The sequence below is a fragment of the Aplidium turbinatum genome, chromosome 12, assembly GCF_918807975.1.
Source record: "Aplidium turbinatum chromosome 12, kaAplTurb1.1, whole genome shotgun sequence".
Classification (NCBI taxonomy): Eukaryota; Metazoa; Chordata; class Ascidiacea; order Aplousobranchia; family Polyclinidae; genus Aplidium; species Aplidium turbinatum.
The window spans coordinates 24,488,815-24,632,993 of NC_137483.1; the positions used below are offsets into that span (position 1 = coordinate 24,488,815).

At 39.0% G+C, this 144,179-nt stretch overlaps 3 protein-coding genes across 7 annotated transcripts; 1 reads left to right on the forward strand and 2 right to left on the reverse strand.

Annotated features, from left to right (window-relative positions):
* The first annotated feature begins 14,742 nt into the window (after positions 1-14,742).
* LOC145780709 (uncharacterized) lies at positions 14,743-95,542 on the forward strand. The gene is made up of 45 exons (XM_082592329.1): positions 14,743-14,878; positions 15,591-15,851; positions 23,692-23,796; positions 27,269-27,391; positions 28,681-28,840; positions 30,375-30,490; positions 32,009-32,269; positions 35,412-35,516; positions 39,441-39,563; positions 42,646-42,811; positions 43,321-43,436; positions 46,194-46,442; positions 46,917-47,015; positions 47,446-47,568; positions 48,115-48,283; positions 53,710-53,828; positions 56,497-56,687; positions 56,989-57,064; positions 60,269-60,423; positions 60,900-61,059; positions 61,135-61,266; positions 61,720-61,890; positions 63,803-63,935; positions 64,493-64,565; positions 75,511-75,693; positions 77,345-77,570; positions 78,476-78,575; positions 78,704-78,829; positions 79,058-79,314; positions 80,253-80,349; positions 82,713-82,807; positions 83,692-83,843; positions 85,270-85,369; positions 85,850-85,926; positions 86,361-86,495; positions 86,919-87,053; positions 87,540-87,682; positions 88,041-88,176; positions 90,319-90,422; positions 90,563-90,702; positions 90,962-91,038; positions 91,206-91,322; positions 91,748-91,885; positions 92,931-93,091; positions 95,197-95,542. The coding sequence occupies exons 1-45, from the start codon at positions 14,743-14,745 to the stop codon at positions 95,405-95,407; spliced, it is 6,432 nt and encodes a 2,143-aa protein (XP_082448455.1). The 3' UTR covers positions 95,408-95,542.
* Positions 95,543-100,506: 4,964 nt separating this feature from the next.
* Positions 100,507-108,141, reverse strand: LOC145780516 (uncharacterized). 2 transcript variants are annotated; one of them, XM_082592135.1, is made up of 3 exons: positions 101,124-108,141; positions 100,822-100,908; positions 100,507-100,638 (listed from the first exon to the last, which is right to left on the reverse strand). In XM_082592135.1, the coding sequence occupies exon 1, from the start codon at positions 107,902-107,904 to the stop codon at positions 102,028-102,030; it is 5,877 nt and encodes a 1,958-aa protein (XP_082448261.1). In that variant the 5' UTR covers positions 107,905-108,141; the 3' UTR covers positions 100,507-100,638; positions 100,822-100,908; positions 101,124-102,027. The 2 variants fall into 2 exon arrangements, with proteins under 2 accessions (XP_082448261.1, XP_082448262.1); XM_082592136.1 differs by lacking the exon at positions 100,822-100,908.
* A 142-nt stretch (positions 108,142-108,283) lies between these two features.
* LOC145780517 (uncharacterized) lies at positions 108,284-117,412 on the reverse strand. 4 transcript variants are annotated; one of them, XM_082592139.1, is made up of 3 exons: positions 116,669-117,412; positions 116,367-116,453; positions 108,284-116,183 (listed from the first exon to the last, which is right to left on the reverse strand). In XM_082592139.1, the coding sequence occupies exon 3, from the start codon at positions 115,670-115,672 to the stop codon at positions 109,805-109,807; it is 5,868 nt and encodes a 1,955-aa protein (XP_082448265.1). In that variant the 5' UTR covers positions 115,673-116,183; positions 116,367-116,453; positions 116,669-117,412; the 3' UTR covers positions 108,284-109,804. The 4 variants fall into 4 exon arrangements, with proteins under 4 accessions (XP_082448265.1, XP_082448266.1, XP_082448264.1 ...); XM_082592140.1 differs by lacking the exon at positions 116,367-116,453; XM_082592138.1 differs by having other exon boundaries at positions 108,284-116,453.
* Positions 117,413-144,179: the final 26,767 nt, after the last annotated feature.

Here is a 144,179-nt window from a genome sequence, read left to right on the forward strand (position 1 = left end):
TAAGTTTATGATAAGTTTCAACATATTAGCCTACAAGATAAAACGGCTGTTTAAAAAAAAAATTCCATGTAAATATTTCTATGAAAAATCCAACGTTGTTGTACGAAAAAATATTTAGGCCTACTGCCCCAAAATAGGCTATTTCTATCGTGGGAGAAAAGGCTGCATAGGCTAGGCCTAGTATGAACACGTTACAATCAGGGACTTGAATCTGGATTAGACTTTTACATGTAGCCCAGCCTATTCACACAAAAATATTATAAGCCTCCAGAAATATTCATGCAGTATCTGAAAGAGCAAAAAGCCTGTCAAAGTGTTAAAATGGATAGTGGATATGGCTGTATATATTTTATTTGTTAATTTAGTAAGCTCAATGTCCTACAAAAGTCGAAAATAAAACTTTGTGAATAAACTTTTCAATCTTCTGTTGAATTTACCGATGATCCAAATGGCTGGGTATTGCGATCAATACAATCAAAGAACTGGAGAATAGGCTATCGTGCTAAATTGACAAATTCAAGTATATTGTGAAGCTTTCGCCACACAAATGTGGCTTCGTTAGTGATTATATATATATCATATCAAACAAGGTTTAAAGTTCTACTTTTGTAAGAATGATAGGTAGAAGCAATACTTGTGTGGTAAAAGCTGTACAATACCCTTGGATCAATTTGATGTGGTAGACTATTTTCTATTTCTTCAATACAGAATATATGTATTTTCAGTAGGCTACGCTTTTGCGCATGCGCGTAGACATGCGCACAAATTAAAACAACCACTTTAGGCTACCTTGTTTTACGATAAACTAAAACCAGAAAAACTGTTTGCGGCAGTCTTGCAACATTATTAACGTGTTTCAGTTCAGTAACAAGTAATATCTGAACTTTAAATGTCATAAACAATAAGTCATGTCAATGCAATACAAGACAATTAAATGCGAAAAGCAATTTTCGGGGTAGGGGTGGGTTTGGATGGAAATTTCCAGAGATCTTAGAATGGTAATAAAAGGTTTCTGCAGACTCTTAACCTCAGTTCTGGCTTCTCGGTGTTTTGGCAATTGCTAATCATAAATAATTGTAGGATCCATGTAAAAGGATTCAACCAAACGTATAATAATCAATAAAAAAATCGACCAGGTTTGGTAACTACAAAATTTATTGGTAGAGCTTTCGCCGCCGTAAAGGCGGCTTCATCAGTACTCTTGTTCAAATAGAATCTGAAAATGTCCTCTTAAAATGTCCTTTTATTCAAATAGAATCTGAAAATAGAATCTTAGAATGTCCTGGTAATTAAAATTAACCCCCCTACCTGTACAAATCAAATTATAGTTATGTTAGTTTGAAGCATTTGAGTATAAATTTGTTGCGATGACGACATTTACCCAACAGGTCAGAACGCTTGTTCAGGAGGTGGTTACCATCGGTCTTAAGAAAGGCCAGCTTTTCAGCAAGACAAGAGCAACAATTATTGCAATCATCTCCATTGCAAGGCTGAGCATAGCTGTGGATTGACCATGATATTTTAGGATCAACACCCTTGTCGTTAAGGTCCCAAAGCGCCTTAGATAGTTTTGTGTTTTATCATTTCGTCCTATCCATGAAGGAACATTTGTGGTGGAGAAACGTTTTTAGAACGTCGTTTTGCAACAACCAATGTCATGTAGGACCTTTTGGGTCGCTATCAATAGTGGCTTTGTAAACAACGGCCTTCTGCAAGCATTGCCCATTCAAACGGCAATCGGATTTCACCCTACAATTGCAACCTGGCTGAGATGGTTTAATTTTAGCCTGCAATATTTATTTATTGGAGGTAGACATGATGCTTGCAGTATTCGGAGTACAACTATAGCTTAGCTGAGGAGTATTACGGTTGAATATCTTATGCAATCTATGATGGGGCGGAAAGTAGCCTACATGGAAATGAGTCTGAAAAACTTCTTACCAATGTTGCTATCAACCCCTAATCTGAAAGGAGGATTAAACCATAAAATTTTCCTACTCCTTTTTCTAGATGTCCGCAAGTTATTAATAGGATCGGAGCACGCTTTCTTTGTAAAACCACTTTCAAAGGAGCATCATAATAAACAGATGCGGTCTTATCAAATTCATTCTGGCCAAACGACGTGGCTGAAAATTCAAGTCAGAGGATAGATCAACAAGTTCTTCCTGAGATGTAGGCTAAGAGAGAGGTGCTCGGTAATTTGTTTTTGCATTGCACATAGCCTAGGTTTTAAATCCAAGCTAATTTGGTGTCCAATTCTGGATAAAAATAACCTACTTTTAAAACTGTTTCAGCAGAGGTAACAAATGGTCGATAACCAGAGAATTAATAATGTTAGATTTCACAGCATTATCAGCCAAAAACTCTTCAGCAAATGAGAAAATTTCAGATAAATCAGTTTCAAACTTTTTTCCAGATGTTTAATGTTTTGATGAATTCAATTTTAGATTTCAATTTAAAAACATTGATTGCTTATTTCTTGCAGGAACAAATTAAGTTTGTTTAGATTTTTAAGCAAATCTGACAATAGCATAATTTCTACAGCCAGATGTCATTGCAAAAATGATGGACCTAGTCTGACTTTTTTTTGGTAGAATTATCACGACTTCATTTTTCAACATAAATAGCCCTTTAAAGCTTTGATATTTGAAAGCCACCTTACTTCACAATGTGGTAAAAGGGTTTCCATTTGAACATCTCAATTGAGGCTTTGTGGTATCCGATGGAGGTAGCCCTTTATAATTATGATTTTTTTTTTCAGGAGGAATTAAAGTTATAATATTTAATAACTTTTCAGGTATTAGGCTACCGATTTATTGCTTTTGCACACTTTCAGGACCTTCTGATGATCTCCCTTTTAGGTGAAACATGCTGTAAAAGGTTTAGATATTAATAACTATATTTGATGTAATTCGCTATGCTCGGCTCTTTTGCTTAGCATTGAGCACTTTTTGTAGTATTAATAGTATTTATTGATTAATTAATTTAATATATGTGCTCATCAGTGAGATCTTAATTCGTAATCTCAGCATTAACGTCTCAGTGTTGAGCACATATATTAAATTAATGATACTATGACTTAAATCTAGTTGCTGATATATTAATAAATTTGATCGATTGTTTGTGTTGTGATAATTCAGGTTCCATATCCCATGCCAATTGTAGAAGCAAAATAATAAGCTTTTGATTTCTTCAGCAAGATGAGATGATTTTGTCAACTAATGGATGGTTTTGGGGATATCTTCAATACCTCATTGCTAATGTGCTCAACTAGACTGCTATCACATCGATTTTGTTTTGAACAAACAAATTTTGCCGGTTCATCGTCTATTTTGCTAAATTTGGAATGATAAAATGTAAATAACTCCCTGTCATGATAAAGCAAAGTTGAGTTCAAATTCGGAATCAGCGCCCAAAATTGCATCTGGATTAGACATACCTCAGTTCTTCTCGACACGCCATATTTTTGTGACTCAATGTTATCAACGTCGCATTATCCTGGACGTCAACTGCTCAAAATCATGTTGCCTTTCATCAAACTTAATTGAAATATAATTTTTTTCTATGGTAGAAAGTCAAAATAATGAAGAGGATTCAAGAGATGGTCAGAAATAAAAAACAACTGAACTGAGAAAGCTCCTATTCGTGTGTGATGAATGCTCATTGTCAATACACATGGAAACATATGATGCTTGGCTGTCATTTTGCTTTGTCACAAAGGAAGTGTTGCTTATAAGTCAGTGTTAGTGCTGTTCTTTCGCACCAAGGATTAGCCAAGTTCAATAATATGTCTTTGGTGATGACCAAGGTTAGGTACAGTACAGGGATGTTTGGCAAACGTAGATGTGAATGTTGGTCAGATGTTTTGTGCACCGGTTTGCGTCATCTGATCAACGTCAGTATTTACGTGTGGCCAACATTGATGAAAGGGCGGAATCAACACAGGTAGATGCCAACGTTGGTCAGAGCTTGGGTGCCAACGTTGTGCATATGTCCATCTTGATTCATCTGCGCAACGTTGGCCTCAACATATAGCCAATGCAGTGGCCACCCTCTTGCCAGTGTTGGCCCAACAATCAATGTTGAGCCTACTGCAAGTTCATTATTACGTCAGATCACAGCCAATGTGAGTCAATGCTCGCTCGATTATATTCGGGAAACTTAAAGAGTTTGAAGAACCTTTTCCCGGTCAACGATAATCACGTTTGTTATGGCAGCCATCTTCTAACGGCCAGAGTTGTTGACACCAACAGAATCGAACGCATCGCACTGAAAAGCAATCGAATGATTAAAACTACGGTTGATTACATGACAACAGAAGGTAATTTTTGGCTAATCAATTTTTAATCAATAACTGAAAATTTCCATTATGGCTAATCAGGTATTTTGTACCGTTAAAGAAGAAAGACTAAAACCAACATTGCTAGCTTAAAAATCAATCTTTCAAAGGAAATAGTTTCCATCCAGCAAACAATCTTGCTTCATTGATTCAATGTCTGCAGATGCTGCAGGATGAAAATCCGATTCAAGAAGTGTCCGAAGCAATAAGGGGGGTTTCAAACATTGTGGAATATGTCAAGTATTGTTGAAATAATGGTTGATGGCACACAGTGGACCTTATAACTGTAACAATCCGTTGAAGAGTCGTGCGCTAGATCCGCCCGCGAGTCGCACATTACCGACCCATGATCTAGGAATTGGTAGCATATGCACAATGCACATACACGTAGGCTGTCATTACTGCGACTCGTGCAATAAGCATGCAAGAGATGGATGTTTTATCAGAGATGACATTACAAAGCTAAACCCTCCTTAGTAGAGACCAGAATTCTAACATTAGCTAAAATGTAGTACTAAAAACGAGTTAACACTGCTCTTAAAAACTAAGAAATAGAAACGTTACTTTATAAACTTCACATTTTTTGGAAGAAATTGTAGACTAGCGTCTGATGATGTTAAGTTATTGTGGGTTGAAGGGAAGAAGCACTTCAAAGCATATTTTCAAACTGCACGTAGAAGATACAAAATCCCCAAATTATAGTTTCGTTAAATGTGTCACACTTTGGTATTCTACAAAAGTCGTTAATGTTTAGGGCTGCTATATTTATTGCATTTGATGACCCTACAATTTTGCACAAACATGTTTGAAAAAGACAAAGAACATTAACACGAACGAATTCTGCTGAAAAAAAAGTCTTTGTTCTATTTATAAAAGTAATTTTACAGTACCATACACAGATGGCTGACAATAACTTAATAGGATTGAATAACATTATTCAAAACAAATACAATACACTAATAAAATAACTACATACTAAACTCAAACGTTTTCGGCAAAAACTTAAGAAAATATCTACGTAGAAATGACATCTAAACAAAAAACAATCAAACAAATAACTGTAAATAACTGTTATGTGCGAAAGGATATGACGGACAATTCTTTGAAAAGGTTTAAAAACGTTTTAGTTCAAAATTTATATCAAATATTGACGTCATAGATTTTTATAATTCTGTGTCTATACCTTTTCTAGGTAAATTTTCACTTGTAAGCTGTATGCTAAAAACCCATCGACGTTATCGACGTTATCCTTCTATTTATACAAAACCTTTAAAATTTGTGGATATTTTTCACTGAAATCACCCCTTCCCCAGTCTCTTCGTTTCAACATTGTTTACAAATTCACTAGTTCATGTGACACGAACTTGATATAGGTATGTTCGCTAGACATTTGGCTACAAGAACAAAGAAACACTTTAATTTGGCAGATATCAACAAACACAGTAATTAAAGACCATATGACTGCAGTATTTGTTGTGACGTCATTTTACATCAGATTCGTTTGAAACAATTCGAAAGTGCCAATCAGAATTTGAAACCAAAATTCACGAGGGACTTTAAATGAAACAACGCAACCCTAAGCTCAACGAGCAGTTATTTGCTGGAAGGGCATCTTTCCTACTGAATTTATATTATATTACGTTGCTTCAAGTTGATTGTCTATAATTGCCGCTAGCAGTTATAGACAATCAACTTGTCTTATGATTACACTCATACGTATCAACAAAATGTTGGCACCTTTGGTATCTTATCTTCAGTTGTACGTTGTATACTCATTTCAGTGCAACTACTGTTATTTACAGTTAATTGTTTTTTGTTGAGATATATTAGATATTATCTGAAGAGGGCAAAAATTCTTGCCGAAAACGTTTGAGTTTATTATGTTGTTATTTTATTAGTGTATCGTATTGTTTTGAATAATGCCATTCAATCCCATTAAGTTACTGTCAGTCATCTTATTTTAGGTCCTCATTTCAAAGTTGTTGTTATTTCTGTTGCCATAAATATGCAGATGAGTGAAGAAAAGTTGTCTCGGAGACTTCCCGCATCAACAGTGGCCGTCGAGAAGATGACGTGGGCCGGTACCGATGAAATCCTTGGACTCCAAGTCAAGACATGTCTAAGAACAACGCACAATATCTAACAAGACGCGGTGGCTTCTTCAAGTTCTCGGGCCCCTGAAATCATCCCGGGCCCGCATCCAGTCCCTTGTCATCGTTACTGCGCACCGTTACTGCGCACCGTTACTGCGCACCGTTACTGCGCATCACACTTATGTAGCAGAAGCCAGGGTTGTCTTTTCTTTAATAGAAGCAGAGCTGGTGGAGTATGCAGTGCAAGGCGAAACAATAAATTCGGCACAGTTTTTATTTCCGGGTTTATAAAACGCAAAGCAACTTGTGCTGTCTTTATCTGCATGAAAAAGCGGGTTTCTTAGAAAAATCGTGAAATGACAGATGAACTGCGCAATATAGCTTCTGTTGTCAGCAAAAGCGCGATATGACAGTAGCACACTATCACTGGTGTGTTGAAGCGAGTTGTTACTGTGGAAATATACTTTTTTCTGGTGTAATTCGTAGAACGTGCTTCCTGTGAATTTCATAATGTTGTAAGTTAGTATTTAGTTATATTCTAATTTCTTGTGAACTTCTGCCTGGCTTTAATGAGATATCAATGAAATTTTGCACATTACTTATATACAGTAGTAGGCAAGAAGATATAAGCCCTGAGATTACAGGGAACAAAATGGCGATTGTAAGCTTACAAAAATGCAAAGGAAGAACAGTGAACATTTCTTTGCCGATTGGCCAGTTCAGATTCGTAGATAAGAAAATGTTATTCAACAAACTATCAGTCAGCACTTTCTGCGACCTCGCCTTACTTGGCAAGGGTTAAGCATTGACATGAAGCACATGCCTGCTTCATCATCATTAAGTGAATGATTTCCAACTTGCAAGTGTTTTGTAAGCAACAAACACTATGATGTCATAATTGTTTGAACGTTTGTGGTGTATGAAGTTAAAGCTTTTATTTGTTCGCAAACCATTGGGTCTGGTCCTTGCATAAGATATTGGAGCTCATGTTTTTTTAGTAACTCAAGAAACAACCACGATAGTTATTCTATGCAGTACTATGGTTACATGGTGCGTCATCCGAGTAACCTTTATACAATGTGATAGTTCATCTCTATTTCAAGGCAACATCGAAAATACTTGTTGTAAGAATAACATGGCGCTTTCTTGTTCGTTGTTCTGATTCAACCTAATCAATTGAAGGGATAGGGTTCAATGCATAGCCCAAAAGCAAGCATCTGTTGCCACAGCCTCAACACAATAGAAAAACTTACCGTGCTGATTTCATCTCAATCAACAACTTGAGCACAATTGAGAACAAGACGTCACTGCAGTATCCTGCACAAGCGACCGTCAGTTCTCATCAGCTTAACGTTGTTTCATAGTTGTACGTTTGCTAGCGCGGAGTTTTCAGAATCATGTTTTGAGTAAACTTAGCTTCCTGCTACTGCGGCACATTTTGTGCTGCAACCATTTGTAATCATGTGCATTAAAAGCTGTATAATTGACAACCATCTTGATGGGTATAAACTGATTGAAAGATACAGTCCCTTACAATGTTATAGTGCAATGGAAGGTTGTGTAAGGTACTCGGAAGCTGAGAATATATTTTCATATCCTTGTTGGCTGACAAGAAATGTACTCGCCTCCAAGTATGTAACGTCATTGTGTTGACGTAATGTCCGGTCAAGCAGAATATTTTGAGAACATAAGCCCGTTGTACGATCGTAAGTCACTCTGTAAAAGTTACTTATGAACAACTTCCAGTTTCGGTTTTCAAACCATCAACTTTCTGTGTGCTCAATTTCCCATGTGTTTGATAATATTTTTGCATCATGTTAGCAATTAACACTCACAGCTTGCATCAGTGTGCTACAAGTGGAATGTAGACGTAGTGTACGTAGTAACAACTAATTGTGTTTTGAGATGGTTGTCAGCGTTATCATGTGACTGTGGTTACCACCAACAAGTTTGCATGACAGCACATAAGTTGGTATAGCAATGTATTGGTGCTAAGATTACACAACGATCCTCATCCTCAGGACTATGTTTATTGTTCACTTGGTCGACGTTCTGTGACTGGCCTTATACGTAATATCTTACAAGCTGTGTATGGCCCAACTTGTCAGAGTGTCTTCCTTGATACAATAAATTGTGTCAATCGATTTTATTACAGCAGCACTCTCACATCTTTTCAACATGTGGCCAAATAAAGGGAAAATTCATGATCGATTTGCTTGCTAGCATTGCCCTATTCGGACTGACGGGTGGACGGGTTCCGCCATACCTTTAGTGAAAAAAACTTTTATCAAAAATTTACTTTTAGCAAAAAAAAGCAATAGCAAAAAACTGGCAGAGTATGTGTGTCCACTTAACTGTAATTTCAACCAGTTTGTCGATAATTTTGCACTAACTTTGCGAAAAAAGCAACTTCGTAATGTTTTTATATCAAAAGTTATTAGAAAATCAAAGCGTGTATGGAATAAGTCCACACGCAGTGGCGTAGCTAGGGGGGGGGGGGGCGGACCGCCCCGGGTGGCACGTCTGGGGGCGGCACTTTCAGACTACGATTTTTGATTTTGATTATAATCTGATAAAAAAAACGCATTTCATTTTCACATGCTTTTTCTTGAAGGGGCGGCAAAATCTGAATCCGCCCCGGGCGGCACATTCCCTAGCTACGCCACTGTCCACACGTCAGGCCATTAGCTGCCAAAAAATAGCTTGGTCCTAATGGGGTTCCTGGTGTACAATATCAGTCATGTCATGTAGGCCTACAACCAGTTTTTCAAAATCGTAATTGTTGATTTCACTGTATTAAGTAAGTCAAGGAGACGAAATATCCATGATCAAAACCTGACAAATAAATTGGATTAATACGTTTTTGGTTTTACTTTTTGATAGCAGTAGTTTCGTTTGGCGTTTTCACATTTGAAGCTCGTTGTCTTTTTAACCAGTTTTTAAATATATTTTCGCGTTGGTAAAGTGTTGAAACCACTGGGTAGTGCAGTCCATGGTCAGTCTAAACCCAAATGATCAACAGTTTGCCCGTTTTTTTGCAATTTGGACAAATTGGTGTGTTTTGAAAGCCTATTCGATAAAGAGGGGTAGCAGTTCGGGCATAACGGGATAAAATTCCATTGTAACTGATCCATTCCTTTTTGCTGCATGTCAAAAAACTTGATAGGGGTAGCGTTGGATCGTCGATAATGTCTTCACCATATTGTTCAATATTCTTTCCATTCATAATTTAGATCATAGTTCTCGTTGTAAAAGGGATGACGTGATTCGAGTCGGTGGGTATTTGGTTTTTGTTGGGTTATGATTTGTTACGGTGAGTTACTCCAAGTGTTACTTTCAAACTTCTTGAATTCTTTGGTTTAGTTTGGCTGTGATTTCCTCTCTTCTCATATGTGGTGGGGGAAGTAGCGTACGGGGGACATTCTTGGGTGTTCACTGTTTTTAGAAAGTTTCAAACACATGCTGGATTTGCGCAGTGACTCTTTATATCACATCAGTTTATTTTGATACGATATGAACAGTTCTTGAGCAAACTGCACACCTAGTGTGTGTTTGAAGCCTGCAAAATAAGTGAACACCAAAAATGATGGTCACCGTACGTCACTGGGTGGGGGAGTTTCTCTCATCGTAGGTAGCCATTGCATTGGGGTCAATTTGTGAATGTATGATTTGTGATTCTATGCATTGACTCTCACGATTGAACATCAACTTTTTCAGTGTGTGCACATCGTTCCCCCACAGGAGCACAGTATTCTTCCACTGAATTGCACAGTGCTAGAGTGAAGGGTGCAAGACGTTTTACTCCAACTTGTTCCAGATAGTTATTTGAATAACGAGTTGTTTGTTTTGAGTTTAGTTGCAAAGTTTTGGAGATGGTTTTTGAAAGTTAAGCTCCTGTCAAGTGTAACTCTGAGATATTTGGGATGTTTTTCATATGGCAGCGTTGTTCCTTTTATTTCAATGTTTATTTTCAGTTTTGAAAGGTGGCTGTTAAGGTGAAAAAGAGTTGTAACTGTTTTGGTGGTGTTCATACGCAGATACCATTGTTTAAAGTTGTTCAGTTCTGATAGATCTTCAGTTAGTGTTTCTTTTATTGTTCGTAAGGATTTGGACTGGACGTCAATAGCCCAGTCGCCAGCGTATCCAAATTTGAGTGAACTTGTCATTGGCATATCACTAAGGTATATGTTGAAGAAGGTTGGCACCAGTACTAATCCTTGGGGAACTCCATTTTTAATTTTATATTCTTTACTGGTTTTTCCTTCGAGATGAAGGTGCAAATAGTGAGGTCCTGTTATTTTGTAGAGGAGTCGAAGTATCTTTTCGTTTTTGATAAGTTTTGCGATCTTGAGCATTAAACCGTTGCGCCAAGCTGTGTCATTTGCCCGGATAGATTAATGGAAATTACACCAGTTTTGTTCTTGTTTCCAATCCAATTTCAACGTGTGATGTCAGGGCCAGCAGCTGTTCAGCAGTATTACGATTTCTTCTAAAACCAATTTGTTCGGGAAGGTGCGTGTGTGGTTCGACAAATGGGCATGTTCGGTTCAAGATTGATAATTTAAGTAATTTAAACATGCAGCTGAGCAGAGAGAATGAACGATAGCTGGCTTGGTCCAAAGTAGTTTATGTCCACTGAACTTCATTTATTTAACAAGTAAATTCAGAAAATGTGTGTTTTTTTATTATGCAGTGGTCTTAGTTCTATTTTTTCTGCTAGCGAACAGTTTTATTTTTTCTGCTGGCGAATAAATAAAAATACACAAATAATAATTCGCACAACACGGATGAAAGCGATAGACCAAATGGTCACCAAAGTCACCTGCCACTCAAACATAATATAAACAAAACACCAGAATTTAGGAACGTGATAATAGGCTACATAATACAGGTGGGATGGCGCAACGGATAAGGCGTTGGCTTTCCAATTATGCAAACCTGGTTCGACTCCCGCCTTCAGCTGGTTGTTGAAAACACCGCTCACCTCTACCCAGGGTGTAATAAATTGGGCGTAGTTGCTGAAGTAAAGGCGGCCGAGAGAAAGGAACTGGCCACCCTACTCTCCTTAGTGCCGAAGGCTTAGTACAATGAGAACTTTATCTTCTCATACCCGACACTTGAATCAAGTATGGGACCCCCCTTTACCTTTACCTAATACAGGTACTTAACGTAATACATAACAGTGGAATAACAAAAACAAGTCAACATAAACCATAAAGATTATGTGCATCAGCACAGAGATAAGCAAATAATATGTTCTAGGAGTGATCATTGTAAAAAAACATTTATATTCAAAAGTATTGTAGCCTAATATGTTTTCTTTATTTATTTTGGTATTTGATTCCATAGTAACACTCCATTGAAACATAACATCTTCTTACCAAAGTTTGATGCTGCAAATGGGAAATTTAGATCATTCTTTTTGTTTTGACGGATGCTATACTGGTGAATTTCATTTGCAAAAATAAAGCAGCCAGCAAAGGCCCGTGGCAGCATTTTGTGCACATACTTGTACATGAACTTTGCAGTCTCTAATTTAATAATATCTTTAGTTCTGATCACGTTAAATTTATGATAAAGAAAATTCCCTTTGTAGCCTATAAAATTTATGTCTAAATCTTGGCAAAAATAGACCAACAAACAAACTTGTTCTGTAACACTTGAATTGGAGCAAGTAGTGTAGAATTTGCCCTTCCCCAGTTTATAATTGAGTATTGAATCTTTGATTGAAATAAAGCATAGGCTAATATAAAGTTTGTATTATTGTTAATGGAGCAATGTATCTTAGCTTAATGCTATACCACAGACCTTTGCAAGCTGCTTTCTGAGATTAATAGTATGACTATTCCATTGCAATTGTTCATCCAAAGTTACACTTAGATAATTTATAACTTCCCTCCTTTCAATACTTTGGCAACTGATTAATAAGCTAAAAAATTTTGATTCACTTTGTTTATTGCAGAGAATCATAGAAGTTTTACTATAATTTAACGACAGCTTATTCGATTTCATCAGCACATCAATTTTTTTAATTTCTCTATTGACATTTCTTTGGAGAGGTGACAAGCATTTATCTGATATATAAAAGTTTGAACCATCAGAAAAAAGTGTAGTTGAGAAAGAGGACGCATTTAGAAGATCATTCACATATACAGTAGAAGAAAAAGCAAAGGTCCATGGATTGAACCCTGTGGGACACTAGATTTAACGACATTGAAATTAGAATTCTTACCATTAATTAAAAGTGTAAAAATGAACTAGCTTTTGATACAGGTATTATGACTCTTTTTGAGCACATCAGGAAAGATTGCTTGCGAAACACATTTGTTTAGCACTTACGGAAAAGAGGGGATATAATTACCTTAGCCATTTTGATAAATTTGGAAAGTATTTCAAATATGCCTGAAGCTTATTGCTTAGAGAGGCTCATTATAGCATCAGATACTTGTAGCTCTTTTATATGAGGAAAGCCAAAGAAGAACATTTGCTGTTTAACATGAATGATTCAAACTTTGCGTTTGAATTTGGAATTTTAGCTGCCATTGTGGTACCAATAATATGTGAAGTAATTATTTAATTCAACAAAATCTGTTTTACATCTTTTATCATTTTTGGTCATAGTTGAAGGAAGCGTTTTATTATTCGAGTTTCTTTTCCCCTCTATCATCTCATGGATAATCTTCCATGTTTTCTTGGAATCACTTTTTGTTTCTTCGAACTTTTTTTTATAATGTCGATTTTTCAATAAACGCTTCAAATCATTCAGCTCATTGCAATATGTTTTGTATTTCTTGTTTGCTTTTTTATTTTTATCCCAACATTTAAATAGTCTGTTTTTTATTTTAATAAATTTGTAAATGCTTTTTTGTTATCCATAGTTTGTTCGAGAGCTTAATTTCAGTTCTCGACATGTTTCTAAGTGGTGCATGTTTATCTGGTGTTTCTTGAAATCGCATAATAAAAGAGTGCATCAGATTTTCTGCATCACCAAAATCATTATTTATTTCATTGAAATTAGAGTCTAAATCGCACAAGCAAATTTCAAGACAAAAGTTTTTTAACCCTATCTTAATACGAGCTGTTTCTGTACGCGGAAAAATATTTTACAAGATAATAGCCATGTGTATTGTGCATACAGAAATTAAATTTTTACCCAGCAAATTTATTGAAATCAGTTTTTTGAGATGAAAAAATATCAGAAAGTCGGTTTTTATTCTAATTTCCCAAAAATACCTTCAAAATTGAAATTTTTGAATTATAATATAGAGCAATTCTAAATTAAACAAAAAATTACTTTTGCTCATAAATATAAGACACTTTTGGGCGTTTTTACGTTGCAAAGTAATTGCACTAACATTTATATTGCACTAATATTATATATAACTAGCATTGCACGAAAATGTCTAGCCACCTGAGACAAAATGCTAATTGCGAAGGGCAGAGAGGTAAAAGAATGACCAGTGCAGGCTTAGAAAATTCGCAAAGAATAAAAATCAAAAGTCAAGAAATTTCACATTTTCAGCATATTTCCTTCTGTGAGATATTTCACTATTATTTAAATATTCTGTGAAATACTTCACTGTGAAATATTTTTATGATGGACGCCTCACTAGAGTGGGGCGTCCTCATAAAACCCCGTGTCGCTACAGATAGCGTTAAACTTTGAATTTTTTATTGGGTGAATTACACACCAGGCTACATTTTTATTTTGAACATGTAAAAAAGCAGGTAAATACTCATAAATGTTATGTAAGCAAATGCTATTGGAGTTCAAATTACAAGTTTTGTTTGTGTAGATGTGATCCAGTAACTTTGGATTAGACTGTAGCCTACACAAAGTCTAGTTGCATTTGTTATCAATGATTGGCAGTCGGCAGCTGCAAGGGCTTCTTTATAATTTAATACTGCAGGAGGTTTTGCAGCCTTTACCAAGTCAATAAAGGCACAGACAAGACAATGCAAAAGTAACTGGTAACCATTGATAATTTTTTATAAAAAAAAGTCTTCTTCTTTTTGGTGATGAAAATATGGTATTAACCCTATGCCTAAGCAAATAAAGGCGCGTAGTTCATAGATATGCAACAAGGCAACACGTGCGGAGGCTTGTTTGTGTGTATTTAACATAGTATTATCGAACAATAATATATTTCAGAAGCTGAAATTAATTTGCTTTATAGCTATAAAGTTTATACAAAAAGATAAAACATCGAAGCTTGAAGCCACCAACTGAGCTACTGGTGTACAAACTGTACACCCATGTGGCTTTGAAGACTCACCAGCAAACGAAATAATTACCTTTGAAACGAAACGATGATTATGCTTGAAAGTGAACGATGGAGTGTTTTCGTCACGTGTTTAATTTTTTTTTTTAAATTTGCTGCAACGCAAGCTCCAGACAGCCCGGAACAACCAGCAGAACAACCAGTTGCCATATCAACGAATTCAGGTGAGCTATTTTGCTGAATAGCAAAGCTGGTAACTGTTTCTGGGAATTATATTATCAAAAAGATCGTAGTATAAGCTTTGGTCAACTGCATCATTTACATTACCTGCCTCATAAAGACCTATTCAAAAAAGGCAAGACCACTCACTTTTGTTACAGAGTGCAGAATCTTTTTCATTTAGTTGCTCGTGTCATCTTTATTTGTGACGTGTTGTAAATTTTTTAAATAATTTTGCAACTTGGTCAAACAGAGAATCTTGTATCATGTCATGTTATCTTTCCCCATTAACGTGCCGAGAAGGAAAAGAAAGTACTGCCCTAAATACTGTAGGCTATATGTTGTCACATGAAGCTCAAGGTCTGCCTTATGTTTTGTTTTTGCGTGTTGCGTTGTGGGTACGGATCTGTAGGTCTGACGAGAACAAATATTGAACAAACATTTTTTGTTTATGCGTCTGGAACGATTTGCTCATTGTTAGCATCCCCATCCCTATAAGCCATGTTAAACCTCAAGCAAATACTATAGTTGCAACATTTCTTTGAGTTGTAAGAGATTATGAGATAACAATTGCATTTCGAAACCTGGTTTGTTTATATGATATTGATTGATATTCTGTGCCCTGCTATTTAGCGTTTTAAACCTGAAGAACCTAGTGGTCTTTGAATTTAGTTATCTGGCATTCAATTTGTATTTGTATTGTTTATTTCTTTTCAGTGTTGACCAGACAAAGAAGTAGAGAGATGTGCATATATTTCTTAACAACTTCTCGTGCTCAATCTTACATCGAAGCTGTATCACAATGCACGAATCGTGGTGAGGGTAATGTTCTGGCAATTTTGGACACTGCTGCTTTGCGTCGATTTGCATCCAGACAGATTGGAATGTTGAACGATTCACAAAACCACAATTTCTACGTCGGAGCTCAAAGAATGAATGGACAGTGGAGATGGGCAGATGGATCACGTTTAGATGACGGTAACAACTTTATTTTTGTTAATAATTTAATATGTTGTTGAGTTTATAAAGTTGTGACTTGTGATGACGCAGAATGGAAACATTTCACAATTTTTAAACGTCTCTAGGCCAATAGAATTGTCTCTCAAAATCATGGTATTAAACTTGTTTTGTTTTTAAAAAAAAAACTAGCTTGGCCAATGGCCATGTTAAATAGGCATTTAACGCAGAGCAATGTCTTTTCAGTCGCCATGGCATCAAATTTGGAAATAAGTTAGATTTTAGTACAGGAAATTATTTGCTTAGATCGTAATTTTTAAATGTAAATCTACTTTATAATAATACATGGTTACCGCTAATAGTAGCGGATGTAGAAAAAAAATTAGGTGGTACCGAGTGGAGTTTTAAAAAAGTATACATTAAAGAGAAAATTGGCAGTGGTAAAATGAGTTCCGAAGAGGGGTCGTACTATTTCTCTCCAACATGCACAAATAGTGGATGGCACCATCCGAGATCTGTGAATGCGGTAAGAAGGAACATATCACACACCACGCCATATGGAACCAGTTGATCGATCATGCGCCGCACAAACCTCACAACGATTGAGTAAAGTTATAACACATCGGCCGAAACCAATCAAGACTTGAAAAGACAAAACATAGAGCTTCAATTAATCGGCGTGGATTATTATTTTAATTAGTTTTTTTAGACTTTGACCACTTTTCGATACTGCATAAAAACAAATTTTATTCAGATCAAAAAAATCATTGACTAACAAGATATTTCTTCTACTGACTCTAAGAACTAATTCAGGGCAATTTGAAGTTTGCGAATCCGAATACGAGCTCAGATTTTTTCTACTATTTCAAATTTTCAATAAGTGACAAACAAAAGTTGCTTTGTAGGGCTGTTTAACACAGAAATTTCATTTCCATGTTTTGAAAATGAAACCAGAATCTCTGATGGCACTTACAAAAATTCTTCGTCTTTACTTTCTTTCTTTCGATTTTATTTCAGGAAAGTTGTTCTCACTAAAGCTACATCTACACCTAGTCCTAGGGTGATACAAAAAGAAAAAAAAATCAAAAATGTATCAGGATAGGCCTAACGTTTCAAATAATTATTTTGACATTTTAATCAGCAGCTTAATTCAAGTTTAGTTGAGTGGTCAACCAATAACAAACCTGGGCAAGTTACCTTCGAAGAAAAAAGTGACTTTGATAAATTACCAAAATGCCAAACAAGAGAGAATACGATTAACGCAACAATCTGTGATGTGCGAGATATATGGCATAGAGCAGAGATACCCACCACTTAAAAATGAAATGTAGTAAAAAAACTAAAATCAATCTACCAATCGATCTCAATATGTTTAATGATTGGAATGAAAAGTAAAGTCAAAATCTGAAATGGTAAAAGAAAAAGAAAATAAATGGAAAAAATGTTTTGAGAAACTTTTTGATCTTGCACGTGCAAAAGCTAGTGGTAGCTATTCTATTCTAAGAAAGAAGATAAAGCGTTTGTCTACAAAGAGCATGGCAGATGGAAAAAAAGATTGGAATAGATTGAAACGAAATACAAAAGGAAATAAAAGCAACAGAAAAACAAGAAAAAATCCGAAGAAAAGATAAGATATTATAGAAGATATCATTCGAAGAAAGATAAGAAAATCGAATTAAATGAAACAGTTGTTCTTGAAACTAGAACAAGTTCCAGCAATTCTTCAAGTAAAACAGAAGATTTTCATCGACCAAAACCATCAGCATCAAAAGATCTTCAAAAGAAAAGGTAGGCTACATTAATACATTAAATGTAACCAGTGGCGCGGGAACTATTCTTTTCTAGGGGGGGCTGAAGCTGCTGTAGTGTTGTAAGTTTCTGGGGGGCTTCGCCCCCCAGACCCCCCTTGTGGGAGAACATTTAACTGGTAGTAGGTATTGTCGGTTCCCTCCTGTGTGTAATAAGACGCCAACAACACACACATTGTAAGTTGTAAGAAACGAAGAACACCAGCAACAAAAGCAGCTGTTCTGGAAATTAAAATGAAAAGGAACAAATTAGAAAGTGATGTGAAAGCGACAGTTTGTGGAAATGAGTTCTCACATGCTTCCGAAGATTGCTTTTCGCTCAGGTTTTTCTCTATGAGCTGTGTCATGAGTTTTTTGACATCGACAGTGTTCAAAATGTTTTGGTGGACATGCATCAACGCAAGACGAGTAAGACTTTTTTGTGTCATTGAGCTTCTCAACCACGTTTTCAGGAGCCATACAGCAGAAAAAGAACGTTCTGATGATGCAGCTGAAACCGGGAGGCAAAGGCAGAGCTCCACAACTTTTCCACGCTTCTTTGAAAAGATTTAGTCTTCAAGGGTTTAGTTGCGATAGTATCTCAGCAACCTTTTTAACGGAGTTTGCGGTTTTTCCACTTACAACATCGCTGAGCAAGGTAAGTTCCGTTTTTAGGCGATTTTTTCTGATGGCATCGGGTAAGCTGATAGTATCAGTATCAGATCCTTCCTCACCGTTTGCACAGCTCAGAAGGGCCTTCTCTCTGTTGGTTGCTGTAAGCAGATCCACTTGGTCGAATTTTCGATCAAGCTCAGCTTGAACAAAATCAAGGGTTTCGATGTATTGCCGTTTCCACGCTCCTTCTCCCGCAGACGACAAAGCATCCAATTCCTCTGTGTTTCGAACTCTTGCTAGAGTTTTGCTCGCGGGAATTCTTTGGCGTCTTTAGGTTATTGGCAGACGCAAAGACGTTCGCTGCTTCCACAAGCATGGAAATGGATTAATCTTTTCTGAGATTTTTGATCCGTTCGCGGAAAATGGTGATGATCCAAAGATGAAGAAGCAAAGATCTTCTTGTTTTGGAGCTGTCTTGCGACGGCTTCTACAAACTGAAAAAATTCACCGCTGCAGGTAATAGCAAAATAAAGCCACATCATGAGTGCTTATTTTACCAAGCTGAATATCTTTGCACGTGCGTCTCCTTTCATTGCACTATCTTCTGTCATGTGGGTCAGACATTGCAACAGCCAAACAGGGTATAAGGTAGCACGTAACAACATGAGCGAGGGCAGAAGCACAAACGCATCAACGAGTAGGAAACAAACCCAGCAAATTGCAGGCAACTTCATCCGTACCAAAAAGCGACATGAATAAAGATTTACGTTTAGACGATCGATTCACGAATTACAACTGCAACACCGTGAACAAAGTTTAAGGCATCTGCAATAAGCCTCACCTCCTTTGCAATGTCTTGTAAAATCAGATCGAGAGCATGATTACTGCAGTGAATGTATAACGATCCAGGGCATAATTCTAGTTTGGCCCGCACTCCGTTATAACAACCAGATGTCTTGCTGTTTCATGCTGCAAAGTGGATATTGCAGAAAGATGTCGAATAAACGATGCACCGCCATGTTAGCAAGGAGGGTGGCTGATATCGCTACTGCGAGGTATTATAGCTCCCTGTGAGTGACGACTCTTATTGCGAATGATAAGCGCGACCACATGTAACAGGAACTCGATTCATCGTAGCAATTATTGCTCGAATAATTTTCTGAAAATATGTTATGTACCTTAAATTTTCAGAATTTTCTAGGGGGGGCTGAAGCAATTTTAGAAAATTTTAGGGGGGGCTGAATTAGCTCTAGGAGGGGCTGAAGCCCCTTGAGCACCCCTACTTCCCGCGCCCTTGAATGTAACCATTTTTTTCTTCTCAGAATTTGCAAAGTTGTGACCCCTCAGACTTCCTTATTATTATACAACCGTTTCAATTGAAGGAAAAGACACAGATGATTTTAGTAACAGTCACTTAACTATTCGCCGAGCAAGACAAAAATCAAGAAAACCATTCAGTCAAAACTTGAAAAAAGATTTTCTAACTGAAAAATCCCTTGATTGAGATGAAAAACTATTCTCAGAAGTAAGCATAGTAAGAGACGTGGGTCAATTGCCAATCTTTATATCAGATAAATTGTTCAAGGTACTGGGAAACATATGGTTGAAGCAGTTCATCAAATGACACTTGTCTGAGAACTTTCTGATAAAATGAAAGGCATGAGTTTTGACACAGCGGCTTCAAATACGGAAAACAAGGAGCGTGCACCGTTATTGAACAAAGAATAGAGAAAAGCTTGTTATGCTTCTCCTGCAGGCATCAGATACTTGAAATTGTCTACGAGCCTGTCACAGTTCTTGGTCTACTCTACAAGCTTCATCAATTCTCGAACGTTTGGAGTTAACAATACAATTGATTGCTTTTGGAGTTAATTGATTTTGAGTTAACAATACAAAACTAATCTATTCAGCAAAAATTTTCATGTTTAATGGTTATTTCAAATTCTAGATAAACCAAAAATTCATAAGAAATGTGTAAATCTTATGTTTTCCTTTATGTAAAACATTGGTTTTCACACCAAAAGCAGCTAATGTTTTACAGAGTAATGTACTGATGCTAAAAGAACTCTATGAATATAAAATGAAAATTTAAAATGATATGAAATGCCAGGTTAAACCAGCTTAATAATTATTTGTGTTGTTCTTCGGAAGAACTGATTGCACTTGCACTTTTTTACAACAATGTCACCTTAGAGACAGAGAAAAACATGAAAGAAACCTTACAAAATCCTGCAGACTCAAAAGCATCTACGAAGACTGGTAAATTATGAAATCAGTAATTACCAAATTTTCGAAGACAAGCGTGCTACTGTGAACCATTGGGATTTGGTGACAGAAAATACTATCTTCTTCAAAATACTAGGATTGTCTCCGGCATTTTTAGAAAATTCAATTGTGGATTGGTCTCAAAAAACTGTGAAACGTCCAGTAAAAGCAGTGACGCGGTGCATGAGTGCTTTGAAAACCAACAACATTGCAAGGAATTACCGTCACCTTCAAAATTATTGTTTTGATTTGAAAATTTCAAGGATAGTTAACAATTTTACCTCCTGTTTTGCATCATCTCAACACACACGTTGTGCAAGTGCATAAGTTTCCCTCAAAGATTTTTGCCTTCAGTGTACAAACCATCATAGCGGTTTCATTTGCACAAAATCTTCACTTCATAGGATTTTTCCTCTGCCTTTCGTCTTCATTGCTGATGTGGAATAATGCTTGTCTTGGAACGCCATTCCGCTTCTGTTCTTGTGGCTCAGCCAACTCTTTAGCCAGTCTTTGGATAAAGTCTCTGTGAGAAACGTTTTCGTCATCATTGGCCTAATCTCTTTAAAAAGAACCTAGATATTGATAGCAGCAAAATCTAACGTGTTTTGGAATGTACTGTGCTGTATAGCAGGGGTCACCAACCTTTTTTACATGCGGGCCACTTTAGCACTAAGAAGAGCTGTGGCGGGCCGCACTAATAAAATTTTAGGTAGATTGACTCTTATGCTAGAAAAGAACGCATTTCCTACCCAGTATTCAGCGTTACATGTTGTTCATATTTATCGTAGAATATCGCAGCAACAAAACTAGTCGAACAACGCCACTGCCAGGCCAAGCTCCTTCAACAACACTTTTGACTTCTTTAACAGTGTCTAATAAACGCGGCCACTTGTTTTGCGCACTTATAGCGAGGCGAGCGGTTTCATGAGAATATTCATCGCCAAGCAAGAGTGGTGTTGTCACTTCGCTTCACAAAAGATATCTTGCAATTAACAGTTTCAGTAAACAAGGAAATGTTTGACACATCGCAATACAGGCAACAACAGTGACCTGCAAACATATCAATGAAAAATAGGCTCCAATACCAGGGAGAAAGAAACCAGGCACCATGAAACAAATGCTTGTGGAAATCACCGAAGAAGCGTTTCTATCGTAATTCATGAACAATGTTCCTTCTAAAAAAGCAATGAGTTGGTTTTTCATCCTTTTTGTGAGAGTCTATAAACCGTCTTTTCTTGATTATTAGAAAACTGTCACTTACGGTGCTTATCAGCATGGCAAGAATTGTTGATTAACATTTTGGAGTACTAAGCTAAATATTTTCGTATTATTACAACCAGAAAAAGTCTTTAAATTTATATATAATATTTTGCCAATTTATTATAAATTGAGTTGGCACACCGACCTATTTTGCCAACAAAAACTTGCATAAAGGGAACACTGCTCGTGAAACATAATAACGGTGAAACGCACAATAGTGAAAATAAGCAACCCTATGCTCACAGACAATTTCGAAATTCGAAAACAGACGTTTTAATCAACCACTGGGACAGTGTGGTTGGACATCGCATTGGAATAACTTTAAGCGACCCCCACCTAGAACTACCATCTGATTGGTCGGTCGCTGGAATCGTATGCAAAGCGAAAATATGCTTCCCGGAAAGTATTTTTTGCCTTCATGCACTTTAACTCCTCAAGAAAAGTATTTTTGGTTATACTTGTACGCTGATACCTTCCGCGGCCCGCACATAACAGCGTGGCGGGCCGCCAATTGGTGACCCCTGCTGTATAGCATAGACTACCTCCGTGTACCAGTTCTAGTATATATATTTTTAGGGGGGGTCTGTGCAGGAAAGACCTGAAATGAATGGGTTATGTTTATCGGGTAGAATTGTTTCAAAACAAAAATGCTTCATTCAAATAGCCTGAATGCATAAAAAATGTAAAGTAATCTGACGAGGGTGTCATCTAAGACAAGGAGGGAAAAAATCAATCTACCAATCGATCTCAATCTACCAATCGATCTCAATCTACCAATCGATCTCAATCTACCAATCGATCTCAATCCACCATTGTCTCTAAATGTTACTTTTCAGAAATGCATGGTTTGGTTGCATATTCGACCACACTAAACCAGGGCATTGAGCTTTAGACTTGCGGACTTGATGATTTTTACTTTCCACACAAAGTCAGTGTTTAGTTTCATTTGTCTTACTTCGGTTTTCTCATCAGAAAGAATTCTTGCAAAAGTTTTAATTTGGTGGCAGACAAAGTTTCAAAATTAAATCTGTCCCTCTGCTATGGCTGATTGGGTGATTAGTGGCAGACACTTTGAAGCTGCATTTGGTCGCAGCCGTTAGTCAGCAATCTAAGAGTGTGGCGCAGAGGAGTTACGCTTCTGTCATCATATACCAAACATTTGTCTCGCTATTAGTAAGCTATAGTACTGGCATACGTTTCAAGAGTGTGAAGAATATTTTTTATCGGACTTGGATTTATGCATTGAAATCGCCTTTGTCAAATATGTTCATGTTCAATGTCGTACACCAACATAGGAAGAAGTTTTCTCTGGCCCAAGTAGCTTGCTGGAATCAGCTTTGAACTCAATTAATAATTTATGTAGCATGGTTTTTGGTGTTGGATCCTGTACAAATTTATTCATGGCAACATTCTTAGAGTTCGTTTGATATTCTGTCTCGGAAACACTTTTGTGACCATTGCAACTTACATATGAAATTTGTTGTGTTTGAGCTTGTTAATTTTATGGTGTTTAAAATAATTCACCTCATAAAAGTATTTGCTTAGGCTTTTCCTTGGTGTTTTAAATCTCTTATTGTTAACTATATTATCCCTTGATTCCTTTTTAAACAATAAGCCCCACCGTAAAAAGCGTAATCGGATTTTACGTTCGAATTTGTTTCAATGAACTCATTGTGTACGTGTAGAAACGCTACTCTTATATACTGTACTCTCTCTCAGTAGGTATCATAGCTGATGCAGCCCTCGATGTAGAATGATGTTCCAGTTTGATCGATCTCGTGCGTCTTGCCAAATTTTAGTAGGGTTTTTGATATGTGGTTAAAAATTGTGCAAAAATGTGAATCTTTGAGCTCCTCTTGACCGTTTTCCTAGTATTTTTCCACTTAAAGATAAATCTTCAAGTTCGCCTTTCCTTACACATCTTTCATTTGCAGCACTTATAACTGGCAGTGGAGGAGATTGCGCGGTCGTTCAACCATTCGGAACCCTCTTGTCCGTCAGCTGCTTTTCGCCACATGGGACTTTATGTGAACGAATGGGTAAGAGAGCTATATTACTATACGTTGTAGGTAAGCTCGGTCTGATCATGATGATAATGGCTTAGATCCAATTGCGCCTAAGGAGGCACTTGCTCCCCTCTTAAATTTTAAATTAAAAAATCTTAATCTTACACTTAAATGGCCTAATTCATGCACTTAAAACTTTTCTGTTTTTTTTTTTTTAATTGTTTTTTTGATTGTTGTGAAACTGCTTCTCGTCTTTACCTTTTTTTTACTGAAAACATGTCGTACCTCCAGATCCTTTAATTTTTGAAACAGAAATTTCTCCAAAGTGTAGTACCACCAATATTTACTGCCGAAAATACGTTTTTCCGAAAACCATGATTTTAGACTTCGACAGATTTCGTTATAAGTGACTGTAGTGTTAATAGAAGCTAATCTGCTCCCAAACTACATAAGTTGTCTCAGGAAATGAGGGCTAGTCTGCATGTCCTTATTTGCCTTGTCAGCCAGGTGCCGTAATTTGTAAGAAGCTGCCATTACTATGGTTGAAGTAGTATCAATAATTTATGCAAGTTAACGAACTTGGCTGATTTTGCAATAACATGTTGCGAAATCTAAAGAACATTCTAAAGAACATGCAAGTCATTCCAGCTGTGTGTGGAGGTGACTAACCGGTCTTCTTCATCATGTGAGCCTCTGGGACCGAGAGACTACCTTTTTACCACTCTAGATTCACGATGTTCCCGAACTACACTGAAGGCTACTATAGAGCAGTCAGTATTTGGTTTCATCATCCAAGACGAGCAGACCTTCCGAATGTGTTCTGCGGTCTGTTCCTCAGCACCACATTCACATGGTGGGATGGACGGAAAGTGCTCCTCGTGCCCCATCCTGGAACATCTACACCTAAGCAGATGCCAAACAAAACTTGTCAACTAAGATCCTTTATCCCGACGGCACAGCTGCAAGGAGGAAATGGACTAGTTCAGACATCCCACCATCCTGCAGCTCAACATTGAAGGCTTTGCATCAAGCAAGATTAAAGTTGTGGAGCAGTTTTCCCATACCAACCGGGTACTCATCATCCACCTCCAAGAGACCCACTGCACCTCTGCAGATAGGCTAGCTATTCCCAATTACACGCTAGCCGGGCCTACCTAAGCAAAAAGCACGGCATTGCCACGTTTGTGCATGAGAGCCTGAATTCTACCTTTGTCGATCAATCTCCAACTGATGCCGAGATTGAGTGGGTGTGCATTTGTATCTCAGACTACAACATCGTCAACATCTACAAGCCCCCACTTCGCAAATCTTCCGTCATCTCTTCCAATGTACCCTTCCCCCAGTTTCTAGGCTGGCGGTTTCAACTGCCAGCACAACGAATGGGGTTTTATAACAACACAAGCAGAGGCAAATCGCTGGCTGACTGGGCCTCTATAAATCATCTTGCCCTATTATTCAACCCAAAGGAACCAGTCAGTTTCCACTCCGGTGGCTGGAGAACAGGGACAAATCCTGACTTGGCCTTTGCGAGTGTAGACAGCTCTCTTCCAAACAGACGTGTGCTTGAGAAGTTCCCACGGTCCCAACATCGTCCGTCCTTATTATTGAGCCTTCTGTCTCTTCAGAAACTTCAAAAAGTCGATTGGAATCAATGCATCCTCTTGACCAACAAGTCTACTGCACAATTACCATCACTTGAAACTTGTAACATAGTTCAGGCATGCCAGGAATTCTGCAGCAAAATAATATTTGCGGCAAAGGCTACAATACGACATGGCCGCCGAACCTTCTATACACCATGCTGAGACTCTGGGTGTGAAATTCTCTACCGCTCCTCCCTAAAAGTTACACCTGGTACTGCTTTTAACACTGCCGCCACCAGACTACTGTACTTGAGCGGCTGGATGCAAAAAAGCTTGCGCGATGGAACGAAGCCTTCCAAAACATTGACTTCTCACACTCAAAGTCGCAAAAGTCGACTCGCAAAGTCACAGTCGCAAAGCATGAAGCATTATCAACAACCTCACTTGGCGCTCAGAAAACTCCTCTCGCCAGTGCCCCGTTTCTGCCAATGCCATCGCTTCCCAGCTAGTGCAGAACGGGGTCTAAAAGACAAAGGACTGCCAGGCAACCCGTCTTGTCGCCAAAGAAGTATCTGCCCTGTGGCGAGTGGAAACATAACAAGAAGAAACAATCTCTGGAGATTTTACTCCGGAGGAGTTCGCCACCGTCCTCCGCCTAGTAAAACCACACAAGTCTCCAGGCCGGATAAGATCTGCCCTGAGCTTGTGCTCTATGCTGTGCGCTCAAGTTAAGTAGATTCAATGCTTCCTGTCTGCACCACCTCACAATCCCAAAAATTTGGAGAACATCTTTAGTGGTTGCGATCCCTAAGCCTCACGAGCCACCACAGGACCCAAAGAATTATCGTCCGATATTTCTCCTCTATGTTCCTTTCAAAATCCTTGAAAGACTGATCTATGCCCACGTCAACCCAATCATCGACCCGCTCCTTCCAAAAGACCAATCTAGGTTCCTCCGCGGAAAATCCACCGTAGAACAGGTCACCCTCTTGACTTCAAGACATCGAGGATTGCTTTGAGGCAAAAAAAGGCCGCACTGTCTTTCTAAATCTCAGAGCTGCCTATGACACTGTATGGCACAGCGGCCTTAATTGCAAGCTGCTTCGCCTGCTTCCTGACCGACATATGGTCCATATGATTATGGAACTTGTCAGGAATCGAAGCTTCACCCTCACCATAGGCAACACACGGTGAAGCAGACTGAGACGCCTGAAAAACGGCGTCCCACAGAGATCGGTCCTGGCTCCACTTCTTTTCAACATCTACACCCACGACCTGCCAACCATGGTGTCAACAAAATACACATAGCCTATGTGGATGACCTGGAAATTCTCCACTCCTCAAAGTCGTGGAAAAACCTAGAACACTCTAAGCCAAGACACAAAAACCCTCTCAGCTTATCTCCAAAAATGACGACTGAAACTCAGCGAGACCAATGGCAGCAGCTTTCCCCTTCCACAATCGGGAAGCTGATCCTAAGCTGAATGTCCAGAATAATGGAAAACCCCTGTCCTGCTGTTCCGAACCAAAAAATCTTAGGAGTGACATCAGACAGATCGCCAACATACCACCACCATTTGATGACAATGCGCAAGAAACTGACATCCCGCACTGTGCTATTCAATTCATAATATACCGGTAGTGCCTTTTTATGAGTAATAGCCTATCGTGAGAGTGGCATTTGTGGGGAAGCGTGACCTAGATTCCGTGAGAGCGGAATTTAGGTTTTGAATTTTCACAGTTGAAGTGCATTTTCAAATTTTAGTTCTCATAGATTTCTGCAAAATGTTCTCATAAATTTAAATTTGTTATTTAAAAACATGGTACATGTTACACGACGATTTATTATTTGGTAATAAACTGTAAGCTGATTTAGAATGAAGATTATATTTTTGTAAGTTTTATTGGACTTTTGTTTGTAGGACAAAATCGTCAATCTGCATGTTTAACTTCACCTTGTCGAAACAACGGAACCTGTGTTCCTGTCGGTTGCAATCGTCGGTGTGACTGCAGCAACAACTTTGTGGGAGAAGATTGTTCGACTCGTGAGTAATTTATGTCATTTTCAATACTTTGCAATAATGTTTCGAAACTTGGCCGAAAGTTCACAACCAGTCATCAGTGTGTGCACTAGCTGATTTGTACAAAATTACCGTCAAATTGCTTATAAAAGCTAAAACTTCGGTCCACTGACAGGTTTATTTCGTAGCAAAAGTGTTGTGTCTTTAGATTATCGCTATACTTGAGAGATTACGCTACATCAGTGTTGTGTCAATAAGAGACCAATATAAAAAAAGTTGGATCTCTGCATGGGAGGGCAACAGTGCATTTAGTTACAAAGACCTGTAAAAGTATTCACGGAATATTTGCAGTTAAAAGAACGCCAGCGGCTGTGTGTCTCAGTCAAGCAGCATCCTATGGTACTATGAGTTAGTGGTTCCTGACCTACATGCTGTATTCCTTGACCTCTCATTCCTGGCTCACTTTTGTTACTTAGTCTGACTTTGCGGTATTCAGTTTTACTCAGCAGTATTACTCAAGAGAATTCTTAATTTCTGAAGTCAAGCTCACCAATAACCATGTAGGACGACAGAGTATTGTACTGAGTTCTGGAATCGTTAGTTGTTCTGGTGTTTTCATTTGGTGTTCTTGTTGGATTCTGTCGTTCAGCGCTACTCAGTTAAAATAAGTCAATAAACGAATCAATAGTGAAGACCTCGTGTCCCGGTCACTCCTCGCCATCCAATCATGCCCAGGAGTGTCGCCGTCCTACTGATGGCTGTGTATGGGCGAGCATGCTAATCAGCAGCGTCCGCTACATCTGCATCTACATGAAAAAATGTTTCATGAAAAGAACAAAATCGAACTCTTTCATCCCCAGAAAATTAACGCACCTAGGTATTTTATAGCAGCTTGGTGTGAATGCTGAGTTGAGGACTGATAGTAATACAGTGGAGCTTGTGGACTTGTTTAAGATTTATTTGGCATACACCTTGTACAATTTAAGTCTTTATTCACCCGGAAATAAAATGTGCTAAAGTGAAGTAAAGTGCAAAATCAAAGACTGGCTGAGGAGAAGAGGTTTTGGCAATAATCCAAAGGGAAGATGAAAACCGATGCACTATCAGCTTCTAATTATATCAACTTCTCTATACATTATAAAACGCACGACATGGTGTGATGCCTGTATTTTGATAAGGTTGTCGATACTGAAGGGATTTTCTGAACTGAATAAATCTTTGAACATTCTGTGACTGGAGGTGCGATATTATGATTAATACAATGTAGGAGGATATATTTATGCGGGTGTACTGACGAGGATATATTTACGCAGGTGTACTAAATATTTCCTCCCAACGTTCAATTCAAGCTTACCCCTCAGACGACGTGATGTTGAGCTATCGAGTGAACTCCCAATTTAATGGAATTATCCAATGTGTTTTTAGTCAGGATGGAACCAATCTGAAGACTGAAAATTTCCAACAGAATGGAAGGTATGATTATTACTTTGTAAAATGAAAATGTTACCTTTTTGCTCTGGTTTGCAAAAACTAAAGAAAAGATGGATGACGTTTATTTAATCAAACACCCGACTGGTCGAATTTTGATTTTCGATCACTTATTCAAATAGAATAAAATTAATAGCCTACCTTAAACAGAATACCGAAGTTAGACTACATCCTTACAGCACTCAACATAAAATTAATACTAGCTTGGCACTCAAAGGAGTTTAACGCATACTTCAATACACAAACATCACTTACTTTTAAAAACACGATTTTATGTTTAATCGTCATTCAACAACTCTAACTCTGAGCTACAGCTAACCGCAGTTATGCGCGGTGTTACAGTATATCATTGTAGTACTGCCGTAACATTGTAGCACAGCCTACTAATAATAATGTTATTGTTTTATTTATTGTCGCTCTACAACAGCTAAGCTCTTTTAGCTACAATGAAATGTGCTAAAGACAGACAAAGATTAACCTACTCAAACCAACAAACCGACAAAACCGACATCAACATACATCTAATACACACAGCAAAAGACTGAGAATCTTGGAAACTTTTTATACAAGAGGCAGCTTTTTATACAAGAACAAGAGGCAGAATGCTTGGAATAAAATAAGACAATAAAAGAAGATCAGATTTACGATGTCATTACATTATTACCCGACTTGTCGTCACTGCGCTATGCAAGAAAGAACACAGTCGGTACCGTTTTTAAAGTCTTCGGTTTGACCCGACCTGGAATCGACCTCAGATCTACCAGCACAGCCTACTGAAAACTATTCTACTATTTATCAATTAAGAAGAATTCTTCAAATCGTCTACAATTGACAAATTAAGATCCGTGGACCCAAATGCTACCCCTTGGTTTCTCCAATCTGGCCTGCGTATGTTGGCAACAATAAATTAGTGTCTTTACCTTGAACTTATTTATCATTTCTCTTGTTCGGAAAGCCTGTTTAATTGACTCTGCAACAAAGCGATCAGGCTACCTATATTGACAATCAGGCTACCGTCAATATAAACTAATGTATTTTTACAGTGAGTGTCAGTGACATCTGTATAACTGAAATTTGAAAATAACTAAAAATATTTGAAAATTTAAATAAATCAGCAGGAGATGATCTATTCTGGCCAATCGAAATTAATTTTGAAGGTAGGCTGCAGTGTTAATTTATTTGGATTACAAGACATGTAACCAAGTCGTTCATTTCAAGCAATGTCGTGGGTTTGACACCTGTCAGTTGCTACAAATACGAGGCAAACGACTCGTATGTTAATGAATTCCCAAGAGACTTGATCTCATGTAGGCAGGTTTCCTCCCTAATTCAAGAGATCTGACACTTTTCTCTTCGTTTAGTCGTAAAAACGATTTGAGAGAAAAACGGATCTGGTGTTATAGCAGCTATAGTTTGTCTACTACTGTACTATCGCACGTTCTCCAGCAGTGGTGTGAAATATCCTCATGCTTTGTGGGTTGTTTATTGCTCGAAACGTAAGAATCTTGTTTGATTTCAGATTTGATTATGACGTAACGAACATCATCGACTCAAGGTTTCGATTTGCCTGCTTGATTACAATGAATGGAAGAGTCCACACAAGCACATTCTTAACAACACTAACCCTCATCAGACGTGAGTTTCCCTAATCTTAGTTTTTCCTGATTAAATTTATAAGTTGTAATTACTCAACAATCCCATATTAAATAGAATGTGAATTACATTAAAATTGCACCAAGTAATAGGTGCCTGTAATGGAACAAACTTATTGCGCTCTTGATTGTTAGCAAATCAATTTTTTTTTAACTGCATTGCTCTTGGCTGTTTAGGATTAGAATTAGTGTGGTCTGGAAATAGAATTGTCATAAAAACAAACATTAATGGTCGGGACTTCCTATTGTTGAAACCATGGTGAAAATATAATCATTACAACGTAGAAGTCTCTTCCAAATTAGTTTAAAACTATGAAAAAATTTGCGGTAGTTTGTCATCGTTGTTTGGTTATGTGTGAATCCTAATTTCGCACGTGGATTTTATACAATGAAGCGCACGGAATCGTCTCAACTCAGATACGAGTGCTGCATATGTGAAGATAGCAACTAGGTGTTACCAGCTCAGGACAACAAGACAGAGAAGATACAACAGACAGTTTCGCATTAATATTAATATTGAATTAAATGACTCACTTGTACTTTTCTACGGATTGAAGTCTCTTTTGTGAACCAAGCAAAAAAGTTCCGCATCTCTTTGCTTTACTACAATGTATCATGACGGCGATGTACTAATACAATAGCGCGGTATTTGTCAGCGAGATTTAAATCAAAAGCGCACAAACATAAATAATCTGGTCTGCAATACAGATGTGGTAGAATAAATTTGCTTTGGACCACCAAACCTTCATCACCAACATTAATATGCTTCCTTCGGGCAGCCACACATCAGCTTCTCTCCTTATATTCTTGTTTATTATTTTATTGCTTTGTTTTAAGTTTTGAAAAGCATTGAGGAGCATTCGTTAATCCGACTCTTGTTTTTGAGAAAACGAGTCTTCGAAATTTTTACCGCATTATGGCAATTTTAACAAATTTGAAATTTTCAGAACAAATTGCTAATTTTACTGCATTTGAAGTTGTGATCTAAATATTTTGTTTTCAATGTATTTTCAAAGTATATCGTGAGCTCAACAGAGACTCACGCCGTGAAAGGGCCAGGGTGCAATTTATTGCAATATAGCTTAGAATATTTTTTAATCAGCTTTGATTTAAAATTTTATCTCGTTGTCTTCAAATCAGAGTTATCATACTTTTGTGTAAGAAAATCTCGCTAGCAAATTGATAAGTCTAATACTCTAATGGGTCTCGTTCTAGGAGGAAGTTAGTTATTGTTAAAACGCAATCATAGCGATGAACAATCACCGCACTGCATCTCGCATTGATGCTTTTGCTTCTTAACGACGTGGGTTGTACGAAAACAAAATAACATTTTTAGTTAATTTTGTTTAAAATATTTTATTTTCATCACTTTAACAAATGATTATAAAGCAACAGCACCAAACGGTTTCAACGCTCGAGCCAAAAACTGGTGGTCCTTGGGGGTTTTCATCGGGGTAGTCGACTGTCATGTGATTTAAATTTCAACACTTTTATTTTCCAGCCTTAAACAGGACGCGATCAATGGACAATTGCACATACGTTTTCACAACTGCCCGTGCTCAATCTTACAACGAAGCTGTATCACAATGCACGAATCGTGGTGAGGGTAATGTTCTGGCAATTTTGGACACTGCTGCTTTGCGTCGATTCGCATCCAGACAGATTGGAATGTTGAACGATTCACAAAACCACAATTTCTACGTCGGAGCTCAAAGAATGAATGGACAGTGGAGATGGGCAGATGGATCACGTTTAGATGATGGTAAACAACTTTATTTTTATCACAGTTAACCCTGTCTGTAGCAACACGGGGTTTTATGAGGACGCCCTACTCTAGCATAGTAGTGAAATATTTGACAAAAGGAAATATGCTAGAAATGTGAATTTTCTAGATTTTTAGTTTTTATTTATTGCGAATTTTCTAAACCTACACTGGTCATTTTTCTACCTTCCTGCCCTTCACAATAAGCATTTTGTCTCAGGTGGCTAGACATTTTCGTGCAATGTTAGTTATATATATCTTAATGTTAGTGCAATATAAATGGTCGTGCAATTACTTTGAAATGTAAAAACGCCCAAAAGTGCCTTATATTTATGAGAAAAAATAATTTTTGTTTAGTTTAGCATTACTTTATGTTATAATTCAAAAACTGTAATTTTGAAGCTATTTTCTGGAAATTAGAATAAAAACTGACTTTTTGACGTTTTTTCATCTCAAACACTTTATTTCAATAAATTTGTTGGGTAACAATTTAATTTCTATACGCACATTACACATGCTAAGCTAAAACCTCAATTGCTAAGGTAACAGGGATCAGTTGTCAGTAGATGTAACAGAAAATATATTTTGCACTTAGAGTTAGATAAGAACTGACGATGCACTAACAAGTGCGAAATATATTTGCTGTTATATCTACTGACAACTGATCTCTGTTACGGGTAAATGGACTTTGTTTGGGAACATTATGAAATGTGGCTTTACGTTTTGTTGTTTAAAGATCTGATCGAAAATGATATTTCATGCAATTGTAGCTAGTTGCTAGTATTTCAGCACGTTTCACCGTAATTATACGTAAGCATTTACAAAATCGGACATCTGAAGGATCTTTTCCTGAAAAAAATGAAGATATTTGATATTGGTAAGTCAACCAATTTGAGGGGTCAGGTCCGATTTGCTTGCTCAGACGATGGGTGACAGAATTATGGTTAAATTTTGCATCAACCTGCTAAAATCCAGACCATCATGCCTTTCATATTTGTGGGCAATTGACTTTAGAAATTCAATTCCAAAATATTATTGAGGTAGGCTACGTAGCTGGCTTTGTCTCATAGTCTGAGACACGCAGAACTTCCGCTTCATTAGGTGGACGAAAGATGCTACAATCGCTGATGACGTGGCCTTTAGTTTGTTCATCAGCACCACATTTGCAAAATGAAGTCGAAAAAAAGAAGAAAAATAATTTACCACTCACTATTTGTACGTGATTGAATGTAAATACTTGACGCCAACTCAAATGCTATTGAAACTCACTCACGCCTGCCTTAACGGGGTAAGTGTGGGAGTCAGGGATGAAGGAACAGATCCTGGATGTTTTCAGTCACAATTCTACTTTCCATTTATGGTGCTCCCATGTTTCCGTCCGGAATTTCTTGCTTCAGTAAATCAAAACAATCAGGTTTGGTAACTAGTGAAGATTGTTTAAAACTATTTATAGAGCTTTCCTCACCGTTAAGGCGACTTCATGAAAATAAAACCTTTAGAACATTCTGATTCTGAAGTACTCTGATGAACATTGGTGAAAAGCTAGGGCTACTGCATGCCATGTTTCAGCCTTTGATCCCTAGCTGAAGCCTGTCAAACGTTACTGCGGTGCCGTGCGAGATGACAGTTTTGCACAGTTGCACCAAGTGGTGGTGTGACCTGAGCGATCTGTTCTAATACGACTTTAGGAGGATGGCTTGATCCATGATGGATTATTCATATTGAAACCCAGCTTGCCCTTGAACAGCTCAAGTAATTTAGCGGCAACGATGCTAGCCGCGTCAGATGGTGCACTGAAGTAGAAGCAATAAAACCTTTCCCACCCAGAATCCCAGCAGTTTGTGTAACTGGTCTGACAATCACGTGATGCTGTAGACTGAGTTATGTTGAGTCCTGGTATGCCTCATCTATGTTGCTCATGTCAGATAGTGGTACCGTAAGTTTCAGATTTTATTAAAATATTCAGTTGAAAAGAGCGAGGTTTCATTAGTTTTGGATCTCAAAATGGTAATAAACTTCCAACGGGCTACTTTGTTGCTAAAACGCTGCTAAGTTTTGGTTTCGAGCCTAAAGTCTGCCATTCATTTGCGCAATGATGCATAACCTCACTGCATCATGGAAGCGATGCTCGGATGGCACCTCAATAGTCCCTTCGGTCCTTGCGGAAGGCGTCTATTGCCATTCATATTGTTCGCGGAGTAAAATCTTTGCGATTCCAAACGAGTTAGCGCCAAGAGAAGTAGCCTAACAAACGGTTAGGCTACTTCTCGCCAAATGGTAGAAACGCAACATTCGTGAAGTGACACATGATACTGTTTGCGCTACAAAATCAGAGAAAATTTGTTGCCTAATGCAGACTTTTTCATCATCATCATCATCAGTCGCCCTCCGCTTGCAGCAGATTGCGCATCAACATGGCTTAGTTGATCCAAGAGATGGCGATTTTGAGCTAACTTGCCCAGTGTCGCCAAATTGAGACCGGTCCATGTTGAAATGTTGTCTTGCCATCGTTTTGGTTGTCTTGCCATCGTTTTGGTGGTATGCCACGTTTTCTCTTTCCTTTGACTTTACCTTCCATGCAGACTTTGCTGATTCCAAATTTTGATCTTTTAGTGTGGCCGAACAGTTTTAGGACTTTTGATTTTATTTTAGCTGCAAATAGATGTAGCATTGTCATAGATCTTCTATCATTTTTTTTTTATCTAATCAGATCTATTGAGATGTAGATCTTCTTTTAGTTTCTACCTCAATACTAATGTGATGCTAAACAACAAACCGTTTCATTTGAATGTTAAATTGAATTAAGCTTTTTGTTGTTCCAAGAAATAAAGTGCTGAGTGACAAGGGTGCTGAGTCCTACATGTGCATTGAAATCTTCGGAGGTTCTTGTTGACTCCCTGACGAACGTCATTAATGTTCACAGGGATCACAATCATTGTTTTATGTAACAAGAGACAATTATGTTATCAGAGTCAAAAATGGAGTAATGTAGCGTGTAGGTTTTACTCTATACAAATCAGGCCATGAATGTTGATTCGGTTTCGTAGATAAAAGTTTCCTCATTAGATTTTAAGAAAATATTCTGCATTTGCTGCTGGTGCTTTGTTCAAATTATGTTTATATCGTTATTATTACTTTACAGATGATATAAACGGCAACAACGGAAATTGCTCGGTAATTAGACCAAACAGGAACCTGTTATCCGTTGCCTGTTCATCAACACATGGGATCATTTGTGAACGCATAAGTGAGTGTAGAAATAGTGAAGCCTAAGCCTTCATTCGTTTGAGTCTGAGTTAGTGAGTAACAAGGCTAAAGAAAACAAATGCAAGTGTAACATTCAAACAAACTTAAAAACTCAAAAGCATATAATTATGTAGGTCTTTAAAGGTTGTGTTGTAGGTTTGCCGATGGGAAGCCAAAGGTGTTAGGCCTAACCCTTTGCAGTAGAATGCGAAAAGCTTGACCAACTCCAAAGTCAACATCCTACAACAACTAGAAAGGCCAACCAAGTACGATCAGTCCACCTTTAGGAGACGCACGTCACCAGCAGTGCTGCTCTGAAGATTCACGGATACACATTGCCTGTACAAACTTATAGCAACACCTATGGCGTTGCTACTTTCGTAAAAAGACTCAGTAAGATGGCAACCGGTGCCCCTCTCTCATCGTTACTCTGAAATGATCGGTCACGGAAATCAATGTCACAACCTGTAATAATCATTCTGTACAAACTACCCCACACGAAACCCCAGGAAATGTTTATTCTTACTTTTAAAGGTGGTTTTGATTGTCACAGGGTCACCTGGAGATGACACCACAATACATCCCACAGACAAGAAGATCATCACTGAAGTTTCGATGTGTTTTCAGCGTTCATCGGATATATGAACAATAAGTTTTCCAGAAGTTACAATAGTTTGTGGGCATAGTTGAGTATGTACGAGAACCAACGACTTATAAGGATATGAATGATAAAGTAGACGGTTGTCTCGCCGTCGCAACTTTTGTTTCCGCTTCGTGGTTTGAAAGGAAATATAAGTTCTACAAGGATCTATGAACGGGTGCCACCCAGTCAGGTGCGGTAATTTATGAAAGCCGTCTTTACGTGGCTAAAGTTGTGTCATCCAACCTTTTTAGTCTTACGGCATTTTACAGAAGATAAAATTAGTTTGTGGTACCCCGTGACAGACCAACGACTTTTCCTTTGGAATCCAGCAGGTTGTTGAAACAAACCTTAACCGTTTCAAGCCAAAGATTTCAAAAATGGTATTCATAGCTTCTCTTCTTGACTTGCAGCTCTAATGCAGTGTAGAGAAAAGTAGGCGAGTTGGTTGTCATGCTCTTGAGAAAGACAATTAATAATAACACATATTAGAAATCAACATAATAATAGCAACACAACAATTTTACTTGTACTGTAGATTGAATGCCGTTGTGAAACTGTATTTTGAAAAAAAAACAAATTAAAAGTTTAGCCTACTTAGGCTATTTCGAAGGAAGTGTGAAACTAATATAGCCTACTGCTCTTCCCGCAGCAGACAGAATGGGTAAAAATCTCTCCATGAACAGTATTCATCCACTAAAGCACCGTACCTAGGGTACAATGAATCAGCGCAACTCGTACAGACATTGACTGTGAGTTAGTTCATGGTTTTCCGTCCTATGTTTCCCGTATTGCGAGTGTTGGACATCAGCAAATTTTAAACCGGCTTGATGGTGACTTTTCACGTACTCCAATTTTTAGCATTGACCGTCACAAGAATTCCCTTTCGGGGTCGCTCCGCATGTTATCGCACTACCTCTTTTTTGGCTATTCACTTAGGTTGCGCCCTTCCTTTTGTAGGCCAGGAGTCCTCTTCCATTTTGTAGCCTACGTTGCTGTACCAACGGAGTCTCCTCCACTGCACGAACTTTTCTACTTGGTGGATGCCAAGCTTTCTTAATTTTTCACTTGATAGGTCTACTCTATCTGCCAGTCGCTTAGTCACTGTGACATAACAAAGCCAAAACAATAGAAAAGTACCACATTAGGAATTTGTATCATGAAAAATCACAAGTTATGACAAAACATTGCCCTCAATGATGTCAGAAAAACAATCGTGCATGAACATTTCATCAGCAACAATTATCCTAGTTATCAATGGTCCATTTGAAGACATATAAAAACATGAACATGAGAGATAGCTTTGCGCACGGCACCATGGAGTATTGTAAATGGCACCCCAGGGTGCCAAGGCACCTCGGTTGAAAACCACTGACTTAAACATTCTAAAGCAGTGGTTCCCAACTCGTTTTTAAGGCGACCCATTTAAAAAAAAAATTAGTTTGGTAAAATCTTGCGACCCAAGCAAATTGTCGTAATATTTCAAAAGCCATACAAGATTGTGTTGCAAACAAACAGCACTACAAAAGCAGTAACTCTTTCCGAAAATAATATGTTTATCAAATCACTAATGAGATAGCTGTGCTGGCTTGCTGTCAGTGAGTTTTTGAAATCGAGGCGTTATTTTGCTTAGGCATAGCCGCATGTCGGCTTTAACTTCCAGCCGGTTTCGCTGTTCAGTTTTCAATACACACATGGCGCTAAATTCAATCTTACAAAGCCAAGTTGTTGCAAAATGGAATCTGTTTTTGAATCCCTAATTGTGAAACTGTGGGATACACTTTGTACAGGGAAGCCCAAAAGTGGATGTTTGCAGAATCTTTGGGGTAGCCTATTTGTCTTTGAAGGACGCAAAAGAAATACGGTTTGCTACTTCTGTCGTTATGTCCATAAACTGTTCTGCAACATGGATGGAAAGTTGAGGCAGTTCTTTTCCAACAAATGGATCAATTATTATTCAATCATTTTGGTTATTAAGTGTTAGAGATTCTCCATAGTAGGTGCACAAACTTTTTGGCAAACTGTTCCAGGTGTCTAATTATATCGTTTGCTTAATATCAACTTCATTGCCACAGATATATTGCGTTAGCTGAGGAAATATATCGTACTCATCTCTGGTGACATAACTTTTCCAGAATATGAGTTTTTTGTGTTAAGCAGAAACTTTTGCGGCGCGATCAATCACTGTAAAACCGTTGCCTTGCAAAGATAAATTTAGAGAATTCAGAGAGTCAAATATATCGGCAAGGTAAGCAACTTTTGCCTTGAAATCTTCTTGCAAAAACTTCTCGGCTAATTTCACACAGTTCTGTTGCCTAGGGAAGAAAGCAATCTCCTCTCGCAAATTACAAACTCGCTTTAGGACACGACCTCGTGACAACTATCGCACTTCTGTGTGCAACAGCAATGCTTGATAATAATCAGAATCCACAAAGACGAAAACAAATGCCGATTTAGTGGACTTGTTTTGATGAAGTTTACACACTTCACATCATTCAACACTTCGTGCAGCTCTTGAGACAGCTTTTTTACAGCAAAGGCCTGTCTGTGGAGAAAGCAATAAGTCCATACAGCACTTGGGGCTTTGTCTTTGATGCGTTTTACCACACCAGACTATGCGTGGTCCAACGTGTGGAAAACTTTGTCATAGTTTGTCCGACATAGCGTTCGTGACATAATAGTGCACGTTACAATATATATCCCGTAACTTTGTCAAGTTAATTTATGTTTGAGACTGAAATTTTTGTTGGGTTTACATTTAATAATAATAATAACAATAATAAAAACGAAAACTGTTAAAACTTCTTGCACTACGATCATGCTACAAAGCTTTCCGATGTCTCGACATGAAACGCTTTATGACTTGTGTTTATATTTTCCAGTTTTGTGATCGATCTCTTCACGTTTTAAATTTTTTTTATTGTTATTCTTTTCGCCCAAGATACAATATGCCTGAAATACAAGCGACCCAAAAAAATTATCAGGCGACCCAACTTTGGGTCGCGACCCATGAGTTGGGAACCACTGTTCTAAAGAACATGCAGGTCATTCCAGTATCCAGCAGCCTGTGTCAAAGTTTTTACTGAACATTTCAATGGCTGTGTGTGGAGGTGACTAGCCCGTAGCAAGCAATCAAACATTGTTGCTTCTGTAGCTTCACGTGGCAATATTATGAATCTTCATGACGCCTCCTGGATGCGACGTTTCATTATTTAGTAATAAACTATAGACTGCTTTAGTTAGAGTGTAGATTATTTGTAAGTTTTATTGGAATTTTGTTTGTAGGACGAAATAGTCAATCTGCATGTGTGACTTCAACTTGTCGAAACAACGGAACCTGTGTTCCTGTCGGTTGCAATCGTCGGTGTGACTGCAGCAACAACTTTGTGGGAGAAGATTGTTCGACTCGTGAGTAACTTCACAACAATTAATTGGTCAACAAAAAATGGTCCTTTGTGGTTGGATCGCTTTAAAGTTACTCATCCTTGTTCGCCGCCAATTAGATCACATGCTGCAAACAAAAATGAATAAGAAAACAAATTTTCTCAAGATAAAGATAAATGTAGAAAGTTATAACACAATGAAGTGTTTGAAAAACAATTATTTTGTTCAGCTGGTTTGATTTCGAATTTTTATTTCTCAAAGTGAAAAAGCTTTTTTGAATGTTAAATCCTAGCAGTTTCGTATATTTGCAGAATAGAAGTTAAGCACGAGCTTAAGCCCGTTACCAGGGTTGAGAAATAATGAAGTTTCCGCTTGTTGTTGAAGTGTTGTATGTGAATTATTCCATTCACTCGAGAACATTAAGTGGATTGCTGTCCTTGAAATGCGTTGCGCAAGCACATACCCTGAGAGTCGAACCAGCAACACTTTATTTTTTTGTTCCTTTGTGCACAAAAGCGATCGCTTACAGTAGAGCTATTGATGTGGGCACTGCGCTCAAAGGAGTTATATCGGCGAAACACAATTTATTTATTATAGAAGATGACCTGAAGCAAAATCAAACACGAGAGAAATACGTCGAAATGAATCAAAATTTTGATTTTTTTGTCATGGAAACGGTACAAAGCATACTTTGATAGCGTTAGAGCAAAAGCATCTTAAACGGATTGTTTCGTGGCAAGATTCCCTGTTCTTGGTTTAATTTTGAATCGATGACATTTTACTTCATTCGAAGCAACAATGAAAAGCTTGATATTGTAAGAACACAAGAAGCTACGAAAAGTATCATGTTTGTGGTTTGCACAGCATTCTTCAATGATTTATTAGCCATCAGGCCTACGAGGGTCCAAAACAACCTGCGTGTACGTTATATAAGTTTTGCAGAGGAATCATTTTTGCATGTGGTTCCACAAAACTGTTTGTGAAATCTTCGATTTGTTTTTAAGTTATAACAGGGTGTCCATAAAGTCTCTTTACAATGTAAAATAATTATTAAAAAGTGAAATGATGAGATACGCAATGAGGTTTGTTTTATGTTAATCAGTATTTCATAAAGTTTTTATTGACACTAAAATTTATTGTTTCAGACAAATTTCTTAATTAAAATTTCTTATGTTTCATGATCGAGTTATATGAATCGAACCCCCATAAAATGACTACTGCTAAAGAAAAGCGCAATGTGTATCCTGGTTCATTGAGACAAAATCAGATGTTCAGACCCAGCGAAACTACAAAAGTAAGTATGGAAGAGACCCACCATCACGTCCTTCAATTCGTTTATGGCACAAGAAATTTATGGAGACAGGGACAGTGTTCGATGCAAGGAGGAGTAGGCAACCAAGAACATCTGAAGAAAACAGCGAGCGTGTAAGGCAAGCCTTTCAACGTTCTCCTATGAAGTCCATCCGTACTGCTGCCAGGCAATTGGATCCACCACGTGCAACAGTGCACAAAGTCCTACACAAAAATTTAAGATTGTTTGCTTACAAAGTGCAAATGTTGCAGGCACTTCAGCAAAACGACATGCCAAGGCGAAAAGAATTTGCAGTGAACATGCTCCAACGAATTTCTGAGGATGAAGCATTCCTCAAGCGAGTTTGTTTCAGTGATGAGGCAACTTTTCATGTCTCAGGAAAGTTAAACAAACACAATGTGAGAATTTGAGGATCAGAAAACCCCCATGGGACTAGAGAACTTCAACGAGATAGTCCAAAAGTGAATGTTTGATGTGGAATCATGTGCAATCGAATAATTGGGCCAGATGTTTACCTTGACCTTCTTTGGAATGTTTAGAAGTGTATTTAATGCGTCAATAAAAACTTTATGAAATACTGAGTAACATAAAACAAACCTTATTGCGATATCTCATCATTTCACTTTTTAATAATTTTTTTAAATTGTAAAGAGACTTTATGAACACCCTGTATTTCTAATTGCAGAATTGTGTTTCGATCAAATGTATTCTAGGCCTATACTAAAGAGCCCAGATGTTTTGTTGGAACGGAACATGTTTGTACAGAACTTTCGAGGGCATGTGTTAACCCTTAGAAGGTTGGGCTCCCTGGAGTCTTGCTCAGTTTGGAGGGGGCTGTCGATTCTTCTTATGCTTTAGGAGTGATATCTCTGTTATTTTTTAAGGCACGGTTTCAAAAGTTGGGATTACCTTTGTAAAATTATTTACGCTGAGCATATCCGAAAATTAAAAGTATGTGAATTTTAGAACTGCTCATATACGTTGAAATGTTGAGGTGACTTATGACTTTGCGATTAAATCAATTGTAGCGTGAGTTTACACATTATTTTTTGGTAGAGTAATGAAGAACATTCATTGCAATGTTGCGATTAAAAAATTTTTACATAATTTTACATACAGCCAATTCCCTTAACGCTGTGAAACAGTTAGGATTAACGAGACATGGGCCAAATTAATTAGTTTCATCCAGCTGGTGGGAAATTTTTAAACAATAGAATATGAAATATTTCAGAGAATGTGCTGAGAAATGCCTTATATCTCTCAATTTATAACCTTTATTCGCTCAAAATTTCAGCTCAATAGAGGTAAATAAAAGTTAGGAAAAGTCAAGAAATCTTGTAGTCACAGCCTCAGTGGTTTTATAGATACAACTGTTGATACAAAAAAGTTGAATTGACAGCCCCCCCCAACCTTCAAAGAGTTAAGGTCTTGGATTTTTGTTTTATTTTATTTTAGAACAATTTTTAAATATGTTGCCGAAAAATTCAGACAAACAAACATCGCACATCGCTGCTGTTGGTCACATGTAGCCTACTTTCCTCCATTTGAACCTGGTTGTCATACAAATCTAGAGCGTTGCAGTTTTATGAGTTTAACTTATTGCGTGCAAGGATGTTTTTTGAGCATAGACACATTCGACATGGATGGTTTGCACAAACGATGTATCAGGACGCCACGATTCATAGAAGGCCTGGCTATTGCTGGGTATCCCTGAATGAAGCCCTTATGTCATTGTTGTTTTGCTACATACAGGTAATAGTTTATACTTTATTATTGCTGTAGTGTTGTGTACAGGAATACTGACCATTACTTCACAATCGCCAATTCAAGCAGCTTCTGATGATGATTTAACGCTGATGTATAACGTTAATTCTTCCATCCCTGGAAGTGTCGAATGCAATCTTAACCGGGATGGATTTGCATCAAGAAAACGTAACTTCCAACTAAACGGAGAGGAGTTGTAAGATTTGTGATATTTTGAATAGTTCTAGCTTTTAGTTCTAGCTCTTTAGCTTGTGTGCCTACTTGTGGTCCGAGCCAAAAAAACGTGATCACAGAATAATTTTATCTTGCTATCAACACAAATGATAGCCTACTAAAATGTTGGCATGTGCTATGTTCGGTGGCGTCGACAATGAGGGACAAGGGGTACTTTTGAATCCGGGTCCGGATGATTTGAGGACCCTTAACATTTGAAAGGGGCTCGGGAACTTTAAAAACCACCCTATTTTCTGGATATAGCGCGTTGTTCTTAGACATGTCTTGATTTGGGGCCTGAAGATCTCATTGGTACCGGGTCCACATCATCCTCTCGACGGTCCTGGCCATTTTATAAAGAAGTCAGAACTAACCCTGAATTAGAGAAGGACTAATTTAACAAAAGTTTTTAATAACAATTTGTAATACAAATAAACTCTGCTTGCTAGTACTGGTTATTGAAGGAACCTTGTTAATCTAGTTTCTTTACAGATTGATGTATCCAGTAACAAATATCTCCGACTCAAGATTTCGATTAGTCTGCACGATTACAGTGAATGGAAGAGTCCATAGAAGCATATTTAGAACAACACTCACTCTCATCAGAGGTGAGTTTAAGTGACCGCGTAAATTCTTCACCGTGTTTGATCACTTAGGCCTAATATTATGGCAATCAAATAGACTTGCTGACTTTCTGTCAGGGATTTCTAGAAGTAGGCTACAGGATGCGAAACTACGTTCTCAGAGTCATCATAGAGTATTTTAGCAAAAGTTCTGGGGTAGGTTGCCAGATCTTTCCCCAGGCCAGAGCCGTTTAGCCAACGTATATAGCATACGTTGTTGCCACCTCTCCACCACGTTGAGGAGTACGGTTGGACTTTGTTCTCAGAGTAGGGTGTATTTAATGATGGTGTTGCCAATTTTGTGTTTCAGCATAAATGTTATTCTTGACTTGCTCAAAAGTAAATCAATGCTTAAATAGACAAAACTCACAAGCTTTAACATAAAATATTAGTACAAAAAACATAACGTAATTAAAATAACCTCGAACGTTTTCGACACATAGTTGTGTACTCATCAGGAATTAAATCTGCAATATACGTAAAATAAAAATTGTAAGAATAAATTTGACTTTGCACTATACAGTAACGACACTCTGGACTGAAACCTAAAAGCAAAAACTGAAGAAGTGATACAAGAATGATTACGAGTAAATTATACGGTGGGAAACAGACCACATGAGGTGTAAACTACAGACATGTGACAAACAATTAGAACACACACAAAAGAAAAGACGAGCCATGGGCAAATAGTTGCATGTTGAGAAACGGATTATTACGTTTAATTCTTAGGGCTTCCATGATCTTGGTCTGGTATTTCGATTTTGCCTCGAGAGATGATTTTGAATTGGTCGATCGAGACATTGTCAGTACACGTTACAGAAGAGGCGATGCGCTCTTTAATTGTATTTTTAGTTGTTAAGTTTGGGTTCATGCTCCCCGGCCCTTGTCAACAAATGTCTGGTTGACATACCAATGTAGCCTATGTCTGGTTTGGGTCACGCAAACAACTAAATTTATACACAACATTCGAAGAAAGAGCAAAGAAGGTAGGCGACTTCAGTTAAAAATATTTGTGCACTTTTAACGTTTTATACACAGGATGAACGTCACATAATTTTTTTTTATAAGTTTAGCTAGATTTTTTTGCAAACCTTGTTGAAAGTTTTCCTAAAAAGGACATACTAATAAAATGACTAAAATCTACTTCTTCAGGCGTGTCCTTTTGTTCATCAGCCATAAAGGTGTTTTAAGACTTTATTGAAAAAGGAGAACGATATCCATTTAAATGAAACATGCTTTTCAATTTCTTCATTTCTTTCTGAAACAACTGATCATCAGAACACACCAAACGAGCACGAGATAGCAGACACAAGATTAAACCAGATTTGCATTTGTTAGGGCACAGAACGTTATAATTTAAAAGCCAGTGTTGGTAGGTTTTTGCCAAATCCAGGTGTCAAACGAATTGTGTTTAATTTATATTTCAACATCTAATAAAGCGATGGTATCACTGGAATTTCCAATGGTGAACTTGATATTTTTATGCTGGGATTTTAAAAGGTTTAACAATTTTGAGCACGACTCATCATCATCAAAATTCATCATCATTGTCAGAAATAAATCTGGGGTCTCTCTCTGTCAGACTAGACACATTAAAAACTTTCAAAAAATGTGTATAGGCTGCCTAAAATAAGTAAAATGCCTTTTCACCACTAGTGGCGCTACGTGCTGATTCATTCTTCTTATTCCCCGCACACTTTTCAAAATAGTCCCAAATATTCAAAAGTTGATTTTCACTTGTGAGCTGTCAGTAAGACATTGCATGAAAGTATTTTCAGTTGAAATGAAGACTTCCACCATCAGAATCATGGCTTAACAAGTTAAAAATGGGAGATTTTGGCAAAAATGGAAATGTTTAGGCCTCTTGAGGCAAGGTATCCCATTATCTGAGAGCAAAATGGTTGCCATTTTTGGATTTCTCATGGACAAAACCACAGAAAACAATGCAAGAGGCTAACAAATTTTAAATTTTGAACAGGTCTTACTCCTGGTTGCTGTTAAAGCATCGATGAAACTGCCCTGATTATGCTTTCAAAGACCTCTCAGAAAAAAAACAGTTTTTGATGTTTTATAGACCCTAAAGAACTAATATTTTACGTATTTCTTGCGTGTATGACATATTTGAGTGGTTTGCATTGTCTAAACTCTAAAGTAGTTCTAGCTTCCGACTACTTTGATGTTTTGTAAATAAAGTAGGAGGTGAGTCCCATACTTGAATCCAAGCATCGGGGGATGAGAAGATAAATTTCTCATTACACTAAGCCTTCGGCACTAACGAGAGTAGGGTGGCCAGTTCCTTTCTCTCGGCCGCCTTTACTTCAGCAAATACGCCCACCCAATTTATTACACCCTGGGTAGAGGTGAGCGGTGTTTTTCAACAACCAGCTTAAGCCGGGAGTCGAACCAGGATTGCATGATTGGAAAGCGAGCGCCTTATCCGCTGCGCCATCCCACCGCTTTGTAAATAACACACCTTCAAAAAGTTGAAAACAAAATCTGGCGCAACTGGGGTATATCACATTTCGAAAACTAAAACTGATATAACAAACTAATTGCATTTTCGAAATCAGTGCTCCAGATATAATACTCCAAAATAGGTTTAAAATTTCAGGCATTAAATTTTGTGCTAACCGGTAATTATACGCTCGCACGTTGGGTAAGGCCTATAGGTCGCTATGATTTGAAAATATAGATTTATTTATTCAAAGTTTTGGCAAATTATTTTTGAAAATTCTTTTTTAGAATTGCGTAATCGAAGAAATAATTGTGCTTACTTATTCACTACACGGCGATTAACAAACGAGGAGGCGAAAGCTTATTGTGAGGACAACAATAGAATCTTGGCTGTGTTGAAGACTCCCGAACAACGTGCCTTTGCTTCATCTCTCATTAATGGAAACAGGCTCAGAGGCACAGGAGCAATCAGCTACTTTGTCGGGGCTGAAAGAAGCAATGGCTGGAGATGGAATGATGGATCAGCTTTAAGACCAGGTGCGAGATTCAAAGTTTTCTAATTTTTGTTTATATTTTCTGATTCTGTATTTTGAATCTGATTTGCTACAATACGTTCAGTTTCATTTGTTTGACTTCGAGCAGCCGTACTTATGACACCAGAAAGCTGAAAGAATATTTACTAAAGCACAGGAGCTGATTTCAGTAGCTAATGCAGAAAAGGATTGTTATTGTTTCTTGTCCGGTACCAATTCAGAATTGTACTTTTACTGCCTGACCCCAGGAGTTATTTATTCTTTCGGCTACTCCGCCATGTAGAGCTTGTACTATTCCAACGTCCATCTCAACGAAATTCATATAAAATGATTAACAAGGTCATGTAGATTGAATGAGGCTGTTCACCAGGCATTTAAATTAAATAATATGAGGCGTTCTACTGGTGCAAATTAAGTTAAACTATCACAAGATGTATACAGTGACAATCTGCTTTTTGATCATGTAACTTTGTGATAGCACCACCTGGAAATGGAGATTGTGCAGTTATTTCGGCGTCAAGCACAATAGAAGCAAGAGAATGCTCTACTAGGAATGGAGTAATTTGTGAAAGAATAGGTGAGTTGTACGTTAATTCCGTGTACTGATAGTTATAACGTGTTTCAGATTATTTAGTATTTTTAAAGCAAACTTCTTAAAACAATACAATCAGTATACAATCGCGTTACAGCGACATTTTTACCATATTGTTGATTCGACGTCATTTTATCCCAACATAGTTGTAATCATAGCGACTTACGGTAAATGACTGTAACTCATGTGTTGATACGTTCAGATAAGTTTGAATTTAAAGAAAGTTTACACGACAAATTGGAAATCACTTTCTAACTAGTTCACTAGTGCATTCAATACGAATGCAGTCGAGTGTTCCAACTTGGTGCTCCAACAAATGCGACAAAAAGATCTAAAGTCTTTTGATCTTCAATCAACAATCTCCATCAAAAATTGTTGAAACACCATTCACTAATCACTCAATTTCTGTGGACAGCTCCACGCAGCCCCCACGCATGCGCAATATTGCCCTGTTTCAACCAAGCGACCTGTGTTGATGTTGGATGTGGATTTCAATGTCAGTGCGCTGACAACTTCATGGGAGATACATGCATCACCAGTAAGAATATTAAAAAGTTGCAAGAAACTTAAGTTTTCGGTATTGCGGACTATCCACGGTCCGATCCCGATGAGTGGACTTCATAGTAAAGATCTCACAGTCATCAACGTCATTATGTGCCAACGTTATCATGTGCGAACAAAGGACTTGGCAAAGATTGTTCTGTCTGGAGGACAATCACTTCTCGTATTGGTTCCGATACTTTCACGGTCTGGCGATGATAATTTGTTGCAGCATCGATAGATGATTAGAACATCCCTGGCTGGTCAATGAAACATTCAAGGCTTCACGTCGTGGTAGTCAATGTGCTAACATTTTATAACAGACAAATTAATGACAATTTTCTATACTCAGTAGCTGTAAAAAAAATTCTCATTGTTGATGACAACTGAGTGCAGTTGTATTACTCCTATACAGTGCTGGGCGCACAAAGTGCTGCCAACAGCGTTCTCTTAAACAAGTCTACTTTTTCTTTTTAACTACGTTACATAACGTTTTGTATTTCATAAAGATTTTTAAACAGCACCTTAATATTTCTTGCCGCAGAAATATTAAACGTCACAGCTCGCAGTACAACCCTCCAAGTGGTTATCGGCGACAACGTTGAACTGGTTTACGAGGTGGCAGCTTCAATTCCAGTGAGGGTGCAGTGTACACTCCGAAGGGGAGCAACAGGACCGTCTAGACGACAAGTTTCCTTTGATACATCTATGATGTGAGTGAATTGCCTTGATCTCATTGTGGATCACTACAATGGATTTTAATAATTTCTGAAGATGCTCGGCATAATGCGATAGATTGAGTTTCGCTTTTAGCAGCATGATCGTTGCATACTTCGGAATGTAGATATTAACAACCCAACCGTACTAACCTCTCAAAGAAGGACTTCTTGAACATCAAAAGCTTAAAAGCAAAGGACATGACCTATCTTCCCAATTACAAGGGGATGAATTTTGCATCATCGAAACAGAACGATACGATGCAGCGGCCCAACAACACTCGAGCGACCCAAAAGTGTACAAAACTTCAAGGATCACAAAAGCGCGAACCGTAGAACGAAAGCTCAGCACGTGGAGGACTATAGCCACCAGAGATCAACTACCATATCACGTAACCAGATGTTGCATCACCAACAATTCAAGTATGTCACGATTCTACCACCTGATCAAGACTCGTAAAGAAGGACCTGATATCAAGATTTGTCCAATCGTCTCATGTACAAACGGGCCAGCCGCCAAACTGTCACACCTAGTCTGCATCCTACTTAACCCCTTATTGAAAGACTAAAGACAGGCAAGATACATACAACAGGGTTGAGCATTATAACAATATATTTTACATATTTACAAATAGTTTAACAGTCAAACGTTTTCGGCTTAACAAGCCCTCATCAGGTTTGACTGTTAAAGTATTTGTAAATATGTAAAATATATTGTTATAATGCTCAACCCTGTTGTATTGCTGTGTCTTGCCCGTCTTTAGTACAAGAAAGAAACTCTCTCCCGAAATTATATTATTGAAAGACGTTCCGGCACACCTTACAAACAGTCAAGAACTACTTAACCAACTTAGAGACATGCCACGAGATACCCTGAGAAAATTCAACTTCCTTTTCAGCCTGGATGTGACAGCAATGTACAGTGTACACCTCCGTCTCTCCTAAGGAAGCGATCAGCAACGTAGTCCAAAAGCTCTCGACAAGAAGAACACAACTCTGCGGCCTGTTCCACCCTGAAGAGATCGATTCCCTCCTTGAGATTATCCTTCAGAATAACGTCTTCACATTCAAGGAGAAGTTCTATAACCAAGTTGACGGTCTACCAATAGGAAACGTCGTGTCTGGAGCCATCGGCATCCTCTGCATGGACAGTTGGACACCCTTGAAAAGCAGACACTGCAAAACCAGACAAAGCTCACCCTCTACAGACAATACGTTGACGACACGTTCTTGCGGACAGTCAACAACAGAGAAGCCTTAGCCATCTAAAACGCCCTTAATCAAGCGCACCCAGCTATTAACTTTGAAAAAGAACAACGCCATCTCTTTACTGGACTTCACCATAAAGATCGACAGCGATGGCACAATCTACCACGAGTTCTATCAGAAAAGGTACAAAATATACTCCCACATTTCAACTCGGTCCTACCCACAAGTACCAAGAAGACCGTGACAGGAAGATTGCCCGTCGGAAAATTGCCCGTGTGGGAACATTGACGTCGAGAAAATTGCCACCTGGAAAATTGCCCGTCTTTGAGTAAGAAATAGCTGCGAAAAAAGTCCAGCTGTGAGTCTATATTGAACCATTGTTCCTCAAATAGTCTAAACTTAGCACCCTTGCAACCGGATTGGTGCGACGAGATTTAATTATCACGTTTTGACACTGATCTTTGTCATGTATTAAGCGAAATTCATGAAGTAGCGTACTTTAATCTGTAGCAAACTTGAAAATGTACGTTGGGTAATTCTCAGTAGGCCTAATAAAGGCACATCACATCATAAATTTTAATTTATCATTTAGACATTGAAAGTAGCAACAACTTTCATGCGGGAATGACAAGTATGGAGAAGGTTTAATCGATATCAGAAATTTACATGATTACTATTGTTGCTCATGTGTTAACCAAAGCGATCATACAGAAGGCAAATAATGAGAATACATCCATCAAAACACCCGGACGATTCCATGATAATATACAAAGTGTAAAACAATTAAGAAGGGTGGCAACATAACAGTTCGTGTCATGTGCGTTGTGCATGGAAGATCAGCAAGTCTTCACTTCATAGTTACACAACATCAATTACAGGGATTTACAAAGGCATGTCGGTGAAGCCTAATGTGGGTTACTTTAAAAATTCAAAATATATGCATAGCCTATTATAGGCCACACTTGTTAAATATGACATTTTATCATTACTATCATATTTTGAAATAAGATTTCTAAGCCGGACATCCACGTCTCGGTATTTTGTTCGCATGGGAAGTGTATCCCCTCTTTCCAATTGAATTCTTCTCGCATGGGCTAAACCTTCTTCAAGGCCTCGACGCTATTATTGGTACGTGGCAATGAATTTTCAAAACGAGTATAAACATTCCAAGTAGCAATGGGGAATTGCGGAGGTCTCTCCTCCTATTTTGTCGAGCTTCCCTTTTAATTCCTATATAGGTGAATTTAAAATAGGATAAAAATTCAGGAGGGATTTATTCATCATCGGAGAGTTCCTCAAAAGCTTCAATAACTTCTTGAGTGGGAACAAACGCGAGAACAGAAAAATAACGCTTTATTATTTTGGTATTCATGGGTTGCTCCTATGGCAGAAAGTTTTCTGCAATGAGCTTGGCAGAAATGGAAGAAACAGCCATTATGAGTAGCACCAGGGAAGACTTGTTTTACTGCATTCATTGAAGCCTTTTCAAAATCACTTGTCACATGCTCTGGAGCATCACCAACAAGTTCCTTAATTTTGGCATAAACCGCTCCATATCTTACCTCGGTTTTCTTTGGTAAAAGGCCAAATATTCGTGAAATTGTTACAGTAGCGATTTGAATAGGAACAGTAAGAATTTGATGGTAAATGTCTGGAACGATCTTAAAAGTCCCATCAACCGCCCAGTTCTTGTACTTTTTGAGATCTTCTAGCCCTTCATCTGATGTAAACATTAATATTCTATTAGCATCATGTACTCCAGAATCGTGTTGTAGAAATCTTGAACCTGAAGCAAGACTTTGAAATTGCAATGGAATATCATAGCCGCTTCTTACAGTCGGAACAGGTGGAAGATTGCATGCTTTAAATTAGGCATTTGGGAAAGTGCATATTCGTCTAGAGATGAAACACACTCAGAAACTGAGGCACGACATGATTGGTAAGAAGAAACTACCTCATCTTTCAAAGCTTGTTTTGCTTCCACAAAAGCTTTACCTGATGAATGTGTATGTTCATTTACTTTCTTTAAAATTTGAATATTGTGAATATGCGAGTTCGTGTGTAATCTTGCTATGCAACTTTTAGATTTTCTTTCACTGTACTCCCAATAAATCGTAGTCCCAATTTTATTCGTCTTATTCCGATGATACATAAATTGCAATTTATTTACAAGAATGTCTTTTCCGCGCCTACTTTTTATGACGGTCACAATTTTGGGGTGACAAAATTTGAGACAATAGTGGAATCTGAAAGAAGAATGTCCTCAGAACTCAGTGTAAAGCTGTGTACCTTTGTCGGTATGAGATAGAGAGTTGATATTTATATTCCCTAGAAGCATTTTTTCATTTAGTTTGGAGTTTGTGGATTAAAATTTATCACGTCTTTTATCACAGCTGGGTGCTAAGTTTAAACTATTAGTGGAACAATGGTTCAATATAGACTCACAGCTGGACTTTTTCGCAGCTATTTCTTACTCAAAGACGGGCAATTATCCGACGGGCAATTTTTCTAGTGCCAAGAAGACCATACTCCTAAACAAAATACAGAAAAGGATAGATGTTCCTCACCAACTAGAGTAACATCACACCTGACGGAATTCGAGAAGACGATCGAGGACAACGGATACCCCAAGGACTTTTTTAAGCAACCACCCAGACGATGACGACACCAGCAAAACAGACAACTCCCCAGACACCATATAACTCAATACATTTTGAATTTCCTTTTATGAGCGACGACGCGGACCGTAAAGTAAAGAAAGTCTTCAAAGACCTGGATTTGCCAGTCCACCTCTTTCCACGAACCCTTCGAAACGCCCTTCAAAAACCACAAAAATCTGAACCTTGCCGGCTACAAAACTGCCAACTACGGAACGACAACATGTGTACCACCAAGAACTGTGTCTACAAGATCATATGCAAGAAATGCAGGAAAAGCTACATAGGCAGCAGGATCCGCCCACTCCCGCCTGAAAGAACACCTTATAGCTCATATAAAAGTTCGGTCTTTAATCATCAACAACAGTGTCTCGCCGACTTTGAATTTACAATCATTGCCAGAGAAAACGACGCGGTAGAATTACGATTTAAAGAGGCTATTTTCATATGTAGCGAGAATCCAAAAATCAACATCCGTGCCGAAAGAGAAGAACTACGTCACGTAATCTATTAATCAACTGACTCCACCAAATTTCACAGCAATAACGCCTAACAACACAGAAACTCAACAGACAGCAACCTCAAGCCGAACAAAAAAGCAGCACCAAAAAACGACTCACCGACTTCAACACCATTCGTAAAATCACCTAATCTATTCAATTGATTCAACCAAATTTCACAGCAATAACGACTAACAACACAGATACTCAACAGCCGCAAACTGAACAGTGAATACCATTTGTCAAAGCACATGACTAGGGAACAGTGTTCCGAAAGCTAGTGCAATTCGCTATTATCACAGTGAACTCGCAGCATCAGGCTAAAACAGGTCGTTAGTATCTACATTGTGAAATACTCGATTTTTCATTATGTGCAGGATGACGTAATCAATTGTTGCAAATATGTGCAAGGTACGAATGTTGTGACATGTTGAGATTCTCGTGCAAAGCATAAGTTTGTTATTGCACATTAATTACATACTTGCAAGGCAATGAAATACCTAAACAGTATCTCTTTTCGTAGTAATGAGACTTGACATTCGACTGGCACCCATGCACCATTACACCAACCAATCAGCACCACATTGTTTCTTGTTTGTCGTATCCAAGCTTACACCTGGTGGTTGAAGATTTAGATGAAGTGGACAGGAAGGAAAGGAAGCCAATCTTCGTGACCACTTCCAGGCATGCCTTCAAGTGTCCTGCCAAAGACACAGCTGCATGCTCATGAGTGGTGTCGAACCGGCGTCCTTTCGATTGCCGTTCCAGCGCTCTCACCACTCGGCTATGCAGTACGCAGCCGACACCACATTGTTCAAGCACCATCACAACATCAGTAACCAGTCTGCACCATAAGAACCACACTATATCTACCATGCCATTAGCATCATCGCGCATCAGTCGCAAAGGCGCGCGTTGATACATTTCATAGATAGCGATATTGCTAAATGAAGGAAATTTTGGACTAGCAGTTTGTTTGTTCAGAAACATATTCAGTTGTGTTATCTAAGGTTGATTTAATGTTTTTGATTTTATTGAAGGATTTTGCTTCTTTTAGGGTTACAGAAACTATAAGCAATATACGAACCAGCGGTACCTACAATCTCGCATGCTTCATAATGAGGAATGAACGAAGGATCAGCCAAACTAGCCAGATCGTGGTGAACGCAGTGAGAGGTTTGTTGTGTTTGCTTGCCAACATTTTGTTACGTTTGTTTTAAAAACAAATAAAATCTGCATTTAATGTACGAGCACGTCAAAGTAGATCACTTTGCCCATGTATTTTGTCGGTGTACAATGATGAATTGCTTCAAACATTGTCATGGGAAAACAGCGAACCTTGAATGATCCTCCATGCAGTAGCGGCGCCACGGGGTGGACTGGGGTGGACATGTCCACCCCACTCCTATTTAAGGTCAATTTTGTAATTCGTCGAGATCCGATGAGAAAACTTGGGGGGTGTATGCAGGGGGTTAGGGGGGCCTAGTGACTGCGTCATAAATTAATTTCAACTTCTTACGTATGAATTACTTTTGCAGCATTGACATAAGAAGAAATGAAGAATCTTCATTGTTATCGCTTTGTTGTATTGATTGATTGTAGTATAATTTTACCATGTTGAGGTGATGGCTTTTATCACAGCTGAGACACAAGCTTTGTAAGACCTACTGTAATAGGCAAAGGTTTTGATGGGGCCACCAACATGTCAGGCAAGGATGACGGTGCACAGCAACACCTAGTTGCAGCGGGTGCCAAACTGTCGGTATATTTTCATTGTTTTGCACACCGATTAAATCTTGTGCTTGAGCACAGTGTTGAAAACGTAGCGACTAGCGACAGTCAAAACAATTTTTAAAACAATTGGTAACATCTACCACTTTATGGACTGTTCTTCCAACAGACATTTTTTGTATAAAGAGCATTTGAAAAAGGAGGGAATCATGTCTGGAAAAATTGCATTGCACTCATTATCTGATAGGCTACTAGATGGTCTGCAGGTTTAGATGATCTGGATGTTGTTATTAATGTAGCCTATATCCAGCACTGCTGTCAATGTTCCGACAAATGTCAAACGAAGGTAATGGTGTAGCTACTGGTTTGTTGTTCCGCATCAAGCAAACTGAATTTGTTACTGCTAGTCTTATTCCTCATAAATGCTTTTCGTTAAATAAACAGGCTTCAGATTATTTAAAAAGTGAAGAAATAGATCTCACCACTGGGGTTGCTGCTATCAACGACTTGACAAGAGCATGTGACTCACTGCGTTCAGAGGAAGATTTTAACAAATTGGTTTTCAACTCATCGCTGTTTGCAGATAGAAATCAAATTACCAGTGAAACCACCACGCCGGCTAAGCGATGCCGCTACCCACCAAACCATTTCCGAGATGGTCAGATATTATTGATAGGTTGCAACAGTCTTCCGTGGAGTGAATCAGAATCCATTGCAGAAAAGTTAAGAAGAGATTTTTCTTTACCCTTTGACAGAATGCTAAATGAACTTAAAAAGCGTTAGGCTACTCGGATCAAGCTTGTGAATTAATGTCAAATGCAGCTGCATTTTATTTCACGCACATGTCTCCATCAAATTTGCCTAAAGTTGAGTATTTAGTCAAATTCTATAATTTCGATGAAAATCAGGTTGAGCAGCAATAGGATCTTCTTTTTTTGAAATCAGCTATAATTGTCACAAGTGGAAACTAGAATTTAAAAAGCACCAAACTGGATTGACCAAGACCGCGTGGTTAATTGTGTTTGTCTTCACTTTTGAAATTGTGTGGACAAAACGACCTATCATTTGTACAGCGATTTGTTTTAAATTTTTGCTACTTTGCCCATAACTGTGGCGTCTTGTGAACGTATCCACAGCAAAGTTAAGACAATAAACAATTATCTGCGACCTACCGTGTCATCACAAAGACTTGAACATCTGGTGCAGATCAGCAGTGAGCGAGACATTGCCGATAACACTGATCTTCAAAAATTGGTGGAAGCTTTTAAGCTGACCTGCGAGCGCAAAATAAACTTTAGTGCAGTGATTCTTAACCTATAGCTATGGGTATTATTGGGTAATAGCTAAGATTTTTAAAATTGATTGAATCTTTATCCTCGGACTGGGAAAGCTTCTTGCAGAGCTTAATCCTGTTTAAGGGGCCACCCAATAAATTTTTATGACGCCGCCTATCATTGCAGCAGCTCCATGACATAAAATAACGACAAGCTTGCTAACATCAAGATCGTAGGCAGCAATTCCATGGACCGCATATAGGAAATGTATGGGAGCGTTTGGCCCCATTCTATTCTTTTGTTCATAATTTAGAGTGCGCTCAATGGAAAACAAGCTTTTGCCCCCTTTCAATTTCCTTTGTTTATTTTTCAATAAATTTCACAACCGAGCTGCAGTGAATCACTTCGCAATCGGTAATCTTAGTGACCATATTGTACGGCAGCATGTTACCTCGAAATATTTTTGTCCACCCCACTCATTTTTGGCTGGCGCCGCCCCTGCCTCCATGTCGTAGCCTACTGCTCTGTTTAAATCTTTTTGTATTCCTTAAACATGACTAAATCTGAATGGAATACCCACTTGGCCTTGAAGCTGAAGGTATAGAAACATATGTGTCATTTGAACACTTTATTCTTACAAACGAAAGTTTGTTAGGTAAGTCAGAGCTTCTGCAACAGGTGGAAGTTGCAAGTCAGCTTGCTGGACTACCAAGGTTCAACGTGTCCGACCATGCCCAGCAAGGCTTGGATTTTTTATAGCAAAGCTTGAATTAATGGTTTTGATGCAAAGTTCCAACAGTTAGGACATCAGCACGCAAACAATCTTCTATTTATTGTAGTTCCACCAAACATTACACTTCCAACGTCTCCCGCCGAGTACCTGCAAGGATCGAATGTAACTGTCCGTTGCATAGCAACAGGTCGTCCCTTGCCTACAGTTTCGTGGATGAGAGAAGATACAAACGAGCCACCACCTCAAAGCAACATGACTTTTGATGGACGAGTTGTTGCTGTTTTGGAGATGATGAATGTAAGTTTTCAATGGGAATGATGCGTTGGTCAAGTTTGTTAAGCTTCAAGAATGGCACGGGCTATGCTTCAAGGTGTTGTGTGTAGAAAGGTACTTCCTTTTTTTATATGACCAATTGTAAGCAATATTAAAGATGAGGGGTTGTCACATGTTTCTTGGTGAGAAATGTGAAAGTTCCTTTCGTGAAGCCAGTTGAACGTTATTTTCTCTCCAAGTAGGGAAATTGCCGACATGTTTCTCATCACAAATCATTGCCTCTGTTGGAACCATGCACTAAAATGAAATGTTTATTGTCACTTAGGTAAAGTTCAACGACTCCGGGACGTACATTTGCAAAGCAGACGGGGCAACACGCACGATAGAAATTAAAATATTTGGTGAGTATTAAAGTGTGCTACTATCAAACTTGCAGTTTTCATGTTTATAATAAGAAAGAGCAATCCATTTCCAGAATCAAAATTTCAAACTAAAAGCAATAAGATTGTTTCGGCTTACTTAGGAGAGTTGGAGTCCGACAAACAAGATACGACTTCAACTCCTTAATTTGCAACGGTCCGACTTCAGCTCCATGTGGCCAGACTTTTAAAAAAAAATTGTCAGACTTTTTGAAATTTTTTAAAAAAGTAATAAGTAACAGGTAGTTTTATCAACACGCAATAAATTGCTTTAATTATCATCTGATTTGTATGGCTTGATTTTTAAAGTACGAGGCTTTTGATAGAGCGAGTCGTTCGTGTGACACAGAATTGTTGAGATTTCAGGGCAGCTGATGGAAAGCCAGGTGAGTGTAGCTTCGTCCAGTACTGCTATGCTATCATGGTGAGGTACAAAACCATGGAGTTTAGTGTCGGCGGCACGCCATGCTGTGCTCCAAGCGCCCTTCATATAATTTGCTACGCTGGTGGTATGATCACTGAATAGTTGTGTTAATTCAATGGCAGCTGGTACAAAGGGGTGTGAGTGACCTGTCGAGTGTTACCCCAAGATATGTTGGCTCTGGACAAGATGGAAGATCTCGCTATTGATGGTCACTTTCAGGTCACGTTTTGCCTCCCTGTTGTTGAGATGGAAAGCTTCCGTCACTAATTTACTTTCGCTGAGCTTCAGTTTCCATTCATGGAGGTATTCTGATATAGTCGTCATGTCTTGGCTCAACGTCGTTTCTAATGATTTCTAGTTTTTGCAAAATAGCCACGTCATCTGCATATGCATATTTGTCAGATGTGATAGAATGTGGATGGTAGGTTGTGCATACAGACATCGAAAAGGAGAAGTGCCAAGATTGACCCCTGTGAAACATCATTTTTGAGACGCCACAGCCTACTAAGTTTTCCGCTTCCGGTAGTAAGCCTAAGAGTAAAACTGTTGTTATGGATGAGTTCCATTATCATTTTAGAGCTACAGTGACGAGGAATAGATCATATTTTCCAAGCTTATTATTTTAAATCAGTTACCAACTGCAACTACGGCCACTTTCTGTTTGAATGTTATTGACCGTAACTTAGTTTTCTAAATGTCCTAAAATCCCGCATTCCAATTTAATACCGCGACATATTTTCTAGTTTGGAAATCTGGGAGAGAGAGAGAGAGAAACCTTTTATTTCGTCTGTTGCGACAATAGTACGGTACAATTATAAACAATACGAATAAAATAGTACCATAGCTATCTAAATACCACAACAGACAGGAAGCAGCAAAAGACTATATCAGTCATCGAGTCAGCTGCTTCCCAGTTCTTAATGTGACAAATGTCAAGCATCGGCAAATTACGTTGAAACAAGATAGGCTGATGTTCAGTAATATTAATAAAAGAAAAAAAAAATCATGTGCTGCTGCGATCCTTAAGTGAAGTCCTGTGGTTTTATTCAAATATAAACTTTATTCCGGGTGATTAAAAATAGGAAAAACTTTTGAAATCAATAAACTCTTGTAGCAAGGGCGTTTAAACTTCAGTGCAACCAAGAAAAGTTCAAGCCAATAAATAGTTCAAGGCTACGAGTAAAAACATTTTCAGTAACAGTATTACAATACAAAAATCAAGAAAATGAAGTATCTTCTGACAGGTGTCAAACCCACAACAATGCTTGATATGAACGACTCGGTTACATGTCTTGTAATGCAAAGAAATTTATTCTCACACGAGTCAGTTCAATCATATATATGATTGAACTGACTCGTGTGAGAATAAATTTCTTTGCATTACAATACAAAAATAATCACAATTTAAAAAAAAGGTATAGCCTAGGCCTATTGTTCTGTCATAAAAGAAATGGCTGAGTGACTGTCAGTGGTACCTGTTAGGCTGCATGAAACTAGCGCAATGTGACCATATAATTTGACAAACAAATTGAATAGAATGTAAATCAGAAATAATTGAGTGTAACCGAATAACACAATAGGTCAATAATGTTTTCTTCAGACGAAATTTAACAAAAATCAAATCCAGACGTATCATTACAAAGTTTGAGCCCAAAATAACAATTTATGACAATTTTTGTCACTTTTCCACTGACATAATGCAACAAAATTTAAATTCAATTAAAAAAATCAAACACTTCGCATTGAAATAAAAGCAAGAAAAAAAAAAGCATTTTTGTCGATTTAGGCTAAGTGCGATTGATCCAAACTTGTCTGGCAGCCCTGCTTAAAAACTGACTAGGCTTGATTGCTGGCCAACGTTCGATTTTTATGTCAAAAACTAAGTAAATTATCATTAAAAACTCTTGCGCTGGTTTAGTTAAATTGATTTATACCGATACAACACACACTAATCCAGAAAAGTTTAAAAAACAACTGAATTTAAAACAAAAAATTTTAGGACAAACTTTGAACCGATTTGATAATGGGCAGCAAACAAGATGTTTCACAATAGAATGTAAAAAAATTAATCCACATGGCTTACTAATGGTTGTTTGATAAATTTTCAACCGTACTGTACTTCAATTGCTTCACTGGATAATAATTTACTTTCCTCATCCCTATTCTTTCAAAGCTGAGGCTGGCGAGTCAATTGCTTGTTTGTTACATGCGGCAACCGCAGGCTTGGATTCTTGATATGGGTTTCTTTGAATTGTTCTGTCTTTGCGAATTCTTTATCGATTTCGAAAATTTTTGGACTGAAATGACCACAATTAAATTCCTTTCTAAATTTGACTAAAATTTGCTATTCTCCAGGCCTAAGTTTTTCTTTTTGGGAAACGACGAATAGTGAACGTATTGATCGTCACAATCTTTACAGTCGTATTGATAAGTTATTTCTGCCATATTAAAGTTAACGAACAATTTGTGGTTGATGAAATTAACCCTTTGCACTAAATTGTGCAATTTTTAAATTTTGAGGCATTTTCAACAGGCCAAACTTGATTAATTTTTGAGATATATGGTTAAACAATTTTTGGTTTGAAAATTTTAAAACCTTAACTTTCTGATCAGCAGCACAACCAAGGCGACGTAACTTTAGCTTTGGGTTACCCTCTTAGTTTTCCTGAATTCTAAGCTAAGCAAACCAATAAGTGAATGTATCATCTCCTGAATTTAACTGACCATGAATGTTGGGTTTATCGCCATTACTTTTCCCGTAGGTCCACCCGTTGTTCACCAATCAACCCAGTACGTGGCTCCAATCATTAACAACATGGTGAAGTTCACTTGCACATTTGAAGGGTTTCCTCCACCTAGAATAACCTGGCAGTTCATTGGCGAAGGGAATCTTCCACAAGATCACAGCCAGTTTGTGGTGAGCTGACATACTCTGACCTGAAATTACTTTTGCGTTGTTCAACCCTTTTGAACATTTCACATACAATACTTTTTTACGCAGTCACTGACACATAACACGTTTGTTTATTATTAAATTTGTCTGCATTATTAGTTTAACTTATGTGATCTTCCATGGTCTTGACCAGCAGGCCATGCCAGTAGCCACAAACAATTTGCACTTTAGTGAAACATCGGATAAATACTCTCACACTGGCCTACATGAATTCAAGAAAATTTTAGGTAACGGTTTGGAGGCTAACTAATTTCCAAGAAGGAGTTTAAAAATAGAAGGTTGGAGAACTTTTTTCTATGTGTAGCCTATGTTGTTTTGTATTTAACACGTCTATGTGAAAAGGTAATAAATTCCTTAAACTAAAAAAGCTCAAGTGAAGTTGTGTCTCTGTGAGTTTCAATGGAATGATTGGGAAACTGAATCTTCTCCATATGTTGCAGATCGGTGAGTTGGAAAAGCTTTCAGAATATCGTAATTCCCGCAGCCTTACAATGTACGGCGTGGACTGCAAAGGAACTTCTCTCATTGGAGTAGTTTGCCGGGCGAGAAACAAGCACTCTGATGGTCCGGTAATGAGCAGACCATTCTATGCAGATATTCGTAAGTAGGCCTGTGAAGGGTTGATGCGCTGTTAAACATTTCTTTTTCGTCTGTAACTTTCCGATCTCTGTTCAGCCACATCATCTCTGAACTTTTTACAACCGGCTCGCTCTTGTGCTGAATCTGTGACATCATGTCAGGACGAGGGAGGCGCACTGGTGGTGGTACCGAGCCACGCAGTTATGCTCAATATTAATGCTATGGCTGGTAAGTAAATTTGAAAATCTATCGGATAAACAATAGAAACAATCCATAAACCATCAAGATGAATTGTTTAACATTATTACATCATTTACACTTGTTTTAAAATAAGTCCCTTCAATCGGTTGTAGGTGTTGTTGCAAACCTATGAACCAAGAATAATAAAAAAAATTGCGCCCATTGGAATAATTATAAATTACACTGCGATCACAGATGCAATGCAACAGGCGACAGGAAGCAGGAAACCAAACATGTAAGAAGCGGACAAGTTATTTGAATAGCTCTATGACTGCCAAGCCTATTTTCCAAAAATAGCCCCACAGACCAAAATACAAATGACATAGCAAAATGACATGAAAAATAGGCTGTCATCCATATATGGGTGACGCGGCAGTCAATCTATACACTACGAATACTTTGCTATAAAAACATTTCATCAACTTTAACCTTTTTTTAAAGGCGGTGGTTATTGGGTTTCCAGCAATACGACAAGATATTACACTCGGTGGGCTTCCGATAGTGACCGTCAACCGAACCCTGATGGCTGCTTGAGAGTAGCACGCAGAGCCGATGGCCGGCCGGCTGTGTTTGGTCGGAACCAGGACAACAATGCTTTTGGAGTTTGTGAAGGTAAGCTATTGTGTCTCCTGGCCAATCCAAGTCTCACTGCCATGTAGTAAGGCTTGTTTTGATATACAGGTATGTTAGCCAACGCCCTACATATATCGAGGCAACATACTAGTCCCAGAAAATCCTAATCCCTGCATCTTTGTTAAAAGTCAACCACGCCACGGCTTCTAAACTTTCAAACATCCACCATTGACTCGACAATCAATAGCAACTTAAAAAGACTGAAATCTAATGTGTAAGAGAGCAAGTGATCAGTCGTAAAGCTAAAGATCAAAAAAATGTTTTTATTGCCACTTTCGGTTGTTCGTGTAACATGTACCATGTTTTTAAGCAACAAATTTATATTTTAACATTTAACCGAAACTTATCAGAATTGCAAAATGCATTTCAACGCTGCAAATTCAAAATCTAAGCTCTGTTCTCACGAAACTTAGGTCACGCTTCCTGTTTAACCAATGTCACTCACACAGAATTTAGCTCAACACATCTGTATTTTAAAATTAATTTGCGTTCTTCTGGTGACTATTTACTAGGTTACCTCGTGATGTTAAAGATGATAACTAGCTTTTTTTCCGACGTTTCGTCAGTCAGCACGACTGACTTTATCAAGGTGGCTAAAACAGGTTAATACAACCTGTTCCCATTGCTTTCTGTCTTGTCTGATGTCTTTTCAACGTTTCTTGACAGTGGCCCAATAGATAGATAAATTTACGCTGCGGGAAGTAGCCTACTGGTTTTAGGCATTTACTGCATTTAGTTTAACCTCTAGGTATCTTGTTGCGTGTTTTAATTCTGATTCTTGCTGCTTTACTTTACTCATTTTATCAGTATGTTTTTGTGTTGTGCCATCGTTGCTGAACAGGTTGTATTAACCTGTTTTAGCCACCTTGATAAAGTCAGTCGTGCTGACTGACGAAACGTCGGAAAAAAAGCTAGTTATCATCTTTAACATCACGAGGTAACCTAGTAAATAGTCACCAGAAGAACGCAAATTAATTTTATTATCAAATGCCTGGTGAACAGTCTCTCTCTGTTTTTACATCTGTATTTCTAAAGCGACACAACTATGCAACCGGTTTTGCTTTTAATAACTCTCACGATAGGCTATTACTGATAAAAAGGTATTACCGGTATATTATGAAATAAACGGGGAATTGAAAAAGGCACACACTCAGAACTCAGAACCGACTGAACAACTGCAGAACGAGAAGGTAAAATTCACGACTGGAGAATGTCGCTCATCTGACACCCGTCTCAACGAACTAAATTGGTTAGATATTTTTCTCAATTCCCCGAATAGCAAAATTGTAACTTTGATTAATAATAAAATATGTTTAATATTCCATTTCATTTGTTAAATTTTTGTAGGAAATCATACCCCTAGATTAGACAGAAAGCCTAAATTATCCTTTTTTAATTAGAGACTTAGAGTCTCTCAACAACCAAAAGACAGAAAGCCTAAATTATCCTTTAAATTATCCCTTTAAATAAAAAGCCAGCATTCAGATAAGCAAAATCTCTACATTCGTGTTAGATCTGAACCCTCTAATTTCAAACTTTTCTGCTTCAAAATAAATTTCAAGGTACGTTGGCAGGCCGAAATTTTATACACAAAAGCTGTCAGCAGAGCAAACATATTTACCACTTACAACATCATTCGACAAGTAAAGATTATGTGGCAGGTCACGTCTACCAGATGCCAAATCACTGCAAAATTTGTAAACATATTCGAAAAGACCGTTAAAAGTACAACAACTTTCATGTTTTGACATTTTCCTCGCAGTTAATGTTTTCAAAATGCAGCGCCTCAAAATCAAAGCCTTCCTTAAGTCAACTTCTAGAAAATACATCAAATGAAGCGTGGCAGTTAAAAGGTCACATGTTGGACAACATTGATTATTTTTATTTTCAGAGCGTTTCGCTGCCCAGTCTATGGTTACCTCGAAAGAGAACAAATGCGATGGAACCAGGCTGATGATTTCATGGAAAATAATCGAAGGAGCCGCTTCACTCCCGCATCGAATTCTTGTCGACGGAAAAGACCAGTGAGTGTCATCTCAGCGTCTATTTGCTGTGCCATACATGCTAGCAGTGGGAGGCCGCAGCGGATAAGGCGCTCGCTTTCCAATTATGCAATCCCGGTTCGACTCCCGGCTAAGCGGGTTGTCATTAAACACCCTTCACTGCTACCCAGGATGTATAAATTGAGTGGGCGTAGTTGCTGAAGGAAAAGCAGCCGATAGAGTGGAGTAACTGGACATCCTACTCTCGTTAGTGCCGAAGGCTTAGTGTGATGAGAACTTTATCTTCTAAAAGTTTCAGTGGGTTGAAACATGGATTTTTAGTCCCAACTTTTTTTCAAGACTTTTCATCTTTAGTTTTTCAACAACTTCAACAGAGATCTTTGTAAAAATAATTTGCTTCAATTAAGACTAAAAAAAGCTTCAATTAAGTTTGAAACGATGCATTCAAATATTCAATGGTTTAGTATGGTTTTCGATCACGATACAACGTTTGTTGCATCAGCGCTTAACAAGAGGGCGACTTTCTTCATGCTAAGTGAGAAACGTCTTCTCAACAATAGTTGTATTTTTTATTGCAGCATGGAGACCGGTCCTGGTGTGGATGCCGCGCAACTGACCGGGTTGGAACCAAGCACCACCTATCGTGTCCAAGTAAGTGATGTGTTTGCTCGTGTACCACTCAACTTGTTCCAGGAAATCACCACATTCACAGACGATAATTAAAGAAAGCTATCCATGCATAAAACCCAGTCACCTTTGAACGATGGATTACGTTGAAACGACCGAAGAACAAGCTGCTGCTGCTGCTGCTGCTGCTGCTGGAAGATAGTTGTACAGAATATAACAGTGACATAACATCAGTAATAAGTAACAAAATGTTATAGCAGATAGTGGCGATAGCGAGTACAATATATCAGTAATAAGGCTTCATTCACTCTAAACAAAAAAAGTATTTAAATACTTAAAAAGTAAAATAAAACTATTTTTCATTCTAATATCCAGTCAATATCTAAATTATTCTTTGCGGCGGAGTCAACGTGGGCCACCCAGCGCGATGCTGCCAGTACGACACCTTTCTGTGTAGTGACTCCAAATGGTGACTGTTTGTGTGTGACCTACTCAGGACTACCTTAAAATTATTTAGGTTTGGTCAAAAAGAGCAGCGCTTTTTTATTTGAGCCAATTGTTTTTCCAGACTACCAGACCTGGAGTTAGTTTTTGTTCTGAAGCCGGCCATCAATCTTCTGGCTGTAGAGGAAAACGAGATTGCTTGACAATTCATGACTTTTGTTTAAAAATTTACCGAAGCAATATTTTGAAGGCGATGGTTTTATGAAGTTTCTGTGTAAGACGTAAAATGCGGTTTCATTTACAGCCCATGTTCTTTTCTCAAGCTTTTGTTGTGCTCTTGTATAGTCTTTCACGTACCTTGAGGCAACCTCTTTGAACCAACCCAGCTTGCCGTAGTTACTTTTATAAACATGTTGTTTAACCATTAGTATTTCTTTTGGAAGCTTCTGGATTGCCATTTTATGACGTCATACACTTGCTCATCAGATCTCAACTTTACTTAAAATAAATTGTTGTACTTTGTAGATTCTAGAACTAGAATGTTGGTGCGGTTGATGAAGAACAGCAGGTTTTTCAATGTGGTTGTCATGGCATCGTCATGGTTTACAATGAAACGCAAACCATAGGCTATGGTGTGGATTGTGCTTGCAGCAGAGTTGAATCAATTACTATTGCAATTGAATGTAATTAATTACACATTTTATGTAATTTTAATTGAAAATTTTTGTTGTTGTTTAATTATAATTGTAAAATTGTTTAGTCCAACTTACAATCACTTTTACAATTACGTTTAAGCCTAACTAGAGCAGCAGCTCCACCAAAAACATTTTTTTCGATAGCTGGTAAATTTTGTAGGCCTACCCCAAAAAAGAACTTACTGGTGCAGACAATTTTCACAGTCTGATCATTACCATACTACAAAAATCATCAATAAAAATAAAGCTTGAAACATTTAATTTTTATACTTGATGCGTGTAATTAATTTCATTTAATAGTAAATTTTAGTAAATAGTAGTAAATATTTAGTAAATTTTAATTATAATTTGAAAATTTTAGAGCAATTTAATTGCAATGTAATTGGACCTGAAAAAACGTGATTGGTTCAACTCCGGAGTATGGTGTGTATGATCATACAGTAGTGTAGTAGGTTAATGCAATAGACCTGCTTACACACGGTTAATAGACCCACCCGATATTAATCCCAATTCGGTCCGGTCTGGAATTGGAGAATGTATAGGAGTGACTGAAAATCGTGTCCGGCTTCATAGGTCCACCCGCTTAATAAACCCAAAACCAGTCGTTCCCGAGGTGGCTTTAAAAAGCAGGGACTGTCAGGGCCGGATTAAGGGTTTATGGGGCCCTGGGCGGAGCTGAAAGTGGGGGCCCTTATCAAGTGACATTTTTCGCTAAAAAGGTTATCGATCAATGACGCTAAAAGCATTTCTCAGCAGCTGGGGGCTCCGCCCCCATACCCCGAGTTGTGTGTATTGTGTAGTTGGTACTGTGCTTTTGCTGCGATTGGGATCGAAAAAAGCGATTAAACAGAAACACTATTTTTAGAACAACAAAATGACATAATTCGTTTAATGCTGACTTTATTAGAGGGGCGCAAACTCTCGCCACTATTCTCTAGGTACGCCACTGTTCTCTAGTTGTCTTTTTAAAAGCAAAACCAGTCATTTTAGACCAGATCAACAAACGTATCCGTTTGTGAGATAGGCTATCACTGTTCAAAGTGAACTCGAACCTTTCTCCTCAATTTTTAGTGGCAACACTTTCAATACAAATTGCTTATAGGCGATTATTGATGCACTGTACGATAACATGTTTATTTTGTGTAATACTGTACTGTTCAAAACAAACAATTTTGCCCCAAGAAAATTGTGAGGAAAAACCTGGTTAATTTTTAACAATATTTTTTCGGAAAAGATTTGTTTTCTGGTTGAAAAGCAAATTTAGCAATGACAGTAAACTTTTAGTGCTTGGTGTGAATGGTGTCGAATACTTAAACTCAAAACTGTTGAGATACAGAGCGATCAAAGTAAGCTTAATCGTTTCACAAAAAAACTAAACGTTTGTTTTTGGGCGCAACTTTATGTAAGAACTGTGAATTGTTTGTCAGCTTCACACGATAAAAACAGAATCATATTCATAGGAGTATAGGCCACCGGTAGTTATTTTGTTTGCTGCCCTAAAGAATTGTTCATATCAACTCAAAATGGACGCTTTCTTGCTTTTCTCGTGGCAAAATTGCTGATCAATTCTTCAAAATTCAATGAATCCAAAAAATCGTGTTCAATGCTTAGAAGCGAAAGATTCGAAACTCGCTCTTGCTGCGAAGAATTTCGAACTTCGTTTTTGATTCTCTTTAATTTTGAAAAAGATCTTTCTCCACTGCAGGTGGAGACCATCATACACAAACACATTCGCAGAGTAACGAAGACATTGGGAAAGGTTTCAACGCACCTGTTTTCCCTTAGAAGTAAGAACATGTTGAGCTTAACACTGTCTTCCACTTTGTGTTTATCAGGGTTCTCTGAGGCTTCTTTTCCACCATCAGCAGTTCAGTTCAGTTGTTTTTTATTTCTGACCATCATATCAAAAACAATACACGTCAACATGGCAAAGGTCGAGAAAATGGTAGAAGCGACAAAACGCGAACGTTAAAACGTGCTTGTGACCGAAGTACGTTATTAAGTTGAGAAATTTGGCACGGTCGCAACACCTTCAGAAAAATTTAAGATATAAAGGGAAAATAAAAAAAAGAAATTGTTACAAAAAAATAAAATATAAAATAAACAACATACATTTAGGCTATAGCTTTATTAGCCCAAATAGCTTTAGCTGATATATTTAAGATTTGTATGGACAGTTGCTATGAAGACCGGCCATGGTGCGTTATCAAGAGTGCTGATGGTCGTGAGGGGAACACGTCTCGATGCGTTTAGTACATAGCAAAGAAGAGCAAGGCAGGCAAAGAAAACCCCACAAAGAAATCCTACCACGGGCAAAACCATTTCAAGCACAACGCACCAGGCCTTGCACGACTCACAAGAAAGATACAACTTGACGATACGAATCAATGACAAAAACAAATAAAACAAACTAGCAAATACAACATCATCATCTTGCGGAAATTCCATTATACCCAGGGAAGTTATGTCTTGAAGATGTCAAGCGTGCTTTGATATAAAGTTGCGTTGATAAAGCAATAATTTTATACCCCAGTCAGCTAAACTCGTCACCTCCACACCGATCCAACGTTAGCAAACGTTGAATTAATGCAAAAATGACAGGCATCGCCAGCTGGGATGTAGTAGTGGCATGTCACAGTAATATGAGAAATTTGGGTTACCATATGTTTTACACGTTAAACCATCATAGAAGTGAAAAAAATTTGGCATATTACGTTAGAAAAAATAGATAAACAAACAGCATGACGCATGACGATACTAGCATGACGATCCAGTCCAAGATATTGATACAAAACAACTGATTGGAGCATATGGCCACCGCTTCACCGAAAGATGGCGATTGGTCAAAGAGGATGGAAAAACTTTTGCAGACTCTGTAGAACTTCTGTGGACAAAAAACACAAGAACCAGAAAGCCAGTAGGAGTAGCCTACTTACAACCTTACTATTTTGCTAATAAATCTACACACATTGGTCTATCATTGCTGGGCAAAAAAAATATATATTAGTATGTTTGGTGTATCTTCTTCGTCGTATGAGCTGTTCTTCCGGACTATATGTTGGGGCATGATGTCATCAGCCACTCGACAGTCTCGTCATCCAGGGCCTTCAGTCCAAGCGTTCCATGTGGTGGTTGATGGATTGGGCAGTCATGGACGACATGATCTACTGTCTGGTCTGTGGCGCCACACTCGCATCCCGGTGAGGGAGCCAGGCCCTATCTGCACATGTCTGAACGAAAGCGACCGACGCCGGCCCGCAGGCGGTTAAGCCGGACCCACGCAAGTCCTGCAAGGGACACTCCCGGAGGGTGGGGATCGACGCCGGGAAGGAAATCACGGAGTCGGGAGATGTTGTTTTGCCACTCCGTGTTCCATGTGTAGTTCGTCCAGTGTGCCGCACTTATTCCAAGATCTTCAACGTTGTTCAGAAGCTGTCGTGCGGCGGGCACAAATGGGCGTCTTGATTTCAGTCGCTGATACTCTCCAGGTAGGCGCTGGAATGCACTGTGGAGGAGGTGGTCGGGGTCCAGCGCGCGACGAGCAAGGGAAATCATGGCTCCTTTACGGCGAAGCTCAGCAGGTTGGATGCCTGCAAGGATGGGAAGGCATTCCGTTGGAGTGGGACGCTTGCATCCAGTCACAGTGCGTAGTGCGTCATTGATAGCGGTGTCAATGTGGCGAATGTGGGAGCTGCGGCACCACACTGGTGCGCAGTAGGCTACTCAGCGGTAGAATGGACGAGGACCAAGGTAGCTGTGCGAAGGGTTTTCGCATCAGCTCCCCAGCCGGAACCCGCCAGTCGCCTCAAAAGTGCAACGCGCGCAGATAGTTTTTTTGCGCAGTGACTCCAGGTGTCGTCGGTACGTGAGTGACCTGTCCAGGGTTACGCCGAGGTAGGTGGGTTCGGCGCAGTAGGGCAGGTGTTCGTCATCGGTAATAATGTTGATCTCACGTTTTGCTTCCTTGTTGTTTAGATGGAAGGCCGTTGACACTGTCTTTGCCTTGCTGAGCTGTAGCTTCCATTTCTGGAGATATGCTGATATAGTTGACATGTCCTGGCTTAGGTTCCTCTCCATTGACCGCCAATCTCCGGCCGGATGCAGGAAAGCCAGATCGTCCGCGTAAGCATACCTCCTGGAGACAGTGTCAGGAAGGCCACAGATGCAAGTATTAAAGAGGAGGGGAGCCAAGACAGAGCCCTGTGGGACGCCGTTCCTGAGTCGACGTAGTCTACTTCGTCGGCCGCCACCGATGGAAAGGGCAAAGCCGCGGCCTTGCACAAGTTCCATAATAATATGGACCACGTGCCCGTCAGGAAGGAGACGGAGTAGTTTGCAGGTAAGGCCGCTGTGCCATACAGTGTCGTAGGCAGCCGTGAGATCGACAAACACGGCGCCGGCCTTCTATTTTGCCGAGAAGCTGTCCTCGATGTCCCGCGTCACCAGAGCGACCCGGTCCACGGTTGATCTTCCGTGGCGAAAGCCGGCCTGTTCCCGAGGGTCCACCATCGGTTCGACACGGGCGCAGACAAGTCCCCCGAGCACTTGAAGGGGACATAGAGCAAAGAGATGGGGCGGTAGCTCTTCGGATCCTCTGGGGGCTTCTTCGGCTTTGGGACTGCAACCACTAGGGCTCTTCTCCAGATTCTGGGAATTCTTAGGTGGCGCAAACAGCAGGAAAGGAAGTCTTTTAACCAGGACCTCATAGAGGGGGCAGCTTGGAGTATTAGTTCCGGGCATAGGTGGTCAAGGCCCGGGGATTTGCCTGGCTTTAGGTGCTGGAGGGCGGAGGCAAATTCTTCTGGGGTAAACTCACCAGAGATGTTGCCCTCGACAGGTGTTGGGACCTTCCAGAGGTCCGTCATTTCCTTGAGGACGGACTTGTCTAATTCATGGTCTTTTGTTCTGTGCACTCCATTTTTCACAAGTTGTGAGGCGATGGCATTAGCTGAAATGGGGCATTGGCGACGAGGGGCATGTAATCTGCCAGTGAGGTTGTTGAGTGTACTCCAACCTGTGCGGCTGGAGTGCGTGAAGTCGATTGAGTCTATGGCTTCTGTCCAGCGCTACTTTCTCTTTGAATCCAATCTTGCCAGCAGGGCTGTTGCTGAGTTGGTGGTGGCTGTGCCCTGGGGGAACGGAGAAAGTCGCGGTAGAGCCTGTCGCACTCTACATCCCAGCAAGGTATGTAGTTTTTCCGTCGACCTCGCGGGATGGAGTCTTTTGCCGCAGATATGATTGCATCACAGAAGTCCTGGTAGGCTTCATCCACTTTGATGGTGTGTGGGGATGGGAGGTACTGCGTAGCGTCGTTTGTGAGGAAGCTGTAGTATTTCCAATCGGCCTTTCTGAAGTTCCATCGCTTGACAGGCTTGCTGGGCAATAGGTGTGGCAAGCAAGGGGGGCGTGATTAGCGAGGGTCGATGTTGAGACCTTGGGAACTTCTCTAGCACACGTCTGTCCGGCTGGCGATCATTGGGGTCATCACTTGCGAAAGCCAGGTCTGGGTTCGTGTCAGTGTTCCAACGACCGGAGTGGAAGCTCGGTGAGCCCTTTAGGATCGTATAAGAGGGCGAGGTTGTTGTTGGTTGCCCAAGCGGCCAGACTTTCTCCGTCGTTGTTGATGGAGTTGTAGCCCCAGTCAGTGTGGTGGCAGTTAAAATAGCCAGCGTAGAGGCTGGGGTGGGGGAACACTGGGATGGCTGTTGATGTTATCCGCGAAGGTGGGGGCTTGTAGACATTGACGATGTTGTAGCCTGCTACATCTACACAAAGCCACTCGATCTCCGATTGAGCTTGGGATTGGTTAACCAAGGACCAGCTCAGCCGGTCATGGACAAACGTGGCGAGGCCGTGTTTCCTGCTGCAGGTTGCGCCTGCGAGTGTGAAGTTGGTTAGTACCAACTTATCCACAGATGTGCAGTGAGTCTCCTGGGAGAGGATAATGAGGGCTTGATGCTTGGTGGCCAGGTGCTCGATGGTGTTGAGCTTGCTGGCTGTGATGCCCTCGGTGTTCAGCTGCAGTACGGTGGGTCGTCGGTACTTTTCGACAGTGCGAGCACTGCCGTGCCCTGAGAAGGGCATTTCCTTACCCACCCTGCGCTGAACAGTCTCATTAGCTCTTGTTTGACAAGCTTCGTTTCGCATACGTATTTTATATAATTTCGTATGTTACTGACAAGGGGGACCACGTGAAAGTGCTTGTCTTCCTCCTTTGGTGTATGTAATACTTAGATAGGATTATTTCAAGGAAGATTTAGCTTGTTTATTTTTGATTTACATTCCATTTTACATTACATTACAGTTTTACATTCATTTCTTATAGTAGTTGGAAGCTTGTTCCAAACTGTTGGCCCCATGTACCGTATTGATTGTTTGCAAGTGTTAATTCTGTAATATATAGGAATATAAAGAGAGTTACTTCTTGTGGTTAGGCTACTTGATTGTTTACACATAATTATATCATTGAATGTTGTGGGAAGTAGCTTTTTTGAATACTTAAACATGAAAGTTGCAATCTCTGTATTTTTCATGTGGTAAATTGATTTTAAATTATTGAGTTCCATTACACCTTTTATGCCTTCTCTGCGATCAATGTCAAATACAATACGAAGAAAGTTATTGCATGTACGTTGCAGCTTTTGCAATGTAGTTTTGTTTTCATGACACCACGTTGAGATAAAATATAATATCTGACTCTCAACTAGAGAATGGTAAATGGAGAGAAGTGCTTGTTTGTTTAGGAAAGGCTTAATTTTTTTTGTCACGCAGAGTGTTGATCTTATTTTTTGAAGCAAGATTTCCATATGAGATTTCCATGACAAATGTTCGTTTACAATTATTCCCAGAAACTTTATTGAAGCAACTTGTTCTATGTTGTTTTTTCGAATATTCAAGGGTGGGTTGCATGATAGTGACTTGCTTCCTTGACTTGAAAATAATAAATGTTTGGTTTTGGTGACATTTAGAGACAATCGATTTGTTGATAGCCATTGATCTATGCATACAAGCTCTTGATTTGCCATATCATACACAGTAGAAACGGTTTTATTTTTTATATATATAATGGTGGTGTCATCTGCAAACATAATTGCAGTTCCATGTTGAAGGCAGTTAGGAAAGTCATTTACATAAATCAGAAATAGAAGGGGGCCTAAGATAGACCCTTGTGGGACACCCAAAGATATGTTGTTAACATTAGAAGATAGTGTGCCATTGAAAACCACTCTTTGTTTTCTATTACTCACGTAACTCATGAACCAGTCATAGGCCACGCCTCTTATTCCGAAATGATACAATTTAGCTAGCAATATTTTATGGTCAATGGTGTCAAATGCTTTAGTTAAATCAAGAAAGATTCCTAATGCAAGATGGTTGCCATTGGGTATACTGGTGATACTTTCTATTAGCATTGAAGCAGCATGGCTTGTGGAATGATTTTTCCTAAAACCAAATTGATTGTTATAGAAAAATTTGTGTCTAATTAAAAAAGAGTATAATCTGTTGTACATGACTCTTTCTAATATCTTTGAAAAAACAGGTAGGCCTAGTAGGCTGACTGATCTGTAGTTGTTTGAATCTTTGCAGCTACCCTTTTTAAAGATAGGTATCACCTTCCCCAACTTAAATGAATTTATGAATTTTCCACTTGTTAAAGATAAGTTAAATATATGAGTTAAAGCATGCAGTATATTGTTTGGGGTTGACTTTACAACTATGGATGGTAGGCTATTTCATCGATGCTACTGCTAGTTTTTGCTGGCATAGCATGAATAATATTGTTAATTTCATTCAAAGTAGTTTGATAAATATAAATTGTCTCAGAGCATGGAAAATCAAGATATGCTGAAAATATTGTATTTGATTTGGGAATTTTTCTTGTAAGGGAATGGGCAGCACAGGAAAAGTGATCATTGAAGTGATTTGCAATAGTTAATCTGTCAGTGACTGTACTATCATTTATTTTGATGCCATGGTTAGTCTTAGACTGGGATTTACCTAATAGATTGTTGATTGTTTGCCAAGTAGCTTTCATAGTAAACTTTTGCTTTTCAAATTTAGATTTATAAAATTCTTTCTTTTTTTGTTGAACTGTATGAAAGTATAAGTTTCTTGCAGAGGAGTAGTTCAGAGGTGTAGTTTCTTGCAGTTTTCACTTTGAAAAATTCTGCAAAATGAACTGTTTCAGTTGAAAAATTAACTTCGAAATCCATGGGACATTCCTTCATCAATGCAACAGTAGCTTGATGAACCTCGTTAGCGCTAAGATCCGTCAGTTTTAAAATGCAACCAAACTTACTTTCGACGTCACGGAATGCTTTCAAACGCTTATCCAGTTCTGCAGATAGTTTGTCAATTATGGCAAGATACACTTCAACTCTAAATTTATCTCTTGGGAAAAAAAACGTTGGCTCTGTAGAGAGCTCATCAAAATGCCCATAACTTTGGGTTTGAATTCGTTTTGAAGAACCTGCGTATGTGTTGGATCCACATTACTTCTTACTTTTTTCTTCATACGTTTCAAAGTTGGATCTTTTGCTTTTGACAAAGCTCATCGTCATCGTCGTCGTCGTCGTGTGAGCGTCTGGGGCCGAGGGTCTATCCTTTTACCACCCCAGATTCACGATGTTCCCGGACTACACTGGAAGGCTACTAGAGAGCAGCCAGTCTTTGGTTTCATCATCCATGACACGCAGACCTTCCACTCCGTTAAGTGGCTTGAAGATGGAGCAGTCATTGATGATGTGGTCTGCGGTCTGTTCCTCGGCACCACATTCACAGGAGGAGGAAGAGGCCATTCTCCATTGGTGCATGGTTGAGCGGAAAAGCCCGACGCCCGTACGGAAACGGTTAAGGCACACCCATGCCTGTCTTGTTACAAAGCTCATGAGACTTTGTAACAACTCTACTTCATTATTCAAACACAATCCACTTTTTTGAAGGAACAGGTTTGTTTTTTGAAACCTTTCCAAAATTGCACTCCACATTTCAAGCAAAATAGCTGTCTCTAGTTGTTTCAACTTTTTTTTACAAATCCTTCTCCTTCGACATTGCTCTCTCGAGATTGAGCATCCTCAGAGGCCAATTCTTCAAGCGCTAAAATGATCTCACTCCTTTGTTTAATGCACTGACTGCATCATATCTAGCTGACCATCTGATAAAGCCAACCCAGCTGCCTACCCAGAAAAAAACAGCGCAAGCCGTGTTTCCAATATTGAATTTTTTTTCAAAAAAAATCCCTACCATTTCCGGATATGAAAGTAGCAAATGAATATGTTTTTTGTTAAAAAAAATTGAATAACTGTGGCGGGGCAGGGGTGCTGCAGCACATATGGGCGAGCCGCCCCTGCTTGTTTGAGATACGAATTAAAGCAGCGATCACCAGCTGTGCAACTAAAAAAATTAATATATTTTATTCTTTGAAGTGGGGGCGCCCAAAAGTGGGGACCCTGGGCTTCAGCCCAGTACGCCTCCCCCTTAATCCGGCACTGGGGACTGTTGTATTCTCACTGCACTGGTATGGAAAGATGTTTTGGTTTGATGGCCCAGCATCTCATTGGTTTCAGGCCTAAATTATCTTTTCAATGGACAAGTGCATGCAGTGAACTTTAACAACTAAAAACATATTGTTGCCGAAATAAAAAAGTATATTATTTGTGGGGCCCCTGAGGCGGTGAGCCAGGGCCCTCCCTGACATGGTACTGAAACAACCCAACCTTGTCTCACGTCTCCTCTGACATGCAGTGCCATAGCAGTTTACGTAAAATTCACTACAAAAGTAGAACATTGAATACCGGTAGGCTACTAAGTTGGTGTTTTTGTTGGATCAGGTATTTCCACTTTTTCGTGATTGTACGAGTCCGAAGCTACGAGGGGCAAGAAGCTTTTCAACTGGACGTGAAAACTTGCCACCACCAAACAATGTCATGTCGAGATTCATGTTAAATCAAAGCAGATGTGTCGTTACCTGGACATATGAATCCACTCTATCAAGTGAAATTTCCTACTTCAATGTAAGTTTTTATAAAGTCGTTATCATTGGGAGGATTTTTCACCTGATACAAAATGGATAATATTTAATTTAATTGAATGAAGAATCTCTGCTGCAGCAGATTTTCGTTTGCATAGTTCATAGTTTTTAACCAGAAATTTCTAGAAATATATTACATAAGGTCCAACTACCTGCCACCCAAAAGGTGTAGGCCAGTGGTTCTCAATCTTTTTTGACCCAGGCCAAAGCGTTTGTTTTTCCAAGAATCTGCAGCGCTTACCATGCGGTATAAACTATAAATACACAAGGTTCATTGAAGTTTATTTCTATGCTCAATGATATTGTTAGGTGGAGTCCTGTACTTGATGCTGGTTACATGTTTCTTTGATTCAAGGTCCAGTCAGTCAGTTTCAGCCTCAATTGAACACGTTTCGTGTTTTCTAGATAATTTCTCTGAGCTTGTACCAATCTTGCGACAACATTATACCTACATTCGACTAAATAAGATGATAGAAATTTATTGGTTTTCAATTTCCCAAAGCATTTGATCGAGAAAAAAACTCTCAAGCCTGTATACGATACGTTTATTTCTTGGGAATTCACAAAACAAATTGTGAACAAACTTGAATCACTTTTTAATCATTTGTCAACAGATAGTACAATAAGAAGTGGACTTATTTATTGATCGACTCAGAAAACTTTTTAAATTTTGAAATAGCGACACTGACAAAAGTATTGAAAATTCAAATTGACTTTTCTTGGACACACATCATATTAACAGTGACTTAATGTTAGTAATTGGCTAATTACCACTAGTTATTTTGCACAGTACGAGTTTTTAAAAAAATGCCTCTATCTAGTAAGTAAACTTCAATTTTAAAGTGATTTTGATCTTATTGTTCTTCAAGATCACATAAAAAGTGATTTTAGATCAAAATCACCAAAATAAAAGTGATCTTCAAGATCATGTCCATCTCTGATAGCAAGTAATGCCAAGAGCAAGCTAACCGGAAAATTAACCGGAAGCTAATTCGCATGTTGTCAGATGTTTTTCAAAATTTCATGTGCAAGTATTTTTTAAAATACTGTAGGTTGTCATCAATCTTTGTTGGACAAATTTACTTCAAAATTAATCCCAAAGCGATTGCCATTAATTAATCAAGACACGATGATGTTTAAATTCAACCGACAAAGGGAGCTAATAATTAGAAAAGAAACGATAAGATTTGTCACTTAGGAGGTACATGATACTCTAAATTAGGGTCATTTTACGTTCTATTTCGAAGACATGTCCTCTTGTTTTATGAAAACATTTTCTTCTCCGAGAACGTTCAAAAATCTTAACTATGGTTATGCTCTTATTTTAATTTTTGACAAAATTACAAATAAAAATAGGGCAAGCTAAAGCACTCGCAGGACGTTTTCTTTCCCATTGCTTTACATCAAGTCACAGAATTTGAAGAGAAATAGCTAGTTACAAAAGTTGTGCAGTTTTACTTTAGCATTATTACTTCTATAAGACTATAACAATAACGGGGCCGTGATTTATTCTCAGCACAGCCACAGTCATCAAAAGACATAAATGTTGCTGCTTGTAAAAGTCCAGCTAGCTTCAGGGGCATTTGTGCAGATCCTGCTTTTTAAAGCTCTTGTTCACCAAATCTGTTTTGCAGGTCAGCGTTCAAATTTCGATTCATCTGTCCTCAAGAGATGCAAAACCACTCGGTGAACCGGACTACGCAGTTGTAGAAAAGCAAAATACTAGACACATTATTGCCAATCTTCGCCCAAACACCATCTACCACGTGTCTGTGGCAGCAGTGGCAACTGCCAATTGCCCGGGAAAGATTCCTAACGCATGGTCTGCAGTCGTCACGGATTGTACAACACCTCCAAGAGGTAGGGACGTAAGACGACTTCTTTTCGATGAATGTATTGTTCACCAGCTCAATTAACGCTGGTAAGTTTGGTTGCCATGGTGATATTTATTGTAAAATGAGCCATCTGCATTCCAAGGTCCTGAGTTGGATTCCTTATTGTGACTGGGCCATAAGAAGAATCTGATCATTTTTTTTTCAGACGTTTAGTTTATAAACAATTTACAAAATTAAAAAGTCATTTTCTTTCGTGCATACTGTACTAATGTACTATGTTTAGAAGTACCGGTAGCCTACATGCAGTACACTTACGTGGTAAAACTGTGATATTAGCAATGAACCTGAACATAACCAATAACCAACAAATGAAGTGGCTGGTTTCCAATTGTCAACAATGGGTTATATGGATGTACTAAATAACTGTCGGATCTTGTTCATTAAATACAAGAAAGCCAACGTTACTTTCTTGATGCGACAATGGGTCGCAGATCATTTTACGACAATGCATCAGATTGACGTTTTCCCAATTTCCAGAACTAAATGTTTATCAAATCACCAACGACAATTGATGGAAGGATGGTTTGACTAATGAAGATAGTTCACCCATTGAACCAATTCAAATTTGTTCTTAATTCTCGTTCACGGTAGACTGCACTCCGGCCTGTCTTCCCACGGCCTCAAAACTTCATCAAATTAACAACCATTTGTTCCCAACGACCACGAAACTTCCCGAAATAGGAGGCAACTTCCTCCTCAGCGGCGCTGATCTGTATTGTTGAGACTTGGTTGATGAGGTCGTCACAACCAAACATCGATAAATAAATATTTGTAAGTTTTTAAACGTATGCGGTCTGTTCCGGTCAGATCAATACATGGTAATGCAATAAAATTCAACAACTTGGCAGCACGTACCGTATTACATTATAGCTCCGAGGAGAGTGCGGTTATCAGCAACGCGACCCCAACCAAGCAGCGATGGCGCCATCTTAACTCTCGACAGGACCAACCAAAGGAACGGACCAGTCAGGTGAACAGACCCATGCTTGTGGTTGGTTAGTTACAAGCATGCTCATCTAAAGTTTCGAGCTCGTATTGTTTAATGTTGATTCAGTGGAACAAATATAAAGTCTTAAACTCTGTTCACCTTAATCACAGTTGCATAGCGGTGGTGGTGCAAAAGGTTGTTGACGATGGTTCTCCAGCTGTGATAAAAAATCTGACCACTTTGTCAGTGGAGAACGAAGATGATAGTGACCCGTACATAGCCTGGGTATCTCAGAGGTAGTTATCTATTTTAATTGAAAGACATTATCACATATTGTGTTGACAGATCTTCAGTTCTCTGAATTCTCCACATTTTATTGTTGAGCGTTGGCATTTTATTGAACAAATATGTTCTTGCCTTGCATAGGCTAAATTATATTGCTTATCGCTTACACGATAGCGATTGGACAAATTTGAGAGCTTGCTTCATCTCCAATTAACCACTTTATTTAAATTTGTGTCCAGTTTGGACAAAGAGATGAAGTTGAGTTTGGGAAGTGGCAACGTCACGTGTTGTGACATCACAAGTTTAGACGCTGTTCCAGACTGCTCATCCTCTACTAGACGGCGCAAAAGACAAGTATCGTCGCCATTGATACGGGGAGAAAATCGAGGACTTTTGAATGCTAACTACACTTATTACATCATAACTTCCACTCTGACTGAGAATGGACCGATGTTTGCAAATAGTAACGCATCGGAGCCATTTGTGGCGAATAAAAGTGAGTCGATAGAAAAACAGGTTAATATCCGAGATAACGTGTTTCGTGCAATTATATTAGAAAGTGAAAGAAAACTATTTATCTTATAGCTGTATGAGGTTGGCAGTGGATCGATGCTGCTCTTTAGCATGGCCCATGCTTCCAACTTCAGCTCGTTCTTATTGCTAACTCAGTTATTGTGGAAATATGTTTCAAAATTTCCAAATAGCTAAACTGTCCAAGGTAGAAATCAAGCAGGTATCCTGCTAACACAACATGAATGAGACGTGGTCTGAGGGGCCAGGTTTTTTTGTTTAAGCATTTGCCTCCATGATGTGCGTTGAACGGCAAACAGATTCATAAATAAAAATATTAAATACCAACTCTACTTACCCTAAGAAATAAAACCAAGCTATGATGCTCAGTATTCACGTCAACTCGTTTTTAACGCATTTATCTTAAGCCCCCAAGAAATCAATGATGAGTCCCGAATCAAATAAAGATTTATAAATCATCCAATTTCTTTATAGTTTAACCTCAGGCTATAATATGAAAGTTGATGGCTTTGGTGGCTGGTTGGTTCGTTTTTGAATCCTTATCCTCGGACTGACAAAGCCTTGATATGTTATTCCTGGTAGTTTCGCATACTTGTAGAGGCTCTTGACGCAGGGCCGGTTACCGAGATTGGCAGAGTAAAGTTTTCCGATTGTTAAAGTGTTGTTGCCGGGGAATTATTCCATTCACTAGGAGCCGCTGAATGGAGAGCAGTCCTTAGAAAGCGTTGCTCAAGCGCACACCCCGAGAGTCGAACCAGCGCCTAGTGATCGTGAATCGAGCGCGTAACTGTTGAGCTAAGGGGGCGGACGATGTCATTATTAGCTGACGAAAGACCGAAAATAAAACTGGATATTGATTTAAGTTGTAAATTTATTGATGTACAAATAGTGAAATTGTTTCAGCTCCTATTGATTCAAACGACTCGGTGGTTGTCATCGTCATTGTCATCATCCTTATCATCGTTCTCATCGTCCTCATACTCGTTGTCTTATACAAGAAGTAAGCGGCTTGTCTGATCTCATTGATGTATACTAGGGATTTCAAACCTGGTTTCCACGGACTCGTCATAGACCTGTGGAAGTTTAAAAGGGCTCAATAAAGACAGATGCTCCGCTAGGGAAACTTCTTTTGAATTTGCAAGAAGGAATTTTGTATTTATGTATGCGTTTGTACTTTAATCGAAAGAATCGTCATTGTTTAAAGCTTCAAAAACAAGTTGTTATGGCAAAATTAATTTCCCTCTACTAAGTGCAAGCGCCACCCTGCGTTTCCATGCATGTGTCAGCGCTTCTGGCCAGGCACTAGAACAATAAATATAAGGGTGGAGGCAAAGTTGTTAGCTGGGAGGCAAAATTTTACCTGATTTGGACGTTGCGGTGATAAAATTGCGATCATCAGAAGCTGCGACGTGCCCATAGCTGCATCATAAAAACCCGTGGAAAACAATATGCCTGTGCTTCCTAAACTTTTTGCTCGCCCCCCCTTTTTCATCTCCTAAAATTGTTCGCAACCCTGCGCAGTAAAATGATAAACAGTGCGAAATATATGTTTGTAGTATCATCGAATGGCTTAATATTCGAACAAAAACTGAAAACAAGCCACCGGTGCTCGAAGCCAGCTGGAAACAAACAACAAACGCATTTATTTCGTGTTGGGTGCGATTGCTTGCTGCTACAAAGCAAGTCCAGCCTTGGCTCAATGTTTGTTGATGCTGATCCCTATGCGGTTTCAATGTTGCTCAGGCTGGAACGGTATTCATGCCGTCAGCCTTGAAAGCGTTGACTTGCACAGATACATCGATACAAACGGCAGGAGTGCGGCTGCTGTTGAGTAAGATAATGATGAATATTCTGCTCTAACGTTAACTCAAAAAGTGTGAAACTGTTTTTCCAGAAAATTTAACACATAACTTTGAGTCAGGAGATAGATCAGCAAGTTTTTCCTGAGATTAAGAAAAGGGTGCTCGGTGGGCTGCTTTGTTTTTGCAATGCAAATAGGCTTTGGATCTAATTTGGTATTATTCAATTCTGGAAGAGAATATTTCTGAACATGTTTCAACAGATTTGTCGATTACAAGAAACTTTAATAACATTTGATTCCACGTCATTATTGGCTAAAAACTTTTCAGCAAAATGAAAATATTTCAAATGCATCATTTTCAACCTTTTGTTTGTTGATGTTTAATTGTTTGATGAACTCTCAATCTTAGATTTCAATGCAAAAACATTGATGTTTTCTCCGTGGAGGGACAAATCAAGTTCGTTCAGCTTTTTAAGCAAATCTGACAAATAGCATAATTTCAAAAGTCAAATGCCATTGCAATGGTGGACCAAGTATGAATTTATTTCGGTTACAAAAGTCAGGACTTCATTTGCTTCATTTCCATAATCGCCGTTTTGAAGCTTTGACTTTTGAAAGCTACCTTACTTCACAATGCAGTAAAGGGGTTTTAAATTTTGATTTCATTTCACCTCTGGCGATTTCACCACATAAATTTACAGCAATACGAGTATCGATTGAGCGACTCTTATTAAAATTAATAATTTGACAGCATCTTGCACAACATCATTTTGATAAGGAGATATTTTTTAGCTATTAAGATCTCTCAATAAATCTTAGCCAACAATGTGTAAAAGTAATATGTGTATCACTCGCATATCGCACTTCTGCCTGAAACTCGGCTGTATGTCTTGTCAATGCAGCAGATCCCTCAGTAGCATACACAGACTAACACAGTCCTTCTAAAATAGCCCGCATGGCTTGACGATGGGAATCGACTTTTTTTTCACAACTACTTCGACTTCTTTTTTTCGACTTCCGTGAAGAAATCATGGAAATTGCTGTTATCGTTCTGTTAACCAGCTATCTCGGTATTGCAAGACCGTCCCTATGAAGGCGGAGGTCGAGTCTGCACTCACTCACTCTCGAATGAATCACAATCACCATAGTATTTGTATTATGCTTCAGCGTGCAACATATATCTTATGGCTTTTATGACATCAGAACTAAGTTTTTGAATGCGAGACTCTCCAAGTAAAAAGTTTGGTAAACTTGGACTTTTTTGAATTTCTTTTGTGTGTTGTCAAATTTGAATCGCCCTTGTTGCACTTGCAAGTGTTAATTGTAGGTCTATTTTTACAACCGACGAAATAAAAAAATGTTATCTTGTTTTTTCTAGGTTTGGTGGCTATGCATTTTTAAGATTATGTTTTTCAAACAATGTTTTATTGATGCATATTATTTTAAATCTTTTGATTTTGTCATCTTTTCCTTTTGTTGGTGCCAAATTCGTGTGTTTACTTTATCGTTCTCTACATGTTCGCGCCAGCAATGAAAATAAAATGAAATTCATGTTTGTGCAGGAAGAAGTGCTGCTTCAAAAGGAAGACGGCATCCGTGAACGGTCACGTGATGCAGCCTGTAGTCACCGTTCCCACTCCAAACATCACTGACAATGGTGAGTGAGTCTGTGGTCGATTGAGGGAATGTTCCACCTCGGTCTTCCCATGCTGGTCGAGGCATTGCAGGCCTACTATCGCAAGCCTTGAACAAGTTCTGATTTGCAAGTGTCGTTGTCCTTAAATTATTCCATCTGCCGTACTTTGATCAAGCGCACATCTTTAGAGTTTAAATAGAGTCGCTTGATTTTTATATTTGTTTGGTTGCAGGATAATGTGTTTTTTCAATAAATAATCAGGGTAGGCTAGCTCATATACACGCTTAATATCGCAAACTTGCAATCAATATGCACAGCCTAGCCGGTAAGCTGCATTCGGTGTCCTCAATTATGAGTTATTTCAATTGTGTAAGTTTTAGTTATAGCCGATTATTTGTCTCAAATTGACCTTTGGCCAAGGAAACCTTTTGGAATTCAGAAACTTTTATTGCTAAACTCGCTGCACTTGTGCTATACAATCTTATATGACATCATCATATATATATGATGTCATATCTTATCTGACATCATTGACATATTTACATGTTGCAATAATAAAGCGCAGCTGTGGTGCTGTACTTTTATTAGTAACAATTTTGTTTTCATTGTTGCATGTTTCATTCGGTTTGGTTTAAAATACATTTTTCTTGATCGTTTAATCCTAAGATGAGGTGGTTACTATTGAGGGGAGGCTGTCACCTTCGTGAGTTACCCCCTGAAGTAGAGTGAATAGTACAAAATGATAACCGTCGAAACCGAACCTCGACACGAAACGTTCAGCTGACGCCGAGGTCAACGCCTTCACAGCATAAAACGAACACAAATAAATATGTTCCATCATCTTGCACCATCAGACCTAAACAACCGGCTAGCGTGTTGACTGCTCTAACGTTTGTCGTTCCCAGCTTCATTTGATGGTGAAAGTGACGAAGGTCGTATCAACGAAGAATCCCATCCGCCACAATTCACAAACTACCACCTACCAGGTGACGTCATAATGGCCACCTACCTGAACAAACGTAGCAACAAAGACCGACTGTTTGAGAAAGAATTCAAAGTAAGCAGCAAATTTCACTTGTAGAAAATTCGAGTAGTGGAGAAATATTCTTCTTAGTCAACTGAATGTTAAAATTTTGTCGCTTACATTTCAATACTGTGATGCTTTGAAGCACACGTGCTTGAAAATTGCCATTTTCACAATAAAGTTTTTAAATGCTGAGTCAAGAAAGATAAAATCATTTTCGTCACTTTGCACTGCCGCCATATCCGTATAAAATAATGATTTAATGATTGAATTCGCCTTAGGCTCTAGTGCTGATAGATTTGAGATCGATTCCAGGTCGGGTCAAACCGAAGACTTTAAAAACGGTACCGATTGTATTTTTTCTTGCATAACGCATTGAACATAAGTCGGGTAATAATGCGATAAGATTCTAAATCTAATGAACCCTGTCCCTAAAACACCGTAGCAGTGGTTGTAGAGGGACAGTAAATAAAACCATAACATTATTATTCCTTATAGCACATGACTAGGGAACTGTGTACCGAAAGCTAGTGCAATTCGCTATTACCACAGCGAATTCACAGCATCAGGCTAAAACAGGTCGTTAATATCTACATTTGTAAAGTAAGCAACGATCATGCTGCTGAAAGCGAAACTCAATGTATGATCTACTTTTTTGAGAGCTTAATCATGGCAGTTTCGCATACTTGTAGAGGCTTTGAACCACTGAAGCAGGTTCGGTCACCGAGATTGACAGAATGAAGCTTCCGATAGTTGAAGTGTTGTTGCCTGTAAATTATTTTATCCACCAGGTGCCGTTGAATGAAGAGGTGTCCTCTAAAAGGGTTACTCAACCAAACACCCTGAGAGCCGAACCAGCGGCGCTTTATATTGTATTTCTTTGTAAACAAAGTCAAGCGCATAACCAACTGGGCTATCGTGGCAGACGAGGCACTCAAGAATGACCATGTCATACTTCAGTGCCTCATTGTAATACGCGAAACCAGATACATGGTATGGCAGCACTGGACAAAGCTACCCTGACCTGTCTTTCCATCACTTTGTCTAAATTTTGAAATGTTTTATTTAAAAGTCAAGGGGCCTCGAAAAGTAGGCTACAGCCTTACTGATTACTAATAGACGTAAAAATGAAAACAATTAACATTTCAACCCATTTTTATTGTTTAATCTCAGACCAAAGCATGGAAGTTGAAGGTATTGATGGCATTAGTAGCTGACGAGACATCAGCAATAGTCCTAAATGCCTAGGTTGTGGTAGCCTTAGCCCACGTTCTTGGCAGAGACGTTTTCTGTTTCTTTTACATTGATTATATTATTGTAAGCGATTACAGATAAACGTTGAGTAATTGAAACACGTTTCAAAATAGTTAAATAGGTTGCATAAAAGTTGCAAAACTTGCAAAACTTATTGCTACCTAGTAGATTTTTAAACCATCCACAAAAATCTGACTTGTTTCAGGTTACACTTCCGGCTATAATAAAGTCCCAAGGAATCGTCATCACCACGGCTAGGCTGCCGGAGAATACAACCAAAAACCGATACAAGAACATCCTGCCTTGTCAGTCGCTGTTTAGTTTGTTTTCCATGCAATTCATACGCTTTGCTTTGGTTAAAAATTACGTTTGGCAAATCACTTATTGATGTGCTTAAAGATGAATACGAAGATCGGCTATCTCGACTTCCCTTCAGCCAGGTTTCAATATCCAACCACCATAAGTCTAGGATTTGCTAAAAGAAAAACAATAATAAATAGTCACAATGCAAGCGAAACTCAATCTATTACAGTTACAAATCTACCACCATAAATAACAACCCTCATCAATTCATCATGGCCAATGTTTCTTAGCTTTGACAAAAACAGTCGCATACGCTTTTATTTTTTTACTAAACAAGTCAGGGATGCGATGTAGAAACCTTTGAAAAGTGTAACCGTGACTCAGGTCGAGCAAAATTTTTATATTTGATTGTGAGACAATTTGTAACTTGTAGTGAAAGCTTCGGGGCAATAACTAGAGCGATGACAGTTATTGTCTTGCAGGCGAACACTCCCGCGTGAGGCTCTCCAAGATAGAAGGAGTTCCTGGCTCGGATTACATCAACGCTGCTTATATTGATGTGAGCCTCTAAGCCACAATTAATCTGCATTTATTTTGTTGCATCACAAGAATCAAATCTATCATGCGTTTCACATCATCAGCTATGCTTCTGCATAGAAAACTCCTCACATTTATGTGATTCATCACTCACACACCCCTCTCCAGTAGACAGGAGCGTTCTTCCTGGCTGTCAACACAAGGCTGAGTATTCATTAGAACAGCAAGCAATTGCGATTCGCTAACTATGCTAGCCATTATGACCATTTAACCAACTACATGTTTCTCTGCAGCCGATTGTAACGAGGATTGACAAGAACATAAACTTATGGCGTACATTAGATTAGGTTCATCAGTATCAGTTCTCTGTTCAGTTATTGGTTTGCAAACGCAGCAGTTATCATATAATGGTTGGTTCTCATGTGGTCGCGGTAGCCTCACGCTTTGTTATTGCAGGGATATCACCATAGTAACAAGTTCATAGCGGCTCAAGGACCAAAAGCAAATACTGTCATCGACTTCTGGAGGATGATTGTGGAGCAGAGGTGCAGTGTGATTGCCATGGCAACTTTGGTCAAAGAAGGTTACAAGGTGAATGAAACTTGTTGGAATTTGGAATTGGAATTGGATACTGCAAAGCTTTGTCTTTTTGAAGCATTGACATGATAACAGACACTACATCGATTTCTTAAATTGCATGGCTCTTTGCCGGAGGTTCATAGCGTCTTGCGTACTCGCATCTTAATGTAAGGAAACTGAGATTGGAGCAGAAATGTGGAAAACTCGATTGTCACTTCCAGTCAAAATCTGGCCAGATTTTTTCTAAATGTAAACCCACATCCGACCTAAAAGTTCTGCTTGTGTACATTATTCGTTATGATGGTGACGTCACACGTTTTAAAACTGGGGTTTTGCACCTCGACTGGCTACTACACTGAGTAGTACACCTCAATGCATGCAATTTGTTTGAAACAGTTAGTAGTGATACCTCAATGACTCAGCTACTTTTAACAGGTGAAATGCGAGAAATATTGGCCAGACGTGAACGAAACAAAGACCTACGGTGATGTCACAGTGACAGGAAAGAACTTGGTGTCATATGGAGAGTTCCAATGCAGTATCATCAATCTTCAGAGCAATGCTGAGGATGTGAGCATCAAAACCACGCGAATAAGATTTTGCTACAGTTTCATCTTAAAATATCGCTTCCCCTTCCATTGCTTTATTATCTGCCAAGTTTGTACCATGTACACATGAGCTTAGGCCTACATTCAACCGTTTTCAACGGTTGAGTAATTTGATACGATGTTTGAAATTCCAACATTAGTTTCATAAAAACTAGCATGAAAACATAACTAATCATTTTCCATTATGAAGATGATTTGGGCTTGCTAGCAATGAGAGGCCCCAAAATGACATCTTTAAAAACAGTTGGATTTTAAAACATATGCGGTGTTTTTTGCTTCGGTCTTGCTGCAGAAATTTCTGGCGCCTAAAATAATTCTGTGACCAAGTTCAACCCTCAGACCCAACTGCCAACGTTACTCACTATATCATTCCTACGTACGCACTACGTTGCCATTGCAAATATGATGTCACAAAAGTCCAAGCTTTAACAAACGCTTTTATTACCAGGCATCATGGGAAATATTCCACTTCCAGTACTTGAACTGGCCAGATCACGGCATTCCTGGCACAACTTCCACTGTACTGAGGTTTTATGAAGCTGCTTGCAGTGCCCAGCCTAACAGTGCTGGTCCCATGGTCATCCATTGCAGGTAACCTATCCATTCATGGCGACAAATCTTCGAATAATCTAAAGTGTCATCAAATTGCTGAAAGCAATGATTTACCGTACATAAAATTATTGTCACTGACTTTCACAAAATCAATACTTATGGTGGAAGTGTGTATTCCGTGTTGATGCACAATCTGCTGCTGGCGGAAACAACGATAACTGCTAAAGAAAACTTCCAATGTTTTGACAAGTAACTTAGTTTTCTGTCCAATGTAATTATTTGTCTCCAAAAAACTCATTTTCAACACATTGTTCGATGTTGGCAATTAACTTAATTGAGATCGGATTTTGCGCGTCATGTTATTCAAATTCACCCGCCACTAACCTCGATCACACAGCGCCGGAGTTGGACGCACTGGGACATTGATTGCGCTCGGAATCCTCATGGACCAACTCGCTAATGAAGGAGGAGTCAACGTGTTCGAAACCGTTCACAACATGAGGCTGAACAGATGCGACATGGTCCAGAATCTTGTAAGTAACAAAGTTGTTCCCAAAAGAACAACCGTTTGCAACTTCTATAGGCTACTTTATACTTTTATGCATGGGTCACTTTGCAAATTTTGATATTGAAAGTGAAAACTCTGAAAATCAAGAAAAGTTGATTTGATTAAAATAAAAATAAAACAATTCTATCAATGGTCCGAGACCTAAGCATCCTAAGCAGAATGCAAAAGATTTCTTCTGCGATGCGTGCGTGACCATCGATCATGGTAGATGACGTCATTGCTTTTAACAAGAGCATCCCTGGACTTCACAAGCAGGAAGAGCTTGACTAAAGTTCAGAAGACCATTGCCTTGGCGTTGGTTGTTGAAAACAATGCAGGTGTTCTCATGTTTCATAGTATCTTAAGTGCTGTAGCCTTGTAGTTTATGAACATCGTGAACATGAGTTTGAATAACTTTATTCTACGTGTTAATACTTACACGCTATTATCATAACCTTGACAACAACCTATTTACATGGATGTTGTCAAGGTTATAATAAGTTCTTGATTGTACACGTAGGCTACAAGTCGACAATGAAGACAACTGTTGCTATTCTTATTGTCGGGTGTAGAAATGTCGTAATTATCGCAGCAATGCATAGAAACATCAAGTGCTATCATTGGTCAACACTCCTTGTATCTAGACTTACACCTGGGGGGTGTTAATTTGAATTTAGTGGAGAAGAAGCAAAGAAAAACAATCGTCAAGAAAAAATATTAAAGATGAAAGCAGATATCTGATGACTTTGCGAACAAGGTTTAAGCCTCATACCTATAACAGACAAATTATGAAGTGGTGACCTTGCTGTCCATATCGACATCGGTACAGTAAAGAATACAGAGTCGAAGCCATGTCATCCCACCATACCATCTGCCTTGGCATCATCCAGATATCGGGTGAACTTCATTCACCGACGAGTTAGCCACTTGTCAGCAAGCTTATCCTACAAACCACGCACAACGTGTTTAGACCAAACTGGGTAGAAATTCTGTAAAAACAAATGCTGCTGAATAAGTTCTCAATACACTGTATTGTTGTTATTATATTGTTCCTCTCCCCAAATGCCACTTTTTAAAATTTCAACCTACTTTGGCTTCTAAAATCGATTTAAACGAAAACGAAAATGGAGGACTCCCTTCTCGAGTTTCACTCTTGTTAGGATCATCAGTGATGCATCAGTCTTCACTCTTCACTGTCTTGAGACGTGGCCGAAGTGGTCAAGAACGGCATGCTGGACACCGTAGTACAATTTCGACAGAGGTTCGATTCCCACTCAAGTCCGAGACATCCACAATTCAGATTGGAAGTTCGATTCCTCTCAAGACACATGGATATGCACCACTGATGATCCTAAACGAGAGTGTGATTTCTTCCATTTTCGTTCGATCTGGGCATTAATAGCTTTATCACATCTCCTTGATTCTAAAAGTTCTTTCTGTAACAAGTAGGATATGCATTGTTTGCTCTACTAATTGACTAACTTGGTTGAAGCGATTTATTCTAAAAATATAATTAGTATAGGCCTACTTGGAAAACAAATCAATAGTTTTTTTACAAGTCTGAACCTTAAACCATTTGACCAGGTTAACACTCACTCACAATAGCATTTCAAAAAAAAAATTGTAATATAATTTATGTTGTGGAACCGGTTTTCTTCCATTAGGAGTCGTCAGCACAACTGAATCGAAACAAAAACATTACAGTAGCAGGTAAATATCAGCACAACTAGGATATTCCAAAATTTTTTTTTACATATTAAATAAATAAAAGTCACTGAATGTTCAAAACCTTCATTTCTTTGCTTTATTCTTTTTCGTTTCTTTTTTTTCTTCATAGTATTGCTAAATAGGCCAAATGCAGAAAATATTGCAACAATCAAATACGGTAACTTACTAAAACTGTCCGTACACGCAGCAGTAGCAGTTTTTATTTGCCCATTTGAGGACCATTTGAGGAAGTGTCATAGTACCAGATCACATTTTCCAGTTAGTTTTTCTCATTTTTGAGGCCTACTTGGTTTAGAAAACTTGGCTTGAACTATTTAGACCTCTATTAACACATCGTATAGTAATGTTTTTTCATGTTAAAATTTACCTTACTAAATATAGCAAGATGTTGCTAATTTAGGGTCAGTACATATTCATCCACAAGTTGCTTGCGGAGGTATACATGTACAATAGAACCGACGTGGAGGCCTCTGCATTCATTGCCTACGAAGAACAACAACGGAGGTTAGTTGTCACTTGCACAATCAAATATTTCATGAAGATAACGTTTGCTGGCCACCATTGAGCACTTGCTGAGCTATCGGCTACACTTGCGTATACAAGACAATTTTAAAATACCAATTTATATCTTTGTTTTATAAAAGATATGACCCTTCCCTTGGAGTTAGCGGGATGGAGAATCAATTTAATCAGCTTGATAAAGTTCCTCCATCATTTGAAGAGCAAACATCCGCCAGCAAACCTGCCAACAAAGATGGTCACACTGATGCCTCCGTTCTGCCGTGTAGGTTCTTCTATTGACATCATTGGCTACAACAAACTTTGAAATAAGATAAATAGTCAAATTAATATGAAGAAAAGTTCATGTTGTTTAAGAATAAACAAAGAAACAATGACGTCACTTTCTGACTACTTGTAAAGTGACGTCATCCACTTTTAGCTACAGCGATATAATTTCATCATGAAATGATAACAGTAAGAACAGTAAGTGAGGCGTGAGTTTGATGCGAATCTCACCCACTGCTAATTAAATTTCTACGCAGACGACTACAATCTCGCCTTCGTTGGAATGGCGTCGAACGACGTAGAGGTTCCCTTCATCAACGCCTCCAACGTACAGGTGGGTGACGTTGAAGTAGTCTCGGACCAGACACACTTTCGCTCATAGCCCGTATCTAGTTGTGAAGTTGACATAATTGGGTTGTGTCGCAACACCCAAACAATGACGGCGAAGCTTCTCGAATCTTAAAAGCCCCACCTTAAGCAAATCATTCCTTTCCTTTCCAGACTTATTATGCCGAATACTTTATGATCACGGCTCAAAACCCCAAGACATCCAACATCCATCTGTTTTGGAGGTGCATTCTGGACAATGAAATCAATTGTGTGGTCATGATTGAAGGGGTAAGCAACATGTCGCGATGCTTCTGTAAATTACTCCAAGCAACCACACAGAAATGCGTTGACAGGGTTGAAACCACAGCTTTACAAGATCTACCATAAAATCAGCTTTGTCGCTGAAATGTATCACTCTCGTATGACGAGTCAGTTTCAGAAGCAAATAAAACGACGATTCTTCAAACAACACATTTTATAGGGGCAAAACAAAACATTCATAAAAAGAGAAATCGTATCTTTGCAACAACTTTTGGTCGTATTTGTGAATTTAGGCAGATAAACTACACCTGAAATTTAAGCGAGCAATTTTTAAAATACCGTAAGTATTTTAGTAAAACTTTGTAACCGCCTTTTATTCACAGGTAGCCTACTACTCATTTGATATAGATCATGTTGTACTTTTAACCTGTCACATTTTGCATATGAATCAGAAAGAAAAAATGGCGAAATACTGGAGCGAAAGTGGAAAAGCAATCACCTTTCATGACGTCACAGTTCGAACAATCGATGAAACAGATTGCGCGGGCTATATGGAGAGAAACCTTGAAGTTACAAAAGATGGCGAAAAGGTAGGACGTGGGAATTAAAGATTTGAATGATTTATTATGTGGCCTTGCTTGATGTTACCAATGCAGGTACAGTTTGTTTCATAATGGAGAAATTGAGAGTTAATTTTAAATCCATCAATTCATTCAACTCGGCTACAAAGTCTATCTTTTCACTAGGAGAATAATATGTTGGGTAGGTGGGTGTCAGTAAACATTTCGATGATGTGGTGTCCATTGCAGAGGGAGATTGTTTCGGTTAGGTTTCGTATCGTAACTACCATCCAGTAACCTACCTGAATAAACTCATCGTAGTATGATACCGTTGATGTATGTTGTAGTATGATACCAATGATACCGTTGCAAATGCTCGCAATGATGGGTACACCTCGTTCGCGAGTGTATCTGGGTAACTGCGGTACTTGTTTTATTTTTTCAAAGATTGCTATTGCTGCCGTCAGTATCACCTGGCTTACCATTGAAAAGGTAAAAAGGTGCTCGAACTCAGTGCTGGTCCTCGGACAATCGGGCATGTACTTCCACTAGGACTAGAGGATCTAGCAGTAACATAGCCTTGAGGAACGAGAAGATAAGGTTCATACTGTACCATAAGCCTTCGGAACTAATGCGCAGAATAGCCAGGTTATTTCTCTTGGTCGCTTTTACTTCAGCAACTACAGCCCACCCAATTTATTACATGCTGGGCGTAGGTGAGCGGAGTTTATCAGAGACAAGCTTGAGTTGGGGGTCGAACCGGGTTTGTATTATTGGAAAACTAACGCCTTATCCATTGTACCATAATAGTAATAGGGATAACTGAGATAAATTCCTTTTTGTTTCGCTAAGATGAGATTATCAAAATAACAAAATCAATCAATCACTAGAAATTTTTTATTGAATTCTCGAAGTAATTCGGTAAACTTTTGTTATAACTTGACAACACAAATCAAGCTTCTGTCAATTGTCCATTTCCTTCTTCATTTGTGTTTCCTGGACATTAACTTACATTGTGGAGTAGTGGTAAATTTTAGAGATGAAAAATTCATTGGGTTTTGATCATTCTTTGTAGAATTCTCACAAGATCTTGCAGCTGGTGATTAAGAATTGGCCAGATGATAGAGTGCCAGAGTCGTCCTCTGCTCTCCTACAAATTGTTAGCGTCATAGAAAAGCTAACTCCAAACGCTACTGATGTCAGAGGGAAAAAATTCCTGGCTATGGTTCACTGCAGGTGGGTCAGACTGAATGTATCTGGAGCAGTGATGTAACTAGAAAGAACATTTTAAGGGGCAAAAACAACTGTTGGAAGGGAAAACGTTATTCAACATAAACTACAGTAGCATTAAAACGTTGTAATGGTATTAACTCTTTCGCGCCCAGCGATTTTGCACAGTTTGACCGCAAAACCCAGGCATTTTTGCTATTTTTTCTCTAACTTTAACGAGTTGACACGCGTGACACCGATTGTGTATTTTGACGTGAAATATCTCATTGGAAAGATAATTTCAAGTTCTGACTATAAATGTTAGAACCTACTTTCCTAATACAACATATTTGAAGATGCAGTATTTTCAAAATGTGTACTTTTTTAACTTTTTTTTTGTTAAAAATTTTGTGAAAATGAAGCACCTTACAAAAAAAAATACTTCACCTTTTCTGTAGAACCTAAAAAGATTTTTTTTTCAGTGGACTTCCTAATGATATGAAGTGTCAAGGAAAAATCAAACATGCCTTGTTCCTTTAGTACATACTTTTCTTTTAACTGTTGGCTAAAGTAACCACACTTTGTTAAATTTGAGCAAAATCTTTTTAAAAAACACAAGAATATCAATAAAATCAGCATTTTACAAGGGACCAGTAAATTTATAGATATTCTGCTACAAAGACAAAGTTTTATATCACGCATCAAACAGCATCATTTTAAAATGATGCTGGGCGTTTTACGTTAAAACTCAAATCATTTTAAAATGATGCTGGGCGTTTCGAATTAAGCTGCAAATCATTTTAAAATGATGCTGGGCGCGAAAGAGTTAAAACATATTTTTGGCGGCAAAATCAAGTTTTGAGGGAGCGTTTGCCTCTTCAAACGCCCTCATGGCTAGTTCCCTGACGGAAGCTTTGTCTTACTTGCTTCTAAGCTGCCATCGCTTAGTTTTTATAAAAAATATTTGAAAATAAGTACGTAGTTTATACTGTAGACCAGGGGTTCCCAACCTTTTTTGCTGTTCGTACCCCTTTGTCAGGTCAGAGCATTCTTTGTACCCCCAAATTCTGATTGAATTTTTCAGGCATTTATTGCTAAATTAAATTGCTTTTCATAACTCAATCAAATGTTAAACCAATATTTCACACAAAAATGACCAGAAGAAATTAAATGTCACTGATTTTGTTTGTCACTTCTCAGTGAGATATTTGTTGCTGCTTCATTGATAAAATTCGCTCAAACGATGGTTCGATTTTACTCAAGGCAACACGTAAATCATCTTCCAGTTGCAGACCATTTCTGTACGTATTCTTGATATACATACAATAAAACAATACATCATGGTTGAAAAGCCACGTTCACAGTAATAAGGTGTTGAGAAGAGAATTACTGTCATGGCTTTCATAGCAAGACTTGGGAAAGATTCATGGCAAAACACCCAAAAATCTAACTTTGATTTTTCAAATAGCAGTTTCAAGTTTTCGCAGCTTTTCATTTCGATGATGTTCTCCTTCAAATTAACCTCATCCGACATTTTTGTTAAATCAAAAAGAAATGGATTTATAATTCAATGCTGTAAATAATTCAATTCACCAGCAAAAAAGTAACTATCGAAAGAATAAACCAGCATCTTTAAATGGGAAATAATTTCGTTTTCGACATTTGGCAGCAAAGAGTTATTTGCAATTTGATCTAGACAAGGAAAATTAGGTAGGTTTTCATTTTCATTTTCAGCAGCAGCAAGTAAAAAAACACATTTTTATGAGACTATGAGGCTTCTTAGTCTACTAAATAACAACAACTCTTTGTAATAATTGTTTTTTTTTTTTCAAATCAAAGGCGGTAGTGGCATAATATCATCTACAATATTCCAAAATAAAACTGTACTGTAAAATCTGTTTGAAAAGCTGCTCTGTGGCACAATGATCTTCGTACCCCTTAACGTTTAATCTCGTATCCCCAAGGAGTACGAAAACCCTCGGTTGGGAACCCCTGCTGTAGACAGAAATAGCGTTTTACCCAAATACATTGGATAAAGAATGTGTTAGTATTTACTAACAAAAATATCTTGGTCATGCCGATAGTACGGTATGTTTGACTCTGAAGTAACTGTTGCTTATTGCCTTGTGTAGAGACGGGTCGAACCAAGCCGGTACATTGTGCGCGGTTTATAATCTCATAGAACGAGTGAAGAATGAAAACATGGTGGATGTCTTCAGATCAGTGAAGGATCTTCGTGATATGCGCCCGAAAGCGGTCGGCCACTTGAGGCAGTACGAGTTGTGCTACAGCCTGGTCAGGGAGTTCCTTGAATCGTTCGACTTGTATGGAAACTTCAAGTGAACTTGTTCATAAATTTAAGCAGCCTTGGTGTGGGACATCTCTTGATTATTGAGGTGATAAACGAACAATAGAAGTTATTCCAAAATAAAACGTTATCACTAAACTTTTCATCAAAATCTTCTTTTGAATTCCCAAATGATCCGTCCAAAAGGATGCGCAGTGTAATAAAATACTCAAAAAAGTAAAGAGTATCACACTAAATTGGCAAATTCAAGTTTGGTAGAGCTTTCGCCACACATGTGTGGTTTCATCGGTATACCATCTCATTCGAATAGAATATTCTATTATAGATATATCATATTTTTATTCATAATCTTATTCTATTTGAATAAGATTATATACTGATGAAGTCACACTTGTGTGGCGAAAGGTCTGTAATAAACTTGATTTACCAATTGAGTGTGGTACCCTCTACATTTGTTAGTAGCCTACAGTATAAGTTATCTTCAAAGCTTCCAGCTTGTACATAAGGACCAACATTTTGTTGTTTTGCATAGAAAACTCTTGGAATGCTTTTCTAATTCAATGTTTAAAGCATTGAAAAGAACAAGTCGTGTTTAAGATCACATTCTCAGTGAACAGACTCATCCCTTTTGTGGCACGATATTTTCATCACTGTTGGCACATATCGCTTTTACTTTGTAGATATCAGTGACTGCCAATGTCTTTCCCATGGCCACCTGGAGATGCGGCCTGATCTGTCACATTTTGCAGATTTTAGTTACAGCTACTGCTAGTGCTTGACTGAAATTTTTTGAGATGTTTTTACTTTTTGTGGTTTCCTAATGACAAAAAACTTTTTTGTTGCCATGGGGAAGCAGTAGCAAATGAGAAAAAGTAAGTTGAAAAACGCAAAATCAGACTGTTATTGAAAATTTACAGTCTGACTAAAATCTTCGAATTCAAATTTTCTTTGTTTTTCAACATGTGAGGATGTTAAAACTTATTGTGTCATCTGGGGAAAAGAATAAAGAAAGCGTAAAAATCTAATTTTTAGAAAAATTTATTTAAATGTTCGCCCAAAGTTAGAAAAACCTGGAAATTTCTCCAAAATGTGACAAATCAGGCCGTATCTTTAGGTGGCCATGTCTTGCCCAAATACTTGTTTTGACATATTTTCTTAAACATGCACTTCTGGGTTTTATCTTGTATAGGCCTAAACTTATGTTCTTTTCATTGATGCCTAGCAAGCCAGTGTTCCTGCACTAAACCAATAGCTGCGGTCTGTAACGTAGTTAACGCAGCAACTTATGCAGTACATTGCTCTGAACCCCCACGAGGTTATACGGGGTAACATTGCCCGCTCCATGACCTGATGTCACTTCATTTGGTCAGAACTCACATAGCTGATGCTATCAGACACAAACGTGTACTGCTTGCCTACTGCCATCCAGTCATGTTTAAGCAAAAACTATCATGCGGCGGCAAGTGGCTGATCGTGAACGAGGTTTTGTTTGATTTTGGTTGCCTCCAGATTCGTGAGCCAAGCGAAACTATTTTTTATGTTTCAAAAGTTTTTGTATGGCAAATACTAATTGAGTTCAAGATCCAATTTATAGCATCATTTGAAAAGCTCACAGCTTGTGATGTCCTGGTCTTGTAGGGTACAACACTTTCAATAACTTATAAACTGTAGCCTGTATCTGTGATGATGAACCACTGTAGCAAAGCGTCCCAATTTTGAAGAGGAACAATCGCGATCGCTCTTTCCATTTGCTGTGCTGGTAAGCTAATCCCAACACTACAAAGTTGCGCACATTTCAAAGCCATGTGAACCATCTACAGTGCAGCGCATGTATATTATAATCTACGTGGACTTGCACTATATGAAACTTAATATTTATAAGAGTTTCTTGTAGCGTCGCATTTAAAGCAGGTATGCGAAACATGCAACTGAAACGTTTTCTTGAATATATTTTGCCTTTTTCAATCATTTTGGACTATATTGCTGCGTGTATTTTTGCACTGTATGGTCACTCGATTTGTTCAAAGAAGAACAGATGATTCAAGCTTCTACAACTTTACCATTTTACTGGAGCTGCTGATTTGTTGAATTCCCATGGAATTGTAAATTCAAACAACTAATAAATATCGAATCTAGTATTTGCAGTCAACGCATCCGTAGCGGATCTAGAAAATATTTAGAAGAATGTCACTGAAGTTCCGTCAAAGCAAGAATTTGTTGTAAAAATAAGTAATTAAAAAATTTGGAGAAAAACAACCTTTGGTTAGGAGTCTGAGGGCTTGCTTACATAAATCCTTACAAATTTTACTTCATTTTGGTCACTTTTGCGTATTTTATGACTCAACAATAGCTAGCTAAGATGTTGCAATTTTTTGTTTACATCGTTCTCTTTGTGTTTGACTATAATGGTCAATTTTCGATGAAGTTGAAATTAAGTTTTGGTTAAATGTTGACCTGAATAGACCTGCATATTTCTCAGTTTTGGAAAAGACATGTGACCAAGTGCCTCTGAACACATCATGCGGCGAAGTAAGTTACAGCGTCTATCTTGACAAAGTGTAAATGCAGAAGTATCTTTTTAATGGTTTTCATTTTTTCTTGGTCCAATTGCTAAGAGTTAGCTAGGATGTTTTTATACGTAAAACGCACTTTGCTTTATAACAAGACATCAACTGCCACTGAGCAACACGACCAGAATTGCTGACTTTGGCGCGAAAGCAAACAATTAATCATGTTTATGTTAGCACTGCGGTTTTTGAAACGATGTATCGACGAGGCTACTACTCTTGTTAGTTGTTACCATTGCATGAGACTCGTTTTTGCGTACGGTATTCTAAGATCGTCCGACCCAGAAAAAATAAGCTTTCTTTCGAAGTTTAATTCTGGTAATTTTTCTTTATATTTGTAGAGGCATAGCAGCTAAAATATGAAAAAAACATATTACAGTGCAGTTACACAATACATGAGACAAAGTGTTACACACATATGGCTACCCACATGAGACAGATGAAGGCAACTTGTTGAAGCTATGTAGGCTATCTAGGTAGCTGATTTGCTGCGTTGCACGAAGTCCGCCGAGTTAGCTCAGTGTTTACCCGCTCGACTCATGATCCAGCGCCGCTAGTCGGCTCTCGGGGTGTGCACTTGAGCAATTCATTTCAGAACTGCTTTTCATTCAGTGACATCTAGTGGATGGAATAGTTACCTGGCAACAACTATCGGAAGCTTTCACTTCTTTCAATGTCCGTAACAGGCCCTGCGTTAGAGGTTCAAAGCCTCTACAGCAGTGGTTCTCAACCTTTTTTAGCACGGGGGCCAAATTCAAAACTTGAATTTTGTTCAGGGCCGCAACAAAGCAAATGCAATTTAATGTGCTTTGACCCGGCTTTGACTTATAAAATTTCTCAAAATGAGGAGCATTATTGAAAGATGCAGTAGAGTAGACCTACTCAAAAGCTGGTCAAATGATGGTTCGTCAATGGGTTGTGATGTTTGAATCTAATTCCAACCATTTTGCTGAAAAGTGCTTATTTCATACAAGTTATGTTGAACGGTGGTTCAGGGCTACCAGCACCCGTGGCTCAGTGGTTATCGCCTTCGGCTCTGGTGCTGGTAGCCCTGGGTTCGATTCCAGGTCGGGTCATACCAAAGACTTTAAAAAGGGTACCGATTGTGTTCTTTCTTGCATAAAGCAGTGAGGATAAATCGGGTAATAATCTGGTGACGTATCACCCTCTTCCAATCTGCTTAGAGCCAGCATGAAAGCAGTACGACTCATAAAATCACATGGAACACTGTCAAGTAACTCATGTTGAATGCGCAATCTGCTGCAAGCGGAGATAGCGAATGATTATTATGTTGAACGGAGACATTTTTCACGGCCCATGTCTCCATCACGTGACCGTAACACAGGTACTTTGGACTCCTATGCGCGGTCTGCCCGTAGGCAGAGCGGATAAACTCTGGGGTCTCCCACGAGAAAGAGAAACTTAGCTACAAGCAGTGATGGGCATTATCGGCGATAAATTTTTATCGCTTATCGTTATCGCTCAATTATTTTTTCAGTTATCGTTTATCGCCAAAGGCAATATTTGATTATCGCCGATAAATTTTATTTTGGATTAACACACAAGTGGAAAGATCATGAAAAGTAATATTTTTACTAGCCACCTAGTTAATGAAACTAAAATTAAAACCAGTTCTTCTTCAGTGCCTGAAGTGTGTGTGCACAGGTCGTTATCAGGGGAGGGGGCACGCCCACCTGCAGCGACAGCCCTGACAACACAATAATTTTTAGAGTTGCAAATTGCAATGCAATGAAATGCATGCAGCAAGTCTCTTGTTGTTTTGCTGCAATTACATTGGAAACATGGTCTTTCGCGCCACCTCACGATCAACTATTTTAGTCTTGTGTTTTCTTTTTTCGTTGGAAGTGTTAGTTTTTAGTAATTGTCTTAAAAAAATAAAATCTCTCTCGCCAAAACATGAAACTTATTGTTTTAAGCGCATTAAATCTTTAGATGAGTAGATTAACTAAAATTGCAAAAACTTGCCTTGAGACGTGCAGTTACGCCACAAACTCAGATTAAAAGACAAAATTCACACACAATAACAACACAAGATCGGTTATAGAGTGTAAGATCGATTTTTTTCTAGCTTGGCGATATAAATTTAATCCAAAAATAATAACCGAATGCATAAGTGCCATTTAACTTAAAAAGTTAACCCATTTGTGCCGAAAGTGAAAATACTTAAAAAAAATTTCGGAAAATTTAAATATTGCATAATTATGACCTAAAAAACATATCACAATTATTTTTTTCCTAATTGTGTTTGTACTTTTTGAGAAAAAGGCCGTCCTATATATAAGACGCTAAGCAAATCCGTTATCAAATTTCACAAGTTTCTTGTGCGTAATGCGTAAGCGTTATTACGTTTTACTTATCGCTCAAAGTGATAAATGGGAAATGTCTTGTTCATGTCTTGTCATGTCATTATTGTCATCGAGCATTTTATTGAAATGAAAGTTTAAAAAATATAAAGATGAAAATAAGCAAAGTAACACAACATCACTGAAACAAGTCTGTGATATTATCCTCTATCACTAGGCTCGACCGCAAAGGCAATCCGACTGTTGTCGAATATAGATGGAAATGGTTTATTAAATTGGAGCGAAATAACAATGATACTTGACGTTTTTGCCAACAGTCTCTCAAACCACAATCCCGAGTGATCAGAACAGGAGTGTGATCAAAGAAGTCGTTTTCTGAAATAACATAAAAGCACAAATCACGCATTTGCCTAAAACTACAGTACAAGGCAATAATGATTAATGTGAGTTTTTTACATTGCTACATCCATCGTGAATATGCGTCGACCTTTAGCGCTTTACGGACAGATATTGTGAATTAAATCAGCAATAAATTCCACATAATTAAAATGTCCATACCAATTTTTGCCAAGTAAGCCGGTGAATTGCGACAACAGCAACAGTCTGAAATTCTTTACACAGGATTCCAATGCGGTTACAATTCAGCTATAACAAATGAAATTAACGCGTTACGATACGTCGAAAATACGTAGATCATGCACAATAAAGCTGTGTCATTAAGTAAGCCCTTTTACAAGTGAACACAGCGCGTACAAAACTGATAGTGATAGATATGTTCAGCTTAGATACGTCAGACTATTAACACATACAGTAGCAAAGGCTAAATTTACAAATTAGCAATCAATTTGTACGGTACTCACATGAAGCAATCTCTTTAAAGCTGCTTGCCCGAATTCTACAAATCTCGACTTACTAAATAAGTCCGAACTGGCTGACAAAACAACCCAAGTTCACAGATGAACAGAACTTTTGCCCAACGTTGGCTACAAACTGTCTGATAATATTTCAGGCACAAGTGGGCTTATTTAAGATAAATTTTTACATGTTTTGAAGTTCCCAAATTATAATAAAGAAGCAACAAATCGAACACAATATTTTCCATGAATCACGGAATGTTGTTTCCGTACGCGATAAACTAAGATCCCAAGGGACGATGATTTCAATAAATCGTTACGTCACAATAAACTTGGAGCCACCGTGTTTTGCAAGGGCATATGAAATCACCAAAATGTTTTCCAAAATAAAGTGTTTTTTCTATATTGTTTTAAGCTAAGCAACTTTCCAGTACATCAATTACGGTTGATCAATCGCCAGGAGAAAGCTACTATGCCGTCAAAGAAGGGCATTCGTCAATATATTGCCACTCGTAAACACGTAAACTTCAAAACTTATGCAGTGAGGAGAAAATATCTTACACTCCCTCCAAAAATAGGAAAATATGCAAGCCTATTTTTAACGTGAAACAAGATATTTTCGCAATTACTAAAGGGCAAAAACTACGGCTGCAATACTGAAGCGAGTCATAAAACACAAATACACAACATTATGTATCTACTCATTGTTGTCTCCACACCGCATGCAGGAACGACAATGCGTAGATACCGCGAAAAATACAATCCACAATTGACTTCCGGCACATCGGGTTCCCGCAGCAACGGATCAGCAGAGCGTTCATAAATCAGCAAAGCGTCTATTATTTACCCTCAAATCCAGGCAATTGCTTCGTAGAAGCGCATGAAATCGCAGTTCTTGCACTGCTTCGATCTATACAGTATTTGTGTCGATAGCGGTATCATTTGAGGCCTCGGCTGGCTTGCAGATAAGACACAGCTTTGCAATCGGCCTTCTCAGGATGCCGGTACCGACTCGAACATCTACTTGTCGCACTACTCCGTGCTTATCTGGATATGTATGGATGATTCTTCCCATAGTCCAACGTCGTCGTGGAAAATTATCGTCAACAATTAAGACGACGTCATTCGTCTCGAAGTTGCATTTTCGGTCCGGCCATTTTTGTCTCAAAGCGATTGTTGGTAGATACTCCTTTTTCCACCTTCGCCAGAACTCATCGGCTAGGAAATGAACTCTTCGCCATTGTCGTCGCGCATAGCAGTCTTTTTCGTTTGCCTTCACGGAAAGCATTGGAGGATCACTCTCCAAATTGTGTCGTAATAAATGATTTGGTGTCAGTGGTTGTTGATCCGTCGAATTGTAGTTCACTGGAACCAGCGGTCGTGAGTTCAGGATGTTCTCCACTTCAATCATGAAGGTGTTCAGCGTGTCGTCCGTCAGTGTGCCGAACTTGGAGAGCATAAAATCGAGAATCCGTCGAACCGAGCGGATCATTCGTTCCCAAACGCCTCCGAAGTGAGACGCCCCTGGTGGATTGAAATTCCACCTCATTGCTTTTCGTCGAAAGTATTGTTCAATGCTGGGGTCCTGTAAAGATCTCAAACAATCCTTTAATACGCGATGTGCACCGACAAAATTGGTGCCATTATCACTAAACACTTCCTTAGGATTTCCCCGTCTGGCAGCGAACCGTCGAAAAGCATTAAGAAATGCGTCAGTAGACATGTCATTGGCAATCTCTAAGTGGACTGCCCTCATAGTTAAGCAAGTGAAAATGCATCCATACCTTTTTACCATGCTCCTTCCCTGCTTAACCATGAAGGGTCCGAAGTAGTCGATTCCAACAGAACTGAAAGGAGGTTCATCAGAACGTAGACGAGCAGCAGGTAGATCAGCCATCTTCTGTTCTCCTCTGGGCGCATTGAACTTACGGCAGGTGACGCAGCGGTTAACTATTTTGCGCACAGCGGCGCAACCCTTAAGAACGTAAAACCGCTCGCGCAAAGACGTCCAAGTGTGTGCTATTCCTGCATGCCCAACTCCACGGTGGTGCTTCAAAATAAACAAATCTGTTAATTGACTCGAGTACGGGAGAATAATCGGATGTTTAACATCGAAGGAAATTGCTGCATTCTCCAGGCGTCCTCCTACCCTCAGGATGCCTTCGTATAAGATTGGGTTGAGCTTGTTCAAACATTTGGCTTGGTCCGATTTCTTCAATTCACGCCGTACGGCTCGTGTAGTAAGTGGCTCTTCCTTTTGCAATATCTTAATAACAGGTGAAAATGCGCGATGTTGCTCGAGTTTGATTAAGGAGATTTCTGCAAAGTTTAGCTCATCTACTGTCAGCTTTGACGTGCTAACAGAGTCTTTTGATTTAAGAAAGGCCTTAAAGCGCAAAAGCCATGCCACTGACACTTTCAACTTCTCCAAGCAAGAATACCTATTGATTAAATTTGAAATCAAATCCGTGTCACTGCTCTTACAAGCATTGACAATTCGTTTCCGTTCTACAGGGATAAATTCTTTAGGCAGCATCGCGTCTTTTTTCTCTGGCGCCTGTGGCCAAGCAGTCTCGTCGCCCCACAGAAACTCGGGTCCAACAAGCCATCTGGACTTAACGAGTTCTTTTACAGACAGGCCTCTAGATGCGACGTCTGCAGGATTAAAACGCGTATTTACGTGTCTCCATTGGCATGGCTCGGATTGTCGATGAATTTTTGCGAGTCTATTCGCGACAAACGTTGGAAAGCGCTTGCTTTCGTTGCATATACTTAGGCGCACAGCACAAGAGTCAGTCCAAAATATTGATTTCACATCTGGAAGGTCTAATTGCTTTCTAATCCATTCATCATTCTCGGCAGAGAGCACTGCTGCTGCCAACTCAAGACGTGGAATGCTTTCCGTCTTTGGGGGGCTAACTCTAGCCTTTCCATACAGAAAAGCACAGTGGACGTCATTTGTTTCGTTGATAAGGCGCAAATATGATACAGCGCCATAGCCTTGGCTAGAAGCATCAGAAAAATGATGCAGTTGGTATTCCTTTACCTTTCCGAATTGCAACGGTTTTAAACAGCGCGGCAACGTAACACTTTGCAATTCGGAAAGTCGTGAGAACCACTCCCTCCATTCGTCCACGTCAATTTGGGGCAACTGTGTATCCCACCCCAAGCCCTTTTTTATCAAGTCTTGTTGCAAAATGCGTGCAACAAGGATTACGGGAGCTACGAACCCGAGGGGGTCATAAAGAGTCGATACGGCGGATAAGATGTTTCGTCGAGTGTATAAACGTCCTTTCATAACGTCTATAACGTTGAAACCAAACTTATCGTCCAATACTGACCAGCTAACCCCTAGCACACGTTCATTTTCCTCTTCAGGATTACCTTTATTGAAATTAACAATTGACTTAGCTCGTTCTTCCTCCGGAATTCTTTCGATCACGTCCTTGTTGTTGGATAGCCACTTGGTCAAACGAAATCCGCCAAGTTGCATCATTTTTCGTAATTGGTCCATTAAGTCGATAGCTTCTTCTGGAGTCTGTGTGGAGGTCAAGCAATCGTCCACATAGAAATTCCTGTTGACCACCTGGGAAACTTTAGGGTCAAACTTACCTCCGAAGTCCTTTGCCACCTGTTTAAGACAGAAACCAGCACAACTAGGGGAAGAGGTGGCTCCAAAAAGGTGCACTAACATGCGGTGAGGAACGGGCGATCTAGACAAATCTCCATCGGGCCACCAAAGAAATCTCAACGCGTCGACATCTTGCTCTTGCACGCGGACTTGGTGGAACATAGCTTCAACATCAGCTATGAGAGCGACCGGATCCAACCGAAACCTTGTCAATACTCCAATCAGACTGTTAGTTAGGTCTGGCCCTTGCAATAATGCATCGTTCAGTGACGTCCCTCTATGTTGGGCCGCACAATCAAAGACAATTCTTAATTTACCTGGCTTGTTTGGGTTGAAGACTGGATGATGAGGAAGATACCATGCCGCATCTGTGTTCTCGTTATCACGGACCTTCTCTGCATAGCCTTTATCTAAGTAATCTTTAATTTTGTTAGTATATTCTTTGTAAAGTGTGCTGTTTCCTTGTAACCGTCTTTTAAGAGACCTTAGTCGATTCTCTGCCATGTGCAGACTGCCATGCGGCAACTCTGTTCCAAGACGCCATGGCAGAGGCAAGTAATAGTGTCCTTCGTCATGTCTCACTGTGGACCTCATAAGAGCTAAAACCTTCCTGTCCTCCGCTGAGGTAGGGAAATCCAAGTCTCCGGAAATCATCGGGCGATTCTGTAGTTGGCTCTGGCATATTCGGTTGACCATCGCCAATTTTGAGTTTGGCTGCTCGATTCCGGGCCCTATCACACTCCAACCTAAAGGAGTCTTCACTGCACAGGGCTGTCTTCTCCCTCCAAACCTAGAATCTAAATTCCTATGAGCGTATGGGACGTCAGTGCCAATCAACAATGCAACCTCTTCAGTATCCAGGTGAGGAAATTGGATACCCTTCAAGTGAGGCCATGACTCTAGATCTGAATCCGATAATGGACGATTGGTTCTGAACGCCAAATCGTCCAGCGACACCGCTTGTCTAATCTCCAGCTCATCACTGTCATCTAGCGGCCGAATTTTAAAATCTACTTTTTGGCAATCGATCGATCTCGGTCTTTGGCCAACAGTTGTCAATTGGATTCTGTCTGGCTGACCTCTTAAACCCAATCTCTTGACCAGTGACGTGGTGCAAAACGTGGTGTCACTTCCTGTGTCTAAAAATGCGTTAACGGTCAAGCATTTATTTTCGTTATAAACCTTGACCGGGATAACGCAGAAAAAGAAATTCTTTCGTTCCTCAGACAGCGTTTCGCACTTAGCAATGGTGGCTGGCCTGCCATTGTTGCTATTTCCTATGGTTTGATCATTGTTACTGGGACCTCGTGAAAAGCCAAGCTGCTGCCTCGGGCCAGTAGGTCTCATTTCCTCGTGCAGCAGAGTGTTGTGGCGACGTCCACAACCCTTTACTGTGCAAGCCGGCGGTCTATCACAAGACCTAACAACGTGCTTGTCGCTGAAGCAGTTGTAACACCTTCCTTTGTATCTGATAAAGTCCCTGCGATCAGAAATTGACTTTTTCAGAAATTCATTGCATCTACCTATTGGATGCGGTCCGTTGCAAAGGTAGCATGCCATCCTCGGCCGTGAAGCAACCGTCGCTTCAACGGCAGAACAAGAGCTCTTCTGGGTATATCGGGGGCTGGCTGGGGCCTTTTGATCTCGTTTCACCGACCTGCACAGTAAACCTCCAAAAGCGTTTAATACTCTCGATTCTTCTTCCACAAACCCTACAAAGTCGTTAAATGTAGCTTGTCTCCCTGACTGCAGCATAATGTTAGCAGTGCGGCGCCTCCAGCCCTTCTGCGTTTCCATCGGCAACTTGGCAGCCAGCATCACCATGGTATCCACTGTGTTAAGGTCGCCCAAGTTTTCGAGCTTCCCTAGCACCAGTGAACACTGACGTAAGAGTTGGGAATAATCGCGCATGCCCAACGCGTCTTCGCTCTTTATATCAGGCCTTCCCATGAGCCTTGTAACGAAAGACCTAGCGACAATATGGGGCACGCCATAATTGTCGTGCAGAAGTTTCCTCGCTTCTGCGTATCCTCCACTGGAGTCGATAATCGAACAATGCTCGATTAAGTGCTTGGCTTTCCCTCGGCACTGCTGCAATAGTAGAGTCATTCGCATTCCATCGGTGTGAGCTCGACTCTCCAAGTGGGCCTCGAAATGGCGAATAAAGGTCCAATACTCAATTGGCTCGCCTGAAAATGTCATGTGCTCTGGCTTAGGCATGCACATGCCCTCGCCAACAGCTTTCACGATGCAAGGCAAAATTTCAGAGTCCGAGGGCTGAAAGCTAACAGTTTTATTTACTTCAGTCATAGCACGGTCAGGCTGGAATTCCGGCACCTTTCCTATACCGAGATCCACCTGACCCTCATGCCTACTGGCATCCGCTCTACCAGATAGCGCAAGACCAGGCTGGCAGTCCGGCACTTTCGGTGTGCTAGAATCCACTTGGTCCTCGCATAGGCTTGCTAGAGACGTGGACCGTCTGCATTCTTCAGACTGGTCCAAAACTTCTAACTGCGCTTTTGCTGTCTCGACAGCCAATTTGGCCTCGAACCTTTCCCTCTCAGCCCGTAGTCTTTGATCTTCTTCGATGTTTTTCAACTTAAGTTCGGCAAGTTTCTTGGCTAGTGCCGCCTCCGTTCTCTGCCTTTCACTGACAGACGTGCTACAGGAAGAGCGAGAGCGGCTAGACCTCTTCGATCGGCGACTATACACCACACTCGCCGCTGGCGTTTCTCGCAAAGCTGAACGTTCGACATGCGGCTCGGGTTCGGCGCTCAGTTCTGCTCGAGCAACGCTAATGTCTAATTTCCTTTGAATCCAAGCCTGCTTCATCGCCTCTAGTTCGCAAAACTCATCATTTGCGTATTTAAAAGTTTTTAAGTGAGCCTCCATCATTGGTAACAGCCGGTCATAAACTCGCTGAAACGACTCTTCAGCGTTTTTAAATTCTACAAGACTCTTAGCTTTTGCAGCTTTCTGGCACAAAACGAACCAAGAGGCTAACCTTTTGTCTTCTCGCGTTGCTTTGTCAGGAGAGAATTCCTCGACATGATGAGTTTCCGGCGAAACCGACGCTGAAACCGATGGAAGGTTCTGGGTTTCCTCAGAAGATGGATTTTCCTGCTCATTTGGAGTTTCTGTTGTTTGAGACATCGTTATTTACAGTAGTGCTGAAAGTTTCAATGTAGAAGATGAGAAGTAATCAACAGCAAATATTGGCACAAGTCTACGAAGGATAATAAAGTAACAAAGGAATGGGAAGCCTAAAAATCACCTATCCAGGGACAGTTTCTTGATATGTAATTTGTAAAACAGTGGTCAGATTGTCAGCAAAGACACTAGAAATAATTTGCGAAATAGGCAAAAGAAACCAGAAAACTAGTGTGCCGACTTTAGGGGACGAGAAACTAAATATTGTCTACCACAGGCAATAAGAAACAAGAAAAACTATTGCCGACCCACGGCAGAAAATTGAAAACTAATGTGATATTATCCTCTATCACTAGGCTCGACCGCAAAGGCAATCCGACTGTTGTCGAATATAGATGGAAATGGTTTATTAAATTGGAGCGAAATAACAATGATACTTGACGTTTTTGCCAACAGTCTCTCAAACCACAATCCCGAGTGATCAGAACAGGAGTGTGATCAAAGAAGTCGTTTTCTGAAATAACATAAAAGCACAAATCACGCATTTGCCTAAAACTACAGTACAAGGCAATAATGATTAATGTGAGTTTTTTACATTGCTACATCCATCGTGAATATGCGTCGACCTTTAGCGCTTTACGGACAGATATTGTGAATTAAATCAGCAATAAATTCCACATAATTAAAATGTCCATACCAATTTTTGCCAAGTAAGCCGGTGAATTGCGACAACAGCAACAGTCTGAAATTCTTTACACAGGATTCCAATGCGGTTACAATTCAGCTATAACAAATGAAATTAACGCGTTACGATACGTCGAAAATACGTAGATCATGCACAATAAAGCTGTGTCATTAAGTAAGCCCTTTTACAAGTGAACACAGCGCGTACAAAACTGATAGTGATAGATATGTTCAGCTTAGATACGTCAGACTATTAACACATACAGTAGCAAAGGCTAAATTTACAAATTAGCAATCAATTTGTACGGTACTCACATGAAGCAATCTCTTTAAAGCTGCTTGCCCGAATTCTACAAATCTCGACTTACTAAATAAGTCCGAACTGGCTGACAAAACAACCCAAGTTCACAGATGAACAGAACTTTTGCCCAACGTTGGCTACAAACTGTCTGATAATATTTCAGGCACAAGTGGGCTTATTTAAGATAAATTTTTACATGTTTTGAAGTTCCCAAATTATAATAAAGAAGCAACAAATCGAACACAATATTTTCCATGAATCACGGAATGTTGTTTCCGTACGCGATAAACTAAGATCCCAAGGGACGATGATTTCAATAAATCGTTACGTCACAATAAACTTGGAGCCACCGTGTTTTGCAAGGGCATATGAAATCACCAAAATGTTTTCCAAAATAAAGTGTTTTTTCTATATTGTTTTAAGCTAAGCAACTTTCCAGTACATCAATTACGGTTGATCAATCGCCAGGAGAAAGCTACTATGCCGTCAAAGAAGGGCATTCGTCAATATATTGCCACTCGTAAACACGTAAACTTCAAAACTTATGCAGTGAGGAGAAAATATCTTACACTCCCTCCAAAAATAGGAAAATATGCAAGCCTATTTTTAACGTGAAACAAGATATTTTCGCAATTACTAAAGGGCAAAAACTACGGCTGCAATACTGAAGCGAGTCATAAAACACAAATACACAACATTATGTATCTACTCATTGTTGTCTCCACACCGCATGCAGGAACGACAATGCGTAGATACCGCGAAAAATACAATCCACAATTGACTTCCGGCACATCGGGTTCCCGCAGCAACGGATCAGCAGAGCGTTCATAAATCAGCAAAGCGTCTATTATTTACCCTCAAATCCAGGCAATTGCTTCGTAGAAGCGCATGAAATCGCAGTTCTTGCACTGCTTCGATCTATACAGTATTTGTGTCGATAGCGGTATCATTTGAGGCCTCGGCTGGCTTGCAGATAAGACACAGCTTTGCAATCGGCCTTCTCAGGATGCCGGTACCGACTCGAACATCTACTTGTCGCACTACTCCGTGCTTATCTGGATATGTATGGATGATTCTTCCCATAGTCCAACGTCGTCGTGGAAAATTATCGTCAACAATTAAGACGACGTCATTCGTCTCGAAGTTGCATTTTCGGTCCGGCCATTTTTGTCTCAAAGCGATTGTTGGTAGATACTCCTTTTTCCACCTTCGCCAGAACTCATCGGCTAGGAAATGAACTCTTCGCCATTGTCGTCGCGCATAGCAGTCTTTTTCGTTTGCCTTCACGGAAAGCATTGGAGGATCACTCTCCAAATTGTGTCGTAATAAATGATTTGGTGTCAGTGGTTGTTGATCCGTCGAATTGTAGTTCACTGGAACCAGCGGTCGTGAGTTCAGGATGTTCTCCACTTCAATCATGAAGGTGTTCAGCGTGTCGTCCGTCAGTGTGCCGAACTTGGAGAGCATAAAATCGAGAATCCGTCGAACCGAGCGGATCATTCGTTCCCAAACGCCTCCGAAGTGAGACGCCCCTGGTGGATTGAAATTCCACCTCATTGCTTTTCGTCGAAAGTATTGTTCAATGCTGGGGTCCTGTAAAGATCTCAAACAATCCTTTAATACGCGATGTGCACCGACAAAATTGGTGCCATTATCACTAAACACTTCCTTAGGATTTCCCCGTCTGGCAGCGAACCGTCGAAAAGCATTAAGAAATGCGTCAGTAGACATGTCATTGGCAATCTCTAAGTGGACTGCCCTCATAGTTAAGCAAGTGAAAATGCATCCATACCTTTTTACCATGCTCCTTCCCTGCTTAACCATGAAGGGTCCGAAGTAGTCGATTCCAACAGAACTGAAAGGAGGTTCATCAGAACGTAGACGAGCAGCAGGTAGATCAGCCATCTTCTGTTCTCCTCTGGGCGCATTGAACTTACGGCAGGTGACGCAGCGGTTAACTATTTTGCGCACAGCGGCGCAACCCTTAAGAACGTAAAACCGCTCGCGCAAAGACGTCCAAGTGTGTGCTATTCCTGCATGCCCAACTCCACGGTGGTGCTTCAAAATAAACAAATCTGTTAATTGACTCGAGTACGGGAGAATAATCGGATGTTTAACATCGAAGGAAATTGCTGCATTCTCCAGGCGTCCTCCTACCCTCAGGATGCCTTCGTATAAGATTGGGTTGAGCTTGTTCAAACATTTGGCTTGGTCCGATTTCTTCAATTCACGCCGTACGGCTCGTGTAGTAAGTGGCTCTTCCTTTTGCAATATCTTAATAACAGGTGAAAATGCGCGATGTTGCTCGAGTTTGATTAAGGAGATTTCTGCAAAGTTTAGCTCATCTACTGTCAGCTTTGACGTGCTAACAGAGTCTTTTGATTTAAGAAAGGCCTTAAAGCGCAAAAGCCATGCCACTGACACTTTCAACTTCTCCAAGCAAGAATACCTATTGATTAAATTTGAAATCAAATCCGTGTCACTGCTCTTACAAGCATTGACAATTCGTTTCCGTTCTACAGGGATAAATTCTTTAGGCAGCATCGCGTCTTTTTTCTCTGGCGCCTGTGGCCAAGCAGTCTCGTCGCCCCACAGAAACTCGGGTCCAACAAGCCATCTGGACTTAACGAGTTCTTTTACAGACAGGCCTCTAGATGCGACGTCTGCAGGATTAAAACGCGTATTTACGTGTCTCCATTGGCATGGCTCGGATTGTCGATGAATTTTTGCGAGTCTATTCGCGACAAACGTTGGAAAGCGCTTGCTTTCGTTGCATATACTTAGGCGCACAGCACAAGAGTCAGTCCAAAATATTGATTTCACATCTGGAAGGTCTAATTGCTTTCTAATCCATTCATCATTCTCGGCAGAGAGCACTGCTGCTGCCAACTCAAGACGTGGAATGCTTTCCGTCTTTGGGGGGCTAACTCTAGCCTTTCCATACAGAAAAGCACAGTGGACGTCATTTGTTTCGTTGATAAGGCGCAAATATGATACAGCGCCATAGCCTTGGCTAGAAGCATCAGAAAAATGATGCAGTTGGTATTCCTTTACCTTTCCGAATTGCAACGGTTTTAAACAGCGCGGCAACGTAACACTTTGCAATTCGGAAAGTCGTGAGAACCACTCCCTCCATTCGTCCACGTCAATTTGGGGCAACTGTGTATCCCACCCCAAGCCCTTTTTTATCAAGTCTTGTTGCAAAATGCGTGCAACAAGGATTACGGGAGCTACGAACCCGAGGGGGTCATAAAGAGTCGATACGGCGGATAAGATGTTTCGTCGAGTGTATAAACGTCCTTTCATAACGTCTATAACGTTGAAACCAAACTTATCGTCCAATACTGACCAGCTAACCCCTAGCACACGTTCATTTTCCTCTTCAGGATTACCTTTATTGAAATTAACAATTGACTTAGCTCGTTCTTCCTCCGGAATTCTTTCGATCACGTCCTTGTTGTTGGATAGCCACTTGGTCAAACGAAATCCGCCAAGTTGCATCATTTTTCGTAATTGGTCCATTAAGTCGATAGCTTCTTCTGGAGTCTGTGTGGAGGTCAAGCAATCGTCCACATAGAAATTCCTGTTGACCACCTGGGAAACTTTAGGGTCAAACTTACCTCCGAAGTCCTTTGCCACCTGTTTAAGACAGAAACCAGCACAACTAGGGGAAGAGGTGGCTCCAAAAAGGTGCACTAACATGCGGTGAGGAACGGGCGATCTAGACAAATCTCCATCGGGCCACCAAAGAAATCTCAACGCGTCGACATCTTGCTCTTGCACGCGGACTTGGTGGAACATAGCTTCAACATCAGCTATGAGAGCGACCGGATCCAACCGAAACCTTGTCAATACTCCAATCAGACTGTTAGTTAGGTCTGGCCCTTGCAATAATGCATCGTTCAGTGACGTCCCTCTATGTTGGGCCGCACAATCAAAGACAATTCTTAATTTACCTGGCTTGTTTGGGTTGAAGACTGGATGATGAGGAAGATACCATGCCGCATCTGTGTTCTCGTTATCACGGACCTTCTCTGCATAGCCTTTATCTAAGTAATCTTTAATTTTGTTAGTATATTCTTTGTAAAGTGTGCTGTTTCCTTGTAACCGTCTTTTAAGAGACCTTAGTCGATTCTCTGCCATGTGCAGACTGCCATGCGGCAACTCTGTTCCAAGACGCCATGGCAGAGGCAAGTAATAGTGTCCTTCGTCATGTCTCACTGTGGACCTCATAAGAGCTAAAACCTTCCTGTCCTCCGCTGAGGTAGGGAAATCCAAGTCTCCGGAAATCATCGGGCGATTCTGTAGTTGGCTCTGGCATATTCGGTTGACCATCGCCAATTTTGAGTTTGGCTGCTCGATTCCGGGCCCTATCACACTCCAACCTAAAGGAGTCTTCACTGCACAGGGCTGTCTTCTCCCTCCAAACCTAGAATCTAAATTCCTATGAGCGTATGGGACGTCAGTGCCAATCAACAATGCAACCTCTTCAGTATCCAGGTGAGGAAATTGGATACCCTTCAAGTGAGGCCATGACTCTAGATCTGAATCCGATAATGGACGATTGGTTCTGAACGCCAAATCGTCCAGCGACACCGCTTGTCTAATCTCCAGCTCATCACTGTCATCTAGCGGCCGAATTTTAAAATCTACTTTTTGGCAATCGATCGATCTCGGTCTTTGGCCAACAGTTGTCAATTGGATTCTGTCTGGCTGACCTCTTAAACCCAATCTCTTGACCAGTGACGTGGTGCAAAACGTGGTGTCACTTCCTGTGTCTAAAAATGCGTTAACGGTCAAGCATTTATTTTCGTTATAAACCTTGACCGGGATAACGCAGAAAAAGAAATTCTTTCGTTCCTCAGACAGCGTTTCGCACTTAGCAATGGTGGCTGGCCTGCCATTGTTGCTATTTCCTATGGTTTGATCATTGTTACTGGGACCTCGTGAAAAGCCAAGCTGCTGCCTCGGGCCAGTAGGTCTCATTTCCTCGTGCAGCAGAGTGTTGTGGCGACGTCCACAACCCTTTACTGTGCAAGCCGGCGGTCTATCACAAGACCTAACAACGTGCTTGTCGCTGAAGCAGTTGTAACACCTTCCTTTGTATCTGATAAAGTCCCTGCGATCAGAAATTGACTTTTTCAGAAATTCATTGCATCTACCTATTGGATGCGGTCCGTTGCAAAGGTAGCATGCCATCCTCGGCCGTGAAGCAACCGTCGCTTCAACGGCAGAACAAGAGCTCTTCTGGGTATATCGGGGGCTGGCTGGGGCCTTTTGATCTCGTTTCACCGACCTGCACAGTAAACCTCCAAAAGCGTTTAATACTCTCGATTCTTCTTCCACAAACCCTACAAAGTCGTTAAATGTAGCTTGTCTCCCTGACTGCAGCATAATGTTAGCAGTGCGGCGCCTCCAGCCCTTCTGCGTTTCCATCGGCAACTTGGCAGCCAGCATCACCATGGTATCCACTGTGTTAAGGTCGCCCAAGTTTTCGAGCTTCCCTAGCACCAGTGAACACTGACGTAAGAGTTGGGAATAATCGCGCATGCCCAACGCGTCTTCGCTCTTTATATCAGGCCTTCCCATGAGCCTTGTAACGAAAGACCTAGCGACAATATGGGGCACGCCATAATTGTCGTGCAGAAGTTTCCTCGCTTCTGCGTATCCTCCACTGGAGTCGATAATCGAACAATGCTCGATTAAGTGCTTGGCTTTCCCTCGGCACTGCTGCAATAGTAGAGTCATTCGCATTCCATCGGTGTGAGCTCGACTCTCCAAGTGGGCCTCGAAATGGCGAATAAAGGTCCAATACTCAATTGGCTCGCCTGAAAATGTCATGTGCTCTGGCTTAGGCATGCACATGCCCTCGCCAACAGCTTTCACGATGCAAGGCAAAATTTCAGAGTCCGAGGGCTGAAAGCTAACAGTTTTATTTACTTCAGTCATAGCACGGTCAGGCTGGAATTCCGGCACCTTTCCTATACCGAGATCCACCTGACCCTCATGCCTACTGGCATCCGCTCTACCAGATAGCGCAAGACCAGGCTGGCAGTCCGGCACTTTCGGTGTGCTAGAATCCACTTGGTCCTCGCATAGGCTTGCTAGAGACGTGGACCGTCTGCATTCTTCAGACTGGTCCAAAACTTCTAACTGCGCTTTTGCTGTCTCGACAGCCAATTTGGCCTCGAACCTTTCCCTCTCAGCCCGTAGTCTTTGATCTTCTTCGATGTTTTTCAACTTAAGTTCGGCAAGTTTCTTGGCTAGTGCCGCCTCCGTTCTCTGCCTTTCACTGACAGACGTGCTACAGGAAGAGCGAGAGCGGCTAGACCTCTTCGATCGGCGACTATACACCACACTCGCCGCTGGCGTTTCTCGCAAAGCTGAACGTTCGACATGCGGCTCGGGTTCGGCGCTCAGTTCTGCTCGAGCAACGCTAATGTCTAATTTCCTTTGAATCCAAGCCTGCTTCATCGCCTCTAGTTCGCAAAACTCATCATTTGCGTATTTAAAAGTTTTTAAGTGAGCCTCCATCATTGGTAACAGCCGGTCATAAACTCGCTGAAACGACTCTTCAGCGTTTTTAAATTCTACAAGACTCTTAGCTTTCTGGCACAAAACGAACCAAGAGGCTAACCTTTTGTCTTCTCGCGTTGCTTTGTCAGGAGAGAATTCCTCGACATGATGAGTTTCCGGCGAAACCGACGCTGAAACCGATGGAAGGTTCTGGGTTTCCTCAGAAGATGGATTTTCCTGCTCATTTGGAGTTTCTGTTGTTTGAGACATCGTTATTTACAGTAGTGCTGAAAGTTTCAATGTAGAAGATGAGAAGTAATCAACAGCAAATATTGGCACAAGTCTACGAAGGATAATAAAGTAACAAAGGAATGGGAAGCCTAAAAATCACCTATCCAGGGACAGTTTCTTGATATGTAATTTGTAAAACAGTGGTCAGATTGTCAGCAAAGACACTAGAAATAATTTGCGAAATAGGCAAAAGAAACCAGAAAACTAGTGTGCCGACTTTAGGGGACGAGAAACTAAATATTGTCTACCACAGGCAATAAGAAACAAGAAAAACTATTGCCGACCCACGGCAGAAAATTGAAAACTAATGTGATATTATCCTCTATCACTAGGCTCGACCGCAAAGGCAATCCGACTGTTGTCGAATATAGATGGAAATGGTTTATTAAATTGGAGCGAAATAACAATGATACTTGACGTTTTTGCCAACAGTCTCTCAAACCACAATCCCGAGTGATCAGAACAGGAGTGTGATCAAAGAAGTCGTTTTCTGAAATAACATAAAAGCACAAATCACGCATTTGCCTAAAACTACAGTACAAGGCAATAATGATTAATGTGAGTTTTTTACATTGCTACATCCATCGTGAATATGCGTCGACCTTTAGCGCTTTACGGACAGATATTGTGAATTAAATCAGCAATAAATTCCACATAATTAAAATGTCCATACCAATTTTTGCCAAGTAAGCCGGTGAATTGCGACAACAGCAACAGTCTGAAATTCTTTACACAGGATTCCAATGCGGTTACAATTCAGCTATAACAAATGAAATTAACGCGTTACGATACGTCGAAAATACGTAGATCATGCACAATAAAGCTGTGTCATTAAGTAAGCCCTTTTACAAGTGAACACAGCGCGTACAAAACTGATAGTGATAGATATGTTCAGCTTAGATACGTCAGACTATTAACACATACAGTAGCAAAGGCTAAATTTACAAATTAGCAATCAATTTGTACGGTACTCACATGAAGCAATCTCTTTAAAGCTGCTTGCCCGAATTCTACAAATCTCGACTTACTAAATAAGTCCGAACTGGCTGACAAAACAACCCAAGTTCACAGATGAACAGAACTTTTGCCCAACGTTGGCTACAAACTGTCTGATAATATTTCAGGCACAAGTGGGCTTATTTAAGATAAATTTTTACATGTTTTGAAGTTCCCAAATTATAATAAAGAAGCAACAAATCGAACACAATATTTTCCATGAATCACGGAATGTTGTTTCCGTACGCGATAAACTAAGATCCCAAGGGACGATGATTTCAATAAATCGTTACGTCACAATAAACTTGGAGCCACCGTGTTTTGCAAGGGCATATGAAATCACCAAAATGTTTTCCAAAATAAAGTGTTTTTTCTATATTGTTTTAAGCTAAGCAACTTTCCAGTACATCAATTACGGTTGATCAATCGCCAGGAGAAAGCTACTATGCCGTCAAAGAAGGGCATTCGTCAATATATTGCCACTCGTAAACACGTAAACTTCAAAACTTATGCAGTGAGGAGAAAATATCTTACAAGTCATTGCGGAATATGATATTGCTTGAAGCATTTAACATGCAGACCGACATCACATTTTTTGCATTTTGTAGTAGTTTTTGCATGACAATAGGCGGATCGAGCTGCGTGGTAAAATTATGCTAAATACAGTATAACCTTTCTCATTTACTGTAGCCTACCTATGCGACATAGCCTACCTCAATCAAATATTTTTATTCCCACTAATACAGTGCCTACATTGTAATTCTTATCTCAACAACTCAGCGTTCTGCCATTGCTTTAATGATGGTGTTCACAAAGAAAACAAAAAAAAGTTATCTGAAATTATCAGTAAATTACGATAATTATGTTATTGTTCTTAAACAAACACGACCAATTTGACAAGCTTGATGGATTTCACAGTATGCACATTTTTACTGCCAATAACGCTTAAGATTACTGATAAATTTTCAAGCATTTTGCGTTTTTTGGAATTTTTTCAATTATTGCTGACTTTGCTGTAAACAGCCCTTTAAGCAGAAAGCAAAATACAAAGTTTGGAATTTTTTATGGTATTTTCATTTGATTTAATTATTTTGCCTACTGCACGTAAGCGGCAGTGTAACTCAATTGATAAAAGCATCCAACTGGTATCTGAAGGTATAATTATTAGCGCGGCGGTTACCTCAGTGGTTTGATTCTGGATCAAGAGGTTGAAGATTCGATACCCACTGCCGCTGTTGCGATTCTATTTATGCATAACTTACAAAAAGTTTTGTCCCTTTACAGTATATTATGTTTGATTTTTCGGCATGTTGATGAAAACAGTTCGTGCTGCATGGGATGGGGCAGCGCTAGTCAAGAAAAAAAAAATATCGTTATCGGACATTATCGGCGATAATTTATCGTTTATCGTTATCGCTTAACTTTTTTTTGATTTATTGTTTATCGTTATCGCTTTAGGCATTTTTCGTTTATCGATTATAGTTATCGCTTAACTGAAAAATGAGTTATCGCGCCCAACACTGGCTACAAGGAACACTTAAATTCTCGTGGAAGACGATAAATAAATAAAATCTGGAGCGAAGGCTCAACTAGGTCTAATTGGTGTAAAGAATGGTGGGAACAATCGCCTACCGGTACATTTACCTACTGGAGCTTCAGTGCAGTAGTAAATCATACATTAGACATGAACGCCTCGTTACTATATAACTAATGCAGGGTGGTGATTTTTCATTCGTGGTACGCAAGGAACTACATTTGGGTTTCACCCATCTTGCCAAAGTGCTCGATCTGCAGAAGCGGTGAGCTATGCGCTGGAGCTTTCTCCCAAAAAAGGTCTTCTTCACGGAAAGCGTAAACTCTGGAAGTATTGGCGATGTCTCAACAGCTTAAGAACTGGTATTGGAAGATGCAGGGCCGGATTTAGTGAAGGAGGGCAGAGGGTCCAGGTGCCCCGGGCCCCCCTTTTGAAGGGGCCCCTCAACGTGGAAAAATGTGATTTTTTTTTTTCTTTTAGCCTTTGAAGTTTCTGCAAAATGCTGTGCAGTTCAGTGCTGGATTAATGCTACTGTAGACGTAGAGGTGGTTTTTGCACGGGGGCCCCCGATGTAAAAGTGCTTCAGGCCCCCCATCAGCTAAATCCGGTCCTGGAAAAATGTAAGACGTTGACACGACACTGAAGATAGCCTATATATTCTTGGAAAAGCACAAGTTGTAAATGTGGACAGGAGTAAACGATGCAACATCTCCTCGAATGCCCTGTCTTAAAAGCAAGATGCTCTGCACAGGATTTAGCTGAGTTCAACGATAAAGCAAGAGCTTGCGTGATGCTCTGGGCTACGGCCGTGTGACACACGATCAAGCAGAAGATTGTGAATGTATTCAGTCAGTGAAATTAAAAAATATCTTAACGATTGTGTATGCAGTGGTGACCTTAAAGTTTTGTGGGCCCTGGGCAAGAAGCAGTGTTGTACGCGTCAACGAAATAAATTGACGGCGTCAGCGTCAGCTCGAATTGCCTAAAAACTTTACGGCGTAAAGTAGGCTAGCCTACTGCGTCAGCTCCTAAAGAAATTGACGGCATCAGCGTCAGCGCTAATTTCTATCGCTATTTTAGCCAGGGTCTCACAAAACGGAAGTATTTCAACCAAGTTTAGGCTAACAATAGCTATGAATAAAGAGCAAGTTGAAAGAATGTTTTCAATGGGCAAAGACATATTGAAACCAAAACGCAGCAAAATGTCAGATGAACACTTTCAGACGCTTGTGTTTCTTCGTGGAAATTCAAAATGAAACTTGTTTGTTTCGAGTGGTTTATACAGTAGGCACTTTAACAAGCAGATTTCTAATAAACCACGAACCAATCAGAAGCTACGCTGTTCATGACGTTATCAAGGTTGCGTTTGGGAAGAATAAATGAAAAACCCATATTGGTTGCCTATTAAATGAAAAACGCATATTGCCATCGGTTGACTTGGCGCATTGGGTTAGGGCGGTGGTAGTCATTACATTGACGTAGGTTTGATTCCCTTCCTTCTAAAGCTCTTCTTTCTTCTGTAATTACCAAACAAAGTTCAAAGTAATAATTAATTCCAAAACAAAACTTCGTTCCTAAACTTCTCATCAAATTTTCCTATAATTCAACTGATGATCCACTGGGATGCACGGTGTGACAAAACATTTTAAATAAAGTAAACAATATCACACCAAATCAGAAGAATCGGTTTACTTAAATACAGAGCTTTCGCCACACAAGTGTGGCTTCATCAGTATAAACTGCAACGATAATTAAGAATGATATACTATTAAGATGGTTATAAAATTTAATGAAAGTGTTAAAAAGTAGATAATGTAGTAAAAGAATAGAAAAGATCAAATATTATACATAACTATAAGACTTTAGGTCAACACATCAGATAATAAGATGATAATCAACATGTAAAAATTCAAATCTATTAAAATTGTAATTGAAGAGAACTTTTAACTATACAACTAGTTTCTACGTATTGTAGCTCCTATCATTTGTCTGACTTGCCTGACTTCTAACGATGACATAGCCTACACTATTTATTATCGTGATAGTAAGGAATAAAAACAAACTGAACCGCTAATTCAAACAGAACTAAATTCTAAGAATGTTGAGGTGCAATGACATTGGCATAGCAACGATAGGTTAAAAGTAAAAATGCATTTCAATAATGATGTCATAATGAAAATTATATATTAGAAATGAATTAAAAATGAACAAGGGAGTAGTAAAGAAAAAAACGTATTGAAATGTTTAAATCAATTAGTGAAAGAAAAGAACATCTAAAAAGAGAGAATTAGGAAAATAGACAAAACAAGCTGCAGCACTTACACAAAATGCACCTTTCTAGCTTTTATTGCCGCAATTTCTTTAATACGAGAAGCATTGTCCAATGTTTTGCCCACGTCGTGCTCAATTGAAACAACAGCTAATCCAACCAAGCGTTCTTGGCTCATTGTAAAGCTGGTCACAACGGTAAACCATTATCTCTTCGTGGGAAATTTGTAACATAAATTTCCCGGATCTGTTCGTCTGTATGCAATAACCGAAAAAAACACTCTTCTGAAAACGTCTATTCAAGAATTGTATTTCTGTAAAAATTGCTTAAAGGCTGTCGAAGGATGAGACGCAACACGATACGCCACTAAAACTATTGTCACTACAATACAAATTACTGAGATGAAAGACGGAAATTTTGTCTAGTTGGTAAGCACAAGCAAACAGTTAAATATTCGACCAAATTTTCAAAACAACAATTCTAAAATGACGAGAATTGATTGCAATATTTCAAACGCACGTAAGCAGCTTCTGTGACGTAATAATGATGAGCATTATGAAGCTATTCAAGCACCTGTCCAATTTGGCTTACACCATATCTCGTAATTCAAGATTTAACGATGATGTAATGTTTCAACAGGTGTGACAAAGGTGATGCAATCTTTGCTTAGGCTATTTCTAGCAACAGTCCATGACGTAAGACGTCAGGTTCAGTAGACAACGGTTCTATGTGACGTTTGATTTGAAAATAGTCCAAAAGCGAAGGTTAGTTTAGAAAATGATCTTTCCCCTGAAGCTACAGTAGCCTAACTGGCACAGTAAGAAATAGTCTTAGCAACAAACACAAGTTAGGGTAGCCTACCTACACAACATTCAGTTTGTTTTGATACAATACTGTATACCAAATTCATATTCAAAAAAGGCAAAACTGAAGACTGTATAGTAATTACCGCCCCATCAGTCTATTATCTTCCTTTTCTAAAATACTTGAAAAAATAATGTACAACAGAGTGTATAATTTTCTTGAAAACCATAACTTTTTCTACCCCCAACAATTTGGGTTCAGACAAAATCATTCAACTAACCTCGCAGTTTTGCATCTTGTTAGTAAAATTTCGAATGCATTTGAAAAAAAAGAAACCACCATTGGTATATTTTTAGACCTGTCTAAAGCATTTGACACAATTGATCACAAAATTTTGTTAAACAATGGTATCAGGGGGGCAGCCCATGACTGGCTCAGTAGTTAGCCTACCTACTAAACCGATTTCAAGTAGTAGAAATATCTCAATCAATGTCTACTAAACGTAAAATATGTTTCGGGGTCCCCCAGGATTCAATTCTAGGACCTTTACTGTTTTTGATATATATAAATGATTTCTGTAACAGCTTACAACACTTTGAATCTGTAATGTTTGCTGATGACTCCAATTTGTTTTTATGTGGTAACAGTATCACCGAGCTTTATGAACTGGCCAATATGGAAATGTTAAATGTAACAGACTGGCTGGCAGCAAATAGGCTGTCGTTAAATGTAAATCAAACTAAGCACATTTAATTTAACAATAATAATAATACAAAGTGTTTTAACTTCACCCATAAATTATCTGTGTACAATCAACCCATTGAACGTCTTAACACTGTTAGTTTTCTAGGCATTTTACTGAATGAAAATTTGTCATAGAAATCTCATATGATTCACTTGCTACAAAAACTGCGACAAAATTTCGGAATAATTTGCAAGATTAAACCTTACTTAAACACTGCGAATTTGATTTCTCTCTATCATTCTCTCATTGAAAGCAATCTAAGATATTGCATTAGTGCTTGGAAGCATGGTCATGTTACCATTGTAAACAAACGGCAAAAAATTTGCAACAAATTCATAAAAATGATCACTAAGCATGAACCACAATACAATGTTGACGGTTTTTTCACAATTGATAACCTTTATACCATCGAAACTGGCAAATTCATGTTTAAACTGAAACATAATCAACTGCCTAAAAACTTTAACTCACTATTTCAACTTAACAGCAACTTGCATCACATATCAACTAGAAGTAGCAATCGATTTTTTCTCCCCTATTACTCGAAAAAGTTATCCCAACCATCCATCCAATTTAGTGGAGTTAAAGTCTGGAACGATCTCCCTATAAACACATTACTGAAATCGAAACTTTTTCATTATTCAGCAGCAAGCTGATAACCCATCCGCAAACAAAAAATCAAACCGATTAGTATACGTCATCGGCAGCAGTGGCCGAGTGGCTAGCGCGTTGGGCTCGCAGTCGAGAGCCTGCATGTTCGATTCCAGCCACCCGCACTGCTGTTGTTTCTCTGGGCAAGAAACTTTACGATAATTGCCTCTACCCAGTGATCGATTTCGAGTAATGGGTAGTACCAAATTTAAGTCATAAGCAGAGTAAACAACCGGAAACAGAGATTGCCGTTGGCTGCAGCGTGGGTCAGGTGTACGTCGGAAGGCGTACACCGATGCATAGCGCTCAAGTCCGCTTTCCCGCAATGCAGGATAAAGATAAACAAACAAACAAACGTCCATTGTGAATGTGTCATAGATACTACTTTTGTACTTTTAATCTTGCAAGTACTACTGTTTGACACCTAGTATCTGCTTAGCTTATTACAGCTGTCACTGTCGTAGGCCTACATCTGCCATCACCACCTAAAACTGTTCAATTTCAATAGACTGTTATTAGATGCTAATATTTAAAGTAACTTGCTTGATGCTAATATGTTACCAATGCAATATCCTACGCCTTTAATAGACGAATCGCCCACCAACCGCTACATTTAAGTTATGCTTGCAAACTCGGAGTAGATGTGAGTGTTCGGCTGATTTTTAACATGCATTCATGTAGTCAAGTGGAGTTTCAATGGATAGGTTTTTGTTATTGCTTAGTGATCAATTCTTTATACTACTTCTGTAACTAGGTGGTTGATGTGCTTGTCAGGTTTGGGCAAGAAAGCTTAGAGTAGAATATAAGAAAGCAGGGGTGGATTCAGCAGGCAGTCTTAGGGGGGCGATTTCTGCCTAACACACATAACACAGTGATGTGTTAGGTCTACATGCATGTACTGAGCTTTTATAAATCAGGTTTGGGCAAGGAAGCTTAGAGTAGAATATAAGAAAGCAGGGGCGGATCCAGCAAGCAGTCTTAGGGGGGCGATTTCTGCCTAACACAATGATAGGTCTACATGAAAGTGAAACCGACAATACAAATACACCGTGAATAAAGTTTCTTTTTGGTGGGATGATTGCCCCCTCCCCTGGATCCGCAACTACAAGAAAGTCAAGTCACTCTTTAAAAGTGAAGTAATTAGGCTTGCTGCTAGGATTTTTGTTGCTTTCCGGATTTCTTATGGCATCATGTAGGCTACCGGTAGTTGTAATATAAAAACAAACAAAATTATTTATTTTTTCAGCTATGAAAGAAAACTTTAGTTCTACAAATGTCTTTACGAACGTGTTGTGTGATTGGTTGTCACAATAGCGGTTTTAAGTTAAATAAATGGAAGAAGTTGATGTGTTCATTACATAATTGTTGTTATGGGGATTATGACTGTTTATGTTCACCACCATTTCAACTGTTTCCATTTCCTACGGTGAGAAAGAACAAGGAAGCCAGGGGACGATGGACCAACAATGTGAAACGAAAGAAAATGTAAGGAAAAGGAGATTGGAAACCAAACAATGACACTAGAATTTGTTCTAAGCATTTTCCAGATAAGAAGCCAACAAAAAAACACCCTGATCCTACCATTGCCATGGGTCATCATCAAATATGTACAAAAACTAGAAAATCTCCTGCAAAGCGTGTTGTTTTAGTACCAAAAACAAAACCTGCAAAGAATGTTCAATCATTATCTAACATACCAAATTCTGATGTGGAGAACTGCAAGCGATGCAAAACACAAGATTCAAAGATTGTGAATTTAAAGGAATCCCACATGATCTTATTGTTAATTTTATAATCGACTTGAATAACATGTCAAGTAGCAGCCACTCTATTCTTTGTTGTTTTTAAGAAAACCTCTGAAACGTCAATCGCGTCTTCGTGCTGATAGAATTATTACGTTACTTTTACAGACATAAAGCTTGTGTTTACTTAAATCCATATATCTCTTTCCACGGAGTTGGTGATCTATCGACTTGTACGAAAACAATTTACATTTTTAGCAATTCCTTATTCTTCCCGAAAAACAAGTTAAATAATTGCTGTCAGTTTTTAGACGAGAAACTGAAACTTGCAAGGATTGTGACTCATGAAACGGCACCAGAATATCTGTAGTGTGTTGTTTTAAAATGCTATTTTTAACTTCTATTGCTCTAAAAAACAATTTATGTCATCTTGTGGGCTGAAAATTAATCGTTGTTTTTCATCATCCATTCAAACGTTGGCATAGCACGGCCAACGGTAATTCAACGTCTAAATGCTGTGTGTCTGTATGTGATTATAAATACTGGCTAAACGCGTTATTTCTTCGAAGCTTTTCGCCGCATCTTGAAAGATGTTTTATCAACGTTGGCGAACGATTGTTATCTGCTTGCTTGCTTCAACCAAGGCATATTACTGAAGCTATTTTTTCTTATCGTTGTCTTTATATAGCGCATCTTCTTTGTGTTTTGCAATATCAGCATAAAAGGCTTAGCAAAGCGAACGTTTGAGAGCATAGACCAATAATTCCGTTAAGTTTTGTATTAGCTGCATTTGGTAAAACGAGATGTTTAAATCTTAACTCTTAAGCATAAATTGAGAAACTTTATGTGAAATATTTCTTGACCATTTACTAATTGTACATTTTGCATTCTATTTGAATAAGATGCATTAGTAGAATCAATTGCTGTATGACTGTTACGACTATTATTATTTGGATTATTGTTTGTACGGATTATCACTTCAAGCCCTGATTGCTGTCTCGGTGAGTCTGAACTAATCACCAGCTCTATCTAGAATTGAAGTAGCCTATATCTGCCCACTAAGTTTGTTAAACGACCTTGCGACCTGCAACCCCGTGACCTTGCGACCTGCAACCTCGTGACCTTGCGACCTGCAACCCCGTGACCTTGCAACCTGCAACCCCGTAGACCTTGCGACCTGCAACCCCGTGACCTTGCGACCTGCAACCTTGTGACTGAACCTTCGACCTGCAACTTGTGATCTTGTGACCTTGTGATCTTCTGACTTGTAATCTTGCAACCTATCTGCCACAATAAACTAACAGAACTCAAGACCGCGTTCAGATTCAATCTACTTGGCTTGTTTTTCTGTCTGTTGTAGGCGCATAACCGTATTAACTGAGCGACGCATATAATAATCCAATCCACTGTTGCGTCAAAATTCTACACTTATTAAAACAACTATCTCAACAAAGGTTTGGCTGCGCAAATTTGTTCAATGATGATGATGTGAAATCATATACAGGATTTCCATCTACAAATGCATGGTGTAGCGGACGCTGCTTTCAGCATATCCACCCATACACAGCCATCAGTGGGATGGCAACATTCCTGGGCAAAGTCGACAAGGAATGATAGGACACGAGGTCGATTACGCTGCTATTGTTTACTAACTCAGCTCAGAAGATCAATGCTTGCTCACAACGTAATTTTTTATAGTTTTAATCTTCGATCCAGCAACACAGAAAGTAAAGGAAAACACCGGAATATTAAAGCTCCACCACCAACAACTGGATACGAAATATCGTCGCTGCTACATTAACAATAAACTGATCCAAACGTCATCCTGGCAGTGCCAAAAACAGAAAACGGTAGCAACAACGAAACTGATATATTGCTTTAGAATTACCAAGACTGATTTCTTGATACCGGTTTTAAGTTCTGACTTTTGATATTGCATTCAACTGATTTCCATATTGAAAGAACCGACTTTTCATATTGAACAAAAACTCAACAAACTATTGATTTTCACATAGCAAAAACTTAACACACTCTGATTTTTACATGTTGTAGAACTCTACAAAAGACTAAGTTTCACATAGCAAACGACTGATTGATTTTAACATCATGAGCTTAACTTCTTTAAGAAGGTACTAGTGTGAGATTGCGAGTTTTACATATGATCACACAACGCAACACGACTGCAATTCTACATAACGATGAACCAAGGTAGGAATTCGGCATAGTGACGTTGATTACAGAAGTTGAATTCCCGATTGCTGAATTGAATTCCCGAGACGTGCAGTTATGCGCTCAAGGCGGAGTCTTCTGGAAAATTCTAGTGACGTGTACGTGTGACGTCAGAGACGACAGAGCTCTCTGGCGCTACACATGGTGTGCAGTGTTGAACCTTTTGAAGAGTAAAAGTAAAGGCATTAGTTACTGGCATGGGCCAAAGCGCTATGGCACAACCCCTACACAAACATTTTCAGAAGCACCTGTTGCAATTCGTTCGCTTTGTTTTGAAGATGAGGTTTTAATGACATTCATGTACCTTAGGCTTGGTCTTGTACAATACGACTTGGCCCGAAGATTTTGTATATCACCCACTACAGTATCAAGGATTTTAACAACTTTAATAAAATTTATATCAGCAAATATGTCATCATTAATTTGCAATCCACCTAAAGATACCGCAGCCGCTGCATTGCCACATAGCTTTTTGGTACCCTTACAACAAAGTTCGGTATATCATAGATGGAACAGAAATTTTTGTCGAGACCCCGAAAAATCTCAGTCTTCAGAGTGCATGCTGGAGTGAGTACAAGCACCACTGCACTATCAAATACCTTGTAAGTATATATCCAAATGGCCTATTCAATTTTGTTTCGAATGGCTGGGGTGGCCGTGTCACAGACAAGCACTTGACTCTAAACTGTGGGTTCATGGACCTACTCGAGCCTGGTGATTTAATATTGGCTGATCGAGGATTCCCCATACGAGAGGATGCACTCATAAGACATGTTATCTTAATTATGCCACCAGGCAAAAGAGGAAAAGAACAAATGACTTCTGCAGATATACGCAAAACAAAAGAGATTGCAAATCGCCGCATTTACGTTGAAAATGCCATTCGACGGTTGAAAACCTTCAGACTCATCAAACATGAACTGCCAATCACGTTGGTCCATCTAGCTGATGACATTGTTAAAATATGTGCTGCAGTATGCAATTTAATGCCTTATTTATGTAAAGAGTGTCCGGCATCGCAGTAGATTTTGGCTTAGTTTTACCTTGTTATGACAAGTACGGTAGTGATGTTGCTTGTTTTTAATGTAGGCATATGCTTACGTTACAAGTATTATACTTTGTTTAGATGCTGTGTGTTGTATCCATGCTTACCAGTGATGTCTTTGCATCTGTAGGCCACTGCACTTGCAGTAGCCAGATTTTGGGCTTTGGCTGAGTTTTACCTTGTCACATGGCAAGTAGTGATGTTGCTTGTTTTGAATGTATTGTGGACATATGCTCACATTACAAGAATTATACTTTGCTTAGATGTTGTGTCTTGTTTCATGCTTACTAGTGATGTCTTTGCATCTGTAGGCTACTGCACTTGCAGTTTCAACACAATACAAAATTTATCTGAATTCTTTAATCTGGATTTTATTCATGTCAAACAAGACAGTAATTATTGTGCAAATCAGAAGTGACCAAGCTTTAAGATGTAGCACATAGCGAAAGAGGCAAAAAGTTTCCAAAAACATTCTACAAAGTATATACATTAATAAATCAAAAACAATTTTACATGCTCAGGTGATGAAAACAGCTACTCATGCAGTGAATGGCAATGATTCCATACAAATGTCCGTAACTTGTTGCCAATCGATATAATAATCACTCAGTTTGTCGAAGTAATGGATAAAGGTAATTTGTGAAAAAACAATCCAGCTTTGGCTTTAGATTGTTCCAAAACATTTCATCAAAGTATATACGCTCAACTATGTAGTCATGTTCGCAATAAACAAATAAGTCACACCAATTTCTTTTAGTTACAGCCAACTGTCCTTGAATCTGCGTGTAGTAAGGATGGCTACGTTTTAAAGAAAAGCTGTAATTTATTCTTTGCAAATATGGCGGTAACTTTTCCTGCAAGGAAGAGTCTTTGCAGCTGTATGGGCATTTAATTTCTACCAGCCCACTTCCACAGCATGTGCAGCTCACTGCTGCGTCTGGGCTTGCACCTATGTAAATGTTCTTGCAATCAAGGAATATGCCACAATTTTTCACCACAACATTGATGTGACCTTGCGACTGCAACATCTTAGTATATACACATTTTGCTGTGGGTTCCATATCACAACCATGTTGCACAGCTGGAATATGGTTCAATGGTTTGCTTGTATTCATAATTTTACAAAGCAATGGGTCAAAGTTTGCTGCTTGGCTTGCATTCATTTTCATGATCTTCGTTGAGACTTCATGAAAAGTAGAAGCAGTAATTCTCCCTGTCCTTGCTTTCTTCCATAGCGGATTTGATGACTGCCCTCTTGTAGCAACTTCAATAGCATTAACCGTGCTGCATGAAAGTATGGGAAGAGGGAGTAAATTATAGTTTACACATTTGTGCATGTCAACCAACTGCAGGGTATCTTCAGGCATTGTTGATTTGGGTTTTGAGAAGGCTGACACGAAGCAGCTTTCTGGGACAACCTTCTGTAGCAGAGTGACCCATTCTTGTGTTGTTGTTGCTTGACAAGCAGAAGGGTTGAACTCTTTTTTCTTTTTATCCGCAAGAACTCTAGTATCTAAAAGATTGAAAACAAGCCAATGAAGTGATGAAATGTGTAGTGGCTACGATCACAAAAGATTGAATATAGCTGAATTGTCTTCCCAATCCAGACAATTCTAAACTTTTCCATCAGGCATTAAGTTAATGTTGTAGGCACTTATACTCTTTTTCATTAATTTTAATGACAAAACCAATAGAGTAATTACAATATTTAACCTACTTGCATTGCAGTAAATACAAAAGTAGCATGATTAGTAAATTTACAGGTATTAATTTACCGTATGCTCGTTTCTGAACAACAAGAAGTTTTGTTCCTGCTTTTGCTTCGTACTCTTCAATGGATCTCATGGCATCTTCCACTGAAGGCAACCACTACAACAATAAATAATTTAAGGTAGCAAGTATAAGGTAGCTGATAGTTCGAAGCTTCATTTTTTCTTCTTTCCTTCTACTATATAAGATCTTCATTTAGGTTTGTTTTATTCTGATGATTGATCCAGATGAGTCAGACAAAAGAACTGCAGCTTCGAGCTACATTTCACTTACTATTTCAAAGTTCTGTACAACGTATATTAAATGTGAATTTAGAAGCAGTAAAATGGTTGAATATTGGTTGGAGAACTGTTGAAGGTCTTGTTGGACCCTAGATTAAGTAGACGTAAAAGGCTCTGTAGAGCTCTGAAAATCAATACGAACATTTGTTACTTATGACACAATATCTCTTTAAACTTTTTAATATGCTCTATTTCAACCTTACTATGGACATTCACCTGACAGGGATGGCTGTGTACGTCTAGTTTAGGAAAGGTGACGCAACATCCAATCGTACTCAAACTTGCCTTGTTTGTTTTTAAAGCCACTTGGAGTTGTTTGCGTATGTCCTTTTTGGTTGTAGAAGTTTGTGTGGATACCTTAAAAAAGCAAATAAGGTGGAACACACTAGAAACTTAGAAACACTAGAAATATCATTTAGTGTTTAGGTTGAAATTACTTTATAGTGATACAAAAAATGTAAGAATTTAAAGGTACTGCTAAAGTCACACAATAGTATATATAAGTTACCTTATATTCGGGAAATTCAGCAATTTTCAAAAGTTTAATTGTGGCATTGCACTGATTCGTCACCATGACCTGTTATGAAATCCATAGGATAAGTTGATTTTACCTGAATTAATGCAAGTGTGGATACCGATAGCTCAGTTGGTTAGCGCATGACTTCTGGAACAAAGAAGCGTCAAGATCAAACGGCGCTGGTTCGACTGTCGGGGTGTGCGCTTGAGCAACGCACGTTAAGGATTGCTCTCCATTTAGCGACATCTAATGGATGGAATAATTCCCCGGCAACAAGACTTCAACAATCGGAAACTTCACTTTGTCAAACTAGGTGACCGGGCCTGCGTCAGTGATTCAAAGCATCTACAAGTATGCGAAACTGCCAGGATTAAGCTCTGCAAGAAGCTTTCCCAGTCCGAGGATAAAGATTCAATCAATCAATCAAGTGTGAGACATTACATACATTAGGGTGCATCAAACGCCCTTAGGTTCTTGGATTATATTGCCTATTCTCTCACATGTTACTCAAATATTTACTCAAATATTCTCTCAAAATTTAATTGGCGTTGTGATAAATTTTTGATGAAAATTTGAAAAAAACGTACATTTCCAATACATTGTATGACAAATCGCGATTCGTAAATACATAATTGTGACAAAAATGCACATTTACTTTGTATGACAAATTTTTATGCCTTATACCAGACAGTTCCTGACATATATTATATATATATACCTGAGTGCTTTGCTGTAAAGCTTCTTTTGGTCGACATTTGAACTGGACGTATTCCAATTTAATGTATGGTGTATCCTCTCGCCAATAAATCATGCTGTTTGAAATTTCTGCAATGATTTTAGCAATGTGTTTGGCTTTAGTTGTTGAACAATATACGATACATAATGAAAATGTTGCATATTAATACACCCAGTGGTGCTTTTTTAATTGTCATATCAATTTATTTTTTTTTCATTAATGTGTCCGGAATGAAAAAGATACAATTAGTTGCAATAGTCAATACGCCAGTATGTTAATGAACAGGAAAAGGTGACATGGCCACAAAACTCTGTCCAGCAACACTCGAATCCTGATAAAAGCACTTCTCGTTGACATATTAGCCTACAATTTTATGCCAGTTGAAAGTGAAGATGCCACTTTTTGAAATAAAAAAATTTGAGTACTTCTAAACACATTACTTCAATACCAATAAACAAGTCACATAGTTGCCGTAAAAAGATAACATTTACACAAGGTGGGCAAGTTGTACAGATCAATGTGGAGGCAGGGTGTGAAGACGATTGCGACACTTGGAGGTGAATCCGGCCCCCTCGTTAACGGGGACATCACCGGATTAAATCTGGACTACTACTACACTACACACTAGAAGTTATGATAACATTATAGCTAAATAAACTTAAAAATCTCTACTGTCAAATAATTTTTGAATGGACACAATTACATTGATGGTTGCAAATTTGTACATGGACTCTATATTTGTAAAAAAAAGGTAAACTTCAACAGTTTAGTATGAATTTTGAAGGATGTTATGTAGCAAACAACATTCACACCATATGCTCGTTTCTGTGCAATAAGAAGTTTTGTTGCTGTTTTCTCTGTATAGTCTTCAATAGACTTCATGCCGTCTTCCACAGAAGTGAACCACTACAACAATAATAATAATTGTAAGCACTGGCAAGTAAACACAGTGCAACCACACGCCATGTAGCTGACAAAACAAGTAGGCTAAATTATTGAACTCCAAAGTACACCACCACTATTAGTTGTAGCTGACAAAACAAGTAGGCTAAATTCTTGAACTCCAAAGTACACCACCACTATTAGTTGAAATACATACTCTAAAGATCTAAATGAAATATGAGCACTTTTTGTATTGTTTATTGATTACTCTTAAGAATACATCTGACTCTACTGTAACAAACCTTACCTGAGTTTCATGATGATCATTCATGATGCGGGCTATTCGCCTTTTCCTGCTATGAAGCTAAACAAAAACAAGCCAGCTATGAAGGTAATGCAAAATGCAAATGTGAAATGTCGTTCATTTGGTTTTCGCGCGTTTTTTGCGTTCTTACGTCACATACAACGTAGCTTCTGATTGGCTCCAGGTTTTCTTGACAATTACTGAAACTTTGCTATTAAAGTGCTTACCGTCTGATCCTGCCGGATTTGAAGAAATTTTTCGGATCCGGATTGGATTGGATTGAATTTTTCCCAAGCTGGATCCGGAGCTGGATTATCCGAATCTGTTTAACTTTGTTTAGTTACGTTTTAATAAATTGAATGACATAAATTCCATGTAGTTGCTGATCTTCGTTTCAGAGAAGCTAGCCTCCGTAGATCTGGCAGCACTAGTCTGATACCGATGTACGGTACTCGCAGAGTCGCAGTCTGTCGCAGACTCGCAGTCAGCAGAAGCAAACCAGCAACTAAGCAAAGGCAGGTACGCCACGCTAAGAGGTTGATGAAAGTAGCCTACCTCGGTACTAGAAAGTGCTGGCCGGTGCCCAGCAGAAGCTAAAAAGTTTGCCATAGTAGATCTCCTGTTGCTGTGCAGTATACTACTGTATTATGCTTTTGACTTGACATTTTAGATTATATTCACATTATCAACTGTTGATGCTTTACTTGTACTCAACTCTGTGTTTAGGTCTGAGGAAGAATAGTTTTCTAACGACTTACATTTCTGTATTGTTCATGGAAGTGAGCATGTGATTATGGACAAGTTATTATACACTGATGATAATGACATTTGCACTGATAATGACATTTGCATCATTATATTCAAAAACAGTATGCTTTTGATAAGTGTGTGCAACTGGAACTGTGCATGCTTACTACACTGCTATTTTCTTTGTTTTGTTATTGTCGTTTATTGTTGTGTTTTAGATTGATTACTGGTAGGCTGAGTGCTACTTTAATATCAGTATGAATTCATCTCGCCCCGATAGCTCAATTCGTCCGCCCCGATAGCTCAATTGGTTAGCTCGTCACTTCTGGAACGAAGAAGCTTCAAGATCAAGCGGCGCTGGTTCGACTCTCGGGGTGTGCGCTTGAGCAACGCACGTTAAGGACTGCTCTCCATTCAGCGGCATCTAATGGATGGAATAGTTCCCCGGCAACAAGCCTTCAACAATCGGAAACTTCACTCTGTCAATCTCGGTGACCGGGCCTGCGTCAGTGATTCAAAGCCTCTACAAGTATGCGAAACTGCCAGGATTAAGCTCTGCAAAAAGCTTTCCCAGTCCGAAGATAAAGATTCAATCAATCAATCATTATGCTGCAATTGAGACAAGGATGGTAGGGTAAGAAAAAAATATTAGTGTAACATATGTCTGCTATAATCCTAGTTTTCGGATATTCGGATCTGGATTGGATATTGCTTTTCCTATTATTTTTGGATCCGGATTGGATTCGGATATTTCTAAAAAATTTCGGATTGGATTGGATTATCAAATTTCAATATCCGCACAACACTGTTTCGGAGCAATCGCTTCTTCAATCCACTTCCTACTCCGAATTCCCACGGTTCCCACGCCTGGGCGATTCGTCTATTAGCCGAACTACGTAAAATAGGCTACACTTGTTCACAGAACCTTATAACTCTCTGTTACTTTGTTGTGTAGATTTGTTTGACAAGAATAGGCTACTTTAACAATGAAGTTGTATCACTTTCCAGAAGTTTGGTTGGAAATTCATTTCAAAAAACTCCAAAGAAACTCCATCCCGCTCCGATACCGAAGTCACCCGCATGCCATCTAGACCATTTTCATATCATCTTCACTACATTTTTCATCATTCATGATCATCAGTTTAATATCATGCTCAAATAATAAGTTAATTAATCTAAATTCCTACCTATCAGTTATCAATTCCTATTCAACATTTCACCACTGTCGTTGCTGCGAACACTCCATTTTACTTAAAACGATGCACTGTACATAGTATTTTGTATAATACCGTATACAATATGTTTAATATGTAAATAATATGTTTAATATGTAATAATATGCCGTATGTTCATTGTTTATTCTTAAATGCTCGTGTTGTTGATTTTTCTTTTTTATATTGGTTGTAAGGTTCAGTCGTCCACGCATGGTTTCATCAACTGGCACACCTCCAGTTGCTTTAGGTATGTGGAGCCAACTGGTTCTTCTAACTAATTCATCTACTTTAAACTGTTAGGTTTGGTGACCGTGCTTAATTTACTTTCGTGTACGTAACTTTTAAATTTGCATCGCATGCACGTTTTAAACTTTTGTAGTTTTGCCACCTTTTCCTTTTGTTGGTTTTGCTCCCGTTCATTATTTGTAACTTTATCATTGCTGTTGTTTTCCGACAAAAAAAAAATTGAATTGAATTGAACTGTAGAACTTGAGAAAACTGTGGGTTCTTTTGTTTTCAATGGTAAATAAACTTATATTCTTGTGAAGTTCTGCACTTCAGTGAAAATTTCTTCACTATCAAGGTCTCCAGCAAGTTTTGCGGATGCTTCAGAGCATTTTTTAACAGATTTTCTTCTGTGATGGAGGTCGGCAAACAAATGTCACACACAAAATCATACAGGTTGAAAAAATATGCAAAACCGACGCTAAAAAAAAATAGGGATGCAAATTATAAACTATGGTGGAAAATTTTAGGTTATCTACTGCTTTCTGCTAGTGCTTAATGTAAGTTTTATTTGTGCATATTTTGGATAAGCGCGGGCCCCATAAATTTGCGGCCCTGGGCGGTCGCCCAGTTTTCCCACACCTAAGGCCACCACTTTGTGTATGGAATATGTTGATTGCATTTTGAAGGCTCATGTTGGTTTGCTTGTTTTACAAGCATATGTAAAAACGGTAAGAGCAAGTGTTTGTTATAGTTTGGCAACTCAAGCTAAAACTCAAACAGGGAATAAAAACCGTTAAAAACTAAAAAATGAATTTTTAATTATGGAAACAACCTTTCAACACCACCGTCATTCTGGCAGAATAGTTTTTCCGCTTTCCGCCTAAAAAAGTTATCCGTAAATAAGTGCGAGGCATACACTGCGACATGACATACTTTCGAAAAATCTTAAATAAAACTTTATTCCGCAACACGTACCACTTAAATTTTGCATGCATCGGATTCAGTATTAAATTAACTTTCCAGAGATGTGCATCAATAGGTGGGCATTTGGGAGGAACGTCCAGCAGAATGGTTTAAAGATGGAAGATATATTTACGATATTCAAGAAAATGATACGATTTTTGTATAAAAAACACATCTCCAAACATCTTCGAATAAAACTATATACCGCAACACGTGCCACTTAAATTTTGCATGCATCAGATTCAGTATTAAATTACCTTTCCAGAGATGTGCATCAATAGGTGGGCATTTGGGAGGAACGTCCAGCAGAAGGGTTCAAAGATGGAGGATATATTTACGATATTCAAGAAAATAATACGAATTCCGTATAAACAACACATCTCCAAATATCTTCAAATAAAACTGTATTCCGCAACATGTGCCACTTAAACTTTGCATGCATCGGATTCAGTATTAAATTACCTTTCAAGAGATGTGCATCAATAGGTGGGCATTTGGGAGGAACGTCCAGCAGAACAGTTCAAAAATGACAAATATTCTTAAGAAATTCAACAAAATAATACGATTTTGCATAAAAAACACATCTCCAAACATCTTCGAATAAAACTATATTCCGCAACACGTGCCACTTAAATTTTGCATGCATCGGATTTAGTATTAAACTACCTTTCCAGAGATGTGCATCAATAGGTGGGCACTTGGGAGAAACGTCCAGCAGAACGGTTCAAAGATGGAGGATATATTTACGATATTCAAGAAAATAATACGAATTCCGTATAAAAAACACATCTCCAAACATCTTCGAATACAATTATATTCCGCAACACGTGCCACTTAAATTTTGCATGCATCGGATTCAGTATTAAATTACCATTCCAGAGATGTGCATCAATAAGTGGGCATTTGGGAGGAACGTCCAGCAGAATAGTTAAAACATGGAGGATATTCTTAAGATATACAAGAAAATAATACGATTTTGCCTAAAAAATACCTTTCCAAACATCTTCAAATAAAACTATATTCCGCAACACGTGCTACTTAAACTTTGCATGCATTGGATTCAGTATTAAACTACCTTTCCAGGGATGTGCATCAATAGGTAGGCATTTGGGAGGAAAGTCCAGCAGAATGGTTCAAAGATGGAGGATAAATTTACGACATTCAAGAAAATGATACGATTTTTGTATAAAAAACACATCTCCGAACATCTTCAAATAAAACTATATTCCGCAACACGTGCTACTTAAATTTTGCATGCATCGGATTCAGTATTAATATACCTTTCTAGGGATGTGCATCAATAGGTGAGCATTTGGGAGGAACGTCCAGCAGAACGGTTCAAAGATGGAGGATATATTTACGATATTTAAGAAAATAATACGATTTTTGTATGAAAAACACATCTCCAAACATCTTTGAATAAAATTATATTTATAGTTTCAAATTATATTTATTGCGGAATATAGTTTCATTCGAAGATGTTTGGAGATGTGTTATTTATGCAAAATCGTATCATTTTCTTGAACATCTTAAGAATATCCTCCATCTTTGAACCATTCTGCTGGACATTCCTCCCAAATGCCCACCTATTGATGCACATCCCTGGAAATGTAATTTATTACTGAATCCGATGCATGCAAAATTTAAGTGGCACGTGTTGCGGAATATAGTTTTATTTGAAGATGTTTGGAGATGTGTTTTTTATGCAAAATCGTAATATTTTCTTGAATATCTTAAGAATATCCTCCCATTCTGCTGGACGTTCCTCCCAAATGCCCACCTATTGATGCACATTTCTGGAAAGGTAATTTAATACTGAATCCGATGCATGCAAAATTTAAGTGGCACGTGTTGCGGAATATAGTTTTATTCGAAGATGTTTGGAGATGTGTTTTTTATGCAAAATCGTTTCATTTTCTTGTACATCTTTAGAATATCCTCCATCTTTGAACCGTTCTGCTGGACGTTCCTCCCAAATGCCCACCTATTGATGCACATCCCTGGAAAGGTAATTTAATACTGAATCCGATGCATGCAAAATTTAAGTGGCACGTGTTGCGGAATATAGTTTTATTTGAAGTTGTTTGGAGATGTGTCTTTTATGCAAAATCGTATTATTTTCTTGAATATCGTAAATGTATTTTCCATCTTTGAACCGTTCTGCTGGACGTTCCTCTCAAATGCCCACCTATTGATGCACATCTCTGGAAAGGTAATTTAATACTGAATCCGATGCAGCATGCAAAATTTAAGTGGCACGTGTTGCGGAATATAGTTTTATTCGAAGATGTTTGGAGATGTGTTTTTTATGCAAAATCGTATTATTTTGTTGAATTTCTTAAGAATATCTTCCATCTTTGAACTGTTCTGCTGGACGTTCCTCATAAATGCTCACCTATTGATGCAATCCCTGAAAAGGTAGTTTAATACTGAATACGATGCATGCAAAATTTAAGTGGCACGTGTTGCGGTATATAGTTTTATTCGAAGATGTTTGGAGATGTGTTTTTTATACAAAAATCGTATTGTTTTCTTGAATATTGTAAATATATCCTCCATCTTTGAACCATTTTGCTGGACGTTCCTCCCAAATGCCTACCTATTGATGCACATCCCTGGAAAGGTAATTTAATACTGAATCCGATGCATGCAAAATTTAAGTGGCACGTGTTGCGAAATATAGTTTTATTCGAAGATATTTGGAGAGGTGTTTTTTATGCAAAATCTTATTATTTTCTTGTATATCTTAAGAATATCTTCCATGTTTTAACTATTCTTCTGGATGTTCCTCCCAAATGCCCACCTATTGATGCACATCTCTGGAAAGTTAATTTAATACTGAATCCGATGCATGCAAAATTTAAGTGGTACGTGTTGTGGAATAAAGTTTTATTTAAGATTTTTCGAAAGTATGTCATGTCGCAGTGTATGCCTCGCACTTATTCACGGATAACTTTTTTAGGCGGAAAGCGGAAAAACTATTCTGCCAGAATGACGGTGGTCTTTTAACGATACTGGCAGCTCTGACAACTTTTCTTTGTTGGAGACTTGGAGTGGAAACAAAAAACTGCTTGTAGAGAACCATCGCCATCGAACCTAAGCGATCGCGTATAACAATGATATCAGGTATTCAGGTTAGCTAGGTGATAATAGCAGTAAGAGACGTCGTTATTGCAGGCAATATCTCCGGCCAAGACCATTAAACACCTTTTCTTTTATCGGTTTTCAATTTAATTCTTACACATTGCAAACAAAACAATGCGTTCTGTTGAATCATACGGTAATTGATCTCACAGCGGGAAGAGCTCGTTGAAAACAGCGCGTCTAATTTAGCTGGTTTACTTAATATTGCCGTGAATAGTTACCTGACTATTCCAGCAGCGTAAATTACTTTATCATCTACTTTGAAACTTCCATACCATATGAGAAAGCCATGCGATCAGCTGCTGTTTTGCGGGCAAGAGCAACGTAGGCTATTTGTTCGCTTTTGGCACTCTTTAAGTCCGTTTCAATTATGTAAATCTCTTTCGCAAAGTGTTTTATCTTTAAAACACCACTTGTAATAACCATTTTTGTTGCCCCTGGTTAGTGGTTAGGTCTAAACCCCACTCATCTAAAGCTTCGATAATTTCAACGATAAAAGAAACGATATTGTGGAATAAAATACAACATTCTCTAAATAAACAGAAGACGACGTTGGATATAGAATTTTGTAATAGTTGAGGATTCTAAGTTTGCATGCAGACGGTGACATAGGATACATGTCAATTTTATGTGAGCAAACATTTCAATTTAATAGGTAGGTAACCAGTTAATTGGACAACAGTGGATGAACTATCAGATGGATACTCTTGTAAACTTTTCACAAATAGTTGATTTCTTTTATTTCCCAGTGACGGTATCTAACACAGGCCTCGAAGATCAGTTTTGTTGATGTCGGACAAACGTGTCCGGTCTAAGCAGCTATCTTGGCGGACAAATTAAGTCTCACGGCAGACACACCAGTTTTATTGTCGATTGTCATGCTTAATCACTTAATCTTGATAATCTTTGCCATTTGAGAACTATAGCTGCGGTTTAGAAGGCTTTAATTTCAGCGAAGTCACTCTGAAAGGCTTTCATCAGACCAACAACTTGCGCTCGAAGAGTAATACGCCGCGTAGCTGCGTAATACGCTGCATAACTGATTAACTTCCACCGAACGAGGTCGTGTGGCTTCTTTCGTCACAATGTTTAGCACGAGTTGGAAAACTTCTTTTCTTTCTTGCTGTATTACCAAAACTAAACAATTTTTGCTGCATCTTTCTGTAGTATCCTACTCGTATAATCTAATTTTGTAACCAACCTTGCCTTATCAATATTACTCGAAGATCAAAGCCAGACATTGTGACGTAAGACTTGAACTAAGTTGTGTGTGATTAATGTAAAAGTACCGGTACTCCCATCGGTTCTTAGCGAAGAATCACCTTTGTTACGCTGATTCAATGTCATCAATCGTTGAAGCAATGTAAAAATCGAAAGTTTTTTCCTGCTTGAATGGAAGCTAAGGGATACAGTACCAGTATTCACATTTTTTAGATGCGCGCTAGAATACGCAGGAAATTATATATTCGCAACAATTGCTCGTACTACTTAATGACGATTTATATCGCTATTTCTCAGCGAACACATATGACCGATCTAGATGGTATAGTGAAGTGGGGTAAAAAAAAATTTTTTTCAGAAAGGTTGTCCTAGATTTTTTAGCTTATCAAGTATGACCACTAAAGTTGGTTACAATATGCAGACCATGTATGTCTATCATCCCCCAATGAAATTTTTTAAATCCATTAACTAGTTTGAAAATTATGCCCAAAATACCTGAATTTTTTTTTACCCCAACTTTGGCGTAAAAAAAATTTTCATGGGGTAAAAAAAACACCTGTTAGTATAGCAGCTTCTTCTTCTTTATTATTATAATATTGATTTCATATGTTTTGCTATTGATTTCATATGTAATGTAAATGATTCTCCACCAGAGGAAAGAAGCTTTGTGTAACTCATATATCAAGGACTGTGAGAGATGCTGAACCCATACTCGAAACTGACCGGATGGGTCATGATGATGATGTAAACGATTTTGCCCACAATTTTTGTATGCACTTTTTATTAAAATACACATTGTGAAATCGCAAAGTCTCATTACTATAATAAAAACAGCAGCAAGACAAAAAATTGTGTCTAGTATACTTATGCACGCCATCTTGAATTTTATCTGCAGCTCTGGTTTGAACATGCAAGTAGGCGATTAAATTTCGCGGATTGTGAATCCTAAAAAATCAACCAGCAGTTTGTGAATGAACATACAACTAAAAAACAACAGACAGGAAATAAAACTACAGTTTGTGTATGTATGATTGTATGTGTTGTGCACTATCAATCAATGGATCACTCTGTACTCTCAATCTGCGCTATTGATCGACTAACCCGCAACACTAACCTTAAGCTCGGACCCCCAACTCCAGAAAACATCAATTGATTGTGCATAACACATGCATACACTGGCACTGATGCATCCAGAAGTTTGTTTTTGTATTTTTTGATGACTGCTTGGCAGTTGACATAACACCAATACAAAGCCAAAACATTCCATAAAATGCACTGTTTTTTTTTACCCCAAATCAACGAATTTTATTGGGGTAAAAAAAAACACCTCAATAATAATTTACACAAACATTTGGAGGTCCCAGTCTTTGTTGCATCTAGTAGCCTCACAACATAGTACTCACAATATAACATTAAAACATTCATACTACCTATCACTAAAATTTAGCAAAAACCTTTAATAAACTCCTCTGAACCTTTTTTTGCACCCTTCGCTGGCCATATTTACTCTATTTAACATAGCTCTTCTTTGTCAAATCCAATCTTTTTCCTCTACCCCTCAAAGTAATCTCCAAAGACCACTTAAACAGACACTAAAAAAGTTGAGTGAATATCTACTCATTTTAGATGTGAGATGGTAAGTGTTTTTTTTACCCCAATAACCCCACTATTTTTTTTTACCCCACTTGACTATACTTCCCGCGGACATCACACGCTGTGATGGCGGACATGGCCGCCGTGTCCGCCATGAATTTCGAGGCCTGTAACATTTATGTGTATACTGCGATGCAATTCTCATGATGCCTTGATGAGAATAGAAGCTAAATTTTGTAAAAAATAATTCACAAATGAGCTGGGTAATTCTTCATAGAGAGTCTGGTCTGGACATTATCCAAGTGCTATCCTAGCTTTTAAAACTCAACATTCTTGTTGGATTAATTATCTGTCTGTGTTTACAAGGTGAGATGTTATAAGCTGGACACAAAGATCGGCTTCTTTGCCTCCCTGTTCATTTAACTTTTTTTGATAACCGGGCATAAGCTTGAACGTAAAAAAACAAAATCATGTTGAAAATTTATTCATTGTTCACAAATTAGTTTATACTATCCAGCCCTCGAAATTAGCTTCCATCTACGACGGCAAAAACATTGCCGTTGCCAAATCAGCAAACCTTGGATTGCGGCGGCAATTGTCGTATGCTTTAAAGTTTAAACAAACGAAATTTTAATCGTTTATTCTTCGTGTTTCATACGGCGGTAGCGGAGAGCATCACGCAAGCTATTTTACGCGCTGACAATGCTCTTGTAAACTGTAAAAAGTTTGCAACCTTGTAAATACTAGCTTAATTGTTACAAAAAAGTTATTGTTACATCGAATGCTTATTGTTTACCGGTGTCGTTGCGAATATAAATCATGGTGAAGGATACAGTTGAAAAGTAGAATTTACCTGCTATAGGTTATCAAACAGAGGGAACAGAAGGAAAAAGTTAGTGTGGTATTTTACAAAATTTATAAAGAATTTTATGACGGAAACAAATCGGAATTAGAAAAGCTAAGGGGTCAAGTTAAAAAAGTAGAACAAAATTGGATAAATGGTTCTTCGGCAGTAAAATAATGCTTCCGATCATATGGCATTGCGCGTTCACGAACGGGCAGTTTTGCGTCTTCAATCCAGTGACGACGCGACAACCTCATCCTCCGATACAGCATCTGATGATTCTGATTTATATATGATATCCGACTAGTTCTTTATCCATTTTATCCAACAGACTTTGTGTTGCTCGCACGCAGGATCCCAATTGTGCCGAAATTATGTTCTTCTCGCAGGGAGCTATTAATTTGTTACCGGTACCTGTTTGAGCAATTAACGTTATTTTATGATGGTTCAACGTCGCTAGATGTCGAAAAGCAAACGTAAATTTCTTATTGGGCATTGTTGTTACCCAGGCAGCATAATTCGTTATTTTTGCATTGATTTTGCGTCTGTAGACGTTGAATCGATGTAGAAATGATGGTTTTGCTGTCTGGGTGCGCAATATAACCCGCCGGGAAAATTGTAAATCGATTTGTGCTGACTCGAACGTTGAATCAACCCAAAATTAACTTACTTTTCCCCTGAGCTATTTTACGTGAATTAACGTAACAGCGTGCGTATTGCGTTGCTCGCTTTATCGCTACTTTAAGTATTATTACAATCATCACAACAAATCAAACGATGCGGTCGTGATAGACTACTCTAGTATACTTTTCCCTTCTCGTTTCACATGTTTTGGTACAATTGTTTCGTAATAAACGTTCAGAGCAATTGCCGACGCAATTTCAACTTTTGCCGTTTGGCCTCGGCAAAGTTCTTGCCAAGTAAAAATATGCTATAAAATATAATATTTTCGAAGACTGCGTGAGTGTTCACAGCAACTAAAATAGTCCGAGGTGAGGTCTTGGTGCGATGTTTCTGCTGATTAAACTCCCGCTGCGAGTAAATAACACAGGAAGAAATTTTGAACAAGTTTTGTTCTAATTAAGTGCTCATTTTGCGGCGGCATTTTTATTGCCGTAGCAGAATGGCCATTATGACGTTTACGGCGGCATTTACCACGGCAATTGCTGAGTGCCGCTGCTAATTTCGAGGACTGACTATCATATGCTATCATACTTGAAGTTGTATTATTCTTGAAGCTTGAAGTTGTATATATATCGCTCACCTAGAACCGAACTATGTTATGTCCAATTTTTGCAAAAATCACTTTTTCAACTTTTCTTGGGTTTTGGACATAGCTCTATCTGATGGCATGCTCACATTTCTTTTATGTCAATTATTTTAGCTTTTAGCCTATGTTAAGTCCTGCAGAAATTTCAAAATTTTTAAACAGGACTGTGCTATGTCCTTCCCTGGACTTAACATAATGTCAACCTATTAACTGTGTCTGGACATAACATAGTATGTTGGACTTAAACTAGTTGCTACTTTTGACTGATTGAAAATGCTGGACATAATACATGTTGTGAAAAGGTGATCTTCTGGTTGATGTATTGATGGTAAATTCTCAGCACATTTTTGACATTGTGTCACTCAGGGATGACACAGGCTGTGTAAGGCTGGTTGCTATGGGTCATTTAAAACCAATCCTACCATAGTGGAAATCACTGATTTTAGCCAAGTTGTTGACTTATAAAAATTTGTGAATGATTCACCACAATGCTCACATATCATTCGAGGCTCAACTTTTGATTCTGGGGTCCACGTCTTTTAGGCGCAGACAGTTAAGCGCCGGTCAAATAGGTGCGCACACTGTGGCATCAGGATATTTAGGTGCACAGCACTGTGGCGTCCACTCATTTAGGTGCTATTCCTAGTAAAGTCTGCAGATTGTATCAGCTCAGGTTTGGCAAAACCTAGTTGGAGTTTTGACGGAATACTAAGTTATTCTTCACTCAAGCCTACCACCCGCTTGAATATAGCCTACG

Coding starts and splice junctions, on each gene's coding strand:
- LOC145780709 (XM_082592329.1), top strand. CDS start 14,743: ATGATTATGCTTGAAAGTGAACGATGGAGTGTTTTCGTCACGTGTTTA. Junction 82,808..83,691: donor TCCAAACATCACTGACAATG/GTGAGTGAGTCT, acceptor TGTCGTTCCCAG/CTTCATTTGATGGTGAAAGT. Junction 87,054..87,539: donor TTCAGAGCAATGCTGAGGAT/GTGAGCATCAAA, acceptor TTTTATTACCAG/GCATCATGGGAAATATTCCA.
- LOC145780517 (XM_082592140.1), bottom strand. CDS start 115,672: ATGTCTCAAACAACAGAAACTCCAAATGAGCAGGAAAATCCATCTTCT.
- LOC145780516 (XM_082592136.1), bottom strand. CDS start 107,904: ATGTCTCAAACAACAGAAACTCCAAATGAGCAGGAAAATCCATCTTCT.